The sequence below is a fragment of the Aphis gossypii genome, chromosome 3 (genome assembly GCF_020184175.1).
Source record: "Aphis gossypii isolate Hap1 chromosome 3, ASM2018417v2, whole genome shotgun sequence".
NCBI classification, from domain to species: domain Eukaryota; kingdom Metazoa; phylum Arthropoda; class Insecta; order Hemiptera; family Aphididae; genus Aphis; species Aphis gossypii.
In genome coordinates this window covers 37,348,813-37,492,991 of record NC_065532.1, presented here as the reverse complement: position 1 = coordinate 37,492,991, position 144,179 = coordinate 37,348,813, and the positions used below count along the sequence as shown (strand labels likewise).

Here is a 144,179-nt window from a genome sequence, read left to right as displayed (position 1 = left end):
TTTTTAACAGGCATATGAAATACACGACGGTGTTCGGAGATTTTGTATAAATTCAGTATTTTTGGATTGTCAAACCAAGAAACACATTATTCAATCTCATAATTTATTTTAAGTAAAGTATGTTAGTTTCATGGCGATTTATCCTCCTCGGGGAGTATGCAGTGTTTGTATATTTGTTAATCTGACATTTTACACAAGTCTGCCAATCGAAACTTTAATTTGACTTGCTGTATATTATATTAAATTTAGCTCTGAGAAATATCATCATAATAATAGCACCATGATATAAATGATTATTCATGTTTACCTAACGGATAACTATAAAAATAATAGAGTAAAATACTATATCCATCTTGATTCGTTAGATTTTTTCCTATATTTAAAAAAAATAAATCTATAATATTGTAATTATGTATGACTGTACGAGTATACAGCAACGAAAAAACTATCATACATTTTGTATACAATTTTGGACTTTTACGAACACTAATTGTTTATTTAATGATTAATTAAATTTCATTTGCAAAAGTCTGAACTGTATAAAAATCAATTGGGATTCAACTAAACAAACCGATATTTGTACTTTTACAGTAATGTATACTATATAGGAGTTGATAATTATTTTTAAATAATAAATACCTAAATAAAATTATGTTTTATTTTTAATTTATTTTTTTTACAAAATAATATATATCATTTTTGCATTAATTTATCACTATGTTGGTATTAACTTATAAGTAATTGCGAATTATGATGTTTACGAGTACCTATAAAATAGTATTGTATTCAGTAGTTAAAATAATTTTTAATGACTCCGTTTATAATATTATTTATCATAAATTCGTTTTTAACAAATTAACATATTAACCTTTTGTAATACACATATGATACACTCTACATTACTAAATTTTTTCACAAATATTTGTCTGGTGGATATTCCTGAATAAATTTAATGTAAGATATTCAATGTATTATTTACTTTATGCGTGTCTTATATTAAATTATTATTAAACCCGTGTTAACAATATTTATACCTATACCGTTTGGTGTTTATTTTATAATTCATAAATATTATGTTGTAATAATAAAATTATTTAAAAACAGTCAATCTTAATAAATGCAAAAATCAACCTAGGTAATGAGTTACTTACATTTACGTTTAAAAAACAAAAATTGCACTATAAAACACTAGCTGTTATTTTATCATGCTTTAACCAATGATCGAATGGTACTGGACGAAGGGTAGAAGTAACTTTCCCGAGATTTCCATTCCAGTGCTGACGGTCCGTTTACTTAGGCGGACTGTGGTGGCGGCGTTATAATTGGGTCTCTAATGAACGGACAATTAACCTCTCCCCGTACTCGACCCAAAACTCCGCCATTCGTGACGATGTACATGCCATCTCAATTTGTAGGTTCCGAGAATCAGTACGACCTGTGTACCACGGCTGCCGCAGCCACTTATACGGGAAAAACGCTCTACGAAAACATTTCGTTTAGCATGGTTAAATCACGGAGGTAAATCCTTTCGTCCTTTTCTCATCCACGGGACAGGTCAACATCTGAAATTAACAAACCAGTGTCATCGCATACCTGGGCGCACGCATACTGAACCATAAACGTAAAGTGAACGAACGACCACATGCTGTAGGTAAGCATAGGATTTTGATTGACGGTCAATATATAGTATGTATATTGCAGAGTGTATATATAATATTATCTAGATAGATACTCGTAGACAACTAGAATTTCATTTATTTAGATAATATAAAAGATAAATATATCCCATCTAGATAACTTATCTAAATAAATTTATTTAGATATTTCCCAACACTGAGTCCAACCAACCTAGGTATCTGTTTTTTTTTTATGAGTAAAACTTTAATGACTAATGACTCATGACTGTGTAGTTATTTAAAGTTTTAGTAGAATATGATTTAATATGATTTTATTGTTTATTTATCTTATTGGATGCGGATAACAATTTGTTTCTATTTGATTGTAGTTTTTTTTTCCTTTATATTCACTTATTTTTTATTAAATAGAATTAACTAATATATTATTATTATATATATTACAGAATTGAATAGGTGGTGAATTACGTTATCAATACTTTTGATTCAAACGAATGAATACAATTATTGAAACACAACTCGTTAGTCGTTAAAACGGAAACTATCCAGTCACATTTTGACATCCAAGCATACATTAATATTAAAAGCATATTATTTAGGTTGGTACGTTGTTTACCTTTTGAAGAGTTGAAATAAGTGAGTTCTTTGGAATCCAGATTTTCAACAAAGTTTTTGAATTATTAATAATGTATTTTGGTTGCTTTACAGTTTACTACTGTCAGTATAATATTAGACTAGGGTTTAATAACGTCGTAGTTCTTTTAACATTTTATTCAAACTATTTAATCATTATATTATTGTATAGGTTAAATTAATAATTCATACGACTTAAATTTATTTTTTCTGTTTTCAAACAATGATTATTTATAAATTAAAATATTTAAATAGGCAATACATTTTTAGCAGATCTAATGTGTCTTCTAAAATTTGAACATGAAATCGTATCTTTTTTATAGTTTTAAATTTAAATTTTGTTTTATTACTTTATATTAATGCACAAAAGCTTTTTTATAGCGTTAGTTAAAAATTCAATAAAAGAAAACAACATAAATTTATTTTTTTAATTTTGCGTCTTTTTAAAATATTCTAAGAAATAATTTAAAAATGTATTTATTGCTTGAAATTGACTTATTTTGGTATCATAATAAATTTTATGGATGTGAATGTTTTTTTTCTTAGTAAATGAAACTAAATGAAATAAATTCATAATATTAAAAACCTGTAATATTGTATATTGAGGGATAACAATTGACAAAACAACAAAAAAATCATCTTTTTCAGCAATAAACAATGCCTTGTAAATCAATTATTAAATTATGTTGAGTATTCTTGATTATAATTGTTAATAACTTTACACCTTTAATACAAAGATAATAATTTGATTGTTTAGGAATAGTAATTTCTCCAAGAGGTTTTCGGTCGGTTAAAATGACAAACAATTGTCGCTTACTGTTTAGTCATAGTAGTAAATTGTAGTTAGTTTGAATGCGTCTATACACTCTCGCGTTTGTACAACAGTTTCAAAACCCCAAAACCTCTTATTGGACATACAATGGTTGTAGAACACTAGACCATGTGTCACCTCTAGATAGCTAAACTGAAAAAAAATATCATCAAAACTATTGTGCTTTGAATTTTAATCATAAATTTATATCTTGGTATTTTGTTTTTTATTATTATTTATTATTATTATATTATTAAAGTTACATCTAGATCTCATGATTGCTTCAGCGAAATTACTTGTGCCATAAGTAATAACAATTCACATATTTGAAGAGTATTTATACTTATATTAGACTTATTGTACATATATTCATTATGTTGCTTCTAATAAATATTCACTGAAAAAAAAATTGTTTTGTTAGGTACCTAATCAAAATATATATAAAAACGCAAAATAACTCATTTATGATTTTATTTTACGTAAAAATCTTTTATTATATCTTGCATAACGAGAACGGTTATTTATAAATTTGTTTGTTTACTGCCTTTATATTATAATTTATAATATTTAAGAAAAATTAAAAAAGTGCTTAAAAATAAATTGTAATTCCCTAAAATTAAAAAAAACACCAGTATCTAATGAGTTAATTTAGTAGTTCTCTTCAAATAATGACGTAATAATTAAAATTAAAAATTATGATCAAAATGTATTTTGGTCATCGTTAAATGAAAATGTACATTTATTATTTTCATAACTAAAATATTTACAATACTATTTTATGAAATATATTTAATAAATACAATAAACTTTTCACAATTTTTTTTTATACATTTAAGACATGTTAGGTATGTATGTTTATGTTATAAAATTCTATTAGCTTAGACACTAATTATTAGATAGTGGATGGGTGGAATATTTTTCTACACCTGCGAATTGGCTACGATGATACACTTTAAGGTCTGAGCACGACTTAGAACATCTGCATTTAATGCTGAAGTACTTTTATCAGACTCAGTAGAAAAAATATTATTATAACACATTGTAATACCTACTTAATTGAGTGTCTAGGTAGGGTTTAGTGGTAAATTTATGGTATAGCTAATTCCTGCAGGTGCTAATTATAATCTAATACTATCATATAAAGAATTAAATGTTGTATTTTGTTTAAATATTTTAAATGAAACTTACATTTGATTTATTTGATTTATTTAATTTTTGTTTTTTGTTTTATTGTTAGTTCTGTCATTGTTTATTTCTATACGCCAGATAATGGATATAATATGTTATAACTTTATAACTTTATAAGTCATACATATTATAATTCCGGAATAAATTAACATGATGTCACAAAATTCAATTATTACATCGTTATAATTATTGTATTTTTTACGCAGAATCATTAATTTTTTTTTTTTAGATGCATAACATGATGTTGTTTTTTAGCTTATTACAATATGTGAATTAAATATAATATTTTGTTTATATTTAAAATTTTGCACGTATAATTTCCCATTTAAATATCCACTTTAAATACTTTACAACTTACTTAGGAAATCGAATAAAATCATTAAGTACACGTTAAAAAAAATTGCTGTTATTTAGTTATTTATAAACTTACGAATATTCTAATGTTGTTGGTGACCATACTATAATCGTGTTAAAATATTAATTTAATTTAAATAATTTTGAAATAAAGATAAGTACTTTTTTACTACATAAGATATTTTATTTCCAATATTTATTATTTATTTACTCTACATCATAAGCATCATAATAATGTGTGATAAATTATCACTGGTAACTATAATATAGTATGTAGAAACTTAGTAATTAACGATACATAATACAAATCATGTTTACTGTTTTAATGTGTACTTTACCAGGAATATCGATTTAATCCGCGAGTAGTGTGAATGAAATTAAGATTTCAGAACACGTACTCCAGATGATATAGGATACACAAAGGATTCTAACACAAAATATTGTATTGGATTCGGATACATAATAATTCATAAATTTCGTTTGGAAAACGTTCGGGCGTATAGTATCAAAACAACGAAAAACTATAAAAATAAGTGTATGTTTATTCGCATATGCCTATATATTCTTCTTGTTAGAGAACAAAACGAAAGATATATGAATAAGGTGATTTTTCTTTACATTTCATCTTCTTTTTACTGTAATTATCCTACTTATACTTCTATACTTCTATAATTGCTGTCATCTAATACTTAACTTTTACTATGACTTCTTCAACAGTTTTACTTATATACTGCTACTATTACCTACAACTGCAGTCAACTTATATTATTGCTATACTGCTATTACCACTTATACTAGCACTATAATAATACCATCTTATTACTACTTTAGGATATTTATACTTTATACTAAAATTGCTAACTCTTCATCTCGTTTATCGTGCACGGTCGAGTGAAAAATCAAATAAATATATAATAAAACCTCCTAAGGCGTCTGACAACTTTTTTTCATTCACTTTTTCTTCCGTTCGAGGGACTTGTATGTTTTTCCAAGGATGCAGGTTTTAATAACGCCTTTTACACATACACACAGCCAGAGAAAGAATATTATTATACGTTTATTCTTTTTATTCTGATAAATCAGTACGTGACGCGCGCGCGCGTGTACAACACACGTTACTCTCATACACACGCACATAAGTATATACTATATATATATATATTACGCCAATACCATGATTGATGGCGCATTCCTTTTCTTTGCGTACGATATTATATTATTTGCGCTCGTCGTATTCGCGTTCGCTGAAACTTTGCAGACGTCCTTCAGTTACTGTAGTCCTGATAATAATACGAGTAATAATTGTTTATTTCACGGTTGAATTTCCAAGCCAACCGTCATAATATGCAGGCGACCCAGTCGACACCTGCTTTTATAGGGAACATTCATAGACAGTCTTTGGAAAGTATTAGGGGATTTAAAATATCTACTACTTTAAGATAATATTATTTTTTTTCTCAGTAAAAAGTTTATTATTGTTTCAGTAGACGAGTCTCACTAATTTTTTCCAGATAGTATGTTAATCTTCTATAACCGGTTTTATTAGTAGAATTAGTTTTCAGATTAAAATTGGAAATAAGGAATTATTAAATTCAATTATCATAAATCAGTAACCAAAGTTAATATTCTATAAATATATTATGTAAAATAAAAAAAAATATGCAATAAAAATGTTAAGAAAACGAATTTAAATATTTTAAACAAAATAAACGAAGAAGTATAGTACCTCTACTGTATAATGGGTGTTGATAGTATACACTGTATCTCGTTATTGATAAGGGACTATAATAGATATTCTAAATTTGAATTCAATGATAAATCATGATACTCGATAAAAACGATTTATAAGCCTAAATGGTTTGTCAGCTTATTTGTCAACAAATTAATTTATAATCTAGACAAATGTTAACAATTTTTTTTTATTACTTAATCTATTAATACATTTTTACAACAAGTGTAAGTTTTGTGGTTTTAATATATACATGAGTAAAGGACCTTCCAATAAAGGTACTTCAACTGTTAACATTTAAAATTTAAACTATTATAGAAAAATAAATACAAGTAGGTATAAGTATAACCACTTAAATTTGATACTTTGCATTGCTTTCAATTAATTTTTTTCCCTCAAGTTTTTCCAAACTTGTAAAGAACCTTTCTTAAATTATCAAGTTTTTTTACTCACAACAATATGATACTTAAGTCAAATAAAAACAAAAACAGTTGAAATATTTTAAAATATTGTTTTCTTGGTTTTTACCGGTATCTTGTAAAGTATTGGGAAATTGACACTTTTAGGTTCCCTTTTTTATTTAATAATAAAATATACTATATTAGTCACAATGATACTTGCCTTTACAGTATATTACATCATATTGATTATTTAAACTATGAATCGTATAACATAATAACTCTTTAGTTTAATATTCTGGTAACTGTATTTAGTAGCTATATGTAATTTTGATAGTTACTATATTGTTATATAAGTAAAGAAAAATTTAATTATAAATTATTTTAATGCTTAAAACTTGAATTTTGTAACAGAATAAATCCAAATAGTCACAATACGCTTTAATTATCTTAAAATAACTTGAGCCGTCTCAAGTGACTGCATAACACCATAATTATATCCCCAACGCTTATTATTTTCATTGAGCCTGTAAAATACTTAGTATTAAAACAATTGATTTATTAAAATAATAATAAGAAGAAGAAAATTATGAATAGGTATTATACTTACTACTTCTACGACAAAATTTAAGTTGTTAGGTAGGTTAGCAAGCCGAGTGTGCTGTAAGAGTCAAGTACTATTATTTTATGTTAACTTCACTAAATACAAATTTATTTATATTATATAAAATGAAAATACTTTTTGATATCATTTTTGCTATGAATAATTATTACCGAAATTTTTAATTTTTCGATAATTCGATAATCGTATAATTTAACCACTGATCAAATCGAAAAATTAAATCTTCATTAAGTAAGTCACTGACCACTGTAATAATATACTAGTATGTATGTGTGTAAATATAATTTTTAAACTATAACAAATTATTTAAAATAAGACTATCAGGTGCTTAAATCTTATACATCCTTCAAATCCCAACATGTAAACAATTTTCGGCTCAAGAACTTATTTTACATAATTATTTTGTACCATTTTTCATGTCCAGAAAGTGTTTTATAAAATAAATAAACTAATAGTTTACCTTGTTTCATTTACAATATAAAAATATATCTCGAGTTCAAATTAAATATTTATATGTTTGTACTCCTTCCTATTTTATTTTTAACGCAATGTACCTGTGTATAATCTTAAATGCTTCACCTCATTATATTTCGTTGGGATATAATTTAAAACTATGCATATAGGACATATTTATGTATATTTTTTATACATTCAAATGTATAATTATAATATAAAAGGTATATTTAAAAAGTTGATGCACATGTCATGAATCTTTTTCACTTTTTAATATACCAACATTTTACAATCACATCATAACGAGAGTTTAAATCGAGTGAGTTGCAGCTTGTAGGGAAGCATATTAAGCACTCTTTACGTCAATGTAAAATGTATATGATATACGTGACGATAGAATTTGTGTAGTTACATACTGGTATAATATAAATGTACGGTTCGTAATATCTATAATCAGAAGTTACGTGGAATGGTAATTATGAACCTTCGGAGATTTATGAAAACGTACACTCACAAATATTAAAAGATGTTCAAAGTACTTTTACACATTTATCACTCTGTTATACTTGTAGTTATTAAATCTCTGTAAATATTATTATATTATTCTACAATTATTGTAATTCCTGTATAACTTAAATTATCAATTATCTTATAGTACTTATGTAAAAACATATTTTATAATCATCACGTAAATCTACTAAAATTACTGTAAATGTGTAGAAATATTCTTAAATAAAGATAACCTATAGCTAGGGTTGTCGTATTTTGTATTTCAACAACAATAATAATATAATAATAATAATGTTTATCTTCTAAGAAACTTGAAATTTGTAATAAAATATAAGAAATGTTGTATTACATTTTCAAGCCTTAAAAATAAAGATTAATCATTTTATGAATTATAATTATAAAAATGCACATTTTTACAATTTCAATGAAGTTTTTCAAAATTTGAATTAAAAACCTTGAAAAATATGTATAAAAAAATTTCGAATATAATATTATGTATAATGCACTGCTAAGCAAAAGTGGCGTAAAAACAAATATAGTAGTTTTGAAAAAAATGAATTTTTGTATTTTTCATTTTCTTACACCTTTATTATTTTTTATACTATTTGATTTCGAATAAAATAAATTTAAAACATATCCACCTGTATAGTATTTTTGACGAGAAATGCAATGAAATAATAATAAAATAGTATTATTGACATATTATATGAATTAAAGTTACTTTTATGTTATTATTTAGCAACATAAGCCGTTATACTTTTATTTGCTAAGGAAAAATGCCTTAAGTAAATTTTACGGTTAGTACTTACAAAATAATAATGTTCACTGCAACACTAACAAATAATTTACAATTGAAATAAAATAAAATTATTATAAGTTATAAGTAACAAAATAACAAACTTTCCAATTGATAACAATTTATTAACAATAATTTATACGCAATTATAATAATACTAATATAGTCACTTCAGAAAATTGCTATGCAATAATGCTGTAATTTAAATAAAACATGGTAGTATTAAGAAAAAATGCCGTATCTATAAAAATATTTACAGCATTTATGCTCAGTAAATGTAAGATACGACGTTCTTACTTAGTACTACTAATTTTTTTGATTACTTACGGAATTTTCAATAAACTATAATTGTGTTTTTTTAGCCTACTCAATGTAATTTATGGGTTTTTTTCCCCATAGAAAATGTGTAAAATCGATAATACCTATCAAATATCCTAGGTAACTCATTTTTTTTCAAGCTACGGGACTTTTGCTTAGCAGGGTAGTACAGAAGATGTATACATTGTATATCTTATAGTAACGTAACTAAAAATATTTTGTGAAAATGTCAGATATCAACAGTATTTCTTCGTTTTTCTTGAATTATCACAAAAAAATCAAAATTCATTATTACGTGAAAACTAGATTTGTGTATATCTAGTATTACCGTTGTTTTTTGATAGATTTTTCTAATCGTTGAGTAATAATCGGTGAGTGAAATTTCTTAGTCTTGATTCTTCTATAGAGTACTTACTTGATCAAATTGTCTATCAAAAACCATCATAATGTTGAAGATTAAATCATATTTTCTGCTTCAAAACGCTAATAATAATAATAATAATAAAAAAAAATAAAACAACAACATTTTATACTAGTAAAACGAATTATTCACCGATCCGCTTTAAATCATCTAAACAAAAATAACAGATAGATATATCAACGAGTTTGATAGGTATATTAGATATTATATATTTAATACTTTTTGTGACTTGAAATTGGAAAGAGTACGCACATAATCATCATCATTATCATCATACCGAATCATAATAAATTGTATATTATTATTATATCGATGGTGCATAGATGTAAATATGGTGGAGTAGTATATACCACTTGATTATTATGCAAAAACACGGTTAAACGTTACCGCCGGTTAGCGGGGTACGTACGGCCGACGGAGAGTGGAGACGCGCGTGTTCAATATAAATTTTAATTAATCACATCATATACTCAGGAGAACACAATCGTTGCAATTAACCGTCGATAATTAGCCCAGGCTTTATACGGTTATATAGTAGCAATTCTACTCATTTCCACGTATACATGTCTCTTTCCCACTTTATATGTATGTATTTATATACACACACTCGCGACGAGTATATGTTCGCAAATATGTATATATAATGTGCAATGCTAAGAGAGACGGTTGCTATCGGTAGTGGTGGTTGTGAGTAGGTGCGTAGTTTAATCTCCATCACAAAGAGGGTAGGTTCGTGTATATATATATATATAAAGTAACATTCCCTCCGGTGCTCTTTTATTAACATTTTGAACTTGCATTTTCCATTTACCTGCTTACCCACCCACTCCGTCGACAACTCGCACAACCGTTCATTCAGACTCGACATGATAATGCAGTAGTCAGTCGTATCCCAATACGTATACGCGTGTTTGTCGGTCGATTATCGATGGCAGCAGCTTTTAAATTCTTCAAAACGAATGGATGTAGTACAGTTTATACTATAGGTATAATGGTATATATTATACATTTTTCTTCTATATAAACTAGGTATCTGGTATATAGACATAAAATATATGGTGAGCCGGATTTTCGGTACAACATGACCATTGGTAATTATGTAGAGGAAGATATTAAATTCATTGAGGGCATTAGATAGCGCGTCTTTTCAAATTCGTGATTAGACAATTCATTGTAGAAACAAGGGATGTATAGAAATGGATGCTTAATTTGGAAATATTTTCTTCTAAGATTCTTGTCCAGAGTGATTTGTCCATTGGTCAATATAGTTAATAATATGTTTATAGTCTATAAACTAAAAATAAATTGATAAAAAATATAGATAAGTTTTACTAGCTACTAGGAAAAATAATTTTCATCAAACATGTCGATGAGGAATTTATTTAGCTCTGAAAGTTGAACTATATAACCCCAATCCCCTTAAAAATAAGAGTTGGCATAGATGGTAATATAGTTTTCACAAATTTGTCAGATCAAATCAATCGAATCAATCGCTCAATCAATTATCAGTGAACCACAAATACTCCTCTGATATTAATTTCAACATACCTACATTAACCTTTGCCACAGCTACAGTTATAGAGCTAAAATAATTTTCACATATATCACTAACAAATTACCTACTCAATTAATCACTATCAATATTATTTTTGTTTTAAAAATACTTAATAACCCGTTTAATAAGTGAATGCCATTAACTATACTTAACTTTAAATAAAATCTAATGGTTTTAATAATATATAATGAAAAAAAAAATAATTATAAAATAGTTTAAGTCCTTTTTAATATGAAACAATTGTAATATTTTTTAACTGTATATAATTTATGAAGATTTTTCTATGCTTTCAAATGTACAAATTCAATTCTAAACCCTATATAGATATATAGAAAACATTATCAATTATTTACTATAAAAGATAGATAATTCGACCATCATGACCATTTGCTAATAACCAAAATAAAGTACCGTAAAGATAAAATATTTTGGTTTATTATTATTATTGTATTTTATGAAGTGGTTATAATTACCTATACAATTATTAAAAAACTTTTTATCGATGTAACGAAATATTTTTGACTTTCTTGATCTCACTTCAAAGGACACCTTCATCATAGTGATGTAGACTATATTTAAATTTTACATTTAGAGCGTTAGAAGCAATTCGTCGTGAAATTTGAATGATAAGGTATTCAGAATGTGTGAAGTAGGTACAGATCAATAATACATCGCCCAAATCATGCAATAACATCGAAATATTATACATCGTATTTTCGGCGGACGGGCAAAATTACTGATGCTTGTTTCTACGTATTAAAAAATGCATTGTTATGTTATTTTATCGAAACATCATATTATCCGACAAAGGGCATTCAGGTATTTACTCAGAAAATTATTAAAAAAATGAAAATCATAACTAACCAAATTTACATATAAACAATACATAAATATCATTTTTATAATTATAATACTTCCAAGTACATATACTTGAGTCAATACATTGTAATGGGAATTTATTATAATGACTTATTTGTTTGTAATTGTTATTTAAGTTATCAAATTTTGAATATTCAATGGTTATATTTTTTTCTTAAATTGAAAACCCTGTATTTAAAAATGTTTAATTCATAAATGATCAACATTTATTATAATAAAAATATCTATATGAAAATTGTTTTTATTATTTTTTTGAAGTTAAATAAAAATATGATCACCATTAGAATTTGAAATGATCATTAAAAAAAAAAATTGTGTGAGGTTAAATTTTTTTCATCACATTTTATAAGTCGCATGTATTATATATATTGTGACACTTTAGTTAACATTTATTTTATTTACACTTAAATGCATAGAAATGTAAGCCTTTCATTAAACTTGATCTTATTAAAGTGTATGTCTACTGATTGATGTTATTTTCACTAGAATAAGTAAATATTTTAAGTTAAGTTATAAATTAGGCATATAGCGCATTAAGAGGTGTTGAATTGAAGATACAACAAACGGGTTATTTCTCTAGTTAAATAGTGAGATATTCATACCAAGTGGTTTATAACGATGAGTATATAATAATAAATTCAATACACATTTTTTCACAGTTAGTAAGTCTTCTTGAAAAAAATGTTTTTGCTTATTTTAAATTTTAACTTAATAAACTATAAACATTTGAATTTAAAAATTTTAAGTTTAAAAAAATAAAATAAAAATATAAACATAAATATTAACTAAAATATGTTTTAGAATCATTATTGAATTAATCGGTATGTCGAAATGAAATATCTATCTATTTACATTAAATATGCTGCTGGCTAAACTTTTTTTTTACTACGGTGTATAATTAATCTATATTATGTTGTGAATAATAAATTATCTATATAAATTTGACCATAATAAAGATTATAATATCAAACAAGTTTTTAAGATAATATTATGTAATATTGAGATCTACGCTTGTTGCAGTAGAATCGGTATTAGTACTCATTAAAGTATTAACATTTCTATGATAATTGATAATACGTAATAATATGATGTAGCTAATTTGCTAGATTGGAAATTACATATTACAAATATTCTGCTTAAATATTCCTATTTATAGGTGATTAGATAAATTATTTTTCATATTATATTTTTAGGCTTATAGCTACAGACTGTCAAATAAGACAGTTTTTAACTATTTTTAATTGTTTTTTAATTATCTTTTTATCAGTTTGTAGCATTTCTTATTAAATAATCGAACATTAAAACAATTAATATGTGTCTATTTTATATATTGTACAATACAAAATATGTTGTTTATTTAAAGCTAACAAGAATAAAGAATACGACAACATTGCAAGAAATTGACATCGGAGTTGTAGAAAGTTACAGATTTTGATCATAATTATTATTTATTAAAATTATAGAATGCTAAGAAACAATACTGCAAACAAGTAACACAAAAAAATATTTTTTTATTTGATCTTTAAAAAACGAAATCTGCAACTGATGAATGATTAAATTTAGCCGGTAACTTGTAAAGAATTAGCTTTTAAATAAATCATATAAGTGTTTATGTACTTACTATTTTATTGTTTAAAATATATTAAATATGTTCAGATTTATTAATGTAGTTACTAGACTAAAAAATAAATTATTTGTTAACAAATATACAATATTTACACACTTTTTACGGTACCTTCTGACATATTATACCAAAACTATATAATATACAAAATAGAATACACGTATTTTAGTAACAATGTTGTTAGCACCATCTGCGTGATAATCAGAGGGTTCATGGGATAGACTATGATTTAGTGAAAGCATTGTATACAATACACCTACAAAGGTATTTTATAATTACATCATACATAATAATATAGTTAAATTAAATATGTATGTAAGCGTTTTCCATGGTATTTTCATAATTTTTTTAAAAAAAAATGTTTAGCAAAACCTTATTCTTCTCTTATATTCATAGAGTTGAGTTTCAATTGAAACTTTCTAAAATTATAAAAATAATAATTTTATTATTTATAAACAAGTAAACAACACATAATTTTAAATTTTGATGTATGACCTTGTATATAAAGTATAGTAGATTATACATTATTAAATTATCTATAGAATAAATTATTAGTTATATTTCAATTTTTAAATCAAATATTATAATAAATAATACATACATTTTTATTATTTCATTAAATCTACCAGGCTTTATACAACAATAACATCAAATTAACAATAATTTGTTTAATAAAAATAAGATATACTTACATTAAAATTTATTCATTTTTTTTCTTGATTTTAAAACACAAAACTTCAGTATAATTGTGTGTAAAGCTTGCATTATAGTGTAGAAGGATGATCACTTATCTATGAGTCTAGGTTTATAATTTAACTGGTGATATAGATGATATGTGTAATATTGAAAAAGTTGACGTTTTGTCAAAAATTATTTAAGTTACTTGGTTTAAAAAAGTTAAATTTAGATACTAAAATAAACAAATATGTATTGTTTGTAAAACTAATTTTAATTTATTTACGCATGCATTATTATATTGTAAGCATTTTGAACGGTTATTTGCTATGATACAGTTTTCTCTTTGTACCTATTTCAATTAAAATATTCAATTATCAATCTGTGTACGCGTAGCAATGGTGCACTACAATACTCGATAGCTGGCAAATGTTTATACATCGTTTTAACTGAATTAGGAGGAAATTTGAAAAGCCTTAGATCTGTTTCGCTACCGCTTTCCAAAGCCACAACCGAAGTCGTGGCATAGCCAATTTGAATAAAATATTCAACGTTTTGTCATTTTCTTCAGAAATGGTTTTAAAACCGGAATGAATATTCAAGGGAACACAAATTACGAAACAACTCAGCATCTATACTCGGCAAACAGCAAAGTTTCCAGCCGAACCAGAGTATAATTTAATTAGCATCGAAAAAAGCATTCCAACAATTTATATTGTTCACCCAGAAATAAATATTTAAATTTAACGAGGTGAACAAGTGCGTTTACAAGACGTACGACATGTGACCGTCATTTTATAGTTTTTTTTTTTAAATTTTCAATGAAATTAAAGTAGGTATAGTATATACATTAAACTATGGATAAATTTTTTATAATTTTATGGTAGGAACATTATAATTTTATACAACTATGTGAGTGTATTTTTTTTAGACAAATTATGTGGTTCAATATTAAACGGTTTATTCTAAAGTTATTTAATTTCAAGTTAAAATATAAATTTTCACTGGTAAATAACTTACTTATAATATATGTTATAATGTATCAACATGTAATAAATTATTTATGTTAGAAATAAAACTTTAAAAATAGATAATTAATATATTAACTAGTGATTTTAAGTTATTACAAATAAAATAATAATATGCTAATTCCCACTAAATCCAACTTTGTTAGTGTTCAACATACTTTGTTATGAATAAAACCTCATACCAAAATATTTATTTTATTCAATATTATTATTATCTTCTTATAATCACAACTTAAAAAAAACATTTATAGTTAATATTTAGAGTTCAAATAATATTTTTACTTGAAAACCAAACAAAAATATTTTGTGTCTTATTATGTTATAATACTGTTCAATAATGAAAAATAACTACAATTTAACAGAATTAATTAGTAAGTTTACTGCATATTCATAAAAAAAAAAATAAATAAATAAAAAAGTAAGTAATTTTTGTTAATTTTTTTAAACAGTACATTAAATCAAATATTTTATTAGTATTGGTACATTTAAATACATTTGAAATAATATATTAAATAATTAATAAAAGTATACTTGATACATTTTTTTTTTTTATGATTTATTTTGACTTTTAAGAATCAATTATAAAGGTTACTAGCCACTGGAATTATTATTATTTTTTATTTGTTAATAGTTTTTAATGTTAAGATTGATCTATAAAAACCAATTTTATCAAAAATATATACCTATCACTTTTATTAACTAATTATTATGGGTAATATTAGTTGAATTGAGCATGCGTTGCTGTAATTTAACAAATGTATAAATTGGTTATATTTATTAATATTATATTAATAGTTCTTTTAAAATTTTTTTAAAAAATTTTCACTTTAGTTTAAATATTAAAGTAATGGTGTTTTTACATCATAACTTAAAAGTATGCAATTTAATTAAAAAAATGATTTAAATAGTAATAAAAGTGTAGATGCTTTTCACCCATAAAATATTTTAGCATTAATTTCATATTTAAAAATATTTATTCATGTATCTATATATAGTTGTATATGTAATACTTAAGGTAAAAGATAGAAAATACCATACATATTTATAATGTACACATATTATTATACTTATTATAGTTTAGGTTTATGAAACACAAAGAATATTTTTAAAACATCGACAATTCGACATAATATTACGAGTATTTTCATCGAGAATGTTTATTATTTCTTACTTACATAGTAGTTTTGTATCTGAACTAATACGTATTTTTGGAATACACATTTTACATTTTTTTTTTTTATGAAATGAAAAAGCAATACATTTTAATGTTTATTTTCTATATATTTTCATAAAATGTGTTTCAAGTGTAAAAAAACCCAAAGGTACTAGTGTCACCATTGAGCCTATGTGTTTATATAAGATTATTTCATTTGTATCGTTTGAGTTTCTCCCATTGTGTTATATGGCTGAGTTCGAATTCTACTTTGATCATATTATATTCAATATTCGTGGTTACAGCAAACTAAAGCATTAATGTACGATATGTCATATGAACATGGTGTAAAATACATATACTATGATAAATAAATAAATAATAATATTGAAACGGGCTGTTGATTATTGAGTTAAATTTATTGATTTATCAATGACCAGTTGAAAAATGTTATTTAAATTTGTAGTACCTATGAAAAAAACTACTGTACTTAATAGAAAACAAAATCTTATATTATGGGGTATATAATTTAAATTCACGTATTATCTCATTGGATATTAAGATGAAATAATTATATCTAGTTTAAATATGACATTATTTAATTTATTTACGTTTGTGATGATAAATATAAACATTGATAATATTGAACAAATTATTTTGCAAAAATTAATAAAATTTATCGTGCTATTAATAGTAAAATAAATTAATCTATCAGTAATGTAAATAGGTATATTATAAAATATACTTAGCAATATAATAGGCTTACAGACTGCCACGCTATTAGAATCGTTTTTATATGCAATAACCTATTGAATTCAAATTTCATACATATATTACAGTGACTTACTCAATGAAGAGATATATACTCGATACGTACAACTGTAAAGCAAAGCAGTAACATACAATCCCTCCTTTTTATAATTTTAAAAATTCCAATTTCACAGTATCTCACTTAGTATCGGAAATGTTTATTTTAATAAATATAATAAAGGTTTAAATTTTGTCTTATGTCTTTCTTTTATAAAAATACGAGAATAATTATTAATGTTATGTATTTATATATATTTTTATTAAAGAAGTTCCAAGACAATAGCACGTTTAGTATTTGTCAAAAACTCAAGGCCTTTGATAATTTTGTATTGTTTCAAAAATAAAAAATTGCAATTAATTTTTAATGAATTGTGTTAAATTGGTTAAAAAAATATGTAACATTAAATTAAATAACTAATTATTTAAATTTATGATTATAGGGATTTTAAATTAAAAAAGGTTTTTATGTATATTATTCTATTAAGATTGCATAGTAAGTTTGATAAAATTCAATGGAGTATTAATGCTTGAACCTATTTTGCATTTGCTTACTACCTACCGTTTTTGATGCTATTAAAATGTCCTTCTAGTTTCCACCTTACTCTATCTTCTTCAATCTGTTACAACTTTATTAATCTTAATGCTGTGCTAGTCTGCTTTTACTTGTGTACAATGTCCATCTATACCTTTTCCTCTGTTTCTTGGCCATAATTTGTTCCCTCTGACTTTTCTCTCAAACACAGCCACCACCTCTTATATTCCTTTACTCCTCTCGAGATAGGCAAACCTTGACATCTTATGAAACTTATCAACTTATCGTCAGTTCTAAGCACTTCTTGTAGTTCTGTGTTAATACCTTTTACATCATTTACTATATATACCGACTGCAGGTTAGCTTATATGTCTAACCGAAAAGGTTAACACTGCAAGATACTCACAGTTTCGCTTATTTTCCAAATACATAGTTTTTTTTCAAGTAAAATATATTCAATATATTATGTAGATTGAATTAATTTGTTTACAAATGATACGAGTACGGTTTATTTTTTATTTTGTGATTAAACCTAAATTTTAAAAATATTGTAGTAATACTAAGAACATGAAGAATAAGATTGATTTTGTTAGGACATGACTTAGGTGTAACAAATAACAAGTCCTACTTATTAAAAGGTAAATTATATCTAGTATGTCTATTGTCTATATTAAATAAACAATATTTTTATCTTTAATAGCATAATACGAATTTTAAGACATAGTTATAATAAAAATTGCGAATTTAAATTCAAACTTGTCTATCTAAAAATTAAATATTTATAATTTCATGACATTTTTGACATTTTTGACAGTATTTTATTTGTTTTGTTAAAATAATTGTATTTTGTTTTTTGATGTAAATACATTTCATTAAATGTACACCCTTCGGATATACATATATAGGTACCTACATTAGTTAGTACCTTATAAATACCTAATTACACGAAATAAAATACATTTATCGACAACAAAAAAGCCTCAGTATCAGTTTACACGCACATTAAATTTATTTGTACACTTTTTTCAGGCATCGTTGAAACTCGCAATCATTTAATTTTCATGTAGTATATAATATAATATTTTTATATATACATAGGTAAGCGTTGATAGAATTATATAGTTATAAAAAAAAACCATGCTATAAGTCTTGAACAATATTTATGGCTTAAATAAAACAAATCGAAGTAAATACTACAAACAAACAGAATAGAAATCACAGTACGCGAGAATGATAACGTCGGCAGTGTCGTATACTACTTTGCACGTAACTGTATACATCTATTTGGCGGAAAAACACATAACGGTCTCATAGGTTAAATTTGTTTGGCCAGGAAAAAAAATGCAACCGATCGATTTTGTTTCGTCTCGACATCATATACTACTCTCGTCGAATAGAAGAAGGGCGGTACGTGTGCACGCGTATATACCTATATAAAATATACGGTGACGTCAAATGATGAATGCGAACGAATTCTTTTGAAAAAAAAAAAATCTATAATAATATCACGAATTGACTTTATTATATATACTTTTTTTTACGGGTGCAATGTAGGTAGGTACACGTTTTTGCCGCCTCCCCACATCTATACCCCGTGTACACCGCGTCTGTATTGTACACACGACTATAATAGTCTTCGGCCGTGTCGTCCCGCGGGATATCCGCCACCGCCGCCGCCGCCGCCATCGATGTAATAATTAATTATGTAAATCGACTACGAGCGGGCCCGCTCTGTGAAGGTCGTGTGTGGGTCGTGTTCGCGCGCCACAGTTTTTAACCGGAACTAAATAATAAATATACCCTTCGAACGAAAGCGCTAGCCGTCTCGCACTCCACACAACTCGATCGATGGACCGTTTTATTGGCGAGCTTCGGCGTGACGGCGGCGGCACTCACTTCCGAGTGTATTAATCATTCCAAAGCGAATTTAAATAATGTATATTATTTAAGTCGCAGCCGCGAAGTGGCGGTAAACATTACGCGCGTTGCCCTTACTTGTAGCATATGTCATATAGATACACGTAGTTATTCGCCGTACTCGCTCAGTGCCGTAAAAGTACAACCGGATATAATTTCAACGGAAATTGGATGTTGCAGACGGGGATTGTCGCTCACTTAATTCGCCGTTACCATTGTATACTATAATACGTGACAGTTATTATTGTTATTATTTTCATCTTTTTTTTTCCTCGCACAAACGATTTCCGATCACGCAGAGAACTTCCGCAGGTGAAGAGCGGCAATAGTGGATATATTTTCCTTCGCCGGATCCATTATCTACTCGCGACGGTTGGAACGGACGGATGAACTGCGCCATTGTCCCAGTAACGTCGTCGAGGATAACATTGTCACGCGTGTGCATGCATCACCAATAATTGGAATTCGGTCCGTTTTGGTATTCGGACACGTCTTTACAGATCGAAAACACCAGGCACCAGTATATGCATAGGACTCGATTTCTTTCCGGTCACGGTCGGTTGCGTGGTCGGTGTTGGCACTTATAATAGGCTAAGCCCGTATTGTGTCATCCGTAGCGTGCCCTATCCTCCGCCACTTCAGTTATAGATACGTCTCCGACGATCGATAATTAATTACGAATAGCTTTTGGTTTACGCCTTAGACGTCTGCTGTGGAAAGCTGATACTTGCGGACATGCGAAGTTCTTTTATAGCTCACACGCACGCCGGGCACACACACACACAATCACACGCGCGCGCGCATAGGTGGTAGAAGAAAAGCGAGAGAAAACTTTGTTGCATTCGTTTCTAACATTACGTGATAACAAGGCTCATCAATTTGGCCCGTCATTTTTGCACTCACGTCGACACTCGGGGCGAGTGGATGTGGAGAAAATAATAATGATATGCCATCCGAAAACGATAAAAATTTAATATTTACACCATGCACACAAAAATTATAATAATATACATATAGGTATCTATAGACGTATAGGTTGATTTACATACGCACCTAACGTATCATTCAAAGTATGACGAATGTTTTTTTCTGTAACTCGTGGCTCTTCATGTAGCCACATTTTCTCTTTTAATTTGTTTTACTATCCGCAAACCACTTCAACTTGTTTGAGAAAAACTACATTTTTACAACGCTTGTGGATCAAAAAAGAACCATTATTTTTACGGAATAACCATTACTTTTTGGTCGTAAACAAAAAAAAAAGTATCATGAGTTAGTGTTATGATAAGAGTATAAAATGTTATGTGTATAAAAGGTTCGGGATAAAAAATAATATTAATACATAAAATGTAAATTATTATGTGTACAAGAAATCAGTGAAATAATATAAAAATAATTCAAACATAATCTAATTTATTAGATAATTAAAATAATGTATACAATTTGTTGAAATTGTTTAACATACAAATATATGTATATTATTATAATATACATATATTGAAATATTTGTCATTAACTTTGTATAATACAAAGTTAATGATCCGATACCATAAGTATTGTGTTTTTTATAAAAACAAAAATAAATGAAAACCCTTTTAATTTTAATGACGGGGTAAAATATTAGATATTTTGAATACACACAAATGTTCATCGTTCTGTCGATTAAATAATACACTTTCACTAATTTATCATTTTCGATAATATTTCAAATTTTATTATAAAATATCAGTCAATAATCAGTAAAATATTGTTTTTATTCTACTAACTATTATGATAATGATACTATGTTTTTTTACTATATCAAATTATAAATTATTATCTAATTCTTGAATAATGCTATAATGTACATATTTGACCAAAACCATAAAATACGAAGGCTGTTTTAATTTGTTTCATAAATTGTTATATAATATGGTACTTTGATAGTTTAATACGAATAGAGACTTTTAATTTACATTATAAATATTCAATTGTACATACATTTTTTTAGAAATAAATAATAATATTATAATGTATATTTAATGAACACTTGAATGATATTTTATTGTTAATCATGCAAATTATCTAAATTCTATTAATTCTAATAGGTTATCCATATACACTATTAAAATTAAACAAATATTTGAATTTTATTACATTTAAAATTCAAGTCTACTAAATAATAATATGAAAATATCAATTTATTATTATTACTATAAATGTATTTTGATACTTTCACTTCATTAAATATAATACGTGCCATGAATAAAAATCTATACAAACAATAAATAATACAAAATAACAATAAAATGAAGATTTAAAGTATTTGGGTGGTGGCAAGTATACATTTTTTTGGTTTTTGATATTATATAAATATTGCAATAATTCCCGTATTCCCGTAGATGAGTTAATATTATTCTAATATTTTCATAGTCTTGAGTCTAAATAAAAGATTCAGCATATAAGTGTTTAACCACTTATTTTATTTTTTGACTATTAACGTGTGTTATAATAATGTATAGCGTTGCATTATAAAACAATATTACTGTGTCTCTTATATTTGTTCAATTTAAAAATCAGATATTTTTAATTAAATAAACTGAGATAATATATATAATATATATTATATATACAGAATTTTAAACTTAGTTTTGTTTATTTAAGTATTCATTGATATAACTTTACTTTCCCTTTATTTTTTTTCATTTTAACCTTTGTTAGTAAATGCTATTTTGCTTCATACTAAACAATTAAAAATATACCTTACGTTCAGAAATAAAAAAGTTGGAGTGGTTTTACCACTAAATAAAATAATAAGTCCTATATTCAATTTTAGGTACCTACTCGTATATGACATTTACAATTTTTATAAAATAAAATACTTTTTATATTAACCAATGTTAACTATAAGATTAATTATCATTTACCCGTATTGACAATCGGTTTAAACGGTTAGAGGTAGGCGTTACGCTTACCTTCACGCACTACAGCTACACAGTTTGTCTTTGTACGTTTCAACTAACCGATATTACTTTACTCTACAAACATCTTAACGCAAATGGTGCACGTAAAGAAGCACTTACAAATCAAAAGAGGTGTTTTCTTGTGCGTTTAGAGAACTCTAAAAGTTTTAGGTTTGATCAAAGAAAACCGCAACGTCCAGTGTATTGCTACAAAACAGTTTGTATGACTTGTAACAGCTGCAGCTGGAAGTACGACTACAATTTCTTATCGAGTCACTAAACTTAATATCATCGTATGCGTTTGACATCCATCAATCTTATATGCAGAATATTCGTTTAATCTAAATTGGACCAAACTACCCAATTTTTGGAGTTTTATAATCTTCCAGAAATTATTTCTCACTAGGATTCGAGGTATACATATCCACTAAAAAAATAAATCATGAAAATATAACTGCGTAGAATAAGTCATAAGAGATAACCCTAACAGATTTTGAATTTAAATAAACAGCAATTATATGAGGGCGACACAACGTTGTATAGGTACTTAAATACTTATTACTTTATCGACCACAACGAACAAATATTGTTTAGGCACTCTAAAGGAAAACATTTTTTTCCTTTAAAATATTGATACTGTGGTACGTAATATAAAAACCATCTGGTCAATTTAAATATATTGTATTTTATTGAAAATATATAATACAATACCTGTGCACTCATTTATGTATTATATGATATCGGCTATAGCGTGTATTACAAACATATTATTATGAGTATTAGTATAACAATTACTTATTAAAAAACTTTCAATACAATCGTATTTATTTATATAAATATATATTATGTAAAAAAAATTATTTAGTATTTCCTATTGTACGCTCAAAAAGTATTTTTATTACTACTGTTAAAAAAAAAAGTTTCGAAAAATAAATACTGTTTGTAGCCGTCAAACCTTATTTAAATCAATTTTAGTTTTTTTGAATAGTTTTTGGAAACTTGTGATTTTGTGTCAGCCAAAACGGCACAATAACACTTAACACTAATGAAATGTATTTCATGTCGTCGATGTTGAATAGAAATGTTTCGGAACAACAGATGAAACGAATACAGTTGACGTGACGGGCTTATTCTGCGACAATGAGCAAGTGTAGACATTTGCCATTCATCGTCAGAGAGGTTTCATTGGATGAATTTACGTTTAAAATATTTCATCCTCAAAAAAAAAAAAAAATAAATAAATAAATAAATAACACAACGTTATTCTTAAATTTTACAGCTTTTATGTTCAACAGGACAGTATAATAAAAAGAGTTATTCCCGTAGACCGTTATCCCGTGGTTCGTATATTAAATTCTAAAATTTCTCTCGGAATGCTTTGTAGTGTTTTTCGAACTTTGATGCGATACCAATCTATTTTCTGAATCTGAAAATTATGATCATACGGGATGGGATCCTAGTATGTATTTTATTAGTTAAAAGTTATAAGCAAACGAATGCCACGATAATATTTTTCTTACGATTAGTTGTTCTAAACGAACAATAATTAAAAGCTAACGATTGTTACGCAACCGATTGTTCTACATTAAATCATTCAAATCTTCTATTATAAAATATTGTATAGTCGTTTTTGATGCAGCCCAGAAACTCAAAACATTAAATTATGAAAACTGATTAACAACATTTATTGTTCAATACTTGAAAGCCTCCAGCTAATTCATGTATAGTTAAGTTTTTATTTTATGGATTGAAAATAAATATTTTAGTCATATTATTTTATTTTAACTATTATGTAGTAGAAATGATGGGTATATTATCATCTTAAATGTTTCTTAAAATTGAGTATTTTATGACAGAACATTTCGTTTGTTAAGTATACAGTTCAGTTAGATTTGCATAATATATTGGAAACCTTAATTTCAGGGTATATTATTTTTTAGTATTAATTTGTTTTTTAATACAATATTTATTTAACTCTGTAGCTGTATACAAACTGTGTAACGAACAAATTATGCAAAATTACGAATTTGAATTAATTAGGAAGCTGTCCTAAATAAACGTACATTATGTTACAAATGTTGTAAATATTTATTTTCAATAATTTTATTAGTTGAATATTATTATGTAATATGAAATTTTCAAGCCATAATTTATTATTAACATATTATTAATCTATGAAATGTTTGTAGTGTTATTGATTATACATAGATAATTTTACGTATTGTTAATTTGATTTGAAAACCGTTTAGCTACTTTTATTATTATAAATTAAAGTTTAGTATGTTACCCAAATGAATTTCTTCTGAAAAAGGTTGTAAAGATATTATGCCAGGCGATTTAATTAACTCTTGTCTATGTATCAACGATCGTTTCACTACAAGTTGTTACTATTAAAATGAGTAGTTAGTATCTAATTAATTAATATTTTAGTTTTAGAGTTTATGTTAACACCTATTTAAACCATTAAGAACAATAAAAACCGTTATCATTGTTCGTATATTATGTGCTTACATAAAATTATAATGATAAAAAGTAGGTACATACAGATAGAATACTGAAACTATATGGGCGCTCGTTTCACTTTATGCACATCAATGCAGACCAGTATTAATAAATTATATTATCATTATGTTTTACTTAAGAATGATAATAAACCAGGTTAGTGTTTACTGTATTAAAAGTATATGTTCGAAAATATCACATACCTACTTATTTTTTCAGAATCTAACATTAAATAATTTATTCAAATCATTAATGCATAAAACATTAATTATTTAATATTTTCTAATTAAAATTTTTTATAAATTGTATTAGTTAACATTCTAATGGTTTTGTATCAATTAAATACTAAACTAGCCAAATGTGTGTTAACATTTAAGAATAAAGTTTGGAATTTTAACAAAGGAAAAGTTTTTATTTTTTTTTTCTACATAAAGAGAGAGAAATAGAAACTATGTGTTTGATCAGGATAACACTATGCACTTCATGTAGGTTAAAAAAATGTTTTTCCTGTAAAGATTCAAAAGGAGAAAATCTCGTTAGTCTCAATTATGTGGTCTGTCAAACTTTCCATAGGTTTATAATAAAGTATTATAAATTAAAAGTTGTATGCTATTGTTAAAAAAAGTATTGCATATTTTAAATTTAAACATACTTATACAAAATAATATCAAGTACTCAAGTACAAGTGTATAATATAATAATCATATTTCCGTTCACTTGTACCTATTCACTAGTGAAAATACATTAAGTACAGAGCACATTGAAATAGTTAATTAGGTAATTTCATACATTATTTAATTATTTATAAAAATGAACCAAGATTACTATCGTAATACAATTTAACGTTTAGTTGACAATATGTGAAATCACAAATATATTATCTAAGAACATCAAACTTTTTACTTTATGTTTTTTTTGGATTCTGGCATATAATATTCTAGTGATTATAATCTAAAATTTTGTTGATTGTAACCTGAAAATTAAAATTGGTATGGGTAGTATCTAATATATATTTTAAAAATTATATTCAATACAACACATTTGGGAAAGTATTTAATTCATTAAATAACATAATAAAATAAAAAATGCACCTAATAAAATAATATGTAATGAAAAATAAATATATATGCGTTTAAATAAAAAACTTATGATCATTGTAAAACGTTTTGTGATATTGCTTTTTGAGTTTGGTCAACTTCAAATTCATCACGAAATATCATTAAGGATATTGAATGTTCGGGCAACATATTGCCTTTGCTCTTGTATAAGTATAGAAATGAAAATGACAAAACAATTGAGAAAATATTTTATTTTTTTTTATAAAGCGAATTTTATTGATTTTATAATGATTTACAAATGTAAGAATGTAGGTACTTTATAAAATATTTTATATGGTTTTCATAAGGATACAATATATTATCTGCACACTTACTTTTTATATATGTATACTGTTTTAAAAAGTCAACAAAGTAGACCGCTTTAAACGGTCAAAAATGTTTTTATTAAGGTCAAGGCTATTAAAATTAAATTTGAAATATTTTAAAACCTAATATTTCCTGCGAATTCGTACTGGTTGTACATTGAATAATTTTTATAAAATACAATATAACGTCATATTTATTTTTAACTCTTTTTATATTATTTAAAGTTGATTGATTGCTATAATTTTATTTTGCTCAATTTTTAATTCAGCGTGATTGTATAGAAATATAAGCTATTATAATAGATACAAAATATTGAATTGAATCATTATAAGTTTTAATACAATTATATTTAAATAATATAAGTTGAAAAAATGGTTAATTGTTTTTACGCAAATCATCTAAATTGTTTTACTTACAGTAATAAAAAAAAATAAAAATAATAATAATTGTTGTTTATGAGTTTCATTTATACCTATTTTAAAAAAATGTAATAATACTCAGTAGTGTTAAAATTACCTACTTAGGCATGTTGTTTTTTTTTAATTTTTTAATGGGAACTGAAAGGATGTGGTCGAAATTAAATACACGTAATATTGTTATCATATTTAAATAATCATGTATTTTATTATTTACAAAACAAAGCTGTCTTAAATTTTAAGCATTACATGTATACAGGTTCATATTATATTATCAACAAAAACTATAAATATTTATATTTAATTAAAAAAAAAAACAAATAATAAATAAATCTACCGTACAATATAAATAATTGGAAGGATGGAGTGGCGTATTGGAGGACATGAATAATTAACAAAATAATACGTTTATTCATTCTTGAACAACTCGTGAATAGTTAACGCGAAATATTCATTGGACAACAATAATTTTATTAGTATATATTACATTTTAAATATAGTATAAAACAAATACATATATATTTATCTTCGTTAATATTTTTGCTGTGTTCGCAAATCGATCTAATGGTTTACATTTATTTCAATACAGTTTTTAAAAAAAGTAAAAAAGTCCCCTTCCAAGTATAAAAAAAGATGTGACTTTTTTTCATTTTGGTTTTTTTTGTTTTACATAAAATATTACTCGTTTTGAATACGGTCAAAGGACTGAAAACCATTCAGATACAAATATTGGTCAACCGTAACTAACTCGAGTTTGCAATAAAATAGTAGATAAAACTACTAGATCTTGTTGTGATTTTTTAAGGACTTTTTTTCTTTAAAATTTCATTAATGTCAGACAAAAAGGGGAGGCATGTTTTACGCTTTCACGAAGGAAATAAAATATGGATAAATAATTGTATTCAGCGTAGTTCAATCCGAATCTATCTGACATCTTCATGTTTGTATACAGTAGTACATATATTTGCAGTCCACATGATAATATATACCGATTTAATCAATTCAACTAAAGCAAACATTTGCATGTTACAAATAAACTGCAATATATTATACAACAGGATCCTTTATATATATTATTTTAAACTATAAAAATCGCATGTAAAATGTCAACCAACCATGTAGTACGGGATGCAATCATTACTCTGGTATAACGAGTTGTTTTTTAATAATATTTAAATTAATGAATGCGTTTATTTGAAAAAAGGACCATGGACCGTAAAATATACCCTTTCTTCAAGGGGCATGTATCATCGAAATAAAATGATTTTATTAATCATGTTATATTATTATTATTTTAAGTTAAAAAATCAGAAACAAAATTGTTTTTTTTTTGTTTATTATTATTATTAATTATACTATTTATTATTTTTATTATCTAAGCAGAGTTCGGAAAATTTTAATTTTTTTATAAGTACATTAAATTGCATCGAGATTATGCAAATCAACGGAAATTTTATTAAAATATAATAATTTAATGTCATAAGTTTTGTAATATTATTTTGACAATAATAAATAAGGATAGTCGGTTTCATAGTACCTAATATATTCTTATAAGTATAAATAATGGTATAATATCATTACAATAATAATTAACCGATAAAGAAGGTAGAATATACGCTCTGATATTTGAAAATTCGTACCGTATTATTATTTGATGCGTTTTTTTCGTGTACATACCGAACATTATGAATTAAAACATAAACCCGATTGGTAATCTCGCGAATTCACTAGGTGACTATATTGAACTTACAACGATGACGGTTAATATTGTATTATGAAGAGTTCTCTGCGAGCTTCTATTCTGCGATCGGACGGTAAACAAAACGAAAACCTTTACGAGTTAGTCACGATGTGGTGATATAGTTTGAGTAGGGGTTCCGTTAGTGCTGTTGTTTGGGCGAATATAGTACAGCAAGTCTCTTGGTATGGATTGTGGCTCGACGAGGGTGGACCGTGCGTGTTTTACGGTCGGAAATATGACGACGTGACTTCTGGCGTGTACGCGAGTATGTGCGTTTATTTATGTACGTGTCTGTGTGTTAATGGTTAGAGACGAAGGTGGGAAAATATGTTTCGATTAGAAAAATAGCTCATATTTTATCGGGTCGTGGTATAGGCCATGGGGTCACGCTCGTATGCAAATACAACGCAATTACCCTGTACGTGCAGGGAGCACTGAGACGAATGGGGTCGACCCTTCCTTTATGCCGCGAGAACGATCCGGTTTGCAGGCAAGCAGATTGCGACGAGAATATACGACCGAGTGATAATAATTCTTTTTTCGACGTCTGTGCTCACCGGGCGTAATCTTTCAGTGGTAGACGAATCGAATCACGGGGAAAATAAGGCATCGTTTAAAAATGGATTAGAAAATGATTTTCCCGAATCTACCGTATACATACACACACACACACACACACGACCCTATCACCACACACGGACACACGCGCTGCTGTCATCAATCCGAGTTGCGCACCACTGGTCGTAGGTCCCGAGAGGGCGCGCAGTCAGTGACGTCTAGATTTGGGGGGGGAGGGGCAGGGAGGGACGAGGATTGAACTCAATAATATAATAATATACACTGTACATATTGCTGGTCGAAAAAGAAAATCTATATTATACGAGTAGAACGATAAAGGAAAGAAAAAAGGAAAAGAAAACGATCACGGGGGCGTCCTCTTTCTGCTCGCTGTTTGCTCACCGGGCACGAGGACGACGAGGACGACGACGACGTCACTGACTCTGAACAACGACTCTGGTACGGCTCAAACAACGTCGTACGAAAACACGGCGGCGGCAAAATAATAATATTATTGTTATACACTTTACACGAGTGTTTCCGACGGTCGACGACGACGTAGTCTGTCGCAGTACCCTTTCAGTAGACGTTGCACCAGACGGTGGCCAGGTAGAACACGGCTAGCGAACGGGCTAGGCAGACGATCAGGTGCGACGTCTTGGCCGCCGTGTTGCCGGTGCCGCTGCCGCTCAGCGCGCTCGCCTTGCACCGCAGGTCCTCCGGGTAGATGTCGGCCACGGGCACGCGGGCCCCACCGTTTCTGGGGTCGGCGCACGTGGCCCGCCGGGCCGTCCACTGCGCCAGTTGCGTCTCGGCCATGCCCAGCGTGTGCACTTGCACCGCTTCCCTGAGCCACCGGCGTAGCCATTGGCCCAGCCACAGCAGGCCGCAGTCGCATTGCAGCGGGTTGTCGTCCAGGTACAGACCTCCTGCGAATCACACGGTAAACACCTTGACGTCAGTTTAATATTATTATTATGTGAAGGGCGGAGAGGTGTTTTTTTTTTCTAACGATTAAAAACTATACAGCCGGAAATCACTAAATACCGGATACTAAAAGTTTAAGAGCAAAATTAGAGAAAAAGTATAAGTACAATAAAAATTTTTAAAAAATTGTACATAATATACCTTTAATGTTTTTTTGTTATTTGTATGAATGTAAATATCTATAAAATTGTTTAATTACGTATGGCGTGTGTACATTTCACATTCGGATTTATTATTTAAACTATATACCTAACCCTATAAAATCCAAAATGCCGTTTTCACCGTCTTATAAGTATATTATTAGAGCAAATATTCAATACGTTGTTGTACATTGCATTAATAATTTTATATACTTAATGTTAGCATCCGTGTTTCTAATCATCTTTCAAGATTTAACGCGTGCAGATTTTTTTTTTATTTTTAACTAAATTATATGGATACTTAAAAAGAAAATATTTTGCACAGTAATGACGTGACTTTTTGAATTTTCAGTTTTTTTTTATCCTTTAATATTGAACAATATAGTTTTTTAACCAGATTATCTTCAAAATATACCATGAAAACGTAATCCTAGTGAATGGTGTGGTATTAGTGAGGTGAATATAGATCTAATCATTGATCTAATGACGGTGTGTTATAATCTATCGAAATGTACTTGGCACGTTATCAAACCGCCATTGCTATTTCATACAGCGGCGTTATTACGGGGGAGAGGGGGGAATTATTTGGATGTAGTATAACTTGCCATGACCATTTTTTTTTTAAAAAAAAACTGGTTAACTATACATTTATGTATGCTGATTTAGCTTTATATAGTCCAGGGTTTCCCAACCGGTATGCCGTGAGACCTATATTATAGGTTTGCCGCGAAATTTTACGATTATTAATAAAAGTTTACGTGCAATTTTGGTAATTGGTTAAAATATAAAAATAATATTTTTTTAAATAAATACGCTATTTTAAATTGTTTGCTATTAGTATACTGGTATACAACTACTTTGGTATTAATAATTTATATGATGAATGCTTACTATAAAAAAAATATGCATACGTTTAAATAGTAATACTGATCATACTGATTTATATGTCACTATGTCAGTAACAATTGACAAGTGTGCCACGGCTAAATATGTATTAGGATTAGTGTGCCGCGAAGTAAAAAGGTTGCAGGGAAACGCTAAATTATAGTCTATGTTTTATAAAAATAATACAAAAAAAAAACCATATCACATATTACGTTAGTTGTAAATAAGTACTTTAAAGTAAACTCAGATGCACAAATAAATCTATATATTGTATTGTGCCTATAAATTTCGGATGTGGCACAAAAATAAACTACCGAGCAGTCAAGTATCATTTTATCGAGGATCCGCGAATAGGTAAAATATAAAAAAATCATCCCCCCCACAAACATAACCAAATTACGCCACTGATTTTATAAGTATATTCAATTATATATTTATTTTAAAATTAAAATTATTCTATTTTTGATTCATAAGCAAGTCTCAAACATCGCGCGTTGTAAATGTTGATGTTCGTGTTTTCACATTTATTACAGTAGATCCGACAAAAGTTTGTATTAACATCGTGTTGTTAGTTTTTAACGAGTTGGAATTTTTCTACAAAACTCATAATTATTTTCTTGCAAATAACGATCTATATCCCATAATTATTTGTTTGCCTGATAAGTTTGCATATTAATTTTATTAAATAAGTGCGATTTTATGGGGAAAATTTTGTAATTGATTTTGTCGAAGAAACTATAAAGAAACATGATGTCTATTAAATAACTCGGTTGATACCAGTTAGTTAACAGTTTATAATACACATTAAGTAGTCTTAAATTGTTTAACTTTCGGATTTTTCAAAAATTCCGTGTTCTAAGCAAATACTATTTAGTTTCTCTGTGCATATTATAATAAAATTATCACAGGTGTTTTGAACCGTTCAGTTCGAAAACACACAATAATGAAATTGTATAAGATTTACTATAATTAGTATAGGTATTATTAAAAGTAATCAATAGTACCTATTTTTAGTTTGTTTTGAAAATTTTAAAAATGCATACAATAATATTATCATAATTATTACATGGTTTTTATTAATAAGTACTAATATTTAACGTAAATATCAACAATTAAACGGAAAACGTAAGTAAAAATTTGAAAACAAAATACGTATACAATTTTATTACCATTAAAATCCCTATTGTAATATTTTATTAATATAAATCAGAATTTAAGTTTCTGAATTTTTAGTTAAATATCTGGTGTTAAAGTTTTTAATTATCAAACATTGGAATACATTTCTTGATGAATATTTTTACTATGTAGATGCAGAAAAATTTACAATAAATATTTGTTTGCTATCAGATATAACTAGTATGATAAAAATGTATAATTCCATTTACTTATGAATTCAAATAAATTAAAATTATTTAATAACCGAATATATTTGTTGTTCAAAAATATAACTAATAGACGTATCAAAATATAATATATTAATTATCAACTTATTAGATATTGTATAATTTTGCTTTAAGTATCATTATTATTATTTTTTTTTTATTTAACAATGAATAAATAAATTAAAAAAAATATATTATGTCTATATATCTTTTAAAATATAAATAATTATTACTTAAGTGTAATAAACTATAATCGTTGATAATTTTAATGTGACCTAACTAAAATAGTATTATAGTTATTTATGATTATTTATCAACGATTTTATTGTTATTGTTTATCAAACGAATCAAAAATACCTTTAAAATCACAAAAGCGCACTAGTTTACTGTTAAAACTGTTTGAAAGAGATTATTTTGCATAAACGTTACTAAAATGTAGAAAATTTCATCAGAAAATATTATTTTATGTAACGTTCTTGGTATTTAATATGAAAACATTTATATGATTACTTCATAGTAATAGAATAGGTATATAACCACAAATATTTAGTAGAATAATATAATAATTATTATTAAGTTATTATTTGTATTATTAATTCAAATACGTAAATATACAACATCAAAAAAAATTAATATTATATAGCATATACGTATAAAACCAAATTAATTATTAATACATCTTCAAACCAGTCTGATAAATAACATATTATTTTTTGTTATATTCTCTCTACCATGAAGAATTAATATCTGAAGAAATTAATTGTTTTGATTTTAATGAACAAACAGATACAATACAGTTTAATCTTCAAATATTACAATTTCTAAAGCATTTGGCAATAATATATAATTATTGTTAATTTTTAACTAGGTATCTGTGTTCACATTTTTTGGTGAATTTGAGTTGACTTTATTTGAAATATCAATATTCAAATACAATATACCTACCAATAATTGAACCGACACATAATAATATTATTATATTGTTCTATTGATATTGTGTATTATATTGTATAATATATTTACATTTATATATTATATACAATATACATAATTTGCCTGAAAACGTAACCCTTTACCATTGGCATGGAAGCCATTAATTAGTAAACTTGTATGTATGAAACGGATTTGTATTGACACTATGACGGACAGTTTAGTGAGTTTTTTCCTGCTTAAAGTATAATATTATAAAGGTTCAAGGTTTGAGAATACTATTGCAATTATCTGTCAATCAAAGCGAAAGAGATATTTTTCTGACAAGTATATGATTTTTCACTTATCAAAATGTTTAGTTTATTATTAATAAACTAAAATTGCTTTGAGTAATGGTTAAAATTATAGGGTTTAAAATAAAACGTATTTATTATAATATTTGAATATATAAACCACAGATAACCTTCATATTATACATATTTTTTTCACACATATGACAGTTATTGTCAAATCGTTTAAAAATTATACTTTGTAAATGGACACTTAAAAAAGATTATTTTTTATGTTTTTTTTGTAAAACATCAATAATAAGAATATATATATATTTGATTCTTGTAAGTAATAAAAATAACTTATTTTTAACCTATATGTTTTTTAGGATTAGATAATTAATATAAATTCTGAAAGGGTTTTTTTTTTAATGCTATTTTATTTGTTTGTTTACTTTTAACGTAATAACTAAAAACTATTATGAAAAATAAAAATAGTTAGTCCATATTTTGTTAAAAACAAAAATAATAACTACTTAAAACTTCAATTTATATTATTTAAATATTTAACTTTGACCTTTTCAAAAATTCTCATTTGACTAATGATTTATTTTGATAAATTTATTATTGAAAATATATTAATATATTCTTTATATTCTTTACCATAGAATTTTTATCATAGCATCGTTAGATAAGCTCAAGATCTGACAGGAACGATGCATTGATATAAAATACGATTTTATCTGTAGGTTTTTTCTTTTTTTGATAGTCTTCATTAATAAGGGCAATAAAAATAATGGTAGACGTTTTAAGTTCTAGAAACATTGATGTTACTAACTTATTTTGAAAGCTTTCAAATAATGGCCGTGTTTTGGTGGGAAATGTTTCCAACGAACTTACACGCGTCTTTCGTATGTTATATTACTGAATCAAACTATAACCCATTATTTCAATTTGTTTTTGTTGTTATTGTTGTTTTTTTTTTTTTTTTAATAAGTTTTTCTAAAATAATTTACGCTATAAAAGTTGATATAAAAATAAATATGATAAAAAAACGCTTATACATTCTTAAAAATAATTGAAAAAAAGGTACTTGAAATATTAGCTGGTCTACGTATATTATAGCCTTTACATTATAATTTTTAATGACGCTTCTTTAGATTCATGTTGTCGTGTATAATTCGAGTTGTATGCATCCCAAAACTAATCATAATATTTTTTTATAATTTGAATTTAAAAAAAAAAAAACTAGGTATGCATAAATAAGATGAAATCCAAAGAACGAAAAAAAGAGTGTTTTTAATTTATTTCTCTTCCAGTTATAATATTACATATATTTTTTGTACAGTCTAAGATTTAATTGGTTAGCTTTCAAGTAGTTCACTAGTATTATATTATTAATTTTGGCTTGTACCTAATAATATTTTTTTGTATATCGGTACTGTTTTCAAAAATAATTAAGCCATCTACGAGTAATTAAAATTTATGTAGGTAATTGTATAATACTATAATGCGAATCAGGCGCTATTTCATCTTAAGTTTATAAAATTACATTATAGTCTTCGTATATTTGAAATCAATTTCTTCAGCTTTTAAAATAATAACCTTTATTTAAATTCGTTTGTCTATATTAATTTATAGTGTAGTTACACAGCACAAAATTTTAGTGAATGCGTTTCTCGTCTACTCAAATGTCTTTTATAATGTATAAAGACGATCTCAATGGAGTAAGTTCAAAAAGTTTTAGTGACACTATTGATAAAGATTTCTTATTTTGTCAATAAATAAAAACGATTACGTTTAAAGTAAATTAAATATATTGACTCATGATCTCAATTGAAAATGTTTTAAGCACCAATAGTAAATGTAATTAATTAATAAATTAAATTAAAATAAAATATGTTGTTTTATAATCATTTATGATTTTTTTTCTTAGCTATATAATTATAAATTTGTTTAAGGCTGAGTATGAACAAAATTAATTTTTTTTTTTCATATTTGATCTTTTATAAAATATATATAATATTATATGTAATAATAGCTGTGTACAACAATTAATCCAAGAAAGCATGAAAAATCATAAATTATTATTTTTAAACTTAAATTATAATATAACGTTTAAACTGTTATAAAAAAAATACAAAATATATATTTATCATTTGTTTACTAGAAGAACTAATTAAATTTTACATACTGTATTACTGTATGTCTGTATGTATTACATAATATTATTATTAAAAATAACAGTTATTGATGTCTTAAAAATGAATCTCTAATAAATTGTAAAACAGTAGGTATTTGTAAATCTATTCGAATAGGTATGTACCTTATAGAATATAAGAAAACATTTATTACGATGGTTTATATTATATTATTATTACTTTAATTTACTGAGTATTGGGAAATAAATAATAGTACATTTATTATTTTTATAATTTAACTTTTGATTCCAATAACATCGAATATTCATAGAAGACAATAATTTTTAGTACTTATGTAATAATATTAACACAATACCGATAATTTAAATTGCGAGGTTCCGATAATGATTTTTAAAATAGCAAGCCATACAAATAGAATAAAATAAATCGAATGCACTAATTCTGGGTTAACTCGTAGGTAATAGAAATAAAGCCACGAAGACAAGTAGTTTATATTTTTAAGATTTAAGTATTGGTTTTTTTTTTAGCTGTTAAAAGCTCGAGCAATAAAACTGTCACAATTGAAATATCTAGTAAAATATACATTTAACCTTCCTTCAATAATGACGAACACGTTTGTCCCCTTAATCATACGTTACACTGGTACGATTATAATGAAAATTGTGATTGTTATCGGGCATGTGTCATTTGACCCACCTCTAGTCATCATCGATGTACATAAATTATTAACAGTAAGGAATGAATATTGAAATACCTACTATTTTTATACTATATTTTTTTTACATCGATAACATAATACTCGCACAGTATATTTTCAGTACTATATATTTAACAATAACGCGGTGAAGACATATTTTTAACTTGTCATTTCTACAATTCTCTGTGGTTGTATGTCTGCGTGTGTGTGGGTGTGTATTTACTTATATCGACCATACGGAAAGTAAAAATATGTACATATATATATAAATAGAGGAATGAGAGAAGAAGGAGCGACCGAAAAGAAAATCGCGGTGCGACAAAAAGTCGCGCGTTCGATGCAATGTAGGGTGGAAAATATATCATACCCGACACAGATGTGCTTTAATATAACCCCTATTCCTCACTCGCCCCGATGCCACCACATACTCATTCTTTTCAAGCGGCACTTCGTCAGCACTTCAGTTCACAGTAGCGAACACAGCCATTCTGGAGGAGAAACAAAAAAATAAAAATAAAAATAATAAAAATAAATAAATAAATGTGAAAAAAAAATACAACACAAACTTCCGCACACTAGCACTCTTGTCAGCCTAAATACTCGAAGTGCTTCGTACTTTTTTCCTCTCTTAATTTTTTTTTTTATTCCCGTAGACACACATACACATAACAAATACCATTATGTTTGCATGGCACGAACAATGACCGGCCGGCAAATAAACCGCGTGTGACATTGTTTAAATTTATATACATATAATATTATAATTCTATGGTCACCCAATTTGCTCGAATCTCATGTTTTCTTTGTATTCCTGTCTTCTTTTATATTCCTTTTTACACTCGTCAACCCAACACAAACGCATATAAGCTGTTGTTTTTTTTGTTTCTTTTTTTTTTTTAATGAACTCATAATGCGGCTAGGAAACAAAACCACAAATGTAAATTAGAGTATAAATTTACCCGAATGGTTGACTAAATCATTACCTTAAGTGTAAAATGTAAATCATGAGTCAGTATATATACCCAATAGGTAAAAAAAAAACTGTTAGCTGATAAAATATAGAAGTTAAAAGCTATTCTGATAAATTTCAAAGTACAATTAATAAAAAGCGTCTCATATACATTTTTTTCAATTCTTTTTAAAATTAAAGTATTTGTTAATAATAGTTTTTTGGCGTAATAAATGAATTTATAATAATAAAAATGTGTAATTAATTTTATAAAATTATATTTGAATATATACTGAATTTTATAAATTCAATGTTATTTAATATTTGTTTTTTTTTTTTGTAAATAAATTGATGTGTGAGTATGTGACATCTAACGAACAAATTAATGTAAGAATAGGTTAAACATTTTTCCATGTTTGTTATAAGGAAATGTATTACGTAAGCTCTAGAATAAATTTATTATACGATATAAAGTAGATAATTTAATTTATATGCCTTGTATAAAAGAATAAAATGTATAATAAAATTCGTTTTTTAATATTTCACACGTTAAAATTTATAATTATATATTAGGTATTCATACTTAATTATATAGCATACATATAATATTTTAGACATCAGCAAAACCACTCCTCGTTCTTTAAAATAGGTCAGTTGGTAATGGCAAACGTCTGTTGGACCTAACCTTTCAAAAGCTATATAATAATCTTATAGGTAAAATATGTATATAGGATATGTAATGTATTATTATTATATTTTATACAGTTTTATGTTCGTATTACTTAAAAAGGTAAATAGCTAATGTCTTATGTAGGTTAATAATTCTTAAAAATATTATTTCTTATAGTTATACATTTTATTATGAAAAGCCAATGTAAAATATTTAATTAAGAAAATACTTGCCTTTCAATATATTTGTACCAGAATTTTCCCATGTAGTGTAATTGGAATATATGGTTAATGGATTGAGCGATGTAAGCTTGTTACCAGTTAAATCCAATGCCAGTTTTGGTACGCCGACCAGTGGTAATAACAGATCGGCAGGCAAATCTTCAATTGCAGTGTGCCGAATACTGATTGTTAATCGTTCGCCGACCCCACGCTCTAGACCTGAGAATATCTGACGGTCAACGAATTTCAACTTCGATCCAGTAATTGAAACTGATTCTAATTTAGGACCACAAGTATCGACTATTGGTCCGACTAATTTAGAACCTTTCACGTGAACCGATAGTCTGCGGATTGATTTAACAGCAGCGCATACGATTTGTCCTAGGTTGGGTCGCCAATCAGTGGCTAATGATCGGAGTGTGGACAATTTAGATAATGATCCCACATCAAAACGATCTAAGTAATCAAGTCGTTGGACTCGTAAATGCTGTAAACGGAATAAGCCCGAAAAACTTGATTTGGTTATTGTCTAAAAACAAAAACATAAAAATAACAAATTATTGAGAGCAAAGATATTTTTTTTTCATAATAATGTTTAAAAATGTAGTTATAGTGTGTTAATAAAAAATTGAAATGGTAAATTAAAAAAAAATTACTTTTATTGGATTTGAAGATAGATCCAATGTTTTCAACGATGGCAATAATGACCAAGCATGTGACGGAGAAGTACTTAATTTATTGTCATTTAGGAACAATGTCTTGAGCCTGGACAACATTTCCATTGAAGATCTGGATATTTTTTCTAATTTATTTTTTGACAATCGAAGTGAAATTAAACTAGGAAGTGGTAATGGTGGCGTTTCGACTAGCCCCGTATCTTCTAGGTTTAAATGCCTAACATTTTGTACGTAGTGGAAAAGTTCTTTGAAATTTGCTCTGAGGTTATTTGAAGACAAATCTAATGAAATAAGATTGGTGAGTCCAACAAATGTGTTATCTGGAATTATTGTCAATTTGTTATTTGCTAAACTTAAATTGGCTAACTTGGGCACATCAAAAAACGTTGTCCCATCAACATGATCTATTCGATTACCAGCCAATAAAAGATGTCTGAGAGTTGCACCTGTTTTCAATAATACACCAGCCGGTACTGCGAGTAATTCATTATTGGATAGATCGATATACTCTAATGGCGTTCCTGATAATACATCCCAACTTAATGAGCTTAGTCGATTTCGAGCTAAAGATAATACTCTAAGTTTTGGTAATGTTGCAAACTGTTCGGATGATAATTGTTGTATTTTATTACCAGATAAATACAGTATTTGCAAAGAAGTTAAATTACAAAAAGCTTTTGAGGCTATTGATGTCATACCATTTTCGGTAATAGAAAGTACTTCTAGGTTCGTTAAATTTACGAACTCAGAGTTATATATTTTGGTTATTCGATTATGATCTAAGTATAAGTTTCTGAGTGAGCTAGATATATAATATAACAGTTTAAATGGTAAATCTCGTAAACTATTATGACTTAAATCTAATATTTTTATGTGAATGGGTGTCACAGAATCGTCGATCGGCGTTTTCTCAATACAATTGTTGGATACGTTTAATGACATTGGTGTTTTTGAATTAGTACAATTTACAAATGACGTCATTCGCAGTTCTTTTAGTTGATTTCCTTGTAAATCAAGGCGTTTGAAATTTGGCAAACCGTTAAATGCCGATGGCTGAATGTATTCAATTTGATTAAATGATAAGTCAATATTAAGTAGCCTTGGAAGTTCTTTAAAGGAATGTGACATAACTTCAATAATTTTGTTCCTAGATATAGTAATTGTCTGTATTTGTTGTAGATTAGAAAATGTATTTGGTTCTAAGGACATCAAATAATTTTGATTCAGTCTTACTTCACGAAGATCAGTTTGATTAGGTGAACTAAATGTCCCAGGAGCCAACACAGATATCCTATTAGACTCCAAGTTCAGATATTGAAGATTATCTAGCGAATATAATGCATTGAATGGCACAGATGAAATATCATTATTATCAAGTACTAACCACAACAAAGACTTGAGATGTCTTAGTATTTTAACTGGAAAGTTATCATAATAAACACCAAAACTAATTTCTAAGCTTTCTAATGATGTAGCCAAATCTAAGAATACGTCAGCATCTACATAATGAATATTATTAAAAGACAGACTTAATTCCCGTAGAGCAACTGTGTTTTTGAAAGGTCTTCCGATTAGTTCTTTCAACTTGTTGTTCATCAGTAATAATGTGTCAAGATGCATTGCCCATTCTCCAAAGTCGTTTTCTTTTATTTCTCTGATACAATTATATCCTAAATTTAAATGTGATAGTTTAGTGCAGTTCAACAATGCATTGCTAGGAATTTCCGTAAGGAGATTTCCAGATAGTGAAAGTGACCTCAAGCTTGATGACACTCCTGTAAAATCTGCTGAGTCAAGTCTATTAAGATCATTTGACGATAAATACAAAAATTTTAAGTTTTTGAGTGTTCTTATTGCTGTAGGTATCATTCCTAAATTATTATGTTCCAAGTCTAAATATTCTAGTATTCTTTCAAGGCCTTCAAATGTTTTATGGTTTAAGTTTTTCAACTTGTTGTATGAAAGATACATTCGAACTGATCGTAATCCATCAAATGCATTAGCATCCAGGGACTCTAAACGATTCATATCCAAGTGTAAATTACGTACTTCTGAACGACCACCAAACATTCGACCTGACCAACTCTCTAATCGGTTCATGCCGAAATCTAAAACATCAAGTTTAACAAATCTATTGGGGATTATTTTCGTCATATTTTCTATATAATTGTCTCGAATGTACAATCTGTTTAATGCGGTTCCAGTTTCTAATAGTGATAATGGAAACTCTTGTAAAAAGTTATTAGATATACTCAATGTTTCAAGCGTTGGTGGAGTTCTAATATTAGGTAGAATAGTCGTAATCAAATTGTTGTCTAGATTTAGTGTAGATAAAGTTCGTAGTTTTGAAAAGTGTTCTGGAAATGATATTAAGTCATTTTCACCGATAAACAAATGTTGTAGCGTATCTTGCAAATGATTCCAGTGTGTTTCTATTACTTCTATGTTATTACTGTAATTTACAACATATTAACGTAATTAATTAAACAATTTTTTCATTTATGTACGTATTTAATTTATATAGTTATAGAAATAAAATAATCACCCATGTAAATTAAGCCAATCCAAATTTTTGATGTTGGAAAATGATTTAAGTGGCACTTTATCCAACTGGTTATAACTAAGATCTAGTGCTCTTAGAACTGATCCGGATGACCTGTAATTATAAAAAATATAAATATTTACTATACATAATATTATATTATAAGACGTATATTTCTTATAATATAATCATAGTAAGACTATAAATATTATTAAGCATAAGATAACGAATCAATAGAGACTAACAAAAATAAATATTTATATAATAATTATTAACTTCCAAACTCACTAATTTTTCTATTTTGGAACTTTAATAATTCTATAAAGAAATAATTTTTAAAGAAGTTATGGTCTAGTTTCCAAATTTAATATTGGCAAAATTAAAAAAAAAAGTTAATAATTTATTAGCATACAATAAGATAATATTATATTATTATGTAAATACTAAATGGTATAACACATTCAAATGTTTATATATTTCATAATATTTAGATAATTCAGAATATTTAAGACCCGTAAAGTCGCACTACTATATAGTGGTTGTTGAATGTAAAGTAAACGTATATAATTTAGTAAAGCATAATAAAGGATTATTAAAAATATGAATTCATTAAAAATCATTGAATAAGAAGAACGAAATTCTATATTTCTAAGGATAAAATATACTTATACTGCTATCAGTATGTAATTTCTTTTTCTTCTAGTAATTTAGCAGCTAGTGTCAATTAATTTTTTCAGAAAATAACGCTTTTATTAGGTATATTTCATATCTTATATAACATTCCTAGGTTTTATGAACTTGTAAGTTATAGTTGTAGAACGATGTTAATATCAATTATACGGCATTCTTGATATATATTTTTTTTTTCAAAAAAAGAACAACTTATAAGAAATATTAAGTCATCAACATTTTTTATTAAAAGCAAACATTTTATTGTACATAAATAAAAATAGGTAAAGAAAGTTTAGTTAGTTTTAGCAATAATAGTAATTTAACTAGATTCTAAAAGATTTTTAGAAATAGAGGTTAATAATATATTCTCCATTCAGAATTTTTTTCGTGTGTAATGGTTTACGATTTAATTAAAATTTAATACACCCATTTAAGTAACCTGCTCATTCTCATAAAAAAGAAATATTTTAATTTTAATTTAAAAATGTACTGAGAATAAAAATAATTATATATTAATAATAATACTCATAATAATAACGGTATAATATTTATTATAATTTTGATTTTTCAGTTATTTGAATTTCAATGATGACTCAACAACTTTAAAGTATAAAAACAAAACAATTATTTATTTTTTATAGTTTTTAAATCCAACAAGGTTGAAAATAATATTTTTCGTATTTCAATTAATTTTGTGTTCTTAAATATTTTGAAAATACAATTCAGATGGTTTGAAAGTTGGTTAAGTATCTTGTTTTAGTCATAATAGGGTACCTGATGATATCATAATACTTCTAAGGCATATCAGAATAAAACAATGCATTTGTCTTGTCTCTGATTATTGTACAGACAATGGCACTACATCAACTCAAAACGTTAATGAAATTATAATACCTTTTAATAATATTATGCAGAGCACCTAATATAGTAATATGTTAAGAGGACATGGACACCACACCCGTATATTTTGTCTCTGTCTTACATGCACACAATGTAGCAAATTTGCGTTCAGTAGAACACATTAGTTTTGTTAGCTTAAATATTAAAGCGAATTTATCTATTATCAAAATTAAAGGTTAGAACATAATTTATATTGTAGTATTGATATTTTCAGAGTATAAAAAAACTACAAATTGAAAATGATCATATCTAGCCAAAATAATCAAAAAAATCAATGCTATGATACTGAAAATTGTCTTAACTTTAATGCAGGACCGTATTTAGAGGCTACAGGATGATATTGTCTCGGGCTACTTTAAATGGAAGTGAGGCTATTTTTTTTATATTTAAATTGTATGAAATTTGTATTCGGTATTTTTTTTGTTGCAATGGGGTGGCAACTTTCTTAATACGACTTGCTTTAATGTTAGTAGTGCTCGGATTTTAAAGCATATGCCTCTTTTTTATATATGAGATAGAAATCTAATTTTTATATATAAATTCGTTTCACGTCATTCTGAATCCAAATAAACTAATTTATTTTTGATTTTCTTGCCTTTTTCTATGTAAATTCTTATTTTGCTTAATTCAGTTATTTCAGCTGTAGAATTTTTATATGTGAATTATGTTATTATAGTAATAATAAAAAATTGAATTAATAAGAAACGTAAAAATCCCGAATGCGTTGTATGTATTGGATAATTAGGTATTGTTTTCGTTATCGGCTTGTTTATTAAATGTATTAAACGTTTATCGTACAGATTATCTATAGCATCGATATCGATCATTTGAAAATTTAAGATTTATTGTTGTTATTTGAAATCTCTTATATGAACTATGTACCGATCATTTTAGTGGATTGACTGTTGTTTTCTATGTATACAAATATTCCGTTGGAAAATATACATAGTTTTACTACTGCAAATCTAGAGAAATAGATGGTAATTAGTTCGTTTTTTAATTTAAATTCGTTTTTAAAATTTTTTATTAATTTTTATAACTAGTTCATTTTAATTTTCAGTCATATTTTTTAAAAAATAAATATATTTGTTTTTTTTTGTTTTTTTTTGTTTAAACAATCGTGTTCTTTTATAGTTGTTAATTATGCTTTAATATTCGAGCCCTAGTAATAAGTAAATTATCTCAAATATTAAAGCCAACTGCACATAATATGTTCAACTAAAGGCAAAGTTACTATATGTTGTATGCTATAAGACGGATGTAACATATGCTAGTATGACGTCCTCTTGATAATACTACCATTTCTAATATTACAGAAATATAGTGGGTAAAGAAAATTTACGAATTACGTGTAGAATTGAGATGCGTTTTAAGTATAATTGTATAACGTAAACAATAGAATATTAATTATTAGTTTATACATTTAATTAAGAATTTTAACTCAATGTATGCAATGAGTTGTAGATAAAAAATATGTATAGATTCATACCTATGAATCTATCATTCAATGATGAAATTAGTACTGCAATAAGATAAGATTAATGTTGAAAAAAATAGTTACTATTGTATTTGAAAAAATAAATAAAACCCAAACGATGGTTAGGTTTTTAATGACAGTTTTATTACTAAAAAATGTTTAAAGTTCTTTACTATAGAATAAGTATCGAAAACCATAGGTAATAACTTTAAATTGATGATTAAATTAAAAAAAAAAATGAAGCATGATGTTTGAAATTAAAATTATATAACGTTTTATGTTATTAAGACTAATTGTAATGCATAAGACGAATGACAACAGATTGTAGAACTAAACTACAGTTAAGTTAGGCAAACATAAATGGTTTAATATGCCATAATATTATCATTTGTGTAGAAATGCTAATAAGTTCATAAGTGACTCAACTTTACAAAATGTATAATGTATAATCTCTTTATTTGTATATACATTAAAACGTTATGGTCATATTAAATTAGATTCTGATCCGAGTGACAAATGTATTATTATTACAATGATATGTGTATGTATTTAATATTTAACTTTTGTGTCAGAAGTTACTTTTTATAGGAGAAAAAATGCTCCGTTCGTCAACTTTGGGGGAGGTTTCTAGCAGAAAATTAAATCTAGTTTGTGCTTTGTTGGATCAAAAGTAGAGAGTTCTCAGTACTTTTGAAAATAATCTAGAAAAACAAAGAAAAAAGGAAAGTAGTTAACCGCTCAACTGTACAGTTTGTGTTTGGAGTACTTTGTTATTATGGAAGTTAGGTACTGTAATATATGTTTTAAATTTAAATTTAATGATAAAACATTAAATAGATATAAAAAAAAGTTTATAACGATAACAGATCGCCAACTATGATGTAAATATATATATTTCCATTGAATTTATTTATTTTACTATTAGTAATAGGGTAAATTAAATTAATTTTTGACGAAAATATTGCATTTTAAAATGCCATTGTTGGTATAAAATATAGCAATATATGTACGTAAAATCTTTGAGTCTCCAAAAATATTATTTTTAAAATACAACAAAATAACTAAAAACATTATTCTTCATTTATATATCAAAACATTTTGTTCAAATTTAAACTTTAAATGTTCACAAAAAATTGTGCTTAAATATTTTTTGGTTTTTTATTTTTAGTATAAACTATTTGAAGAAAATTGTACTAAATATTCAAGCTGTAGGTATAAAAATTTTAAATATTTTTAACTACATGATAATTTGCAATTTATTGTGATTTGATGAATTGGTTCAAAATTTGAATTTTTAAATGATTTTACAAAAAAAAAGTTGTATCACTGTATCTTAAATACTTTTAATTATTTAAAGTTACAACTTTAGAGAAACTTTATACTAAAGTTTTAAGCTATTTGATAAAATTAAAGTTTTTATTAATATTTACTTAAAGAAGAAATACTAAAAAAAGTTGACAATTTTAAATGTTTACTTATTTTTTTCGTTTTTAAATTACATCATTTATCGTATACAACGATATATCATTGAATTCAAATTTAACACATCCATTATAATGCTTCACTCGATATTTACTGTATTGTAGAGTGGTACCCACTTGCCCGCCTTTTAACATTAATTTGAACAGAATAAAAAATAACAGTTATATAATGGGACGAGAATAAAAGAAAATATATTTCTTCAACTTAAATACTTAAATTTAATATAATAATTGAATCTATATTTTTAATTTAAGTACCTGTAAATTGAAAATATAAATTATTATTAAAATTCTTAAAGAATTCTAAACAATCAATTTTATATGTAGTCAAATTTATTACGAATATTAAATGTTTATATTATATAATCATATAATACATTTACATTAAATGGTTATTAGTTATTATATTGAAATATTTAATAGTTTAAACTTACGCAAAAGCTCTTTCAGAAATTATCCCAATTCTATTGCTCATTAACCGTAGTGATTCAATGAGTGTTCCTTGTAATATATCATTGTCGACAGTCTCAATCTCAGATGACATTACATCCATATGACTTATCCGAGTACCAGTTGCTACTTCTATAAAAAAAAAAAAACAACAAATTTATCCAAAAAATTAATTATAAAAATGATAACACTCGTATTGTATTTTAAATATTGTTTACATATTTTATTTTAACTACCTTATATAATTTAGTTAAAATAATATGAAAAAGCAATAGTGTTACACACATTTTATTTTATTTATTGACATATTAAAAAAAAAATTAGTTAAATCAATAGAATTCTGATTGTGGATTATTAAATCTAATTACATTTATTATTTATTCTTTTGAATATAAAGTTAAACATTTTAATTATTAATAAAATAAGTGTGTTGTAGGAATTTTTTAGTATTTATGGCATAATTACATATTAACATGTAAATATATTTTATTGTTTGATTTAAAAATAAATATATTTGCAAGCTTTATTAAAATACAATAGAGCTAAATTAGAATAATTTATAAAGTATAGATATGTTAAAAAAAATCTATATTCATACTTATTTTTTTGATATCATGATTTAAACATCGTTATTTAAATATTAATAAATTGTATAAAATTATATTTGATTTATTTTGATTTATTCTATTGTATTTATTCGAAAAAAAGTACTATAAGACATACATATTTTATTTTTTTTTTTTACTGAAAATGATATCTAGATGTTGGTAGCTTTATAATTATTTTTTACTTAAGTTTTGGATTGAATATGTATTTTCAGTTACCTGGGATTGTATATAAAGGAACTGCAACACATGCGATGTGCATTCTTAATGCTTCGTCTGTTTTGCATGTACACATGCTGTTGAATAAACAAGGCGTCGCTGCTACTGTTGTGAGCATGATAACTAGAAGCGGAAAACATGATTTCATCTGAAAAATAAAGTGATCGATTAGTATTAAATATGTTATTTTAAACTAACAGCACGTGTAATTAATTATAATACGTATTATAAATGATTTACTGTTTTTGGTGATGGCCTAATTAATAACGCATTGGTACATAATACATACTATATGCATCCCAAAGCCACCAATAGTCTAATTAATTGATTTTTTTTTTTTTATTTATGCAAGTTAAAAATGTCATTATTATATTATACACAATGGGTTGAACACAATAGATACCTGATTTTATACAATATCATCATTTTTATATTATAGCAGTCCTCGTTATCACCGCCTACGTGTTACTAAATTACATTATTCATCTCACCGCATTAAATTATGTAATCATATGAAGTTATGTCCATGTAAGGTCTATAATACTTTATTAATTTTTTATTCAATATAGTAATAGTACCTACCGTATGTGGCTGTATCATTTGAGTTCTATCACATTGCGCTTTACCTTAGATAAATCTATCCATCTGTAGTATGACAACGGTTTTTTTAAACTACAATAATTTATTTATTTTCAGAATCAAATTTAAGGGGGGAAACCCGTAAAATTAGGATTAGATCAGTGGAAATTTTAAAAACGTACATTGTTAGTGGACCAATGTATTTAAATTTTAAATTTATTTAACTAGTTTCCGTTTTGTTTATTGACGTATACTTAAATAAGGAAATAGATATTTTGTTAAAATATATTTTTGTTATACACAAAAAAAAAAAACATGCAATAATTTGTTACAATTAATAGTGGACGTCAATAGGGCTCAATTCTATGTTGTTTAAAGACGGAAAAAGTCTAAATAACAGGTGGCTGTCCATGTTTGAGATTAAAGTCACAACTTTATTCGAATATATATTATATATGTTTATTTTACACCCACATTCGTATTGTCATTATGGGCAATCACATTCGAATTGGAGAAAAGCAATGTGCTCACGTCAAGCCAACGCCATAGCTATGAATTTAAATCACGTTTGGTTACGGGAATACAGGGTGATTTACTAAGAATTCATACCACATTGTAATAATATATTTAGAATTTTTAAGTTTATTCAAAGACTACATTGTTTTTAAACAATTATTATTATTATGCTATTACACAATTTTTTTTCAGATGAGAATCATTCTTTTTTACTATAAACTGTTAAATATATGATTTCATTGAACATTTTTAAGAATAAATTAAAATATAAATAGGTCAAATGTCAAAAAATAATTACGGCATGGGATGATGTTTTTAAATTTGAAATTTCTAAACATTAACATTAAAACAGAAACTTCAATTATTTACTTCAAAATGTAAAAAAAGTGTTTATCGCTGCAATAGGTATACTTTTAACGGTATAGAGATCCTATAGTATTTTATAGTATGGTCTCTAAATAAACTTAAAATATTCCAACAGTCAAAATATTTGAATAAACGTATTTTAAAAAGTTAAAAGTTGGTGAGTATACTTGGCGAATCACTATGTATACACGTAGTGGACAAGACTCAACAGTGTATTCATTTAAAGCTGACAGTAGATACACGCATCAGACACAACCGGAGATTAGGTATATGCAATATCGCTATTTGTTACCGGAAGGCGGAAACATTCCAAAGCTTGCTTATTCACCCCAACCAAAAGTTGTATGAATAAAAATCTATCGTTTTTACTCGTATATTTATTGCTTAAAATCATTATAACTATTAAGGCAACATGACGTATGTCATAAAAATAAATATATAGGTGATACTCGCAAATAAGAGTATGAAGAATAAATTATTAAAATATATATTAGGGTATTAATGAAATCGGTCACCCAGGCAGTTAATATGATGCATGTAAGACTATGCACATTATTATTGTACCATCTAAAATAATAGTAGAGTTAGTAGAAGATAACAGTTCATTATGTATAGGGACCATAGGGTATGTTGTATGTCTATATGAATATAATATGATATTAAAATTATAAATTAAAACTGCATAGAAACTGTTAGTGTAAAATCAGTAGGTATTATATTATGAAGATGTTTTGTAGTTATAAATAAAAAGAAAAATATACTAAAATAATTATCGAGATAACCCACAGAGTGGGAAAATTGTTTTTATTTATTATAATAATTACGAGAGATAATTTATGGGAAATAAGTACTATTCTGAACACTATAGCTTAATGGATGATTATCACGTAGATTAATTCTGATAGCGTAGCCACTCAGGAAGTGATTATGCCATATTATTATAAAAGGAAGTCCACGAGAAAACCATAATTTCAATTGTATTTTGATACTGAGTCCTGAACATCTGCATGCCTGTCTAGTTGACGGTTTTATCTTTATGACTTTAATATTTTTTGTTAAAATAATTATGTTACTTAATATATTATTATTGTTTTTATTTTTTTGAACTTGATTTTTTTTTTAATTTATTAATTTTTACTATCATACAGTTATACTATCCTGTACTTTTATAATACTATAGCAACATTGTACTCGATCGGACCGTAACAAATAATTTTCGAAATAAATTAAATTTAAATATACCAAACCATAGAATATTAGTTACTTTAATGTATTTCCAAATTTAACAGAGATAATATTATTTGTTCATAATTTTTTTATAATTTAGAACATAATTAAGAGTTTTTGGGCCAAACAACAAACGAAAAACAATAATATGTAAGCTACACTAAAAATATAAAAATACAAATATTTTCGTTTAATATCGAATGTAGGTATATGGTGGACGTTTCGGTTTGCGTTACTAGTTTAAATCGGAACATTTATTGTTTTTACCTTGTAGGCTATAAACACTACAATTACCAAACAATTTCATCAGTTCATCATGTATGTCAACGGCACACAGGATAACTATAATGTGAATTTCATAATGTATAGGTGTACGACGACAATATTCAGATTTAACGGAGTCGTGTGATAATATGTCGTACTAACGTATTCACACTTGGCGCACGGCGATGGATATAATTGGCCGTACAAAGGAACGAAGGATGCTCACGTAAGTTTTGAACCGAGAAATTGTGCAAAAGTTTAACCGTTTCCGTCAAAGACTCATAGAGTATATTACGTAGGAGACGAAAACGGCAAGTGCTATTATAATAATATGGGGTATAGGGCATGTATGTATATTCGTACTTACAATAAGACAACATCGTGACTTTTTTTTCCACTAGACGATTATCGTTCTTACACAAATTATTGTATTATATTGTACTATCATAATATTATTTTGTCGAGATTATATTTTTTTATTCGAAATATTTTATAACGACAATATTACATACTACACGTAACCTATCAAATACTTTAATTATATAATTATTAATTTGACGATTGTACAAGTCCAGCTGGCATTAAAAATAAACACTATACTATGATATATTGTTATACCTAGCCCCAGTTGAGAATTATTATTTCCGTCCAATCGCCAGCTATTTATTACTATTCGAAATATTTATACACACATTTCGAATTTTTATTATATATATATATTTTTTTTAGTCGGATGTGCAAGAAACACCGTTACGCAATAACGTTGACAGATACGAGTAAATCACTATTTATTTCCTGTTAAAATATCGAGGAAGCATCACCCCATTTTTCTTCACCAGTAATAATGATATAGCTATGTGACAAATGTTTATTGTAAAAAAAGTACATTAACAGCGTTAAATTATAAGACCAATCAGGGAATCATTAATGTCGAATATTCTAGTTTGTTATGGTTTTCAGCTTCGGCAAAATATAATTTTGCTCATAACATAATAAAGTATTTTTATTAAATATAAAACGTATAATAAAGTATACATTATTATTAACTAACACAGCAATAAATAATACTAAAATGTTATTATTACATAGTATTTTTTTATTAAAAATTAAAAAAAAACATTCGTCTTTGAAGTAAGTACAATTTAAGTCTATGCAAATATTTAAAGATAGAATTAGTATTTAAGTTATTAAAATATAGGTTAATTTAGTCAATTTAAATATAAATATTCTATCCATTATTTCGATTTTCATACAACTTAATATCTTAACTTCGTAATTTTAAAACCTATGATCTTTAATCTTATCTTTAGACTCTTTAATTAAAAGAATATTTAATAAACACTATAACTATTAAAACAAATCTTTAAAAAAATATTATTTATAATTAAAGTTCAAACAAGTTTAATCTGAATTTGTTTTTAAGACTCTTTTAATTTACTTATCATTATTGAACATTATGATGAAGTTATTAAAATGTTTAATCAACTGTGAACTTATTTTATATTTGTATTAGTTTATTGCGTATGCGATTTGGATATAAAAATTAGCAACAACGAATAAATATAACATAATTATAGTGTATATTATAGTAATTATCATTAAATTACTATAAATTTATTTATTTATTTGAATAGTTACATTTTAGTTTTTACAACGCAGCTGACATTCAACATATATTATTACTGGAAGATCTTTAAATACTATTTAAACAATTTGAGAATTATTTTGTGGAAAGAAGAAATATAAACTAACGTGTACTAAGATCAGTCTGGTGTTCATCTTAATATTTCTTAATATGACCATAACTAGCAAACTAAATACAGAACTAAGGTCGATGTGTGATTGACAATATTGACTATCATGTATTATACTATTATAGTTATATTTAACCTACTATACTTGAGAGAAATTTAAGATAGAACGAGTGATCTAAATAGGATTGAAATAGAATAGTTATCTAAAAAACTTTTCAATGATATCAACAATTATTTAAAATGGAATTAATTAGATATAGGTACTTATTATATATATATATATATATATATATGCGTTAAATCCAATTGTTATTATTATTGTTATTTTTTTTTTTTTAAGTTTAATTGTATTAATGAATTTTAATACTATTCGATTGTTAAAAGTTTTTTAATTTGTTATAGATCTAAAAGGGGTAAATATATTAATAACATAAGAAAATGATACAAAGTTATCTAACTTGGATGTGTCGTCTTCTAAACTTTTTCTAAACGTTTTCTAAATATTAAACATGTTAATTAAGTTTTTTATAAGCTAATTAATTAGGTATTTATTTATGATTTCAATACGTCGATAACGTCTTTATCTATATACTATAAGATTAACTGCTGTAGTGCGTCCGATATTATAATAAACGTAAAAATTACAATAAAGTTAGTTACAAATTTAGGTATGTTTAGAACAAATCATTCATCCTCAAAAGTTATATTTTTATTCTATCAACGCACAAAACTATCGCTGAGATATTCATTAATTTTTTTGTATTGAAATAAAAAATTATAAAAAAATACCATAAACTACAATGCAAGTCATTTTTAAAAATATTATTTCAGTTAAAATGCATTTTTTAACTCATTTTTGCTATTTTTTTTTTTTTTTTTGAAAGTTTTTAAGACATTAAAATTCGATTTTTATTTACAATAAATTGTAAATTTAGTCGCCAAGTTAGATTTTAAATATTTCATTTATCTATCCATAAGTTATTTTTAAATCCATTTTATCTATATCAGTGTTTTTGTAGTATAGTTTTAAATATTTTAGTTTATTACTTTTTGGACCGTACAGTCAGTCATATTATAATTTCCCAATTTATGAAACACACAAATCGTTCATATTTACTAGACTAAAACAAATTTCATGAATTTTTGCAACTGATTATACAAATTTATTACTGTAAAACTTAAAAAATTACATTAAGTAATAACTAATGAAAAATGATATGGAAAATGTATTTCCATGATATTATATATAAATATACAAACTTAATATTTTTTATGATACTGTAAATTACATTTAAAAAATAGTAACGGTTAAACTTTTAATTAATATTTTATAATTTTATTTTTAATTAATACCATACGTAGATAATATCTATATAATAATAATATAACATGATGCGTTTCTGAATTTTCTTGTATTATTTAAATAGTTAATAGAAAAAGTATGGCGTACTCCATCGTTTACTAATAATTACTATTGAATATAATAGTAATAACTTATTATATTAAATGAAAAACAAATTAAAAATTTAAGTTAAAATCCAAAGTAGTTTTATAATTATATTCAATTTAATAGTAGGTAGTTAAACACATTAAACATATAGTTTATGAAAAAGTTAGTTTATCGTTCCTATACTTATTTTAATGAACTGGAAAAAAATGTGTTCACCACTTACTTTATTACATTCTATATTATATACAGGTAATAATCTTATTATTGTTTTATTTGTTATTAAGATTTTCAATAATGTAAGAAAATAAATGTAAAAAAGAAGTTTTTTTACGGATATTCATCTAATTTTATACTATACAAAGTAAAAGTTAAGCTTTAAAAATATTGTTTATATGCTCGACGTCAAGAAGCTAAAACGGTTATATAAAAACCAGCTTGTTATGACTAGGTACCATCATTATTTTGTAAATTAAAATAAAAATAGTAAAGTATTTTTAAGATTTTAAGACATGCGAAGTATAGAAGAATGAAAAATGCATTATGGTTATTTTAAAGTAACTCCAGTTAATGATGTACAATTTATTTTATTAGTTAGGACTTTTAGTCATGCAGAATGTTATAGCTTATAACAGTTATTATTATAAAAACTTTGAATTAAATTATATACGTAGTAGGTACCTTTCAAACAGTTAAACGGCTGAGTAATGTACAAATAAATTCTCCATTCTACATATAACAAAATGTATTTTCATATTTTATATACACTAGAAAAGGTTATATTGAAAAAAGATATAAATGTAGTAAAATGTTATTATACTTGTCAACATTCGTAAGCACAAATATTTAAATTAAGTAATTTGTATTTATATGTTTGTTATAAATAAAAAAAATACCACGATAAGCTCAAAGATATTATTTTGATTTAAACAGTTTGAATGAGCGTAACGAGTAAATAAATGACCTTATTAGAGTATTTAGTGTACAATGTGCAATATATATTTAGTTAAAAATAGTGTATTAAAAATCACTGAAAATGCTATTTAATAAAAAGGTAAACCGTTAACTTATAAATTTTATAATTGGGAGTTTTGTTTAAGCTACTAGATTAGGTTTTACTTATAACATACATAGAACTATAATAGGAGCTCTTATTTTTCATAATTTTGTACACTTTAATTAAATAAAAACTAAATTCTTTAAATTTAATATTAATAAAAAATCCAAAACAAATAAATTTGTAATTTATTAAAATATGTATTTAACTATACTTAATAATATTAATCACAAAAAAATCAAGTTAGTATAATTGATTCTTTTCAAATAAATTCAAAGAATCGATTTTTCGGGAATTTCATAATTTATTTAATCTAATCAGTAACATATTCTCTCAGATTGTATTTAATGATTACAATAAAAATATGTTTTGAATACAAATTTGTATTTTGATTTCCACAACTAAAACTTTTATATGGAAATCTATGCTTATGGAACACCACTAAGAGAATTGTTTTTCCTTTTTACTGATTGAATTTTACTTTCGGGATTAAAATGTGTGTGAATAATTAACTTTTAGTAAAGTCAATATTTGTACATACATATATCCACTCAGAGTCCAGGAATATTCCCAGGTTAAGTAACTTTTCACCTACATGTATGAAAACACAAAGGGTTTTCAAACCATTAATAATATATCCTGCAAGAACACTTTTGACATAAAGACTTTAATTTTCAGAGTACCGAATTGAGCTTTACTCATTTATTGATAAAATCTGTTATAGTGTTGATAAAATTATTTTTGTACGTATAAGGATTATATATTAATTCCCATCTATAGATAGATACCACTTTTGTATATAGGTTACCTTATAGGTATTGAAGTATATAGTATTATAAAATATGACATACTTATATGATTGTGTAATACTGTAATATATTTTGAAATAGTGGAATTATGCCAATAATTTGTACTTTACTTGGCCATGTTCTTTTAAAAGATGTCTACTTTTTTTTTATATAATTTGTCAAGTCAATAATTTAATATGATATGCTTTTTTATTCGGTTTTTAATGATAAGCGAATATTTTAAATGTTAACAAATTGTTTTAAATTTATTTAAATTGTGTTAAAGAAAAAATTATTAAATTCTTATTGAAATATAAATATAATTAAAATACATTTTATTTAAATATTGTTTTTAAAATATTTGATTAAATGATTATGAAAATTAATGAATAACTTATAAAAATATATAATAACTATTATGTTTACATTAATTATGAAACAGTTATAACAATTACATATGTATTATATAATATACTATATTATTCTACCAGTTATGATAAACTATTTTTATACAAATAGCTCTATCCGTGATCAACAGAGATGGTTAATAAAAATTTTTTATGATATTTTGCCATATTGAAATTACAATATTATAGTATATTTATGCACATTTAAAATATCTAATTTACAATAACTTTTATATTTAGTATTTATTACCATATTGGATAAAATATTAAAATTAAATATAAATCAATCAAAAGAAAATTTAATGAAGATTCTAAGTTGATTGGGTTTTTTTTTCTTGATAAATTTGTGATGAGTTAAAATAATGTAAATCTATATATTTTCTTTGAAAGTCTTTACATCTAATACCAACAAATACAATAAATATTATTATTATAATTTAAAACTAATAAAGAAACTTAAAATTTACATTATAATAATATTATATTCGTTCTAATAATAATAAAAAGTGCTCGTTATTTCTTTATTTGCTCATATTTTATTTGTTAACTAGATTTGTGTTGAATTGATACATAATACATATATAGATCATAATGTTTGTATTTTAATATGGTAAATTTATCTATGTTATTATTTAGTTAAATTTTAGTACATCTGAAAACTTTTAACATGTTTAATAGTCATAATATTAATTGACCTTATACCTACTCAGTACCTACCTACGCACATTTTATTAGATGTTTATCTATTCGCATGAAAATACTTAATACGTTGAGGGTTACTAATAACTACAAAGAATATAATCAAATATTTATCATTGCGTTTGTAAAAATATCATTGTCATATAACATATAAAATAGTTACACAGCCACACAAGTTTGAAAGTACTTACCTATGTAAGAATCATAATATTATATGTACAATATAATACAGATCCTACATGAATGTATTATGTATGTGATAATAATTTATTTATTTGAATAAATCTCTGTATAAATAATTTATTCAACATTTTTGTTTTGGTTTATATCTTTTTAATGAATAATAGAAAGACTACCCACCCTATTCTGTTAATGGTAGATTTATATTATTTTTATTTTTATATGGTTCTTAAAAATATAGAAAATACCTTAAGAATTTTATTTAAACTACTTAAGAATGAAATAGATTGTAGCTGCTTATAATAAAAACTAGTTTGTAAAAGTAATTTTAATGATAATAAGGTAATGATTTCTATTATTTTTCAAATTAAGTCACTGGTAAATGTGTTAATTTCAATTGTTGATTTTATTCATTTAAATATTTTTTAATATTATGTGTTATGTTGATTTATTGAATACAATATATATATTTAAATTTAACATTGTGAAATCATAAATGTTACCAATTTTCTTTATTTTCTTTAAGTTTGAATATTTTTGCTATGGAACATATTTACTTATTTATACGTAATTATATAATAATAATATATATATTATATTGTATATTATAATATATGAGTGTACGAATGTTATGTTGTTATTATGTCATTTTGTAAGTATAATTAATTGTACAATTATAATAATGATCATAATAATTCTTTCTTGATAAAATACATATTATAAATAATAGAAAGATTATGTTGAATACATTTTAAAAGCCAAATAAAAACGTTTTATATCTGTATATTATCTCTTCATAGTATGTTAGGTGGGAATGTAGACCATTACATATTAATGTTGCTCGAGGCAGTTCGTTTGTTTAAGACATCCAAATTGTAAAGCTATCCCTAGCAGTAAAGAAAACCTACCTCTTAAGGAATATTTTAGCCACAGGGAGTTGCTATGGTGTATCCCACTCATTCTCTTACTAAACGAATGAAGAAGTCTTGTCCGGTAACAGAAATCTCATACAATATTCACACGCATCGTCGCATTGGTCTTGTACTAAAGCCGTTACAGTTAGAAATTATTAACCACTGTAGACCAAAGAGATGTATTCGCAGGTATATTATATGTATTGTACTTATACATGATTTATTTTTTTTTTACCGTTCATAAAAGTCCTAATAGTGTAAAATTATAATTAATTAAATTTTACTACAAATAAATATAGATTACATGTACCTATATCGTATGTACATATATTTTTTTTATTATGTATAGATTCGTATTTCACAAATCGTTGAATTCAACAAAATTTATACGGAAAATGAAATTTATTTTTATATTCATAATATTAATAATTGTAATATCTAAAGTTTGCAAATTTTTAAACTTTAAAATCTTGAAACATTACACTAGGTATTACTTAAATTATAAAGTCGGTGTACCATAATTTTAAATATGTAAATTAATTTTAAATTATCTATATACAGGCATGTTTAAAATTCTCAAATATTTTTATTCAAATTTAACGCATCAGATACTACAATGACCTATTCCAAAACGAGGTTCACTCGATATACGTATATAATGCACAGCAGAGTAACTTCCTCGGTTTATTTTTTGTATTGATATCCTCCCATGGAATGATGAAACAATAAAAATGCTTTAATATTCAACTTTAAAGATTTGTAAAAAATGTATGAACCTATTAGTACTTAAGTACTTAATATGTTGATGGTTTTAAAAACAAGTCCCCAGTTGAATTTAATCTTCCATGGCATTTTATTTTTGTATATTCCATCAAAATTCTTACCTAAATTATTTTATTTTTTGTTTCACCTTATTTTAAAATATGAAAAAGTTAAACTTTAGTGACTCCTTGTTTTTTAGTTATTAATATTCTGCATGATTACTGTTGCTTTTAATTGTTGTATTCTTAAACGTATATACTATCAATAATTGGTATTATGTTCAGAGCATCAATATATATGATATAATAAAGTGGCTGCAATGTTTTTAATGCGATAAATTTGCCATGCCATTATTGCCACAATATTTTGATGTTACCACTCAGGCTGACTTGAATATTATTGAATGTAAATTGGCATAAATCTACTATAAAAGTAATTATTAGTTAATAAAATGTTTGAAAAATATTATATACCTACCTATTTTTTTAAAGTAGAGTTATTTATTTATTATAATGTATAAATATACTGAATCAATGAATAATTATTTCACTCATTTTAATTTTAAAAATAATCTATAACGACTAATATTATTATATTAATAAACGAAATTAAATAAAAAGTAGATATTGATTTTTTGCATTTTTATTTAGATATTTACCTAATGTTGTTTTTCAACGTTGATAGTTTTTTTTAAAAAACAATTAGTGTCTTATGTTAATTGAATCAATCAGTATTTTTGTTTAGTTCAGCTATATAGTATATTTATGTTAAGATATTTCAAGTGACCAAGAGACCGAGAGATCATTCTGTGAATATTATGACGAAAAGTGTACTTATACTAACATGTATTTTAACAAAACTTTAAGTTTGATATTCATTATTAGCTGCAAGTGTTTTTATTAAATACAAAATGTATTAAAACATTATATATGTGTATTATCGTTTCATTTCAATAAATAAAATGAAAACAGTAGGTACGATGTAGTTTGTAGTTACATGGATAATAACTGTAGTTCCAAACATCGGGTTAAGTACGTGATTATGATATTGTACAAATAATGTAGGTACACCGTATACGTTAAAATGTTTAAGTATTATAAAATTATTTATTCAATGTTTAATATAATATATTATGTATAAATAAATCATAGTAAAAATACTACAGTATAAATTTCAAAAATATAATAAAAATCTCGTAATAGATATATTTTCATAATAATCATAATAGCATGAATCAAATATAGATATAATAACTCATTAAATTATAATATCGATTGTTTATAATAGTATCTAAAGATTTTAAAATCAATGTAAGTAATCTAACTACCTAGATAAACTAAAGTAAATTTATCGCATACCTACCATTTAACATTGTTTTATTGTGTACGTATACCGTAAGTCTATAACTAACACGGGCCTTTGACAATGATGACCACCGCTATTGTATGATAAGCGAGAATTGCTAGAAACGCATATTATTTATACTATAATAACATTTAATTTGTACAAAAAAAGAACATTAGAGTCGTTAAAAATATTTGCAGAAACTACCCTAGGTTATGTTGTAATCTAAAACCTAGATCTTAAAATTACGAAACTCTATAATGGTCGTGGTTAAAGAAAAAAACGTTAGGGATCATTAGTGACCGGCTAAGTTAATTATTGGGGTCAACTTTTTAAAACTTTTTTTTTTTATTTACTTACTGTTATAATATAGTAAGGTAATATAGTTCATGTATTTTTATTTTTTTTTTGCTTAAAATTCAACTATTATAGTTTTTTCACATAGGAGATATTCTGAATATACTTTATAACTATAGTTTTATAGGCAAATATTATAATCTACCAGATAATTTAATAGATTTCATTAAATTATCGATAATAATTATCATAATTAGATATAATTTGTATCGTTATTTTTTTAAATAGCTTTTAGGTAGCCTAGTATAGACAATTTATTTATTTTTTATTAATAAGAAATCTTTATTTATCTCTTTAAAGAAAACGTTACAACGGTTAGGTTAATTAAACATCCATAGTATTTTATATACCGTCATGATAGTTCATATTATTTCAAATATTGTTAAAACGTATGTTTATTTTACGTAGATGTTTAAACATTTAATCGATTTAAAAAGTTTATTATATTGAATATACAGTTTAAATATTATTAATCCTATATTTAAGTACGAAATAGATTACTTTAAAACTTTAAACATTTATCTATATTATATTATATAAACAATATAAGCATTGAGTCTTAAGACTCAACTAATCGTTAGGACTCGATTAAGTATACAGTTTAAGTGTTGTTTGTGTACTAAATAAATATTATATACCTCATGATATTTTTCGTTACGTAGCATTAAATATAATATAACTATACAATCGTTTATAATATCTTAATTTTGTGTGGATCGTCTATTTCTTTTAAGTTTAACATTACACCAAAATCTCAAGATCCGCATATAGTATATACTTATGTCTTATATATAAACCCGAAGTGAATATGTTTTAGCATAGACTCATAGATCATTAACAGCTATCTAATTAAATTGATACCATACCGTAGAGTTTAATAAATCAATATATTTAAGTTTTTATAACATATCATACATTATTGTTGTGATATGAAAATTATTGTTTGCTTGTTTGTTTGTTTTCCAAATGCAATATTAGCTGATTTATACCCTATATGTGTATATCCATAATGAATTATTTTAACTGACTGGGAAGTTTTTGAATAAAGTTCAAAACTATTTATTTTTTTTTATGAATGTAATACCTAACTTTGTTCGGAGAATATTCAAAAAGGGAAGTCGGTTACCACTCGAATTTTAAGTGTGACATTATCAGCCTGATCACTTGTAATATTTCAACACACGTGGTTTAGAGGAAGCAAAAGTAGATTATCCGTTTAACCGGACCTTTCCCTATACATACCCTTAGGGGTATGGTTGATGCGCTAAAACTTCATGGAGGTATATATAGCTAGTGAATCGGTTAACGATAAGGGAAAGCAATAGCTGGGTAGATTTTGCCTCAACATCGGGTGTGACACAAGGGATGGAAGATATTCGATCGATAATAGTGGTCGGAGTTACTCTAATCTGGTACATTTTCAACTTCCTGTCTCCTACCCTCGTCTTTCGTGTATGACCTGTCGCCCATGTGCCGCCTGAACTAATTTTGGTAACCCCAACCCTCCTTGGACTCGTTACAAAAGTTTGTTTTCGTAGTTATATCAAATTTACTCACATTTTCTGCCTATATTTCCTCCGGGAAGAGTGTTAGAATGAAGCAGCAATCAATCAAGTAAACATATAACTAATATCTTATAAAATATTCTTTTGGGATTAAATTTACAATTTACTTTCTTTGGTTGTGAACAAACATTGTCAATTTTTAAACTTGGTTTATACTAAAAATGACCTATACTTTAGTTTCATTATTTTCTCAACGAGATGACATTGTTATAGTTGTATATTCCAGTAAAACTGATTTTTACTTCGTGAATAAAATATGATGTCCATTTTAAAACTTTAAAAAGTGTATTGATAAATTCTAAGAAACTCACTACCAACGTAAATAGTATTTAGAGTTTATTTATCAACTTTACAAACTCCTTAACCTCTTTTTAAAGTTATTTTTATTATATTGGAAGACTTTTAGGACTTAGATATAACATTTTTATGTTAAAATAGTATTTGATGTTATATACAGTATATTATACTTAAAATTTAATTTATTTTTAATCAATTTATTATTGTTTTCAAAAATTAAATAAATAATTTTATATTTAACATAAAAAATAATTTGAAAATAATTTACGATAATAATTATGTTTTTGTTAATAATGAGGTAGTAATATTACATGAGAGGCATTAAAAATATTTATAAAATAAATTTTATTAATTTATAATTTGGAAAATTAAATTGATAAATAAATATGTTCTTATTTTATGATTTGAAAATTGAATTGATAAATAAATAAACTAACAAATATATTATAAGAGTTCTTTTATACATTTATAATTGAATATGATTTACGATAATTAATTGTTTGTAGTGATATGAATAATTTTATATTTTTATATTTTACATGTAATTGAAGATTTAATGTATTTAGTAAAATAATTTTATTTACTTGTTAATAATAACAACAAATTGAATATATTAACAATTTTAATTATAAATAAAAAAAAAATTACTAGGTAGTATCTAGAAAAACAAATGCTTAATATTTACAAAGGAAAATGTCGGGAGTTAATGATCACCCCTTGTGCACGAATAACCGTAATTGTTATACCGGACTCGCCTGAGTCATAACATGTTACCCTAAAGTCCCTTTAGTTGTAGTCTTATAGATAGTCGCGTACTTGACACATGTCCTCCTTTATTTCATCATTGGGTTGTAGGGTAGGTACAGAAAATGACACACACTCTTGTTGTCCTGACGACGGCACATAACCACTAAACCTCTTTACCGTTCCACCAAAACCAAACAAAAAGTTTCCGAAAAATAAATTTTCTCTCTGTCCTCCTCTATTTTTCTGCTAGGATTTGTCAACGCCGGCTTCAGTTAATCCGGGTTCCCGATGTTTTGATAGGTTTCAGTTTGATGATAACATATAAAACTCATTGCGTTGCCTTCACCACTTAGACTTGCAAAGTGATAGGGCAAAAATCAGAATGTTTTACTGGTTTTTATCATTATATCTGCTGGTTCAAGCAGGACTTCTAATATAGAACTTTATCCGTCTACCAATGAATTCTAAAACGATAAATTGAAATAGATACATTTACGGTGTACTCGCTAAATAAAAAAAGAACCGAGAAAGATTGAATGATTGTTGTCATCGTAATGTATAAAACCATTCTTATTACATCCTAATAATACACCTGAATAAAACTACAATAATATTATGATGAATATAATTTTATAGATTGTTTAATAAAAACAATAAAATAAGTAGATAAATTATGCATTAACAAACACGTAAAAATACGTTTCGTATTCGTAAATATTATTTTAGATTTAAATAAAATTTAATTTATGATTTTTTTTAAATTAAAAACTATGTGTAGATAATTATAATTTTGATTATTTGAATAGTTTATTTGTATACAAACGCATGCACTGTAGTCTATAATAATGAAAAAAAAACCTTTATTTGTAATACATTATTTACTAGTATATATAAATTGCTTAAAAAGACCATGTGCGGGATATAATACCTATTTGATGTACAAACGATAAAACAATAAAAATATACCTATATATATATATATATATATATATATATTATACCATATTCTCTGTGCGCTTTCGTTATAATAACAAAATACAGGTTTCTTGCAATTTTACGTTTACCCAGAGTACAACTGATAAATTGGGGAAAGACAAATGTCTTATTATTTATGCTTTGGAGAATGGAAAGGATAGTGGTGGTCCATGGTAAAAAAAAAAAAAACGTTTGTGGTGGCAGGAAAGAGAACTACTACACAGGTTGTTAAGAGTGGCAATAAATCAAGACAGTTTTATGCGGGTTGGCGGAAAACCCCTCTAGTCTCCCTCGTGACCGTCATTGGGCCGGAGTGGAGCACCTTCCAAACAAAACTAATTTCCTGCGGGAGCTTTCGTGCAAGCTCAGTTTTATTATTTTTATTTTGCTTTTTTATATATATGATAGGGAGAATGTGTTATATTAGCGAACCATCATTCAAAACTCAAAAATACAAATATCGTTACGTTTTTAATATATTATAATATATAAATTTATCAATTATTAAAACTTGTAAACGTTTCGAAAACATCACTCAAAACTAATTGGCCTTTAGTTTTTAAAAATGTAAAGTACTCAAAAACTTATAAAAAATTTAATCCATAATCAAAAACAATACAGGTTTATTTCAAATAAAATATTTGTAAAACTGATAACTTCAATGGCGTTGGCTAATGACTATTGTCTATTCTTTCATATAAATTTATGAAATATATAAACTATAGTTATACCTATTTATAAGTATTTCTAACTTATACACGTTAAAATCACAATAATATTTACTTTTTTTCTTTAACACAAATGCTTGTGTATTATTTAATTTCTTGGTCGTATTATCATAACGTTTTAATATTATCTTTAATGCATAGATAATTATTTAAAATAAAACATCATGGTTTTTAAATATTATTAAATTAAAATAGTTATCATTTTTACGTGTGATTATTATATTTATGAAAATTCGAGTAAATGCGTTAATAATAACTTACGACTTGAAACAATAATACAAATGCGTACAAGTTCAAATAAAAACATCGTCCAGTTTTAAATATGTAGATGCAGGTAATATATTTCTCTGAAACTTTACGACAGACAGTTAGCGGTTATATGCAAATTTATATTTATAAATATTCTTTCAGAAATTAGTAATATAGGTCAATTAGTGTAAATAGAAAAACTGCTTAAACGGAAAAAATACATATATATATTTATATATATATATATATATGAGTACGCGTAAGTACAGTAACATAAATTGTTTATGTACCAAGCGATTTTTTAAAGATTATCTGTCAAAAAAGCTACGTAGGTATATATTGTGTTTTGACTTTCATGTCATAATCCCACTATAATCAGTTGATAACCATAAATTCATAATAAAGTCACGCATGAACTGGATGAATTATTTATGAAAAAAACCAAACTATTTTTGTGAATAAAATAAAATGTTATAGATTCAAGTCAAAATTATTATCAGTGAAGTCATGTAACTTTTCCAAAGACAACAATACTACTACATTGCGTTATTTTATACTTTGTACTTAATAATGAGTTAACATATATAATATTGAAATTGATTTCAATTTTTTAAAATTATACAAGAATATAAATAAAACTATATAGGTTTTAAAAACAAGCACTTAATCGAAAATATTCTGATAATACATATTATATTATTTAAGAGTCCAACCAACGGATGTATGACAACATTTTTTAAAAATTAAAGAAAATAGAAAGGTCATTATAACATAGGTACTTATTATTTTAATATTATAGTATATTACCATGTTTAATATATATATATTATTATTATTATTATTATTATTATTATTTCTTACTACGAAATTAGTAATAAATCCAGTTTCATTTTCTTTATTGTCTATAAAATCTTATGAGGAATATTTTTCTCGTGGCAACCAATATACGATAAATAATATATTTTACGGAATGACCAATCGTGTTTATAGTACACGTAAAATCAATCGTATTTATATATTTTATACCACGTATACTCGAAAACGTTCGGAGAAGTCATAAACAATAAGTATATAAATACAAGGTTACACAAAAGTTTCCACAGTCTGTCGGCACCTCAACTTTTCTAGGAAATTCTACACGTAAACGGTAAACCACTTTACAGTCAAGACACATAATTTTAAGTACTTCTATACGAACTAACTATATCTGAAAATAGATTTGTAAATTAGATGAATGACACCTGTAAAAAAGCACCGTAAAATTTATTTTCAATTGTTTAGTGCAAACATATTACTTAGTACAATTATTATTGGGTATTATACAATCTTTCAATGTGATCGTCATGAACGTTTGGTTTACCGGACAACTATATAGATATAAAAAAATAATCTGTTTATCCTTAAAATAAATAATAAAAATAAAATAAAAAAATATTTCGTAATTCTATATATTTTTGTACTTACTCTAGATTTAGAGTTTTAGACAAAAGGATAATAATATAACAGAAAAAAAACATAATTTTCTTTTTTTCACGTAGGTCACGATCACCCAACCACACTCGAGTCATTATTGTATGCCAGTCGCTATTGTTTTACACGATTTTTTAGAAAAATAAATTATAGTCTATATTATAGTCAAACAATTAGTAGCACGAGGGTCACACAAAAAAAACTTTTTGTCACGAATTCGAAGAAATTCAGAAGTCGGCAATGATGAAGGTTATTTAAAAATGATTTCAAAAATCTTAAATATAATATTTAAATAAAGTTTGTTTTGTTAATTATTACTTACAAGTTAAACTTAGCGATTTTAAGTCAATATGATCTATAATATTGTAAATAACAAATCTGATAAACCAAATAATATATTGGTTGTGTTTTAAAGTTTAAATACAGTAAATAAAAAGATATAACGGTTTCAAATCGTTTAATGACTAAAATAAAATGTTGACATTTTGAAAATCAGATGTTATTTTTAATTAAAATGATAAAGACGTCAATTTCGTTGATGACTTGAATTCGTTTTATCCTTTTTAAACGACGCTACCACCTAACCCTTCGCTGCTTTGCAATGGAACTATTGGTCTATTATATACGATATATATTATACACATGTTTTTTTTATTTATTCGTTAAAATAAAAATATAATATACTTAAATTTAAATTTAAAATAAAATGAAATAATAAGAACTATTTTATTTGACGAATTAGTGATATAGGTACATGTTTTTTTTTTAAATTACTGTATTACAATGCATAGTATGTCAAAATTAATTTACAACCACTTTGATTATAAAAACTTCCCAAGAGTTCCATAATATTTTTATTGCTTTAAAGTGTTTATTTATATTTGAATATATTATTGAGATATACATATAACCAACTGAATGACCCATTTCCTACTTATTTTCAAAGTTACAGAATTAATCTAGGTAGTAATAAAAGTAGTAATTTATAAAACAAATCTAAATTTTTATTTTTATTTCATTTTTTTTTTTTCAAATAAATGTTTTGAATAAATAATTTGACTATAAACTGTGATTACTGATATCAATGTTGAGCATAATTTAATTTTGGAAATTGTTTGTCTTTTTGAAATATTAACTTTTCTTTGTTAAATTTTTGAATAATGAATTTTTTTTAACATTGAAAGATACAATTGTTTCTTTTAAATAGAAATAGATATATCAGAAATATTATAAATGTGTATTTTTTATTTTCTTTGATGATATAATATCACATGAAATTATGAATAACAATAATACAATATTAATGAACATTGTTCCTAACCAGTGTTTGTAAACTGCATAATGATCTGAGCTTTTATCTATAGTGAAAAAAGTTTATTATGTATACTGGTTATCATGATGTTTATCTAAAATAAATATAATTAACAAATTAATAAAATACAATGAATGAATAGGTATAACATATTTATATATATATATTATGCGTACTTATTTATAAGTGGTTAAATAAATGCAATATAATACAACTTATATATTATATTTCACATCAGTATTAACTACCGATGAGTATCGTACTGCATTTACAATTAGAGGACCACCAATTACCAACTAACCCTCAAGTTAAAAAAAAAATCACTCGGGATATTCATATAGTATTTTTTAACACTTTTTTGACTTTAGATTCAACTTTAAGTTCCTTCAGTAATTATTACTAATGCCGATTTTCCCACGACATTAGGTACTATACATTAACATTAGGTTCGTATACTAAAACTAATATATATATACATGTAAGTATATAGCACTGTATTTTATATTTGCTAATTTTTTTTCATGGGAAGTCAGGTTGGACAGCTATAGTATATACGTATGTATAACAATTGTAATACAAAGTTTAAAACTTAAACTTATTGGTAAAACTAAAATAAAGTTTAAATGTTTGAAAAGACTTTGTTGAAGAGTATTGATGCATTGATAAACTTCATACTAATATTGATAAAGCTATTCCTCTACCAAAACATTAACATAGTAATCCTGTAAATGCAATATCGATATTGAGTTGCAATTAATCCAGGTCAGGTAGTTGAACGTCTTGTTTAAAAATATTAAGTAAATTACCATAATAATCCAAACCTATTTGTTTAGTAGGTATCACAATTAAACTAGAATTAGCGCTTATTAATTAAAAAAAAAAAAAAAAAAATCAAACAAACAAACAAACAAACAAAAGTGATAAAAGCCAATATAAATACTATTTTTTGACTCACGATTCGTAGTTTTAATTTTTTTTCTAAATAAAAAATAATAATATTTAATTTGTTATTTGTTATTCAAATTGATATCAAAAGATCATATTCCTATATGTTATAGTAGCTTTTTTTTTGTACTATTAAAGAGCCATTAGTATAGGTACAACTATGATTACTCAACAGTTACAAAATAAAATAGAATAAAATTAACAGTATGTTATTTATATAATAAGCCAGCATCCAATATAAAAGTGATAACTCGTTTAACAGCAGATTTAGATTTAGTATGTAAAATGAAAAAGAGGTTAGGGATATCAGTAAGTAGCTTATAGAATTAAAAACGGATCGACTGATCTTAACAAAAATTTCAGAGATTGTTTTTACAGATATCTGGAAAGTTTAAACCACATTTACAATTTTATCAAGCGTCGTATCCAATCTGATGGATTCTCCATCACAATTTTATTAATTCACATATCGTGGTTATAATAAATATAGACAAACAAATATCTAAATTTTACGAACCAATTTATAGAAATGTGAGAAAGGAATGAGAAAACATTAATTGAGTAGTATGAAAAATTTGATACCAATTGGTTCAATAGTTTCCTAGTTTATAAACCCCATATAACATACACTAAATTATATTTTATAAATAAAATATATGAATATATATATATAATATACATTATTAATAGGTACTTGATTTGAGAATTAAATTCAAAAGTTATAATATTTAGCTGTTTAATATTATTTATTGATTTGTTTTTTTTTTTTTGGACTTCCTCGGTTTTTGCTTTTAATTTTTTCCATAATATATTGTTTGTTATAGAGTAAAAGTCAATTTAGATTTTTATACAGCCAATTAATTTTAATATGAGTACATTTTATCAATTTAATGTTATTTATTATATTAAAATTTAATTATATAATAATATAACATCATTTTTGAGTGATTATTTTCAGATAAATTTCCAACAGAATTATACAAACAAATTTTTAAATAGAACTAACAACTTTTAATTAAATGATTCTATATACGTTTTTAAAATGTAAATTTAATATATTGAATATAAATAGATAAAATCAATATATATATATATATATTTATATTTATAAACTGTATTCCAAAGATCTTCATAATAATTTTATTTGTAAAAAGAAGATTTTTTATTTCCTTACTATACTTATTATACTTACAGAATTATTTTTTATAAATTATTGTGTTTTTTTTTTTTTTATTGTTTCTAGTTCACCAGGTTCCGTTGATGCTTATTAATAAATTCATACACATTACAAACAATGGTCTAAATATCATTACCACTTGTAGAATGGCTTTTGTCACGCAAACTACGTTCATACATAATCGCGACTACCACTCTTTATCCATCCCCTAGCCACCACTCTTTACATAACTTAAATACAACCTTTGCAAATATAATTTTCTATTGACCCGTCTTTTAGATTTCTAAAGTGAAAACATATTATACCGTAAGGCATAAATTATTCTCGTGTTATCATTGTAAGATTTGTTTTAAGCTAATATACATTTTTCATTTTATACACTTAAAATTAAACTTTTGAACATTTTTTAGAGTTTTATAGGACCTTACATTATATTTTTCATAATATTATATAAATGAGCTCTAAAGCAAATGATCACTTACTACTGTAAAAAATGTGAGCTCACCAGTTAAAATTTATGATTAAATGTATATTGAATAATATTATTTTAACTAATATTTTAAAATAAAATAATACCATATTATAATAATTATATACTACGAGGTTAAAATGTATTTTAGGTGTAAGTTAGGTATTTTACGGATAAAATATAAAAATAATTCCATCAACAGTTGTGGATTTTTATTTATATTTTTAGAAATTCGTTAAATAAAACTTTCAAATTACTTACCTACCTAATAAGTAATAAGTAATATTATCTACTTATGGTAATTTATAGTTCCTCATAATATAGGTAGGTATTTAATTTTATAGTATTTATTTGGTAGCAAAAAAATTTAAATCCTGAGTTCAAAATTAATTTTGTATACAATATTATACAACTGAAAATAGCGAAAACTATATTTTATTATTGTCTACTAGCACAACAATAATAAAAAAAATAAAAAAATAAGATAAAGTATTTTATACTTTTGAACATTAATAATTTTGTTTTTAATTTATTCTAAGTATACCTACGTTAATTTACTTTGACTAATATCATAAAAGTTATAAATACAATTGTTGCAAAAATGAAAATATTAACTCTTCATTGTTTTGTTCTAAGTTAAGTTGTATCATAGTAGCAGTAGGTAAGTAGACGATCTTTAGACTTTTTACCTAAACATCGTTGAAATCTAAATGAAGGTCGCATTAAAATAAAAACGTAATAAATAAAAATACAACTATTATTTTTAATAGTGGTACCTGTCCCTGTGTATTTATTTTAATAGTTTACGTTAGTAGGTACCTAAGTAGCCATTTATCTTTTTGATGTACCTACTATTATAATAGTCTGTACCTATATTATAATATTATACTGTTGCAGCTGAGAAAATAAAATTTAATTTGTTTTAATATACGAGTACGCAATTAGACCGATGAAAAAACAATAAATTACATGACGATTTCAGTTAGTCGTTTTACGTTTTTATATTATTGCACGTGTTTAAATCGGGTAATATATTATAATACAATTTCTTTTACTAACCATCTGTACAAGTATATTCACTTTTTTTCCTGGAAACATGAAAAAATTCCTGCTTATTATTGTTAATCGCTTATTATTAATAATATTATTATTGGGTGATAGGTATAATTGTGTAAAACATAAGAAAGTCATTATTGACCGAGATAATTATCTAAAACATATATGGTTATAATTATAATGTTAGTTTTTGATACACACTGTTAAATAAAAAATAATAATTAAAATATTACAATTAATTAATTTTTATTATCTGAGGTTTTATTAATGATTTTTCTTTGATAATAAACATTATTTGTAAAGTTTGAACAGAACCACAGTTTATCTGCATAAAACAACATTAACATCATAGACTACAGCAGTTGATAAACATAAAATTATAAAAAATATAAATAAGGCATTTTAGTAACGTATCATCCTTGTCTTCGCAATAATCATATTTTAAAATTCCAACGGTCAGTCAGGTGGAAAAGATGTCTTGGAAAAGTTTTGGTCCATATTTTTGTTCGTTATCTAACAAGAAAATACTTCAGGTGTAGATTGTATACTACAGCCTTACAAGCCTTATTCCTGTGCACACCTATATGTATATCATAGAACACAAATAGTAGATATTGTTTAATAAGTGATAAATGTTATATGACTGTATTTGCAATTTATAACAATTAATTACCTCAGTATTAACTACATTAAAAATTTTAATACATTTATTTTTTTTATTTTTATAGTGCTAATATTTTAATGTAAGTTTTTATATTATGTGCGTGCTCTCTTTTTTATGTGAACTTGCTTATAATTTTTCGACCGTTGTGGCGTTGTTCCACTAGGATTAAGATGAAACATACTTGGGTCATAGACTTATAATTTAAATATGAACGTGTCGCAAGCAAAAAAAAACAGTGAAAATGCATAGCTGTCCATGTGTGTCAGAAATTAAATCGCTTAGTCATAATTTATCACTGGTAACGTATAATGCCATTATTGTGTTGCGTACCTGGTACGTATTTGTTCTGAAATTATTGTTGGTTTGTGGATTTTTTACTCAAGCCTACAAAACCTACATATTACAAAACACTACGCATTTATTTTTTCAAATAACAAATTACGATAAAATACTGATAATGGAAATACTGTTACTTGTTAGGTATATATTATGTATTTTTATTGTATTTCTTACGTATTTTTTTATTGTTATGAATAACACGTGTATTCTATACAATAACGCATAAAATATACGGTGGTTTTACATAGGGTCAAGAATATACTCGAAATTCAAGAAAAAAAAAGCTAAATAAAAATATATTTTCTAGTAAAGGTACTTACTGAAATGTAATTTAACCGAAGGGGAGACTTACATGTACATATTATCTAAAGTATTTCACATAAAAGTTATCAGACATCGATCGATATTCATCAATATTTACACGTTTATTATTTATATTTAGATCTGAGTTTCAAAATCGACCGTCACTACGCCATGTAAATACGTTTTGGAAAATCATTCCACCCTTGAACCCACCGTTTAGACCGTATCGTTTGTATTTTTCCACACATTACAAGAAGACATTTATGTCACAATGTATTAAGGTTTATGTCGATTCATAGACTTCCGGTAGTTCCGCACATATACTATATGGATGTATCATTAAAATGTGAAAGAGACCAGCGTTTTTTGTCAAGTATACGAAATCAAAAAAATCGACAAAGTAGTAGGTATATTGTGTATTTACCAAAGTAAGAGTTAAAATAATGAAAAATAAACAATTGTATGAAAAATCACGGTGCTAATTTTTACAACCTGAAAAAATATGGAACAATAGAATATAATAATATATAATATACGTTACAATATACCTTTTAATAATAATATATGATATTATAATATCATGAGAATAATGATTCTGGATGTAAAATTAAAAAATGTTTTTAAACGATTTTTCAAAACACTAATATTGTAGATTAGTCTGTAATACGACTATTTCGTATTTTGAATTCGACAATAGATAAAATTTTGATTTTCTGAAAAATCATTTATAAGTAATTAACTTGAACATTATAATGTTTAGAACTATAATTGTACTTCATTTACTGAAATGTTAAATTCCAAAAAAAAATAATCAACCAGCATGATAAAAAAATATAAATCATTTCTCGAATCAAAATTTCATATATAATATTCTGTTCTAAAGTTCTTTTTAAAACTATTTTAAATTAAAACAAATTACTCTATAAATTCCTATAACACTAAACGATTAATTATGATACGCATCTTGTTAAAAAATAAATATTCACATAGTATTTTAGTTTACTATAATAATAATAAAATTGAATAATAGGTACCAGACAAACGATTGATGTGCAGTCTACAATTTTCACTGAAGTTAGTAATATCGTCTCTGAAATGAATTTTTTTGTTTAGATAAAAGGTAAAGTTTTAGTGGAATTGAATTCTATTTTTACCTAACAAAATACTTTTTCAATTAAGATACTGAGACGAGTAATAGTACTCATAATAATAAATTGCAGAGTATGGTATGGTACATGGTTCAAAAACATACTATAGGAAAAATAAATTTTTACACATCTAACGCACGTTAAAAACAAGAAACGGAAGGTATCATAATAATAATTATAATTATATTATTCTGTGATATTATACAATTATGCTTACAAATTTTATATTCGCTAAAATATGTAACCAAAATTTGTTTTCGATAACTCTTCTTTCGACACCGTACCAATTGAATACCCCTATCATAATCAATCATAGTAAAAATATATAATATAATAATAGAAATCAATAAGATACTCGCAAACGGATCGTGTCACGTCTTAACATCTCGTCGATAGATCTTCGTGTAATCGTGTATACGTATGTTATAAATTATGATAGCTGGCGATGAGGTATTATTGATAGGTTTTTATTTTTTTCATAAGAGTATTATACTAACATTTATTTTTTTTGATAATGTATACAAAAAATACTTCACATTTTTAAGCAAATAATATTATTAAATGTAATAATACATTATATGTTTATAATATGTGCATGCTCAAAAATCCGTTGGTGTAGCAGAATGCAGAAAGCACACGATTACTCGATTACATTGCCGTACATATACACCACGTCCGCCGCCATAGTACGTGCTCGCGACTATAGTTTTGGTGAAAATCGTCCATTATAAAATGTAATTATTGTAATCCGTTGATGTACCGCAGTAATGAAATCTCGCTGACCATACGCCAAAGACTGTAGATTTCATTGCCTAATGGTATTTTCAATTTTGTAAACGTATAGAATAAAGTGACTGTAACCAGTGGCGTAATTTCAGCTTTTATTAAGGACTAAGGAAGTACAAAGAATCAAATTTGTTGACTTGAAAATAAATAGAGATTATACACTATATTGGATAAATATACTAACCTAACCTATGTAATCATATATAGTTATTTGTCAAATATTCTAGCTTAACACGTTTTCATTTTTAAATTTATCAATTTTTAACAATCAACAATAAAAATAATTAATTAATAACTGGATACAGTAACTTTGTCGTTTATAGTAAATGTATCACCCACTAGGTTACTGTACAATTCCAATCCTACACTATGAGCGAACCACCAGAAATGTAAATTTATTAATTTTACTTATTTTCAGAATTTTAACAAAAAGTGATAAATAAGAAAAAAAACTATTTAGTCAGAAAATCGTAAAATATGAATATACATAATTATTATATAACAACGTTAAGAAAATAATTTTCCATAAATGTTGACTGCAACAATTACCTACATATTGAATAAGAAATAATTGATGACTTAAGATACATTTCATAGTGTTAGATATTTGTCTTTATTTTAATCTTTGATAATACGAGTATATAATTTTACCATACTTTTTTATAAATAACATAATATTATATTTAATATATGTGTATGCTTCATCGTGGATCATCTTAGAATGACTATTTAAAACTACTAATCTACTTTAAAATATTATTAGTCCCAAGGTGTCAATTTCAGCCATTATTTAATCTAACTTGTTCTCGGAGAACTTTGAATTTCAAAGTTCAAAATCTGTTACTAGATGATGGATGCTATAATGAAGTAACCAAAACAGTAAACACCAACAAACAAACCTAAATCTACAGATTTTCTCTTCTATAAATGACGTCATATAAAAGTTATACTTTGTTTGGTTTTTCTAAAAAACTCATGCAACTTTATATTTAAATATTTTATTTAAATTATACAATATTTATATAGTAAATTAATTTTGTGTTTATAATTGAATGAAAAAAATTACACATAATTTATTATCGTAAGACGATATGTGGAAGATGAGAAAATGAGTAAAAATATGTACCTATATTTTAAAAATAGAATTTGTGTGCGTGTTTTTTTTATTTGCCTGATAATACTTTTTTTTAGTAAAAAAAAAGTTTTGCAGTACTCAGAGAATATGTTGTTATTTTATTTTACTAATTCACTACTTACGTTTATCATACAATGCACAATGCACATGCGTTAATGTTACTCTTATTAAATGCACTACTAAACCAAGAATCAACTACCACCATATTTCATTGAATTTGAAACCGGTGAAAACAATAATGATACTTTTGATATAAACTAAATATTTTGTACAAAAGTAAGAAATATATGAGTCACATTAACAACAAAAAATTCCTAAATTCGATATTAATCTTATGGACACATTAAAAGATACTTCTCTTATTCTTCTCGGTGTATCAAATGCTGTGGAAATCATTTCACAGCATTATATACCAAACTACGTGAGTAATTTTCTACCATTTTACCATTTTGGTGCTATACAATGTTATCATTCTGCTAAATATAAATATTTTGAAAGAACTTTGACGACGCAAGTATTTTACCAATTTAAAACAGGTTTTACAACATCGTCAACCGCAGTCTCAGAATCTTAATACTTAGTCCAGAAGCCAATCAAAAAAATGTTCATACACAAACACACGTGAAAAAAAATGTAAAAGTGTGTAATAAAGTGTAACTACTATCTCTTAACGAAGTATCTCTTACTCGGAGGTCTCTTCAACATGTTGTTCCTGTTCGGGTACTATTGAATCAATTATCACTTAAGCATATTGTTCATATTGTAACAGATTTCTTAATAAAGAATTTTGTTAAAAAAAAAAACAAAAAAAAAATATTCAGAATATAGTTACTCTAATTTTTTTTTTTTTTTTTTTAGATGTTTAATAATATCCATTGTGTAGAATAATAGAGGTTTTTATGACAGTTTCAATATTTCCTGAATCCATGTCAGTGAAGTTTTAATAAATGGTATTTGCATTCTTTAGAACAATTGGACACATAAATGAAATACGTTAATTCAGTATTATGGTTTTATTTTGTTTTTAATATACATGTAGAATGGAAACTGCAGAACTTACAATCTTTAGCTATAGAATATTTATTTGATATACTCGTTAAGAATAATTAATTAATAATTTACAATTGTATTCATAAAGATTTATTACTTAATTTAATGTTTGCATTTATTGTACAATTTTTAATAACACTAATACAAATTTATATAATATTCTCATAAACTCAAGTTAACAATTATAAATGAACTAAGCAATATATTCAAAGATAGTAAATTTAGGTATAAATATGCATGGGTATTATTTTCAAACAAATATTTTTTTTATAGACTTTCAGGATTTCTGTATAATTAAAAAAGTTAAATAATGTTTACTATTAAACTGTACAACTTAGATTTTATTTAATTACATTGAATATTATTAATATTTTCATTTTATAATATTAGAAAATATTAATGTTTTTTTATTATAATTTTTTTTGTTATTGCGGTTTATTTTTATGAATATATCAAATTATACAAACAATTATCTATTCAGACTTTAAGTTTTTTTCAAATACGTTAATCGCCCCCTCACTCAGTTTATGAATGGCAATATAATATAAATATTCAATACATAGCTCAAGTTTAAATAATTGTTTTAATGAAAAATATCATATTTACTACAATATTTTAAAAAAAAAAAGGTCACTATTTATAATATCTTTAATTAAACTATTTACATTTTTAATGTAAGGTATAAGTATTTTAAAACATATATTTCAGAAAGGTTCTGTTATGAAAGTCAATAATTTGTGGATTTAATTAATTAATATGTTATCATTATAATAATATATTTCTAAGTATAACGATTAAAATTACATTTACAATTGGATTTTATACTTTAATATTGCATAGGTATTACTCAATTGTCATCCAAAAATGGTATAATAGACAAAACTGAATTTATTATTTAAATAATTGTTTTTTGTGTTTGTTGTAAATTTTATACTTACTACTTAAATTGTTTCGTTTAGACGTATTTTCATACAAAAAATACATTTTAACTCTGTTTACTCACAATAAATATATATAGACACATCAATAATTACATATTATTAAATTAAATTAAAGTAAAATCTTATTGTTTTTTTTCCCAAATTACATACGAGACATTGATCGATGGACATTGGTCATTATTCATTTTTACGTTTGATTACATTTATACGAGTTCATTATAGCTTATACAATTAAAACTTAACTTTACTTTATGAGTTATATTGCAGATGAGACCTAATAGGTAAAATTTAACTTTTCAAGCTATTCTTGGTAGTTGCTTTTATAATATTTCAAAGCTCTTAAAATGTAGCAAAAGTTGAACCTCGCGGAAAGTTTGATTTTCCCCGAAATTAAAATATAACTAGGCACATCTAAATTTTTATCATTATTGTAACCTGTAATCTATGCCTATATAATTTATTTTTGTGCTCTTTTTTTTCAACAATCGATTTTACTCTCACAATCTCACTTAAACTCGGACTTACCGGGAAAAGGCAACGACATTTTTCACCCGGGACTTTGATGGATTGTATTGAAATCATAATGTCGTCGGTGAAGAACGATTAATTATACTGTGTGCTATGCAATCAGAAATCACAGAATAGATAAATAAAATGTAATAGATAATCACCAAGACGTAAACGTTTTATTTTAAAACGAACATAAAAATGACCCATAAGTTGTCATTGTAAATCGCTAGATTTATCATATCTAAAAGAAAATTTAACGTGATTTTAATAACGCATTTTTTAGGAATGTAATAATTAATTTATCGGTACCAAATAAAATCATAGTACAGTTATTTATTATAATATATTATATTATTGGGAAAAATCATCTGAATTTTTGTTTAATTTTCCATATCATAAATAGGTATGTTCCGTATAAATATACATAGTTATGTATTTTATCGAATCTTAAATCAGTTGTTTTTCTAAGTTCTAACGGTACCTAATTTATATGTTACAACGTAAAAATTTAGTTTTATTATTAAAAAAAAAAAAAAAAAATGTTTATACTAGAGATATTCAACGATCTGTATATTTTTAGTAGGTATACAAGTAAAAATATACAATTAACTAAAAATATATTTACATTTTAATTTGAAAAGCAACTGAACTTGACCCATTCAGCGATAGTACTTCAGCAAAAATGTAAAGTTGTTTTTATAATTCAAAGTTATAATTATTCAACCTAAACATAAATGCGATAAATATACTATAGTCTTTTATACATCCATTGATAGGTTTTATGTGGTATGCATATAGATGATCATTTGGGGGTGTGAGTGAACCACGAACAAAAAGTCTTTCACCACTTCATAATTTTATTATGCTTTATAGCTGTATTTTGTATTATTACAATGTTTCATAGTTTACGCAGGTGTATAACCATAACTCACTTAAGTTGATGATGTATTGAATACTATTGATATAATATATATATTTGGTACTCAGGTAGCTATAATCAAATAATATTATTTATGAATCGAAATCCCAATACACTTATTACGCAATAAGTACGAGTATGTTATCCAAATATAGACAAGTTAATAAAAAAAGTTTAATCAAGTTAGTTCAGTTAGCTTAGCATCAGTTAATAGATAATTAACAAACAATATTTTTTAACTCTAAAAGTTTTAAGTTCATATGAAGAAAAATAATATAATTTAACTTGGTTAAAAAGAAGTTGATTTTTTTTTTAGATGCCACACGAAATCATTTATTATGATCGTAATTTAATATTTGACTATTAGAATAAGTTAATCTATTCTTAAACTTTAAGATAAGTATATTGTTTTAAGAAATTCGTATAATTTTATTTATAGTTTATTTTTTAATTTTAAAGTGAGTTATTTCTATGTAAATTATTAAAATTTTAAAATATTCATAATACACTTAAAAATTAAATAACAATAAAAGCTTACGTTATCTATCCTAAATAATATGCTTGTTTTTAATTAATAATTATAAAATAGATGAATTCATTCTAATATAAAAACTAATAAAATAAAATTGGTTCTATTCTATAGTATGATATCCTCTTAAGACTATTTTTAAATCGAAATACTCTGAAACATTTTAAGACTTAATGTAAGGCTTATAAATAGATTGCAACCAGGTTAGAGATTTTCTGCTCTCAAATAAAATATAAAACTCTACGCACTACTACAGTACCTACCTACATACCTACAACTGGCCACTATCACTACTGATTATAATTTAAAATTGTTTTCTTACGTCAGAGATCAGTGGTATACATACTCCATGGTGTTTTGTCCATTATTAATTATACGTACATACCATAAATTATTGATTATTATGTTCCCCCTCTTAGGTGACAAGGAAAATCCGCTTAAAGTTGGAGTATTAAATGACTACAATATTATATTACTATATTTGAAATACATGAGTTCGTAGGCGGCTGAATGCTTTTGATACATTCAACAACTAAAATACGTTCTACCTATATTGTTTCATTTTTGAGTTTGTTACCGTTACTTTGTGATTATACTGATACGTTTCGTTAGCTATATTAGGTGTACAGTATATACATTATAATAATTATGTTTTATCTAAAAGTTGTTACATAAAATTGGTTATCCGACATTTAAGTTATGTTCGAATAAATAGTTTATATAATCATTGTTATTTATTGCGCTATATTTATTTACCTACATAGTAAATAATACAATATAATCTGCCAAGATAATATATTTTATTATTTTCATGTCTAGTTTTTATCATCAAATTGAAAGGATCGTTACAAAAACTTTTTAAAATATTATACCCTACATTGTAGTATAACATTTGAAGTTTACGACTTTACGGATTACTGGAATTCATTATTGAAAAATATTTTTCTAGTAAACTTTATTCGTTTAAACTAGGTACATTTATTGTAGCAGATGTTTATATTTAATACATCTTGGTAAAAATACATTCAATATCACAGTGCATTGGTTAAAATCAAAAATATTATTTTGACAGTTATTGTATATTCATTTTTTAGTAATTGCTGACTATAAAAAACTGTCTCAGACATATTGTATTAAAGTGTGAAGATGTCGCAATTTACAAATAACTTTAATATAGTAACTTGAAGTAGGAAGGTATAGTTTTGTTAAAATTAAATTTTGTTCATTTCCGTTTCAAAAAATAATAATAACGCAACTGTTTATAAAATAACAATAATAGTAGAAAAACTTTATTATATGAATTTATTAAAGAAAATCACGAATTACACATCATTTATATTCAAATCTCAAGAATTCATAGCATTACATATAAAAGTCTGAAAGTGGATAAAAAAAGTATTTTTATTCGGTCAGCACGTAATTCCTGAATTGACGATGATGAAAAAAATTGTATTTCAATGGCATGCTAAAAATAAATATGAATGATGAGAATTTACACAACAATAATGTAGTTCAAATAGTAATAATATGAAAAATATACATTTTAGTGTATAATATAAATTTCGTCAGTGAATCATAAAAACACGTAAATGTTGGTGTTAATCATTTCACACAGGCAAATTATTTTTAAAATACGAAAACTCAGCATCTTACATAATAATAATAATAATAATACAGCAGCTGCCAACAAGGGACAATTTTTCATAATCATATTTTTTTTCTGTTCCGTCATGTTTTCCTCGGTTTTTATAATATATTTTTTAATTCAGTCCTATTGTACATGCACAATATGTCTTCACCTTATTGATTTCGGTGGAAATGGCTTTATAAAGTTTTCAATTTTAACCGGGAGCTCACCTAAAGTTTTTCTACTATTTTTTAATTTATGGTTATTTTTTTTCTTGCTAGATTAATTTAAGTTTTAGCGCGTGAACAATCTATACGACACCTGTGGCTACTTTGAGAAAACTTTTTACGTTTTCCCTTACCAAATCAGTTAGCCTTTAAAGTATCGTCACGTTTGATTACTATTTTGTGACAATTTTAAATCTCTTTCTTAGCTAATGCATTTTTGTTCTGCCATGTTGATCATAGGTTTATAAAATTTCCAATTAAATATATATGTTGTAGTATTCATCTAATTATGATAGTATTTGATAGCACTCTATTTCTTGTGTTACATATTTGGTTAACAATCAGGAATAATTCCCCTTTGTCCTACAATAGGAATTTATAATGTTAATAAAACGCATTCTCTTTTTAATATTATAGCTAGGTACTTATTATAATTTCACAGTCAAAATAAATTAGACTATACAATGAGATTATACCAATGAAATATTTACATTTTTTCAACAATCTTTTTTTTAAAGTTTCTAATGTATTTAAGTAATGTTTGCGTCATTTAAATAATATTTATTTAAATCTTATTTATGTCATAATAATGTGCAGTAATTTTATTCAAATAAAATAAATTATAGATGTTGTAAATTTAAACTTCTTACATAAATATATATATGAAGTTAACTAAACATTTTTATGTTAAAAATACAAAAAAACAATGCTAAAAAAATTGCTTAAACAATCATAATCCAAAAATTGTAATGCACTGATATTATAGATATAATAAGGCTATGGTAACGTGATGTTACGATGTAGAACGTATAATAGTATCAGGTATGATAAAATGTAATTTTCATATAGAAATCTCATTTAGTTAAATTTGAAGTACAAGTGAAATAAGTGTATTTTGTTTTTATAAAAATGGAGGTAAATATTTTAAATTGTATACTATTCCCACGCCCACAAACCTTGTTGATTTTTTCGCAGTGCTTAAAATTAAGCTGATCAAGACTATCATCGTAAAACATTTTCCTGGTGAATATTTTGGTATTAAAAGTAAGTGTTTTAACAAATTTTTAAAAATAAAATAAAAATAAAAAATGAAAAATGTAATGATCTTTATACACAATATTACATTTAATTATGATAATTATTTACAGTTTGTATTTTATTATATTTTAAAACAATATAGTTAAAATAAGATAATTCATATTTTTAAATATTTTAATTTTAAATTTCATTTATATATAGGTACAACAAATAATGTTTATTTTCTAAAATCAAATAGTTAATATAATTACTATATAACAAATAAAATATGATAAACCAATTCTACTATTTATTAGTCACATTACCACAAGGCACAAATAACCGTTTTTATGACATACAAACAATTAATTTTCTAGTAATATTTTCTCTAATATACAATTATTCACATTGATTGTCACCAATAAGCTATTTATATGGTCATAATAGTTATTGTAGAGAAGATATTATGTGTATTTATGTGTATTAATAATTAATACAACTATGATTACTGTTACTAATAATATTATTGAGTACCTACATTTATATTATATTAAATCATATTACACTAAAATTATGAATCCATGTCACCATGATAAAAAGCAGTTACGATGCGTCGTTGAATTTTATCACTTAGTTAAATAAATTTTTTTGAAGATGTTTAATGAAAAAATTGTGTTAATTGATAGCAATTTTTAACCTATCAATGAGGGATTTATTAAGATTAAAATAATAAGTATAATTTTATATACAAAGTACATAATCTATCTATACAAAATTTAGTATACCAATTAAACTAATATAATTAAATAATTTTGAAGTGTGTATATAAATAATAAATATACATATGTAATATATATACATATATTTAACATATAAATTCCATGTATATTAATAATGTAAAATAGATAAACTGAAAATAAATTATTATTTTTTTTAATAATAACACTTTCAATAGTCAATTTTAAATCAAAAGCTTGTAAAGAGTTACTTGAAATTTAAGGAACATGTCTAAAAAAAAAAAAAACAAAATATTGTATAAATGAACATTTTTCTGTGAAGACTTATTATATAATATAAGTTTGTAACAAAAATATTAAAAGTATACGTCTACGATGTTTACTGATTGGAGTAAATATACTAAATATAATATAGTAAATATTATAAACAACAAAATAAATAATTTAACTTTTCATCTAACACGTAGCATATAAGTTTGAAATACTTATAAGTAAATTCAAATTTAAATAAATAATAAATATGTATTCATTATTTTGTATTTATTTCAATTTTCTTAGGTTATTTTTTTTCTTTAATAAAAATATATTTTATTTGATGAATGTGACTCAGCAAGTGATAACAAAAATAAACTAAACTATCTGGTAGGTATATATAATATTATATGAAAAAAACTAAGTTTTAAAGTTATTGATTAATTATAAATATGCATATTATATTATTGTAATCATTATTCATTTAGTGTTTACCGAGAAATTTATTTTTATTTTTTTTTTCTGATGTAATACCTTATGTAATTAATTTAAACATACAAGTAGAACACTTTTGTTGTGTCTAAAATAGAATAGCTCTAAACCGATCTCGTGTCTACAATGAATCGCTACTATAGTATATTGAGTATTGACACAATTTTCCTATACCTTGTATGTACCTGTGTATATTCGTTTGATATCGAATGAGAGCTTATTCCGACAGTACTAGAAATTGTGGTTGATGTTTTTGTGTTCTCTTCAAAAGGTTTGGTGGGACAGTTTGTGTATTTTACCATTATTAAATAAACTACGGACCCTTCGATGACAAGTAGTTAATCTCAAGGCGATCGCTATTTTACTTTTCACGACGTGTCGGCCATCCAATGGGTCTCCTATTGCCTTAAAAACTGTTTTTGCAAGTAGGTATTTCAGTTCGGAATAAAACAATATTTTCATTCAATAATATAACAACAAGAACTTAAGTTAATTTACGAATTCCATCGGATATTCATTATTTCTCATTAACTATATAATAATTTAATCCTTGTTATGTCACGTATAGAAGTGCGAATAGATACGAGCAATTATATAAATTCTAGCCCTTTACATAAGTATATTTATCTTTGAAAATTGTAAAATACATAAAATAATTTAGTTGAACTCTAAATAATTATTGACAAGTTATTGACTTCTACAATTGAGAAATAGTAAACCTTATGATAAATTATGCGAAATTTGTATGAAAAATGTGTTAAAATCAAATGCAATAAAAATTTAGCTAGTAGGTTGTTCTAATTTTATTTTATTTTGTTTTATTGATAAACAATATATAATATAAATATTATAGTTTATATGTAATTAATGTAAAATTATATATTTGATTTTATGCTGCATTATTTTAAGTTGTAAATGTGTATTTTCTTAACTATCTGTTAATTTTTTTTTTAATACATTTATATTTATTTGTTAGATAAAAACTAATAAATTAAAATTAAATATGTAATCATTTATTGTTTTTAAAAATCCAAACTACAAAAATCATCCGTAGTTAGATTGAATTAATTTTTAGGTATATCATAGATTTTCCCAGTATTAGTACTTTTGTAATTTTTACCATAATATATAATAATATAGTATAATATGAATATATTTTATGATTAGTATTTATTACTTTATCATATTATGTTATCGATTGGTAAATTGATAAACTTGTTTATATAACTTATTCAAAATTATAAATTTCTATGATTACATAGACATTGATAAAACGTAATTTTATATTTATAGTTTGGTACATTAATTATTTATACTGCTATTTTATAGGTATGCTGTGGCAGGTACATTCCACATTATTCATTTTAGGCTAAAGTAATCTTATAAAAAAACGCATATAACAACACAAGTACATAACGACCAACCTAGACATTGGTACATATTTTAATAATAATATGATGTACCTAAGTATGTACAAGAACAATAAACTAATAATTGCTTTACAATTAATAATATACTTTAGCATATAATTTTGAGGAATAGTCCGCTTAATTTGAGAACCATGCGCGTGCCCTTAACTATTTAACCATAGTACGTGTTTCATTGCAATTGTGGAAAACCCACTAAAAAATGTATAATAATATTACTATTCCTAATGTATAGATGACGAGTTTGATTTGGAATATTGAATTGCACTCGTGCATTAACTATGCGATGGCTATGCCGCGGACGTACACAATTGTTAACCAGGAAGTTGAGATTTCCCAATATAGTAATATACTCAGATGTTATTTGCTTGTACCACAAATAGATATATTGTATGTATAGAGATATATCATCAAGTAACAGCAAAAGCTACTTTTCCCCTTCGACATGATCCAACCGAGTGACACGGTTTGCTAAATCATTTGATGGGCTGCGACTAGAAAACTTACCAACCCAATAGCCACACCCTACACCCAACTATCCACATACACATAATACAACATTTCGTGAATATCTACTTAAAATAATAAGTTTAATATCATGTATAATATACATAAGTAAAGTGTTGAATAACTATTTGAATTTCATAATAAACGTATATTATAGCTCCATTTTATATATATATAGGTATTGTTATTCTTTTCAGTTCATAAGTTATACCTATTCGGATATTAACAATTGAACTATGAATATCGATAGTTTTATATTTTATTATAAATATATCTTCAACAAAAAAATATGGAAATTATTAAAAATGACAGTGCTTTCATAGAAAAATACAAATTTTTTTTTATAGAAAAATTGATAATGAATAATATATATACATATATATATATGTATAATATATTATATAGATAGTTAGATTACGTATTTTGTTAAAGTTGGATTTTAACAATATTTTGATTTATTTGTAAAACAAAAATTGCATGTAAATAATCACGATAAAAATATCTAAATAATAACAATGCTCGTTGTATTGTCAATTTAACATTTACATTTTTATTTTGTTTTAAACAAACAACGAATTCCGTGAGTCTGACTTTATTTCATTTAAACTTTTTAACAATTTAAAATGTTGAGTTAAATTTATTTTGATTATTATTTATAAAGTGATTTATATCGATGTTTTATTTCTATAGAATCTAAAACAAAACCTTTTGTCATCAATTTTAATAAAATAAATAACAGCGTCTACAATATAAAATAGTAATAGTTTATAATTAATCCTTACCTTCTTTTCAACATTCGTAAGAAACACGTCAACTATAGTAATAACATCGAGTACAATACTATAATATATACATCACGATAACTATTGAAAATTTCCAAATGGTGTTTTTATGTATTTTTGCCTTTTTAATCTCAAAAATGAGACCAATAACTCAATTTTTAACATAAAGTATACAATATTTTTCATATATATATAATATATTATTAATATCTCAAACATTTCAAACAGAAAATAATATGCTTGTCACGTTAAGAACAGCATTAAACAACTGTGTACATACAATTTTTTTGTAGTGTAGGTATTTTATTTTTATTGAAATAATAACATGGGAAAATATTAATCAAATATAATAATTTCTAATATATAACATGTACCTTGTATATGGAGTTTTAAATATTATGAATTCATATAATAGCACGACTCGCACGAGAAAAAGTTCTTTTGATTTATTTAGTATAAAGTTATATATTTTTGAAATAAACTTAATATTACAAATTCACAGATATCTATTGCTTATATTTTATATATAAACTAAGATTATATTGTACATATAGGGACAAATAAAATCAAACTTTACCATAATATGTATAGAAAACAACCCTAGCATAACCACAGTAATCATACTAAAAATATTATTTTTAATCACATGGTTGTGTTATTACACAAATAACAAATAAATAATAATAATTTATTTTCAAACATACATATATGTTAGCTGTATGTCTTGGTCACCTTTAAGTAAAAGTAAAATAACTCAAGATGAAATCATTGAAAATATAAGAAACCAATGAATATTAGTTTTATATTTCAATATTTAATAATAATAAATATTTAACTCTTAATGTTTTATGGTTTTTAATTAGGTTAATATTATATTTCATTTTATAGCACAAGATGTAGTAAATTTATGTAATAAATTACAATTAGTTGTATTTAAAAGCAGAAAAATATGAAAAATATTATTTTTAAGTTCAAATTTATTTTGGAGTGAAAATTGTTTATTATATTATTTGATACACAAAACATTATTTTTTTGAAATTAGAATAATAAGTTTTTGTATTTTTTTTATTATATACATAATTTCTATTTCATCCCATGTATTGGGATTTATCCTAATGGCAACGCTTCTTCTTTTATCCAACCGTTTCAAAGATCTACTGCAAAATAAATACATTTTCTTAAAATTTTGCCTGCGGTCAGTTTGTATCCTTTTGAAGTTTCCAATAGCTACACCGATTCCCCTTTAATATGCAATCCTAATATATTTTCTTCTTTAATTCCAGTGGACATGAAAAAGGACCTAGTACTTTTACCGTAAGTCGTATAAGTATACATATATAGTATATACGTATTAGTTTCGAGAACTTCATAACATTTTGTCTTGTATTTTCGTTTGGAAGGCTTTTAGGCGATTAAAAAGTGTATATTATATAACTGTTCATCTTTATAACTTAAGTCATTTTTAAACGAGATCTTAGAGATGTTTGAACCCATTTTAAAATGTAATAAAATATTTATTTCAAATCATATAACCATGCAATTTAAAAATGTGCTAAGATCAGTTTTATAATTGATCATGTGGCCATGTTATGCGTTGTATACGGAATATAATTTTCGTTGATCGAATATCAATTTCGATACCATACCGTTGCCAATATTAGGCAAATAGCCATCATAATAATATAGTATATGAAAAACACTCATCGCTTATTATAGGCTACGAACTACGCTAGTTCCTTCATACACTCATGCTTTTTGGTACCAGTTACTGTATTAATGTCAGATACCTACTTAATATATTATTTGTTTTGGTTTCCGGTTCGTTTGAAATCGATTTCAATTTATATCAGCAACTTATGAGCCAAATCTCACCTTCACATAGTAACTTGAAATATAATCTTTAAGTTGATTATTAAATGACAAAAGGTATAGGTAATTATTATATATTATAAGTACATTTAGATTATTTTATTTAAAGCATGAACTATTTATTAAGAAACTTTTATTATATTTTTAATAGTTAGCTATAGAAATTAAACATTTTATAAGTTTTAGGTATACAATAATTAGCAAATTGTGTGATATTGACGAATTTAAACTTCAAATTTTTATGGAAAAAATCACTGCTATGTATTTGTATATCTTTAAATAGCTATAATAAAAATGTATACAAGACCTTGTATTAAATATTATTAATTTTTCGATACAGCTAATTATTATTATTTTTTATTTATGAATATATTTTAAGAAAAAAAAAAAAAAAAAAAAAATCAAAATTTTTAAATATCTATAAATAGCTTAAAAATATTAGAATTATTATTAAAATTATACCATGTATAGATAATGATAATAAAAACTTAAAAAAATTTAGTGAATTTTAAAGTATCTGTCGTTATTTATTTTTAAATTCTAAGAAAATAAAAAAATATCGATAAAAATTCCTGTTTTTCTTTTCTTTTCTTTTTTTTTTCTTTCTCTCAATTATTTTTAAAAGTACATGGAATTTTCAATCTTACCTTTCAAAATTACCAACTAGCTCTAATTTTCTATAAAAAACCACCCTCTATGTGTGTTGAAGATCGAAGGATTTTTCTACTATGATATGTGTACACATACAAAATACACATCATTGTAATACATAAATCAATACATTGTTTGCTCCTTTCAAAATCTAAAATTAATTTAGTTACAGTGTAAATATACTTTCAAAAAAAAAAAAACATTCATTTTTGGAACTTGTCACTCATGAATTCTCCAATAGTAATTGAAATTAGAAACAATGTTTTCTCCAAAAGTTGCATAGTATAAAAATTAAAAGTACTATAATGTTTAAAAAATAATTTGAATTTATAAGTTTTTTTAAATTGTACTTCTCATGTTGTAATCTATTTAAATTTTATAATTATTTGTAGGAGAAAATTAATCAAGCTGAATAAATTCAAGTGAAATTTAAAATAATATTTTAATATTAAAGTGCTCAGTTTAACAGTTTGTTTAATATAAAGTATACATATTGATTAATATAATAAGTTTATTTATACTATGAGTAATTGAAAAATAATTTGTTTGCAATTGAAATAAGTATATATTATACATATTTTAATTTTCAATACTTGGAGTGAAGAGTTTTGTGATTTCATCGTCAATAAGTGTTGTATTTTCATAAAATGATAAAAAAAAACTGAAACTACTATTTGATATCCGAATACCATGTACGCTATATTACTCGGTTCACATTCAGATAATTCGAAAAACGAAATATGTATATATATAGTTATGGCATTCGTAGTTTGTGTGTATGTATAAAAATATTTCAGCCAGTAAAATAATGTATAATTTAATTCATATAGAATTATAAAGCATATATCATAGTTGATTTATAAATTGAATTCGTTAATTAATATAACATTATGATAATGAAAAAGGTCAAAGTAGTGACCTTTGCTATAAATACTTATTGTTGAATATAAATGAAATGAATACAATATTTAAAAAAAAAAATAATATTTTTAATAATTTATTACTAACATGAGACAATATGATAGGAATTAAGTACTCGAATCCATAATATTCAAAAAAGTTCAATATTTTTCTATTGGTCTATTAAATTTGTATTTATTAAGAAGACCAATTGTATAATATTATATGTATTTAATATTTGAATTTAAAGTATTACACGTTTTAATAAAACAATTTCAAAAATAGTTTATCATTTATCTATTTTGTTATTATTTTACTTAATTTCAAAAAAAAATATATTTTTTCAATTTCTTATTTTACTTATAACATTATTATTATTTTTTTCATTCATTTTATATTTTTTCTTAAATAAATAAGAAAAATCCTAATATTTTAGGTCAAATGGTGTCACTTTAAGATAATCTTTTATTTATTTATCTTTGACGAGTCAAAATGGAATAATACAATATAAATTGTATTTATTTATTGAAATTAAATCTTACACAATTATTATAAACATAAATTGAATGTATAATATTATGTATATTGTATATATTTATACATAAATCTTACTTTAATTTATAAACTTAATATAATATCAGCTTGATGCTTTCATAAATAACATTTGATCAACAACATTAAATATTTACATTTTAAAATTAAAAAAATATGTTCTCATAGCAGTTTAAATAATAATAAAAAAAAAAAGATCCTTATTACTATTGAGTTAACAGGTAATTAATTTGTAATAATGCATTATTACACTCATTCCTATGTGTATCGTACTATGTCTATGCAGTATATGTAGAAAGTATTATATATGTATATTTGTATATTATGTAATTGTTAGATTTTTATTAAACATAACATGTGATTATAATTTAAACATTTATCTTGAATGAGGTAATTGTTGTTCATGTATTCTATTTAAATTAATAATAATAAAAAAAAAATACTGGATATTTTCAATTATATATTCTAAGCATCTTAGCTAAAAGATAACTTAATGTAAATAATTAGTATAGTTAAATCAATTTTGAATATAAATATTAAAATAATTTAACCTGTTCAATTTTTAATAAAAACTTAAGTATAAATCAATATGGTTATTATTTATTATTATCTTAACTGAACGTTAAATGCTAATAATATGAAATCTAAGTTTTATACATAAATTAGGTACAATAAAGAAATAAATAATAATTTAGCATAAAAAGTTGAGCATGATTTTGAATAAATTATCCATTTAGGATCAAGGACAAAAATATTTTTATTTATACAGTTGAAGAAATTAGTGAGATATCATATTAGATTTAATTTAATTATTTATTATAATTTCAATATTTCAAGCCACTATTGATAGCTTGAAAAATAAAATTAGAATGTTTCAGAGAGTTCTATTTAAAAATGTTTAATGTTCATTTAAAAATGATTTTGAGTATATAAGAGTATCGCTTTCCAAAATGTATGTGAAATAACAATACGCCAGCGCGTAAATAAATTTGATGATAATACGTATTATTGTGTTTTTATGATATATTTAGGTCAATTTATTCCTTGCTTGAAAAAATTATTGGTAAAAACACATGAACAAATCTCCCTAAAATCCGCGTGTTACAGACGTTTCGCATAAATTAATATTCCAGCCAAACCACACACATAACTTTTTTGGCCCAGGTATATGTCCCATCGTTGTTTAATACACGGACAAAAACCTTATAGTATCTATCTCACGGAAAAAGTTAAACCAAAAAGTTTTAGCTCCCCTTCGTGATAAATCATTTGTTTTTTTATTATTACCTACTATTATTTCTCGTAGCATACCGTTATTCTATGCTTTACTTTCCAACGATATAATTATAACATATAAAGTGATTCATAAAGTATGCAAATCCAATATTTTTTATCCAGTATTGAATATACATGAATTCTGATTTTTAAAAGTTAGAACATATGTATAAATTGATTCTTTTATAGAAAAATAGAAATTTTATCAAAACTATTGATGTTTATTGAAATACTGTGTTAATATTTTTAATTGTTTTTAAATGTTTACTTTTTTAATAGAAACTTACTTCAAAGCAGAATATTTATCAAAGCTAGTACTGTAATATATAAAAATCGATATGAGCAGAATAAAATGGTTGCAGAATTCAAAAAAATATCGGTTGATTACTTCACTCGCTTAAATTATAAATACTTTTAAACAATTAGCTAGTAGTCACAAATTGTACTTTTATACAACGAAACATTTCAAATAATAATCTACTGATGAATATGAAATTAAACATATTGTATTAAGTCACCATTCAAAAAAGTAAAAACTTAAATATAATAGATAATGGTATAAAATTGTAAAATATCATATTTTTTTCAAACATTTTATTTTGTTATGGACTTATATTAGATCTAAAATATACAATTATTTAAAAATATGGTCTTGCAAGTTTATAAAGTGATACACCAAGAATATAATTTCCTTCCATTTTTATTCAAATTCTGAGTTTTAGAATTTTTAAATAAAGTTAAAGATAATGTTTAAAAATAATTAATACTCTTTGTACTATTTAAGAAGTGACTTGTCGGGATAGCCTTAGTTTATTTTTGAAATTAACCGCCACTCCCTTTTCAATAAAAAATGTAAAATCAATATTTTTTTAGGAACATATTGATGCACTCAATACAAAATTTGAACGATCTATTTTCTAAGTTATTTTCTCTTAGTAGATAGTATGAAGAATCTCAAGAATTAAAATAATCGATGTTTAAGTAAAATATTTAAACATTCTAAAAATCAGAATTCAAATAAAATATATACTATTCGAGGATGAAAAAGTGGTAAGTTTCTTTCATGATTCATAATGTATTTAATACGATGCTAATCAAAGAAATTGATTTGACAGAAAAATAATGCAAAAAACTTCAAATAAAGGCACTTATTTTCTTTTTAAACGTAGATTATTTATTGACCGAATAATATTTTACTTTCAAAGTATCATCCGTTAATGAATTAATAGTCCTTAATTATCTGTTTAACACTGTAAATATGAACTGGATTTGTTTCATGTTATTTTATAATAATTAAGGACAAGAGTCCAACACTTTATTATACGAGTATATATACAGAGGCATAGTTTGAGTACATAGCAAAAATTAAGTGACATGTATTACATTAAACGAATTAATTTATAAGTGGAATGAATATAAATTATATTACAGAGAAAATATAAAGTTTGTCATTTATAAATAGTTAAATTTAATCGCTATTTGTTGATAGTTTATAACATACATAATATTATGTATGACGATCAATTAAAAATGTATACTTTTTGACTTATTTGTTGTTTGTATATAATATATAACTTAATTTTTAGTCTTTTTTTTTTAACTCACCATTATATTTTCATCGTTGCAAGAGATTAGCAGGTATTACAGTGAATTAGTGATTATTTTCCATTGTTGAACATTTAACGGGTTCTCGTGAAAATTTAATTTACATTATAAATAAACTAGAGGAATATTATCGGAATAATACGTATTATCTGCACATCTAGTAAATAATATGTTTGACAATGCATATTTAACTAAAAAATAATTGTACCTACTGTAATATAATATTAAAATCGTACACACGCCTCGAAGGCAAATTTATAAAATTTTACAACCGTCGAGAACTCAATTAAAAAAAATAAAATAAGGAAATAAAAGGATATTATAAAGAAAAAAAAAACAAAAAAATTAAGCTTCCTGTTTATCTATACATAAGATGCTTTTGTGCGTATAATAACGTCACGTAGTGAATAGTAATGGGTATAAAAATAAAGGAGAGAAAACGTACCGTTGTCTAAAAATTGGAACGCCGTGCACAAGACATTAGGCATAATCTTGTTGTTAGTTCGTTATAATAATATATTAACTTTATCATTCTCCAGATGTTTTTCGTTTGCTATACCTTAGAGACAATTTTTTGTATATCTAGAGTTAATAGCAAGGTAAAAAAAGTGTTTTCCTTCAAGTACGCAGTAAAACAATGTAACACTATTATAATAAAACTAGGAGACCGCGTTATGTGTATGGAATTTAATTACATTATTCAAGTATAACACTAATTGTTGAATGATATATGATTTAAATTCGTAATCTTCATATTATTTTATTGTAATGAAGATTTATTGAAGAAAATAACAAAGCTGCACGTTTTACAATCATAATATTATAATATAATACTTTGAACACAAATATAATTTAATTTTTTTGTTTACTTTAACGATGAGATCTTTTTTTTTGTGGTATTGAACAGTTTATTAATATTATTTGACGAAAAAAAATCCCTTTGCCTATAACCATTTTTTTCACCTCGTCCAGACGAGTCGTCTCAAATACATAGTGACACTATTTAAATTAAATTTTAAAACTGCGTATGTCTTCTTTGAAGACTTTGAATCAAACGATATTAAACTTTCAAGAGTTTTGACGCTTGGCTGCTTTACGAAATTCTTCACTTAGTAGTAAATTGTGATTATTTTTAATTTTTCATTAGTTGTACGATAGTTTATATTGAATTTGTAGTAGTTTCTATAATTTCTTTTTCACGCTTAGATAAAATAAATTTAAAAATGTGTTAATCTTTGTAATTATTTTTATTGTAGTATCTAGGAATATAATATAAGAATTATACTACCATATTTTAGTAATTGTTTTAATTTTTTTTATTATTGTTAAATAATATAACTTCAATAGATTTCATATTTTATTTATTACATTTTTATGGTTTCGTATATTTTACATGCATTTTAAAATTAACCATTATAATATTAAAATTAAACTTATTGCAACTATTTTATAAAATATAATCTATAGTAAATGTATACCTCTAATTGATAATTTAAAAAAAATAACAATGAAAAAAGTTATTATTGTGTAATAAAACAGCATATCAAGTATAAAATAGTTAACAATAATAAATTATTATAAAATATATTGATAAATTAGGAATTGAATGCATATATTTTAATATCCAATAACTATATTATTTTTAGGGTAATTTTTTATGATTTTTATAAACATCCAATATTATGTGTTGAATTCTATGCTTTTTATTTAACTTTAATGGTATGACATACATTTAAATGTTAATTAACTAAAAATGATAGTATGGTTAGAATCTTAATGTCATACACATTTAACTGCAGTTGAGTTAGCACTTATATAGTAGGTGATATTTATATCCTTTTTGTTTCCGTTGGATTATAATACAAAAGCTTTTCGAAATAAATCGACCTTGAGTGAGCCGGATTTGGAGGTCAGTTTTTAACTGTAATATCATACTAACGCGGCAATGTTAAAAAATAAAAGCACGAAAAGACGAATTTAAAATTTAAATCATAATATTATATTATTATCATTCCCATATTTATTTATAAATAGGTATAATGTGTATTCAAACACTTTTGTTTTATATAAAAACACCAAAACACCTAACCTGTAAAATATAATCACGTTTTTTTGGTACCAGAAATTTATGAATATAGTATAAGTATCTTTCAAATTACCTCCTCTGCATCATAACAAATTATAGTAGAACAATATTATTTATTGCAGAGAATCATTTGTTCAAATTCTTTTTTTTTACCTTTTAAACATAAATGGTATCAAAGACTGATAATAATCCGGGGTTAAGGGATTTAACTATCCCCAAAAAAGTATACAAAATTACTTACCTTCGAAATAATATTTTTGCTTTGTAACGGTTTCTTTTTCAATTTTCTTCTTTCCTCTGTCACATCATGTAGTGTTGAGTCCTTTTCAAAAATCACCCCCTGTCAAAAAATAATCTTTTGTATAATTTTCAGCAAACTAGCAACAACTTAGATTTCTTTTAGGTATATATATATATTATATATGTATTGCAAAGTTATCGATACATGTATATATTATATATTTATATTACGGGTTATACATTGAGTGCGAAGAACAATATAATCTTTTCTGTATAAAGCCCTTCAATTTTGTACTATCATTAATCTCGATTAAAGTTGATTCCCAAGCGTTTTCCCACCCGAACAGTTTTCGGGTATTTTAACAAAATACTCGTCTCTTTACTGAAAGGAGAACCTCCCTTGTCGTTGTCTCGGCCTTGCCTTTGTGATGCCACCAAAAGGTCGGCTCATTAATTCAAAGTTGTCTTACGCCCGTCCAAACGTTAAACAAGCGACCAATTTACGGTGTGGTCAAATCGTGAAAATTTAAAACCGTTTTATTGTTATCAAAGCTAACGTCTTCCCTGCGTTCGAATTAACGAATAAGGAAATGAGAATTCGTCCTCATAATTAACACACCAAAATCAAAACTATTGCAATTTTTTTTATGGTAAATACATTTAATTGTCAACACAAATGCAAATTTACTCAATTAAGATACTGTAGATAATGTATTTTTATTTTATACATAACTATATGTAAACGAACGCATATTTTAATAAATTATCATGCAGTATTTAAATAATACAATTTATTATAAATATGAAGGATTGTTTACTCAATTATTATTTTTCAATTTATTTTGTAAATAAATAATAATTCAGCGTGTATTTGTTTGGTATACATATATTTTCTTATCATAATAATAAATAGTTATTATAAGTACCTAATTAAAACGAAAATAACAAAAATAAATTAGAGTAATTTAAAAACTTATTTATGATTATTTTATTTTATAAAAGATTGAATAGAACACTTATCCATCTATACACACAAATCAACCTAAATAACATTAACTTCTTACTTTGTCAATTTAAGTATATTGTTTACTTAGAAATATGGCCATCTGTAAACTGAAAAGTTTATCTTAGTTATGATTCGTTATAAATTGCATTCAAACGATTTTATTTTATGATAACCATTTATCATGATAAAAATTATTTGTACGATTTAATCATAACACCACCAGTACTAGTGTTTATTAAAGAGTATAATAATGGTCCAAAATAAATTGGCATATACCCAAAATGCTTTGATTAGGGTAAAGGATGTATATGGTTTTCACACAGTAATATCTTAAGTTGTTACTTGGCAGTTAATTATATTAATTATGTACCTACGTTGGAGTTTATTTTTTTTTTAACATTTATCGAGAATATCATATAATAATTAAAATTAAAAAAATAAATGCATTATACTCATAATGTATTGCTTACCGTAATTTACCTTTTTTTAATAGAATTGTAACACAGTAAAAACCAAGGAAGTCGGTCTACTCTAGAGTATATACCAACTATTCCTTGTGCCTGAATAGATAAATATAACGGATGTGTTGAAACTTGAAATCAATATGATCAATTATTGTTGATAAAAAAAAACAATTTTGGCGGACACTGTGTGGTTGAGATTATATGAGCGGATTTCGGAAGAATTTTGAAATCTGTATTACTGTTATTCAGCCTTAATCTCTACAGATAATATAGAACATATTTATATTTATGTTACCTATTTATTTATCTATTAGTTGCTGTATAGTAAATTAAAATTATTTTTTTCAAAAACAACATATTAATTATGTTACTAATTTTATAGTAAAATTATAAAATAATAATAGTCTTAAAACTTGAATTGTGAAAAATATTCATTAATGTATAATTTAAATTATAAATTCTTGGTGAAAATAAAATGTAGCTAATATTATTATTATTTAAATTCGATTATTTTTTTTCTTAAAATTATGTCTTAACTGAATATTAAATAATGAATTGTGGAATATAAAGAAAATACTTTTTTTTTTTATCGATCTTAGTAACATCGGCTACTAGAGTACTAGGCTATAAGTTATTAGTTAACATTATGTTCTTTTCTAATAATAGATAACGTAATTCGAATGACGATAATAAATTTCAAACAAGTAAATCAATTTTAAAAATATTAAATATTATTGATTTTTATTTATTTATTATTTTTTTGATGAAAATGTATAAACATCATAAATATTATGTACATTAAATTTCATTGTTTATCGTACAAAATGTATGATAATTTTTGTTTTTAAAAATAAAGTAATTATTTAGTATTTTATATATAATAACATAAATTTAAAAAATGATTTATAGGTTTATACTCGTATAATACTTAATTTATTTTAATTTTATTCTGTTTAAAAAGAAAATTCTATACCTATTATTTTCAATCTCATTGTACATTTTAATGTGGCTATTGCTGTGTTATAAAGTGTTAAAGTGGCGGTCATATAATTTTATTTTCCGAAAATTATGAAATATCGAAACTTTTTTTAATTCGTGACTTAGTACATATTATTATTATGTTTTATTTGAGAATTTTGCCTCGCCGATTTTCTATAACATCAGTGTATTGCGTGCGCGGTCACAAAAAATAAACCTACCTGTGTCATTACAGTTACGAAAAAAAAGGTTAGTGGTCAATTCGATAAAAATTTTCATTTATTTTTGTTAAACTTCAATACACTTTTATTAGGCATACATATAATAATATGTAAATATGTATTTGTAATATTATATAGGTACCTAACCTACCCTTAATTTATCCAAAAATGCCGTGACCATTTGATTATAATTGGTACCCAACCGGGTCAATGGTACCCAGTTTTGGGAGTTGTACTCATAATTATACGTGTATTGACTTTCATGATATAATCTAAAATTAAATTGCTTGACCTAAACGATTAATTATTCAGTATGTGATACAGATGCTATTAAAAATATTATACAATTTATAAGTCAGCAGTAAAACATAATGACAAATCGAATTAATTAATAAAAATACCTTCATAACCTGGTTGATCTGCTATAAATGATTCTACTAATCCCCCCCCCCCCTAAAAAAATAAATAAAGAAAAAAGAAGTAGGTATTATCATTCTATTGTACGGTTTGAATGTAAATTTTACTGTTAGGTATGTATGTTTTAATTTTTGATTGAACGATAAACTATCGCGTAATACAAAAAATGATTCTAAGCCAAGATAATCTATGATAATATATTTAAATTGCTATTAAAGAAATTTGTTTTACTATTGATAATCAGTTTGTTAAATTAATTTTTACTAAAAACGTTGCACTAGGAAATTCCGTTGCACCTGTGTAGTATAAATTAATTAAATTAATATAATAATATATTTAAAAACCTGCACGAATAATGTATTTCAATTATATAACAAAAAAATTAACTAAAATCGTTTCTTCATTTAAATATATCAATCTGTTCAAATTTTAACTTTAAATGTCTATAATTAATGATTTAAAGATTTGCGTAACTTTGACAATTTTTTTTTTATATACTTACTTTTTATTACATAATCTATAGGTATATACATTTTTACAATAATTGTAAGTGTTATAAGGTAATTTAGTGGTTTTAATACATACATATATATACGAGTGAAGAGATCTTCCAATGAAGACACTTCGACGCGAGTATGTTGGTTTTCAGTTATTTAATAGATCTCGACACCACTTACATTTTAGATTCCTCTCAGAGTCACTAGGAATGTATGAGTATCTAGTTCCTTCACGAGTAGAGTGTAGTGGCTTTAGATATGAGAATTGAATGTTTTGTAAAATGTTTGTGACTTAGAATGATGACAAATTGATAATCAAACCTCTTGTAGAGTTTTAGTGCCCCAGAAGGTGATAACTTACAGAAAAAAACAAACACATCATTGTTAAATCAATGCATTAATAATTCTACTCAGAATCTAAAAATTGTAATTAAATTGTATAATAAATATTTATATAATAACGACATAGAATAATCAAGGTAGAATTGTTCTATAAATGTTTTGGTAGGTATGTTTATTTTTTATTCTTATAATACATTTACTATACATTACTACACCCTACGGCCTATAGGTATAGTATAGTATACTGATATTGTATATTCTTTACAATATAATAAAACCAGAAAATGTAACTTAGTTTTAAAATCCGTTCATGTAGTTAATTAAATTATATTTAAAAAATAATAAATTAATTAATAAATATTAAAAATATTCAGTAAATTGATAATATGAAACAATTATAGTAGAATATTTTTTGAGTTGTTAGAAACAAAATAATAAATAATTATCTAAGTATATAATATCAATAAATTATATTTTTAAATTGATATATTGAATGAACATAATATGTTGTGTATAACGAAAATAAATTTAAAACATTGATAGTTTCAATCCAAACAAATATAACTATAATTATAACAAATTTATTGGTAGACTTCATCTATTATCATTTTTAACTATACCTTCATTACAAAACAATGTGCTGTGATGTAAAAATTAAGTAAATGTTCACTGTGAAAAATGTATTATATTAACATTAATGAAATATTTTATTTTTAGCGTTATTAAATTAATTTCAAAGAAAATGTTTATTGATTCAATTATAGATTTTTCAATAAAAAATGCAGTGCACAATGATATATTGCTATATTTTACTATGTATGCATTGAATTCCTCAAGTTATTATTAATATTGCTGTTACATTTTTATTTTTAAAATATTTATCAATATAATATCATAGTATGTTTAGAGAAGAATATTTCAGAATAATAAAATATATATATATAAAGTGAATTAATTAAATTTTCCGAATAAGAAAGCCAGTTTTAATTATATTATGCTAGATATTGAGATGATTTTGTTAAAAAAATTAGTACTATTATTCACAGATATTTGTTATATTATATAACAAGTTATAGATACATAGTATATGTATAACTCATATACTATGTACCTACTTACCGAATACTTGATATTAAAATATTAATTCGTTACCTATTTAACATTTTTGTTTTCCACATCAAATATATTTTTATTATTATATTTTATAGAGGTATTGTTTTTATCTAGTTATATTATCAATAATATATTCAACGATGCATTTTGTAACTCATAATTTGGATGATTGCTATATTTTTCAATAGAAATCATGTTAAAACTTTCTAAGTTATATAATATGTCTACATCCACATTAAAGAATAATAATTCTCCTAGTGAGTGAAAAAAACCTTAAAAGGCTCAAATCAAAACAACTTACTCTCTTGCTAATTTGAGATTTGAAATAAAATGAAAAAATAAAAGGGAAACACATGCTTTGAACGACAGTGTAAAGCTTTTATTTGTTCCCCAACGTTTCTGGAAACTAATTAAGTTTCTCTATCGAGCCAAAAATCTCAAACTTTGTACATTTCAAAACCAATCGCGCAATAAAACGTTATACGCTTGACGATGATAATTTTCATTACAATTAAAACTAAAAATAAAATTGTTAGTTAAAATTTAAGAAAAAATACACTTGTCTAATTTTGTAAGTAAAAAAGAAAATGGAGTATACTAATAATATTACAATAGAATAAAATATATAAATTAAACTAATATCACGTAATTTTTTTGATATTTTTATTTCACAAACGTTCAATATTTAACGTTCTAAAACAATAATAATTCTGTAAAAACATACAAATAAATATCTGTAAATTACTTACAATAGCACTTCTGTCGAAGGTAACATTAAACCATATAATAAACAAAATATGTATGTAGAAACAACTTTTGAATTTTGATGGATCATTTTATACACATACAAATTAGTTTTCAATTATTATAATAGAAAGTTATTAGTGATCTTTTTTTTTGTTTCAATAAACTTTTGTTGTACACTTACATGAGTAATATAATATAAAAATAGTTTGATATTGACGCTATTAAAAATATAATATTGAATATTGATTATTATTTTTAAATATATGCTATATTTAATACCAGAGCTTATAATCACAAGGGTTTTTTACGATTGAATTTTTTTCTTTTTTAATACATCAATAGAATTTGGGATTTTATACATATAATATGTACTCGTATACAAATAAATCTATACATTGTGAATTTTACAAACAAAAATTTAAATATTTTGAAAATGAGTAGTTATTTTTAATTCTTAACATCAGCTAAAACTTTTTTGTCAGTTCAAATATTATTTAACTTTAATTTAAACATCATAATATTTTTCCCTTTGATGTTTCTAAAAGTTAAAATAATATGACTTATAATTATCAATTATTATTTTATTGTATGAGAATTAAGTACCATAAATTTTATATAGTATATTGTCTTATAGTTTCATGAACTAAATATTAAAATAAAGCGGTTCAGTTAAATTGACAATAAAACATTTTGAATATAAATAACTACAAAATGTTGAATTTATAAAAAAAAACCTTCTCTTAATAAATTAAAACCAAACACATGTAATTAAATAACTATATCATAATATTATAATATACACTATTTAAAAAAAGTGTAATTAATACCCTCGTTTAGGTTGTGATTTTTATCCCAATAAATTATTATTCCTATAATAAATGTAATTGTGCATAAATATTATCGATATAAAATTATGTGTACCTTTTCGATATACTTATTAAACTATTTTCATCCTTAATTTAAATAGAATTTATTGTTTAATATAAAAACCTGATCTATTTTATAATCATTTTTTTTTTATTATTATTATTTAATATTTAAAAACATAACTTAACATGTCCTTGTAATTAAAACAAATATTGCACTTGCTACTTTCTTAATAATATAAAAACGAGTAGAAAAATATTTATATATTAATAGTTAGATTTAAGCTCATTAATTCTAATATTCTTTAATTTTTTTTATAAAAATGCACATTAATTCTGAATTTATATATGAATCAATGAATTCAGTCAAGCCTAATATTTCGTTAAATTTACTGCATTTTTTTACTATTAAACTATTTTTCTGCTATGACTGATGGAAAGCAATAATAATTTTATGTTTGTATAACAAATCATACATTATATTTAAATTCAAAAATAAACACAATATTATTATTTATTTATGGCAGCAAGTATATAAATTACAATGAAAGGACACATGAAATACAATTTAATAAGTCTATTATATTAAAGAATAATATCCTTTGATTAAATGGTAGCGATTATTGTTATTTTATAATAAATAAATACACTGATAAATTGATTTAAAAAATATAATTTGTTTTGAGATTTACATTTAAATTTTCTGAATGCATAGCAATCTGCACTAGAAAACTATAATACTGTCATACACATTACGCCATCATCTTATGGTATACCTATACACATTATTTTGTTATTGGGGTGAAATCTGCAAATATGATTTAAAAGTTCTATATTCTACTTTAATTGTTATTACTGCATCGTAAATTTTACTACACGAATAGCAGGAAATTGAAGTGTACAGTCTACGTTTTATATTATTTATCTGTGAGTGTATTTTCAATTTCATACCAATATAACACTGTATACATAATCGCCTAAGTAATGCTATTACGTAACGTTTCCCATAGAAGATTCACCTAAACGTAATATTTTAACGTAAAATTATATTTCTATAAACGTATTTATTATATAAGTTGATCGATAATAATTAATAACAATCAGTTTTAAAAGTAAATTAATAATTCTTAAATTTGTATAAACTATCTACTTTGTGATATTCAGTTGTAACTTACCCATAGATAATAAAATATTATAGTCATAATAGACTTATTTACTAACATTTTTATGGTATTTTTTAATTGTATTTTTATATCTTTTATTGATAGTACCTAAACTGTTGAACATGAAATCAATATTGGTCAGTAGATACTTTAATCGTCTTTTATAGGTTTAATAGGTCTAGTCCGCTTAAGTAAAAGTAGTCAACATTTATTTAAATAATCAATTTGTACTAATATATGTATTAAATATCAATTTTAAATAACTAATTGCATTATTATTTATGATTTCAGTATGAATATTATAGTAAAACACAAAACATAAATAATGTAGTTTTTAATTTTATGAAATTTGATTTTAAGTAATAAAATATTAATTTTATATTTTAAGTTCGTAATTGTATTAAGGAATAAATATCAATTAATATATTATTATACACTATATATTTTTATTATTGTAGTTGAACAATAAAATACCTTTGAATTCTGATGAATGGTTACATTACCATAAATTATAAATGTATTTAAGATGAATAATTGACTCATATATTCATTAATATATTGGAACATTCATTGGTTAGATCAACAGTTGTTGATATAAAATGAATTGCTTTTAAAAAACGGTCGCTTATCATTATTAACCAGAGAATCATTTGAATAAGTATCTTTAATTATAAATTAATTTTATAGGAGCCATAAAATATTTTTTAAAAATATTCATAATATAGGTAACTATGATCATTATGAATAAAACTGTAAAAATACAAAAATAAAAATAAATAAAATTTAAATATAGGTAGATATAGCGTATAGACCGTAGCTTTTTTAAACAATTATTTTAACTTATATATTATTTTTAGCTTAAATTAATTTTACAGATATAAATACAGTTAATTCCACTATAATAAAGACACGAGTAATTTTGGACACTGGACAACCGCTTAATTGGGTAAATTCTTCAATTATCAAAATAAACTTATGACTGTTGTGTAAATGTTCACCGCTTAGTTGAGCCACTAAACGGGATAATTGATATATTTTTATGGAGTTTATTTATCAGTTATATGAACGGTAATCCAACAACATTCGTTATCGAATTAAATTTATGTTATTTTTATCACATTTTAGTTAAAATGTGATGTATGTTAAATAATATTTAGTGCATCAGTTGTTAATTGTGTTTGGTGTGTGCAGTAATAATGTCTAGTCATACCTAGTAATGATCTTTGGGTTGCAAAAAAAATAGAAGTTCTTGACAAAATTAAACTACAGTCACTATTAGGCTATATTACTCTCCATCGAACACGTAAATTCGATCGTACAGTATTATTATTATATATATATTAAATCAGTGATAACAACCAACACATTTGTAAGTTTTGTTTTTTATTTTTATTTCAGATTATTGGGACAACCACTTTATTGTGACTACATAACACGCGACCGAAGTGTCCCAGTAAAACGGAATCTAGTGTATAAACAGTAGTTGAATTTTAGTTCAATATTTAAATTCGATGTAATGTATAGTCATTACTTCATTAGTTATTTTTAATAGAATTTTGATCGTTTTTAAAATACATTAGTATTCATTTAAACACCTATTAAATTTATTTTTAATAAATTATTTAAAAATAAAAACTATAGACACTACAATGTCCATTCACACCATTATTATGCTAATTTTTAGTGTTTTAATATAAAATATATAAACAATATTAACTTTGTCTGTGATAAATAAAAGAAAAAATAAGCAAGTTTATTTTTTTACTACATTATAATAATACTCACCAGACCCAAAAGAATATACGGTTGACTAAACGATAAGATTTTTTGGGTATTTTTTTTCACATAAATAAAATCATTAAAATTATGTGATCATTTTTATCGTAATATATTAGGTATATTAGAAAAAAAACATTTTAAAATTAAGTTGACTAGCATTTACTGTATTTATTGAATAATAATTGTACAAACTTTTATTACAGATAAGTTACTATTTATGCAAAAGGATCAACAGTAGATATTGTTTTGTAAAATTTGAATAATTTTCATTTTTTTAAACTAATATGATTTTAATATACTCTATAGTCAGAATTGGGTGTATTTAATTTATAATAACAATTATTTTCTTAGTACGCAATATGCAATATAAAAAATAATATCCATTAAAATAAGTATTGTTAAAAGTAATATAAATTTAGGAAAAATACCGTAGGTAATAATGTCAAACGTCAAAAATTAAAGACATTTTATCAGATATTTATCTACACTATAAAAAAGTTCTAATAAAAGTAACGAAACATTTATAAATTAAAAGAGTGAATATCGTTAAAGTTTCAGGTAGGTAGCAAAAAAACCCATTTACATGCGAGTTTTCGCGCTACTTTATTTACGTACGAGAATTAACTCGTTTCCACGAAAAAGCGTAACGTAAAGTAGCACGTGTCTACACGTACATCAAAAAACAAACATGTTCAAATATTAAGAAATCGTTATTTTTCCTACATTATATAATTATTACGGATTTATATCATTTATCGTCATTTGTTTTTTTTTTTTTTTTTAGATATAGATTTATTGCTTGTATTAATTATATATTTTTATAATAATATAGAACCAATGGTTTTATCTTAATATTATATATGTAAATATGTTATAGAAGTATACAATAATGACGCGAGTCAGAATTTCTGAAATCGAAGCTTTTATGGTTTGTCATAACATATAGTAACATATAGTTACTAAGAAAACAAAAACTATTTATGTATAGGTTATATGTATTTGTATCTACTTGGTCATGATAACAACAACCACTAACAAGATTGAACAAATAGCAAAAATGCCATCCTATATTTTTTATTTTGTTATGCATAATATGACAGTCGACATGAGAATTACAATAACATATTTAAATTTAACAATATTTATAAGTAAATGTATAGAAAATAATACAAAACAAAATAAACTAAAATGTTAGATAACAGAATAGGATAATATTATGTTATTCTTATTTAGTTTTTAAGAGTCGTACATCAAATTTATCTAACCGTTTGACTGGTAGACACACAAGAAATACGATAGATACAACTTCGGATTATTGAAAAAAATATGTCAATTTTTTTTTTTTTTTTTTTAGGACGGGAAGTATAGAAAGACAAAAGTAAAATGCAACTACAAGTATATATTATATTTCATTTTCATACTTACGAGAACAAGAACGTACACAGTGTTCAAAATATAAATATTACGTAAATATTTACGATCTTTAAGTTGTCCGTATGGTTAATTTTTTCTCAAAATCATGATAATAGTATTACGATAAGTCTAAATTGTGTCATTCTGTCAAATTTGAAAATTATTATTTTATACACTTTTTTTTAATTATTATTTTTGCTTGTTTGGATCTAAACGCGTGTTTCGAGAGCACGATATAATATATCTATATATATATATATCATATATTATATGATGTACAATTTACATTTCATAAAAATATTTACCTAGTCTTAATGATTAAGTGCAAATAACCTGCATATCATATCTACTAAGACTATCTAACTATAGACTTGTTATGTTTGAAAGTTATACATTTTTTTACGATCTGATAATAATCATAACAAATAATATGTCGATAATATAATAATTGTATTATACACTGATATTTTCCCATGCGTCCTTATTTTGTTGTGTTTGTCTAATGAAGCAGTACTTATTTTAAAAAAACGCTGTTATTTATATTTCATAATAGTATTAATAATAAAATGTTGATATGTAGGTATAGGGACTAATAATAGATATTAAAATTTTACGTGCAAAAATTTAAAAACCGATTTTTATTCTTTTATTTTTTTTTTAAATCGAAGATTTGAAAACAGATCGATAGAAAAACTTACAAACGTTAGGGTCTTCTGAATTTTAGGACTTGTCCGTCTGCAGTACAAAAATGTATAGGTATACCTACATCTTACGTTCTAATACGTGATTTAACCCACACGGCGTAGACGACATAAAAATTATTACTAAGGGCAATAATAATAAAAAAAAAAAACCAATATCGTCAAATTTAGAAATATCATAGCTCAGACGTTCTGACGGATTTACCTTCTGGGACCATCGCACACGGCGGTCTGAACTCTGAAGTTTTCGAAAAACGTTCTCAGCGGACGAAAAGGGGATTGGACCCACAAGCACACACGGCCATACATGCACGTATGCGTCCGGAATATGTATTATGAATAATGACAACAACGAAAATAATAATAATAATAATAATATAAATTCGTACACGCCGAACGGACACTCGCGAGCGACCAACGACCACGGCGACGGCGATAAACACAGCGCACTGCCGCCGGTAGACGTTTTACCGTGTAGGTACCGTCGCCGACGTCGAGCCGCCGCGCATGTCGTCCGCTGTATCGTATCGTCGCGAAAAAAAAAAAGAAATTTAAGCGGGCTTACGTGAAAATGCACACACGCGATTATAACGAAGAAGATGACCGTCGTCAGGACGTGGTGTATAATGTGACAGGTACGTTCGACGGTGTACAAACGCACATTATACGAGCAAGATGATTCCCCAATTATAATAATATACTGTGTGTTATTTATAATATATGGCTGGTAATACAACGCTATCAATTATGCGTTCTGTCAAACTCTGATTTTCTAGAGTTTTTTTTAAGTACCTACCCATACTCGAAAGGGTATTTTTTAAATACTTAGTTTTTTTTTTTTTTTTACTACCAGCTACGTATAAAGTGGGTGACGATTCCGACTTTTATTTCGCAAACGAGAACTTCATTTTTTTTTTTACGGAGATGTGCGACTAATGAGTATAAAATAATATATAGCATATACTAACACATATATCAATATATTTTAAGAAATAAATTTAAGTTTTTTTTTCCAAATTAGTATGTTTACCAAAATTACTTGACAACATATAATTATTATATTTTATGTTTCAATTAAAACTTTGCCACGGGTACTTTATAGTTAAAAAAATCTGAATTTAATTGTTTGGTTAAAGAATAAAATAGAAAAAATCATACTTAGTGAATCACTTTGTACATTATATTTCTTCTCATTATTATTGTTGTTATTATGTTTTATTGTAAAGTACACTTTTGGCCGGTAAAAATGTAATAATTTATTAAAAAAAAAAAAAAAAATGTTTTTAATAAAATGTACGTCTTGAAATGCGCAAATACTAAAATATCCATATAAACTGTAGCTTACCGAAAGCAAGTAAGTATATACAGAAAGAATTTTAAAAAGGAATCCAATTCCTTGAAAATTAATTTAGTTGTTTTACCCAATTCGGGTTTTCAAGAATTTTGTTTAAGACTTAACGCATTTTTTAAGAATTATGTTACTTTGTCCACTACTGTTGGTATTACTTCGTTCTCTTTAAAAACTTTGAGATTCGTTTTAAATATTTCTAAATATATCTAAAGAACTTCAACGTCTGCATTTTTAACCGCGTATGTATATTTTTGATCAAATGCTATTACGGTATTTAATAAAATTATTATGGTTTTAATAAAATTCAAGGTATTAGACAGTGAATGTTTGAACAATATAACAACTACTTAATATTTATTCATTCAAAACGAATTTAATACAATAATTCAATTCAATATTGTTAAGAAATAATAATTTTCGACACGTATTAGTCTTAAAATTATAATATATTAGTACATTTAAATACGTTTCATTTATTATATCAAGTAAATGATTGCTTCTTAATAATCAGCTATTATACATCAAGCAAAAAATTAAAAGAATCAGTTATTTTGTTAAATAAAAATTGAAATTACATGATTTTGGATGGTTTATATTTGTTGATGAAAATTCAATTTAAAGTGATAACATAGGTGTTAATTTTTTAATATGATAATATTATAGAAAAGAATAAATATTAAGAGAAAATGAGTAAATAGTATTTATTCGCAAAAAGAGATGATTTAAGATAATTTACTCGTATGCTTACAAGTTACAGCTTACTTGAAGATATTTGGTTTAATATATTAGTGGTAATAACACAAATTTCTAAGGAACTTTGTCTACTTTAATGCGGGTACTAGGAATTGACTGAAATGTTAATATCAGTTAGTAAGCTCAATGATAATTACTAGTTAACCATCGAAATTGCTGTCTAAGTGTTTGAGGTACTGATCAACGTAATATTATGATTTGTAGCAGAGGGTAATGTCATGTTGGTGGCGAATGTGTATGGTATTTCAGCATTTGTAATAACACTCCAGATGCATTTGATGTATTGTTGCCGTTATCGATATAACTATTATTGGTGGTGTATATGTATCGACCAAATTTGTATTTATAGTATTATGATACATATAATATTTGTTATTATTAATTTTTAGAATAGGTTTATTATCGACCATAAGCAGTATATTCTTGTGAAATTTGAATATTGAGGTTTTTAGTAATTTTTAAGGTAGTGAATTTGCTTTTTTTTTGATATTCAGCTTATTAAAATTTTGGAATCTGCGAGGTGGTTTGAAGAAACTACAAACTGAATGAAAAAAAAAATACTCGATTGCAAGCCCAATGGCATTTTTAAACTTTTAATTAATTAATAAAACACGATGACTACGATATGATTAACTGGTAGGTAAGGCGACTGTAACGACGAGAGGAATGTCGCGAATGGAGCCAAGTCATTAAAAGTTACAAAAGTCATAAAATTCTGAAGCTTTTTCTTGGAGTATGCAATGGTTTTTAAATTTAAAAACATGTACTCGTTACCGGTTGGTTAGGTTGTTTGTCTGTCCCAGAAAGTGTATTATGCCACTGTACAATGGGATAATAGTAAATAGCCTAACATTATCTTAGTAAGAAATTATAAATTAGAGATCATTGCTTTTGAAATATGTCTATTAAAAAAATGTTATGATTATAATAAAAGAATGTAATTTGCACGTTAGATAGAGTACAAATACTGTAAGTATTATAAAGTATTATTATGATTTGTATGAGTTTAAAAGCAATAATAAATAATTAAATGTTTAAAATAAGTTAGTATGGAATTTATACTAGTGATAAAATAACTATGTAGTGCTCAAGAAACCTTTTTTGAATATTATAAATACAGAGACTGAATTAATATATTTTTAAATTAATAAATTTACCATCTTCATTGTTTAACTTAAAATATTTTTTTTAATGAACATTTATTAATAGTATGAGTAAACTATATCTTTTTTCAATATTATATAGTTTAACACTAGAAAACAGTAGAATAAAAGAAGAAAACTATCTAAATTGACAATGTTCCTAGTTTAAAGCGAAATAAAGTAAAACCGAGTGTGTCTTCTGTGTTTTAACTAAAAGTTGAGATTTAATTCCAAAAAATAAATAAAATGAAATAAACATATTATAATACGTGAATTAATGCTATGATCAACGGGGGATTGAATTTCAAGCATTTGGATAATATTCGGTTTTTTTGATCTCATTCTGCGGTGAAATAATTCTAAAAATATTATTTTTTGTAATAAAGCGCCATAAAAAGTATCTACCAATAATAAAAATGAAATCAAAAAAGGACAATAGTTAAGAGGACATACAAAATATATTAAAATTAATTAGTTTATATAATATGTATAATGTATAGATGTGAGGATAATTGGCCAGAATTTTTTGGGCACATATTCAAAGCTAATTCATCATAATAATTGAAGGACTATTGTGTCTTGTGAAAAACTAATTCAAAATACGAATTAAAAGAGCTACTGGTTCAATGTAAAGCCATAGCATTACTGTAGATTGTTAGAGGTTATATCAAATAACTCACCAGACTTTTGAATACCTACAAAATGGCGATCCAAAACATATTAAATCCAAGATGAGTTGTTATAACTTCAATGCAAAATAACGAATGTGTAGTAAATATATAATACATAATACATTTATACTTATACATATAATGGATAATTATACTAAGCAAAAACATATTAAGTAGGTAGTTATCAAATAAATATAATTATAATAATTTAAAATATCTAGAAGTCCTTATATGTAAATATGTAATACATAATTATACCGATGCATTTAAAATAAAATATTTATAAATATTTAATGTTTGTATGAGTGTATTTTGTTTTAAAATATTTAAAGCCAATATTATCAAATAAAATTAAAATAATATATAAATAATACAAAGAGTTTTTTTTAACAAAATTTTATATATTTTATCCACAACCATTTAGTGAACTTAAATTGTGTTTGTTTTAACTATAAATAAGTAATTTTAATTACCAAGCTATATTTTAAATTCTAATCGAACGAGGGAAATAATATTGTTTATTTATTTTTTTTTGATTATTTATTCTTTTGCTAGTAAAAAAAAAATACTGTATATAATTCAATTGGAAGTTGAACACTATAAATTAATCATATTTCAAAATGTCCGTTATAGTTATTATGCCGATGAGTTATAGCTACTCAGTACTAATGTTTTACAAAATACAAATGTCTTAACCATTTTTAGATAAATACAAATATATCTTTGTTTCATTTTTTATGAAATATATTATTATAAACAATTATATTATCCATAAATAATCTTCCATTTGTTTATTGAATAAAATAGTATATTTATATCTATTTAATTCTAAAATTGTGTTTTAGACGAATAGTTGATTAAATATTATTTATTATTATTGTTTGGGCATTTGTGTTGTGTAATTTATAAAATTTGGTATAGTCGATTTTTTTTTTAACTTGTGATAAGTTGAGTCACTTTTATATTATAGTTAATATAAATTATAATTTTTTTAATAAGTAGATAATAATTTCACAAAAAATATAAAAACATTACATTTAGACAAGACATTTTAATAATTTGGGCATCGGTTAAATATTAACTATAAAATAAAATTATATAATATTATTTAAATAGATGCATTAACCCATATATGTTAAATATAATATTGGATATTCAAAAATATTCTAAGTAAAATATAAAAATAAAAATATGTAGTTTACTTTTAGTACATCAAATATTATAGTGGCATTCAATATTAAATATACTATTAAATGAAACATTCTTACAGTTATAATTGGAAAACGAAAAAGTGATTTAAAAATACTGCAATTTTATAATATAACGTCTACGAAATCGAGTTATTATATATTTATATAAAATAATGTAAGTCATGTTATGTTAGTATGTAGTAATTTGATCGTACAGAAAAGGCAAGGAAAAAGGCAGTAGCCCAGCGTGGTCAACACGTTAGTCGACTTTTGATACAAAACAACTGTTTGTTGAATTATTAATACATAATATATTATATTTTGATAAAATATTACATGTTCTAATAAAAATGTTATTAATTATTCATTTATAAATTACAAAACTAAAAAAGGAAATAACAATATCAATAAATAAAAATATGGCAATAATAATAATTATATATCTATAATATTTAAATAGTAACAAAATAAAAATGATTCTATACTATGAATTATATAATATTTAGTTATTTATACTTTTATATATTTGAAAAATATTTACTTTCTATACTAATATTAATAATAATACGATAAGTGAACCTATTATTGTAATATTTGATGTTGATATTGATATTTTGAGTACGAGTACATTATGCAGGTTGTCGTGTAAATGTAGGTTTGATACATACCATAAAATCTTGATATTATACGTAAACTAATTGCTTCAAGTAGTTGAATCTAAGATGGTTTGATTAGCTCTAATTTTGGATGTCATATGTTAAATTAGGAGCATTTAGACCAATTTTAGACATTAGACTTAAGGATTGGGTATAGATGGTAAAGACATGAGTTATATTGTTTTCTTTATTTTAATGAATGATTTTATCCTTTAATTCTATATAAATGGCAGAAAAAATCACAGTACGTTCCAGTACAATTAATTATATAAATTAATTAGGTTGCAAATCTCTATACTTTACTGGCAGTGTAATCGTAAAACAGAACCTACGATTTTCTATCCAATATTTGTAAAACGTGCACGTAATTGTTTATGTTTAAATCGTTTTTTATTGCCATTTTTTTTTTAAATTCTAGTTAAATTAATAGGAATTTCATATTCTTTACTTTGTTGAATGTAATAATTATTTCTGGATTTTATTTATATTCATTAACTTACGCCCAATGTTATGATATTTACAATATTAAGTACTTAAATAGTAATAAAACTATTAAAGAAAAGTCAAATTTGATTAAAATAGACAGAGATAACAAAATAATTATAAATACATAATATGCATATGTGGCCCAAGATGTAAGTAATAGTTACAACTCGTTATTAAAATAAGCATATATAGTATATATTATATTATTATTAATATTATGTATAAAAAAAGTTATTGTTAATGTTTTATTTGGAATAATATAATTAATTAACTCTTTTAAGCGGTAATTACATAAATCACTGTTAGGTATAAATATATATTTATATATAATTTATATTTCTTTTATTAATAACGTTTTTGTTTTACTGTTTCCATAGACAACTTAGGTATTCAAAGTTAATACAACGTTAAATAGCATTCAGTTTTTCGTGATCCAGAACAATGAATAATATTCAAACTAGTAAGAAAAAAGTGTTCATTAGTAATGATCACCTTGACACGAGGAATCATACATATTATTAATTTATAAAATAAGTTTTTAATATATATATACATTATTTTTTTTAGATTGTGTAGAACAGGTAACCAATGGATCGATTTGTGTCAGTCCAAATAAATGTATTATACATTTCAAGCCTGGTCATACGTATATGGAAACGATAAAATTATTAAACATGACTGATTTGACACAAATCATTGAAATAAAGCCTTTGGAATGTAAACTATTCAAATTTCCCTATTTAACTACCGTGAGTTGTATTATTTTTATGTTGTTTGTGTTTCACATATCTCGTCGTAAATTGTTTATTGTTTCACTCAATATATATTTTATTATGTAATTGATTTTAAACTTTTTACTTAAACAGTATAATATATTATATTATATTAATTATAGTTTTTTTTTTTTTTTAAGTTATTAGTACAAACCTTTGATTGTAATATAATAGTTGATATTTAATTACAAATAGTTTTAATTTTAAGGTATCTATTCTTCCCAGTAGAACTTGGAATTTACAGTTTACTTTTATGACTTATTTAAATCGGGAGTTCAAAAGTTATTTGAATTTAAAAAATCCTACTGGTCAAGGAAACTTTACTATAGAATTAAGAGCTATACCAAAAGTGCATTCTTGTTTACCCAAGATCATGGATTTTGGAAACGTGGATATAGGAATGAGGTTAGTGTTATTTAAGACAATTTTCATATAGAATCTACAAAATGTTATTTTGTAGTGTTACGAGAAAGTTGAGTCTGGCTCCTAAATCAAAACCTTATCAGTTTCGCATATTTATCCCACATGGTTTAGAGAGCTTATGCGTAAATCCAACTTGTGGTTTGTTTCAAATAGTTATATACAAGAGATTGTTTGAATAAAAATTGATTTTTTTTCAGGTGAAGTATTTTGTGATTATCCAAAAAACGTCACAGTCGTTTACACGCCTCAATCGTATATTACTTTGTGTATTGATTTAATACTGTACCTTACGGGATTTAATCAAAAACCACAAGTTATTACTCTGACGGCGGTTACAAAACCTAAGCCTTTCTGGTAATTCATTCGAGAAATAAGTTTAAATAAAAAGATTGATTACGGTTTTTGAGAATACAAATTTAATGTTAATTTAAGTATTTGAACCAATTACGTGTTGAGAATAAGATAAGTTTAATAAAATTAGAAGATATGTAAAATAGATAAATGCTCATTTATCAATCGCTCGTTAATAAATATGTATATTAATATAGGCGATCAATTACAAACACGTAAGTTGCAAAAAGTGCGTATAAAAGAACACAAAGTCTTATGCTTATTATTTTTTTAGTACGATTATTATTATTATTTAGATGTTATTTTGCTTAGAACTATATTATATAGGTGCATTAATTTTTTATAGTGTCACAAGTATGAATATGGATATAGCAATACCAAAAAAAAAATATTTACGTTCATTACCTAAAACACATCATTCAGATAAGGTAGAAAATGATATTATGGTTTATAACCGGCTGACTCTGCATAAAATGTTAAAGAATAAATGCTCAAATTTGGATGTTGAGTCGTATAAATGGCTTAGTTAGTGTCAATTAAATATTGAATTTATAATATTTTAAAATTAAAACTGTATAGTTAGCATACAATCTGTATAACTATAGAATGTCTATATTATATAGTTATTATGAGTATTGAACCAATTATAAATAAGTATGATTTGTACGTAATGCTTACCTTTTGTATTTTATCAAGTTATTAATAAAACCACATTAAATTAAACTCGACTTTTAACTATCAACAAATTACATAATTAAAATGAAAACAATTATTATTAAATGAATTATAGTAAACCATAATTAAAAATCAAATATTATATTCTATAAAAATATTCAAATATACCATAAGTTATTTAAATATTTTTTACTATTTATAGATCCTCTTGGTGAGTTGGACGAAGTGTATCGAGATTTGTACTTACAGAACTATAAGGATTTTATGATAAAAGTAAAACATTTCAGCGATAAACATAACAAAGCTCACTTTAATACATTTCGGAATGAACTAAACACCAACGAAGAACAGCAAAAATCTGTTTATGACAAGCGAATTACTGAATTGAACACTTATAATGTAGGTAATATATGTACAAACTATAGAAATATACTTCTAAAATAATTGAATATAAAACATAGAATAAATTGTATTCATATGAAGACATATTACTTCATGGCCAAATTGAACCGTCAGGACTTCGTGAAAGAAGCATTCGAACAAATTATATTGTAAGTCTTAAAAACCGTGTCAGATTACTCAGATTTAAGATTTCATTAATATGTGTTGTACACAATATACATTTTATCATATTTTTAGGATACAAGTGATTACGATTTTGATCCGAATCCTGATGACAACTGGTTTATACGATTTCAAATGTATAACAAATTCATCAACGCAGCCAAAATAATAATTATTAAAAATCGTTTAGAAAAGAGACTAAATAATTTCAAAGCATTAATAGCTAATAACATAATAGATAATATGTCATGACTCAAAAAACCATATTGAATAAATATTGATAATTATATAGTTATTTAATTAATATTACAATCCTTTTTTTTTTTTTAATACTAAAAAATTAAATTTAAATTTATGAATAAGTTAATGTTTTAGAATAAATATTAATATTTTTTCTTATTTATACTGTCTTTACTGAATTAGATATATTTCATTGTTTACCTATTATTTAAATGATTAATCACCTCTTAATTTTTGATAAATAAATTACTAATTTATCTAGTCTAAATACTCATATGGACACATACATTTTTATGACATGGCATATTATTATGTGTGATTTTGAAAAGTATAAACACTGTATAAATGAATTTTTATTTATCCCGTGTTATAAGGTTATGTCCACGCAATCCTACTATTTTGAGTGTGTATTATGAACTTTAATATAATAAATTATCAATCAAAGAAGTAGTGATCAGTTATCAATTTATCATCATGTTGATTTTACATACTAATAAAATGTCTACAGTGACAGAATGTATAAAAAAAATGAGCACGTCCTTACGATATTCGTTTACTGAATTAATTTTGATAACATAACAAATGTAAAATACTTAAAGTATCAAAGACTGATATAAACAGTTGAATTCAGAAAACTATTGCCGTTCTTAAGGTATAACATTTATAAACTACGCACTTTATTGTTGGGAATCGCATATAAAATAAAGAGTATAATGCCACATTCGATTTGCCACACTATTAAACATTGAAGTGTATAAAATAATATAAATAAATATTTCATTATTGTAAGTATTATTGTTCGAATGTTATTGAATTCATTTTTGTCAATTTCCATAAAAAATTTATAATAGTTCAAAACTACTCTGTTTAAGTGAATTTAATAATACATAATAATTGAAGTAAGTTTATAACACGGACATGTGCCTGTTAAAATTTAATGGAAATTTTATAATTTTGTTTCATGTATGTATCATGTATGCGTATGCGTTAATTACTTTGGCATAAACATACATGACAAAAGGTAATTTACTACGACATAATATACGTTTTAGCATATTGTATTTCTAGGGACTGAATTTTTAAGCGCACAAGTAAGTCACGAAGCTACACAGACGTATTTTAAGTATAATATAAACTGGTAAAAAATAAATATTCGAGTAAATAAAAAAAAAAAAATAGTAAATGTATTTAATTTTAAAAAGTCGAATAAGAAATATAAATGGGAAATGCTTAAAAATTATTTATTCATTTACAAGCAATTACATCAAACTGTATTATTATTACGTTTTATTTGAATCAAAATAGTCATGCTTGTGTACCTATGCATAAATTAATGAATGTAGACACGTCTTAAGACAGTAGTTGTTATAAGGAGAAAGGATTATTCTAAATGCAATATTAGAAAATTAATTGATTTAAAAAATAGTTGAAACTTATATTGTATCTATCCCCGTTTGCAGGCAACGAGCATTATTAAATAGATTTTTATAAAATAAACAACGGTGTTTTTATAACTATGGCAATAATGAAATTCAATATTGTATATGGACGGTTACTATAGTCAAATTGTTATGAAGGTAGATATTTTAAAATACATTACATACGTCTATGATAACATTGTAATATAATAGACAATAGGAATTTTAAATAAAAAAAATTCAATTGCTTAAATTAATTTTAATTTAATATGTTTTTATATAAGTTATGATTTTTAGTTATTGTTATAGATAGAGTTGCGAATTTAAGGCATTAAATAGCTTTAAAAAGTATATTATATAAGTATAGTACTGTAGAATTGTATTTTTTTTTTTAATATTAATATCTATCAAGCTTAAAATATTTCAATTTAAAGATTTTATTAATTAAGAGCAACGCGCGCCTTAGCGTTATTTAAAAACATATTTAAGACAAAATGTAAGAAATTATTCATAAAATGATCGTAAAAATGGATATTACCAATAAAGTAATATTAATAATAAATTAAAAATTCTATTAACAGACCTTATTATCAAAAATGGTCAAGATATTAAAAAAAATTGCATTATAAAAGTTTTGAAATTTAATTCAATCTCATTTAAACTTGGTATTTAGTCAGCTATATTTTATAATAAGTTAAAACGAATGTATTTTTCTATCACCATACTCGTATATTAATAAGAGAGTCCTTGATATACTATACCAATAAAAAATATATAGAGTGATAAATAAGACCGATAAATATTTAATAATAACGATTATTATTAGTTAAATAGATTATTTGCATCATTAAAATTAATTTATTATCATAATTAACATACTATTGTTTTTATTATGAATTACACTCTAAGAATTTCAAAAATATTTACAGGAATTATACAAAACTATAGCGCATTTTCTAAAAAAATAAATTTCTTTTCATATAAACGATGTTTAGAACTTAAACACACACATTTACTGATCATCTAAAACTCGAATCAACTAGTGTGGTTAAAACCATGGTTATATAAAAGTATGATTATCACGTACGACCACTTAGTTGATTTTTTTTCTTGTCAGACCAATGCAATTGCCCCGTCAAAACTTTGAACGACAAACCAAGACCATTATTATTGTTATCGTGAACGATTTTGCGGCGATTAGTTTACCCGGATGAGGGTTGCAAAAGAACCGCTCTTCTCCGTCATAATAAAACCTTTATTACCTTATTGTTGCGAACAATCGACCCGAAAAGTGATCAGCCCCTAGTTTGAAGCTTTATATATTGCCATTATTATTATTATGATTATTATTTAAAAAAAAATGTATCGTGGTAGTTAAATGATATGACCAGAAGGTTGAAACTTTCTACATTATATTCTATTACGAGATTGTACTTTTTGTGAAGTTTTGATAACTATAATATATCCATTGTATAAGTACTAAATATGTTATTTAAATTTAAAATAAAAAAAAATTTATTTTGCATACGACCGCTTTATAATACTTATCATTGCTGTGTTTGACTCATCGGCTTGTCGATAAATTATTTTAACTCTATCGACTTTATGAAAAGGAAAAACAATTAAATTTACCAATTATCATAACTTCACGGTGGCTTCGAACCGACGCAGATAATGTCAATTTGTTTTTGACTTCTGTTGTCATTTCAATCATCTAACAACCCTTCAGTTCCATATTACAGCCCCTGACCCCCAGGAGAGATACAAGTTGCAATCTCATTTGTATTTTTAAATGGAAAAAAATACGTTTTATGAAAAAAAAAAATTATAATTAAAGTTTTAATTCGGTTGGAGTCCAATAGTGGGTTGTTTGAAATTGCAATACTGTACATGTTGAAAACTTTCTATGAAAACGTATAACGTAATATAGTTCTACGTTCACTCACAAATATGAATAAGTAAATCAAAAAAAGTATTTCAAATATTTTCTGCTATTATCGATAGTAGTATGTGCCTACTTAAATTTAAAAATGTTTATCACGTACAGGACAACATATTTGGAAAGTAATGCATTATTATACTTGATTTGCTTCGTTGTCGACAATCTGTCCGATGCCAATATCTAAAAAAATATTTATTTTTTTTATGATGTTAAATGTACACGTTGATAAACACTCACGTAAAACTTTATGGATTGTAAAGTTTCAAAGTAATTCACATTTTATAAAATGTACGCCACATAACGACTATCGAATAATGGAACGAAGCAACGAATAGTTTTTCGTTCAATACTGTAAATAAGAGAATTATATTGAAGGAAAGGATACATTTTCACTTTCCATTAAAAGCTTTCTGACAATGTATACATTAAATGTATAAGAGCATTAAAATACGTCGGTGCAGTCTCTGAATATTAAAAAAAAGTGTGGGACTAAAAATCCAGTGTTAGTTGTTAGGTTTGATGTACTAAAAAATGCAATTCCGATTTTAATCATAGTTTTACTATGATTTACTTTGAGAAGTAAGTTTTGTTTAAATTGTTATGGTGTATAGAGTTGTAAAAAAAATAAATATTTGTTATAATCAAATCAAATTATTCCTCTAATGCCTATAATTACGTTTTAAACTGAAATATATAAATAATACAAATCAATAAAAATTAATGTTAATAAAATCACATAAGAAATATTAAAAATGTCATATTATAGTACGTGAATATTTACATGTTTACATATTAAAATCAGTCGTTTAATTAATTTTTCAACTCCTATTTTTTATTATTTTTTTTTTATAGTATATTTAATACGCAAATCATAAAATTGATACATATAAACTGTAATTATTAAAATCACATTATTTTTTAGCGATTTGTTTTTTGCTATTAAAGTATTAAACATACAAAATAGTTCATATTTATTATTGCTACGAGTCTTTGATGTGATTGTGTTTATAATAAAAACCCACTATCTATTACAATCGTTAATTATTCGATAAATGAAGTATATATTTATAAAATTTCTTTTCACAGTACATTAGTAAATAACATATGTGCAATCGGCTACCTATACTATAGATAAGTATTGAGACATATAAATCTTAGTTTTTTTTTTTATGTTAATTTGCATATAATTTTAACAAATAATAAATTATTTAGTATTCATTTTTAACAGATTTTTGTTAACTGGGTTATAAATAATTGTGTGGTATAAAAATATAAATGTAACGGTACAAATACAATATACCTACTAAAAATTAACTTTCTATATTATTCATTAACATTGTATTTTTTATGATTTCATAGCTACTTAATTAATGCTTTTATATAATGGTCATAACAATTATTATCCACGAATCATGAATTTTAAGAATATAATAATAATTTATGTACCTAGGTACTTAATAAATAATAATACTCTACCTTAAAATGTCATCATATTATTGTATCTATATATTTTAAAAGTTGTATTAATTTCATAATATATGCGTATTATGTTTCAACTCAACACCTTTTTACATGTTAATACCTAGTTATTAATCTAATTTACATTTAAGTTAAAATATAAAATGTCTTTATCATAGGTAATTTTTGCTTGCACTAATTATGACTTGTAATAAAAAAAAAATTGCTTTATTTTTGTTACACATAAATTACCACCAATATGATTCTGAATGAAGCAAGATAACTATTGATTTTACAATAAAGTGTTCTTTTGCGTATTTTCTTGATTCATAAGATATATTTCAGACAATAAAAATGATCAGTTACTTTCATGTAGCCATATAAATCAATTATAAATTGAACGCAGATGGTACATAGGTCATTTATCGAATTTTTCAGTAGTTTAAAAAACTATTTGATAAACTGCGAATTAAATGTAATATAATATTTTAGGTACATTGTATCTATTTTTTAACAACGTTTATGGGAAATGATTATTGTACTATTCCTTATGTTTTAATCTATGTTCAAACTATGTCGTTTTCAGTGTGGTTAACGGATTATATGGAAATTAGATAATGTTTGACGTCTACAAACAGTTCAAACTTAAGATTATTTATATTTTAAAACAAAAGTTTCAACAATTGTATTATTCTCATTAATCGAGCTGTTATATTATCGTCATACATTTTATACTCATAATAAAATTCATCATCATAATACTTTAGGTTATGAATACTTACAATGGGTTTGTAGATACTTTTTCTAAAAAAAACATTTAAATACCGTTTTTTAGCTTATTTTATATTTCCAATGATTATTTCCACAAATATACGTTTTACTTACGCATTTTAATTAAAAATTACCGTTTGAATTAATCATAATTATATTCATATTAAGAAATGAAAAATTAATTCCACACATTCCTAATATAAATTAGTTTGTTTCACGTATCTATTTTAGAGTACCTACCCACAAAAATAAAATATTTCTGGTTGTTTTTTTGTTGTTATTGTTTATTGTTATTTTGTTCCCATTCGTTATGTCTATTTAGGGATATGACATGCAATAAAAGTTTTTTCTTGAGTTTATATAAATCGAAAAATTGACAAAACGTCATAAAATATATATTGATGTAATACATTATCCTTATATTACTGTAGTAACATTTAAAAGGCAATTTCATACATAACCATCGGTTCGAAAAATGTGAAATGACACGACGGCACATCGATGTGAATCGATTTCTCGATATCACTTACCTTTCGTTTATGCGTTATCATTATTTCCATCTCAGTTTTGTTACCGGACGATTAGGCCTTTCAAGTTGTTATTGGGAACCACTATTGCCTTTTTATTTTTTATATAATACACTTCGGATATTGTTTCTCCACGTGAGACAAATGTTTGAATTTATAGCGTTTCTTATTCAAACATGTAAGTTGTAGTAGGTTCACCTGAAAAAACCTACGAGGATTTATATAATATATAATATATGTTTTATTTTTTTTTTTAGTTTGTTTATCAATATAATATTTTTTCTTTTAGTTTTTAAAGAAATAAAAATGGAAAATATAAGACAAAATGCAATGAGTAGAAACAGTGATTGACAGCAATTACTATTTTTTTTTTATTTTCTGATACAATAATAATTAATTACATGTCTAATTCATATAGGTACTGTTAACTTATATTACAACCCAGGTCAATAAATAATAACTACTCGTGAAATTCTTTTACACAATCTTAATAACCTTTGTAATCCGTAACAAAATCGCACACGACCCTGCAATCTCGGTCAATGCGCAAGACTCGGTAAGATTGTTTAGCACGAATTACTTGACGCGTCGCTACAAATAAGATACTGTGGCGCCACAGAATGCATGCTGTTTTCACACGGAGTTCCTAGAATATACAGATATCCATGGGTTATGTAGTGTAATGCATAGATTTATTGCTTAGTAAAACATAATTCGAGACACCTAAAAAGTAAAGTACCTTTTTATAATTTAATGCTAAGATAAATACCAATGCGAATATAGTTTTGGCATTTTGTGTCTTACGAGTTTAACTAGTCAAACTGTTACACGCTGAAGACAAAAGAACACCGTTATTGGTTATAGTTTTCGTCTAACTCATGGTCAATTTTATCATTTACGATGATAATTTAAGTGCAGACCATGACAAGTTTTATTTACTATTATCAAATATCATCTAATATTGACGTTAAATGAGTTAACGACACACTTGAAACCAAATATTACTGGCTAAGATATAAACATGAGGCCATGTATACCGGAAATTGAGAAACTATCAGTCACATTAACGCAATATTATAATAATTAACATGTTCCATAATATTATTATTACACATACTAGTATAATTAATTATTAAAATAGTTCATAATATTATAGTAATTCATTTTGACATAAGAGATTAAAAAATAATAAAACTGAAAAATTGCCATGTATAATTCAAATTAGCTAAATATAATATTGTACATTATTATAAAAATAAAATATTTATTTTATACTTAAATTTAATATAACATTAAATAATATAATTTATTTATTAGAAACACCATAGTAACGGAAGTAACTTAGTATAGCAGTTGAAGCGTATAAAATAATAATAAAAAAATTTATTTTTTGTGTTATATAAAAATATTATAAAACAACAATCGATTCTTTTAATAATCTAAGTCTTGAGGTTGGAGTTTATCTAGAGACAAATTTCCAGTGAACGTTTCTATGGAAAATGATGGTTCAAGTGTATGCACTATGCATATTAAATAATATTGGTGCTGGATATACATTGATTATAATTAATTTAGTAAACCTATGGTGATAAATAATTATGTGAGAAATATTAATTTTATAGAAGTGATATTTTTTGATTTTCATTATTCTCAAAGTTTGACAAGCTATGCTTTTGTTTGTAACCCGTAGAGTCGAAAACTGAAGTTGGTCAAAAATAGAAATACCGTTTTCTCTTTGATTTTGCTGAATCAGATGATAAGTCTTTTTTAGATTCTGAACGAAGTGAAGAATGTATTGATTTTACAATGATGTGTGTTTTTTTTTTTTTTTGTTTTTTGTTTTTTTTTGTGTCTGTGTACAACATAACTAGTCGAAATAATGCTCCAATTTCAAACAATGGGGGTAGTTTCCGATGTAAAAGTGAATATCCTTGGTGCATTATAGAGGTAAAAAGTTAACATTTTCCAACAGTTTTCAAAAAAATCGAGAAAAACAAAAAAAAAATGACGGAAAAACGGCAATTTTTAAGCAAAACCAGTTTTCAACTAAATCGATTTTTTTTTATGGTTGTAATTCAAAAACTAATCACTGAAAATACTTGAAATTTTCACCAAATGTTAATGTCAGTGGTATCCGTAAATAGTTAAATTTTCAAAAAATTTTGACTTTTTTTGAGTTATTTATAGACCACTGAAATTTTCGATTTTTTTGAGAAATTTTTTTTAAAGCGTCGATAAAAAATTTTTGGATGACCAAAAAGTTTTGAAAATTTAATACAAGGTTCCTTATGATTTGTTTTTAATGTAGCTAAAAAAAATTAAAAATCGTTAGTCACAATTTTTTTTTTTATAAGCGTTTTTAGTTCAAATTTTTACGAAATCTGTCGAAAACGTGAAAATTTGCAAGTAATTGCAAATCATTCTTTTATAACTAAGTTTTGAAAATTTGGTACAAGGTTTTCCATAAATTTTTCTTCAAATATCTGTAAAAAAAACTCTACCGGATTCAGACAAAAATTTTTTATGAGTGTTTGAAATTTAAATTTTTACAAAACCGCGTTAAATAACAGTTTAGCCTCAAACGATTTTTGATATTTGTTATTATTCAAAAAGTATAAGTCGTAGATACTTGAAAATTTTACCAGCTATTAAGATTTGCGTTTTCTTTACGTGATTTAATTTTTAAAATATTTTGAATTTTTTTGAGCTATTTATAGACGACTGAAATTTTCAATTTTTCTGAAAAAAATTTTTTGAAGTGTCAATAAAATTTTTTTGGCCCTATCAAAATACTTGAAAATTTTATACAAAGTTCCTCATATGTTATTCTTTTAGTGATTAAAAAATTATAAGAATACATAGTCACAATTTTTTTTTATTAGCATTTGAAGTTCAAATTTTGATGAAAATTCGTTAAAATTATGAATATTTGCAAATTATTTTGTAGGTATAATTCATAAAAATGTTTGTATAGGTAGCTAAGAGTTGAAAATTTAATACAAGATTTTTCATAAGATTATCTTACAATAATTATAAAAGAACTTAAATTTTGGTGTATTCAGGCCATTAAAACATAAACCACCTTTTTCACCAACAACTGGAAATTATATCCTAGGCTGACAAATCATCTTCGTTCAAAATCGTTTTTCGTATACAATGATAACTATCATTGGATTCAAATTTAACACTCCTATAATATATAATAATGATCCATACGGCACCTAATGTACAGCAGAGCGGTACTCACTTTCCCGCTTTTTTAACTTGTTTTGAGCTGTAAAATATAAATGAATCGGGATTTTCGAAAAGGGCCATCTCGAATTTTTACCAAAATAAATTTTTCAGTATTGTTTTCATTTACATACAGACCGATATTTTATGAGCGAAAAGGGATCATATCCGTTTTTTATAGTAATGAAATATCCTATTTTTAGAAAAATTTCGAAAAAGACTAATCTCGGTTTTTAATTTTAATTTTCAGATATGAACCTTTTTGAAATTCCTGATTCAAATAGACATTTGAAATTATCAATTTTTCTAGGTTTGTTTTCTTTAAACATTAATAAAAAATATTTTAAAAAAACTTTTAACATACCCTTAAAAAACTTAAGCGCCAATGTATATTATAATTATTTTAATGACAAACCCCATTTTTAAACAATATCTTCTTCTTTGGTATTATTACACATTGTTTAAATAAAACTATATTATTTAAAGAAATTTGATTAGATTACAGATTTGCTTAACGAATAACTATGTATTGGTTTGAAAACGATTTGTATTTCATGTAATATATTATATTACATGAGCACAACTTCATAAATACACAAAAGTAAATAGTAAATACGAATAATTTATTTTATAATCGGCAAAAACTATAATGCACAGGTATACAAGAATGATGCCTAATGTATTGATATTAAATTACATTTGATAAAATATAATGATAATGTAAAATAATCGCAGCCAGTTGTGTTGTTCTAATCACACTTATCTCTGAAAATAATAAAATATTGTTTGTGTGGTAGCGTACGATCCTCTAATCTACATCGTACAACCGTGAAATAAAACCACGATAAGAAAAAACTTTTTTACCTACTATTTTTATACAACATGTTAACATTCAATACGGTCATTAAACAGTATATCTTACATATCATACAAATAAACAATAAACATTAAGCATAGTAGGTTTAATATCAATTATTTAAACACTTTATTGTCAGAGTAAATAGAAAATTTTACTGTATTGTACAAAAAAATAATAATAATATATATATAATAATGTATATGATTTTATTTATAGTACTTCAGAGAAAGTATTTAATAAAGGGGCTACACCGTCAAACTCCATAAATGGAACTAAAAATCATCAAAATATAACATCAATTAATGGATCTCAAATATTCAGCAATTGCAATATAACAATCGGCAATAGTAAAAATAAAATACCACTTAGATGAAGCTTGCTTTTCATCTAAGTGGTTTTATTTGTACTATTGACGATTGTTATATTGCAATTGCTGAATATTTGAGATCCATTAATTGATGTTATATTTTGATGATTTTTAGTTCCATTTATGGAGTTTGACGGTGTAGCCCCTTTATTAAATACTTTCTCTGAAGTACTATAAATAAAATCATAAGCTATCTTGATGGCAGCCATTGAGTTAACTTCATGGGTGGTGACGCTGGAATTATTTAAATTTTTTTCATAGTTGTCAATGATTGTTGATACGTTTCTCAAGTCTTTAAGAATTACTTTGATATCGTCAATATTTTTTTGTTCCTTAAAAAAAAAAAAAAGATTAAAATCAGTGCGTGTAGGTACATATAATTATTAATTTGATATAATGTGAGATACAGTCTGGTCGTCTGGTGACAAACGAACGGACAGCTGAGCGAAAGTAATAGTGCCCCGAATTACTGTACGCTACACTAAAAATTATCATCATTATACATTTTGAATTTTGTACATACCTGCATAGTCCTTCTTTGCAATTTGAATGTGCTGACTATATAAATTAATGAACAAATTAATATTACATAAAGTAATGTGTTTTTCATTTTGAAATTATTTTGCGGTTTTCCTTTTTGTAGATAATAATCGTCTTCGATCTATGACATAACAATATTATGATTTACAATAATAAATTATCAGAATAAATATTTACGTACAGTTATAATACAAGATTGATTTCTTTCCATAAGAGATTCGTGCATTAATACTAAATTATAAATGTGTATTTTACTGTTGTTGATTTGACCCTACAATATAATCATGCTGTTTTTTTTTTGTTTTTAGCCAGGATATAAAAAGGGAACATCATTGCCTTAAAACTATACATTATATTTATTTATTTTAGATTGAATAACAATATTTCTGTTGTTTCCTCTAACAATTTTAGTTATTTTGTTGTAATTCAAAAAACATAAATTGTAGGGATTTGAAACATATTTTGTCACATGCATAATATATATAACTCAAATGTGTGTGCATTATAACTGTTTAAATGCAGTGGTGTATTGCTAAAAATATTTGTGTGTATTTATATATTTTGCCTTCTAGTTATTATAGGTGTCAATGATTGAACTATAACATTAAATCAACCCCCCCAAACCAGCCATGTTTAAAACACTTTGAGAGAGAGAAGAACGACTTGTCGGTAAAGTGATTGTGTTAGGTACAACTGATTACTGATGATATTGTAGACCACTATACTCTACTTTATTTATACCTAAACTATTGTGATGAAATAGGTATAGTTTAATAGTTTTGTTTACTACATAGCTGGATATCACCTGTATATTATACTATAACGTATATATTATATTTATAAATGTTACCCTGACTTGTGTATTGTAAACCTTTAAAGTTATGTTATCAGCAATTTACTATTTTATATATACACTAGCGGCCGGTGTGCCTCGGTGTAAGTGTGCCTCGCTCTGCTGTGAAATTCGGTCTAAGTGAGTAATAATTTTATAAAACATATCAAATGTCATAAAAATTGAAAACATAACAATTCAAAATGTATTCTCTTAACGCGTTGTAGTACTGCAAACACTTTATATATATATACAGTGGCGTAAATTGGGCTAAATTGTTAGGGTTGCAATCAGTTTCTAGGTTGGACAGACTTGTGGGAGGCTTCGCCCCCCACACCCCCCTAAAATATTATTTTTTTTCTAGATTTAACATTATAATTACATAAATTCAACAAAACTATTTTAACCTTAAACACATATTTTATCTATTGGTTATTGATATACATTATAAATGTACGCCATAAATAGCCAATAGGATATATAATTACTTACTGTCTATAAAATAAAATTTTGACTTTAAGTTAAGGTAGTGTTTAACAAAATATCCTTAAGAAGATGTTAGCGCACTGTTTGTTTTTTTAATATATTTTTTCTTTGATAGGAATCTCCTAAGCTTTTCAATTTTATTTGTTACTGGCTTGCTGAAAAAAGTAAAAGTTTATATATTAAAAAAAGTTGAACCGTTTGTAGTGAAATACTAGGTATTTACTAATAATAAAAAACCTAAAACTATATAATATAGGTATAATTTTTTTATTTAAGTAATTATTAACTATTTGCTATTCTCTTAAAATTTACAGCCAGATTTTTTTTTTTTTTTTTTTATTGGTATAATTATGATTTATAAATAAGTATATCTTTATAATAAGTATAAATTTTGTATGGGGTTACTGCAGGTGATTGTTGACTTGATTGAAAAATCCATTCAGCAATGGAACTTCATGCAGTGTGGACTGTAAGTGTTTTTTTTTTAAGAGTAAAAATTTAAAATATATTTAGTTATATGTGATGAATTTTATTTATTTTTTATCGTACGATATACCAAAGATATATTTTATATATCTTAATTTTATATATTTGGTGTACGTGTACGTGCATTTTAGTAGGGAAATAGATGCTGTAAGATATAAATATATATTATACAATATCATAGAATATAACAATATACATAGATCAATTATATTAGAAAGAGGCAGCAATGTTCAAATTTCAAATTATTAATACCCCGAAGTTATTATTTTAAATCACGATAGTACAATTAGGTATTGTAAACGACAATAATTTAAATATAGATTGATTTTTTTATTACAGGAAAGTTATAAACTTAATACTCATTGAAAGCATTTAAAAATCAATCCAATGTGGTACCATTCTAAAAGTGTTTTATAATTTACAATCATACTTTTATTTGTAAAATAATTTTTTTGGTGAGTTTCGATCGCGTTGACACAACGCTGTTACAAATAAATCTTATTGATAACCATTATGGATTTAGTTGGTTTAATATTCTTCCTTCAATTATTTAATGGAGTTTTTAGTATATTTACAAAATAATGGATATTTGTATCTACGGTAAGAATGTTATTCATTTTTTAATTATTAAAATAAAATAAAATTTAAAATTATTTTCATGTGTTTGAGCAATTAAGTACATAATATATTGTTAAAGTATTTTATCAAAATAAAATTACATAATATTATGTAATTTTGATTGTTATCTGACAAATGAATTTCAATAGTAGGAGTTTTAAATTATATTTTCTAATATATTATTAAGATGAAAACTGAATAATTAACTATAAGCTATTTAAAACAAACGTTAAATAAATTGTAAAAATGTAAGCATTTTTACTTGTTCAGTACAAAAATTAACAAATTTGTTCAGTTATAAATTAGTAGAGTTGTGTAAATAATACAATACGTACCTAATATCAATATCGAATAAATAATAAATAAATATTGATTTATTAATATAAAGTAGGTATGATTAATAAATTTAAAAATATAAATCACTTAAACTCACAAATACGTAAAACAAAATTGTTTCAATAACTATTTGATAAATATTAGAAAAAATTTATTTTTAGTCGTCGAATTTATTATTCCATTATAACATTGACAGCTCATATAATATGTATCTATTTATTGTATCATATGTCGAACATTATCCCTTTGGCTAGTATAGCAAACGGCCTGGTATCTTTGAGTATAGGTACATATACAAGTCGTACCATACTATCATCATTCTGTAATCGGTCAGTTGCGAGTACGTTCTGTTGTTATTATTCAAATAGACAGCCGTTCCAAACACATGTCGCTTACAATAAGATCCACTAATCATAAAATAATTTTCGTAAATTTCACGGTAGGTAGGATATATTTTTTTATAACGAAAAAATAAGAGTTCTTTAAAAAAAAGTTGACGATTCGAAGATTATACATTAAACATTTTCCATTCTCGTCACGGCAAACCCCGGGGGTTAATGGGCATAAAATGGAGAAACAAATGAAACAAGAAAAAAAAGGGTTACAATAAAAATTATCAAAATCAATAAATTATCACAACTCAAATAATTGAAGACATACGAAATATAATGTTAAGCATTGTACTATTTTTTTAAGTGTTATTTATATTATTTTCCGTTCACTGAACATTTTTCACATCATACCACTTCGAGTACTAGTAATGTTGACATTAATAAAAATTTTATTCTCAGTATGTTCTTATGAAGTTCTCACAATAGGTGGAGTTTGAAGTCACGTGACACGTGGTACTACAGTAGTTCTTATGTTCGTACTACAAGTTAACACTGAATATTTAAAAATCAAAAATATCACTTATAAGGCTAATCAATGCTCAACGATTTTTAATGAGTGCAGATGAATGCTCATAAATTTATAATATTCTATTAAATATTATAGAATGCGATGTTTTTGAAATAATATAATATTTTAATGCTTGTTATCGACAACTATATTTTATCAGGACCATAATATACTATTACTGCACTTTTTAGTTTTTACTACACTTAATATAACTAGTAAATATAAGGGTTGCATCAAGATTGTCTATATTGTTTTTGTTAAATAAAGTTTAAATAATACTAATATTTAATGAGCTGGAAAATCCGAGCAATAAAAATTATAGTATAATTCTATACAATATACCTAGGGTTAAATTTTTTTTTTTATGTTTGATTCATGCAATAAGTATGAATTGCTGTATAATGTGTGTTTGTTACTACCAAAAACGGACCACTTAATAAAATATTATATCACTTAATTATATGCAGAATATTTGTTTCCGTTTTTATTCTCACTAATTGTAATTTGTATGCTAAAAGCATATTGTTGAAATGTATATCATGTTTTCAATTACATTCCAAAACAATTTAATTTGGTTAAAAAAAAAAAAAAAAAAAAAAGAAAAATCAATAAAATAACTTTTTTCTCATTAGTGTTTTTTTTAAATTTAATACATATATATATATTATTTTTTCACACTAACTAATTATATATAAGTTATGTTTTAATTAAAATAAAATGAAAATTATCAAATTAAATACAACTGCTTAATTTAATTGATTAATATATTATAAATATTATAAGTGATAACTATAAATATGTTACTAATGTGAAAACGTCAAATTTTGTACTTTTTTAAACAAATAATTTAGTTTTATATTTTATTAATACAAAAACTGTTAAATGAAACGTAAAAACTTTAACTTAAATTACGTTGTTTATCAATTTCCTATCTCAAAATGAAACGCAATCTGAGTACAATTTATAACTTACTTAGTATTTCTTACATGTTTTCTTTTGTGAAGAAAAAACACCACTTTTGCCATTCGAGATGCTTGAAATGAACATTAGCCTTTTTTATGATCAAACGCGACAACCAATAGTCAGCAAAGTCCCGAATTCTTGTTCAATATTATTGTCTGGAACTCCAATACACATCGTAATAACTGATAATTTAAGTGTCTATTTTTCATTTATTGGCTAGAAACAACATTCCCGGACAAAAAGCTCTCTTTTGTATTATGACGTTCAATAAACGAACGAATATAATGCCGCTATATAAAAGATATGATTGTCATATAGAACCTTAAAAAAATATGGATCGTTATATATTTTTTTTATTAATTATTTCTTTATCAGTTCCTGTTACATTTTTAGTAACAGTAAATTGTTAAAAGTGTCCTTATTATTATTTTTTTCAAGTTTATATATCATAATAAGATTATATAGTTTTATAATAATTCCAACAAAAACATAATACTGAAAAATTATTTGAGAAATACAAGTATCTATACATACCACATAATTATATGAGTAAAAATAAATACACGCTTCCTATATCTAAATTCTACACGCTATACTTTGAATAAAATAATACAAACTATTTTGTAATATTTGACTTATAGTATTATTAAATATCTTTTAAGAAATTGTATTTTAATTTTTTTGACAGTTATATTGAAAAAATACGCATTTGAAAAGTTTATAAATAAATAAATAAATACTCATATATAAATATCATCATTATTCGTTATTCTTTTATTAAAATATAAAAGCTGCCTATAATGCACGATAATGTATAGATAATTGTAGTGGTGTAGTCTAATTCTGAGTCGTTGTTACGTCATTTGTAGGAACATACTAAAAATTTATCATATAATTATAAAAAACTTGATGTAAAACAAATATTTGGCTATTGTCTTTATTTCATTTAATGTTAATATTAATAGTAATGTCATATTGTTAAATGAGTGAAATTGATTTAAATTTAAAAAATATATTAAACTTAATAACTATTGATTGGATATAATTTATGGTTACGACTTATAGTATTATCAACGAGTAGTTATACAATTTTTATGACATTACAATATTTTAATTAATTAATTATTTATGTTCTTTCTTTTTTCAGCATTGAAAAAAACTAAAGAATATTTTTTTTGAACTAGTCAATTTATTTTATTTTCAATGCGAGTGTCATAACAGTAAATGATAATATAAAGAGCTCATTTATGTATGATATTACACTTTTTCATTGTCCACATTATATTGTGTTAATATAATTATTATTTTTTCACATAAAAATAATATGTAGGATTTCTTGAAACGATCAATGTGTTTCATTAATAAGTGAAAAATATATTTCATATGACTAAATATTTAACAAACAGAAAACATTGTTTTTTTTCCCATAACTGTAATTTTAGTACATCTTATGAAAAAAAAACACTGAAAAATGTACATTTGATTATCATAAAATATTAAAATATCAAAATCATAACCACAGTCCACAAGTGATATAGAGTAGTTTAGTTTAAATTATACCTATCAAGAAAATATTGACCATAATCTATGTAAAAGCTATTGTACCAAAACAAAATATAATAAATATTATATACAATTGATTAACAATGAATCTTGTGATAAAAAGTTGTGTACAGCTTAAAGTAATATATATTTTTTTATAATGTATAAAATTATTATTGAACTTGGGGCATTGTAATTTCTTTAAAACATGTATACGATAAATTTTGATGCATTGTCGGTCAAACTTTTATTTTTTATTTTTTGGATATTAGATTATTGAATCCCTTGTTATACATGATTTTATTGATCCAACGCATAAATTGTATTTATAAAAACACTAACAAATATGCTGTTTGTAGGGAAATCAAGTATTATAATTCATTTTAAATCATATAAATATTCATAATACATCGAAAAATTACACGTTTAATCTTATAATTATTGTAGCCATATATTATAATAAACTAAAAACTGTTAGTACATTTTTGTTTTTTCTATAACTATTATACTATACAAAGTATTTACGAATAGTACATGATTAAATTGCATTTTTTTTTTGGATCACAGATATGTATTACGAATAATGTTAAATAAACTACTCGATTATTATTCAATAAATAATATATTTTATATTTATTATTAGGTATTCTACTACATTTGAGTATATTTTAAAGATAGGTATATTATGGTGTTATCTAAGAATAGTAAACTCTCAATTTGCTAATGGTTGTAACATATATATAATATATATATATATATATTATGCATACAATTATGTTAAAAGCTGTTTATTGTGGTTATCTTACACTTACTTAGTAAAGTTGAGTATATTGCTCACTCTAACATAATTTAGTCACTCATTTCTTTCCGTTAAAGAAAATTACAATACTATTCATAATATTATAGCTTAAAATATATTATTTCTTTGAATAGTTCTGAAAAAATAGGTCTCATATTAATTGGACACGATTCTATACGAAAAATACGATATTACGAGTATATTTACTCTAATTATGTCGTATGTTATGTATTGGTAGTATATTTTACAAGTTATTATAAAATACGTTATAAATATATTATTATACATAACTAATACCTACCTAATGTATTAGATTTTTTTTTTAAATTTATATAAAAAAAAAAATAAAAACTTTATTTTACTATGCATTATGAATTATAATTCTATAATTGTTTTTGGAAAAAAAAATTAATTTTTACATTTTAAAAATACACAATAATATATATTATATACCATCGTTGCCTAAGCTTTTATTTCACCGGACCTCTTTGCAATGCTAAAATTGGTCACGTACCCCTTCATAAAAACAAAATTAATAAATAAATATAATATTAAAAACTTTATTGATTAATTTTACGTATTTTTGTAGTATAAAATCAACTTAATAAGAAAAATAAATAAATGAATTTATGAAATGTATAATTAGAATAAAAAAGTTCAATGTGATGACCGATGGATAGTGTTGATTTTTAATACTAAACCTTGTGTATTAGAATACACATATTAGATACCTATTTAGATCTTAGTTGGTTTGGTAAATATAATGATTTTACTTGCAGTCGTTATTTATATTTATTATTAGTATACACATGAGCGAAAAATACTTTTCACAGAACTACGTAGTTTAAAAAAAACATCAATGGTCTTATTTCTGCTTCAGATATTTCTGAATAGTATTTGACATTTAAATTTAACTCTATGGTTTAATTATAATATTAAACAATATATTTTTAGTGTGATACGAATATTACATTTTTAGATATAATATTTTCAATTTACGTTCACGGACCCCCTCTGGAATACACGCAGACCCTAAGAGGTCCATGAACCACAGTTTGAAAAGGCTGATGCATACAAATAATTAAAAAACAAATCAATTTCTTTGGTTTTAAACTTTAAATTCTTTTTTTTTTCTAATCATTTTATATAATTTGATTATATTTTAAATATATTTATAGCAATAGTATTTAATATATACCTATATCGTGGTAACTGAGACCTATATGATACTTAGCCAGTATCTATGAATTATGTATTAGGATATATGTAAGCTGTAAGGATTACATTTTATTCACTGCACCAGATCGTCTTCAGTTTTAATACTCTGTAATAAAGAGAGAGCATTTTCAGGAATATAATTGAAGAATAACAAAATAAAATAAAATATGAATTATTAATATACTTAAAATAAATACTCAAATTTCTATGAATAAATTATATTTATTTTGCATTGAGTTATTTTTTATGAATTTTAATAAAACTATATTAACCATGTACCTATATACTTTTAATAATAATTAAAAAAAACATTAAAATTTGATTTTCAAATGATTTAATTTGAAATTTCATGTGAGCGATATTTATGAAATAGTTTATATACTGTTATACATTATATAATGTATATGTAATTAAAAATAATTTTTGAGTTTAATTGAAACATAAATATATATATATATCTAAGTATAAATCAATAGGTAATAAATAAATTTTAGATTTTGTTTATAGTATAGTTAAATATGTAGAGACGTGAATATAAATACAAGTTAAGTGATACGAAGAACAGATACAATAAAACACTAAATTATAATATAATATGTTTGTGAATATTAATATTGTAATTCTTTAAAAAATAATATGATCCAAAAGGTGATTTTTAATATTTATCAATCAAATTCAGTTATTAATATTTAAATAGCAGTTTGTAAAAATTGACCATTAAAAAGAAAAAAATATTGATATGTTTTGTTTATTTATATCTTTTGGACATTGTTTAAAATTTAAATAATTACTATATAATTTTATCGATGCTAAAGTTTTGGCAACTTTAAATTCATTATTTATTATTTAATGGTAGTATAAAATATTTATACAATCGTGTATTGATATATTTTACTATTTAACATATAAAAATATAATAAACTTGTACTTCGATTTTTCTTTATGAACATGCCACATGAGAGCTCTTGAAACGATATATGCTTTAACTTTATTTTTAAACAACTTTTAAAAGTCTGAACAAGCGTGCAGGATAGGACAATAGCCATGCTTATCATCGAACAATAAAGAATTTATTGTTATCATTATAAAAGGTTGAAGAAAAAAACATAATGCTTGTATTTCCATGTGTGTGATTCTTGTAACGTTTTTTCATAAAGAGTATATTTTTGGAGAAGTGTATTTTCAATAAAAAAAAATATGTAATATACAATAATATTTTTTACATACAATTTGTGAATATATACATTTATACGTTCTATTAAATTTTGAATGTTATTAAAAACGCTAAATTTTTGGATCATTTGATTATTGTTTCAACATTTTAATTAATATTGAATATTTTATATTTTTAATATTTATGATTTCAGAAAAATATATGAAACAATCAATTACTTAGTTTTTTTTTTTTTTTATAAACACGTTACTATTATATTTTACAAACTGGTTTTTCTTAAAGGTACTATACAATCTGTTTTGTATAATTGATTTGATAGGTTAAAATTTAACAATTAAATATTAATAACCATGATGTTACCATCGAAATGAAAAAGAAATATTTCATTGTGTTAGGTTTATTTTATTTTATCTACAATGTTTAGATAAATAGGTATGTAATATTTGTATACTATATTATTAATAAGATAAACGTTTTTTTAATTTTTTTCATTTAAAAATGGCGGAAGGAAGATTCAAAACAGTGTTCATTACATTTTCTGTTGCTCTAATAGGTATTTATTATTCCATATAAATAATTAAATAAATTCAATATGATGAAATATAATTATATATTTTATGTTAATTATTCATTATTTTAATGTATGTACCTACAGTCATGATTTGCTCCTATATTTTACCAATAGAAAATAAATAAAAATAAATGAATACAAACAAGAAAACAAAAAATAGGGAAAAATAAAAACTCACCTTAATCAGGATTCATATTATTTGTTAAAATTACGTTACTGAAAATTTAATAATAAGAAGCATACATGTTATAGTTATATTTGTTATTTATTAATCATCATAGTTTCACAATTTATTTAATTTTACAAATATTAAAGACAAAAAGTAATTAATTTTTTTTTTTTAATAAGGACGTATACCTAGTAAAATAACATAAATATGTAGCGATTTGAATTATTTATACGAGTTTTGGTTTATAAATTAATCTAAATAACAAACAATTTAAATACATACCGAAATGATGATGATCATTGGATGTTATCAATATAACATAACACCTTCTCCACAAAATATTGAGCATGTTTACATCTATTTTATTAATTTTAGGAGTTGCATTCATTATTAAGTTTTAAACAAAGTGAAATATATTATAATTGTTCAAAAAATACAAAAGCACAGATTATCTTGAATTTGAATAATTACGTAATAATTTAGTTACACACAATAAATCAAAATTATTTTTTAAAAGGAATTACTTTCCCAAAAACTAAGGATTTTCAGTAATTTCTCAGTGCCTAATTTATTTAAGGAGATTACATTTTTTGTACTAGGAACACAGCAGCACATAATAAGCATATATAGTTTAAAGTTAGTCATGCAGCCGTATTATTTCCATATTTTAATAGAATAACAATATTATATCTGTAATTGTATTGAGTTATGATTTGAAAATATACTAAATTTACAAATAAGTATTAATGAAACTGTAATAAATAAGAAATATACTAACAGATAAATAGACTAAAATATATTTTTTTTCTATAACAAATTTAAAATAATTTATTAGGTTAGGAAAAAAAAATTATTCATGAATGAAATAATATAAAAAAACGTGTCTTTAATGGCGCAGAAGCCTAGTTAAATAATAACAGTTATACGTGATAATAACATTGGTAATACGTATACCCATTCGTTTCGTCCTCAGCGAGTTTAGGTTCCATGGTCGTTGGTTCATGGGTAGGATGGTCGTCTCCGGCCACTTACTTAATGAAGACCAACCAAACCAACTTGGATGTGACCGATTACGGGATGATGATTGCTATGTACGACTTGGGAAACATGGTCAGTCCTATCCCTTGCGGTTATCTTCTGGCACATATCGGCAGGAGGTGGACGATTCGCATGATTGGCCCGATGAACATGATCGCCTGGATCGCGATTATCGTGTGGCCCTCCAAGCTGAGTGTCCTCTACATGGCCAGGGTGTTCGCAGGACTGTCAAAAGGGATGACCATGAGCTCCATTCCAATGTATGTGGGTGAAATAGCCGAGGTCAAGTTGCGGGGTGCCGTGTTGTCCTTGTTTCCGATTATGTTGTGCGTAGGCATGTTAGGCATACAGACGATCGGTCAGATGCTAAACTACACACATCTTAACATTCTGGGTCTGTGTTTCTCGGCCACGTTCACGATACTGTTTTTCCCAATGCCCGAAAGCCCGTACTATCTGATGCAGAAAAATAAAAGGGACCAAGCAGAGAGATCTCTCAAGACTATCCGAGCCAAGGATGACGTTACGGACGAGATGGAGCTCATTGAGGAAACGGTCACCAAGCAGATGCAGTCAAAAACCACTTACAAGGAGTTATTCCAAAACAAGGCCAACCGGAGGGCTTTTATAATTACGGCAGGAGCTAGTATGTTTCAGAGGCTCAGCGGCATCAGTCCAGTGAGTAATGCCTCAGTAACTGTTTGAAAAAATATATTTATATTATTATTAAGAATAATTATTGTTATAATAACACATTAACGTTACATTAGAAGAGGAAATGTTTTACCGGTAAAATATAGATTATTGCCGATTTTTGGTTATTTTTCATGGGGTGTCCAACAAAATACGTTTTTACACAATTCAAAATTTTAATTAAAAAGATTAACCAAAAAACGTGCACTATGTGTTTATACATATAATCATTTTCTAATATTTTTTAAACTATTTGTAAATAATTAAAATTGTTGATATTTTTTTATCTATAGATGACATTGAAATTTAGAAATCACAATTATTAATAAGTTTTTTATTTGTCAATATTAAATAACCAAAATTAATATTCACAATATTTTTCTATAAACATTTTAAGTTATCATTTTGACAAAATGCATCAAAATTTGATAATTATGAATTATTTTGAAGTTAGAAATTCATACAATTTATACAATTCAAAAATCACACCTATTTTTGTCACATCTGTGAATGTTTTTATTCTATATAAACTTGGTAGAGCAACAGAAACCTTGGTTAGTGATACTTAAAGAGATATTTTATATTTTTTTTTTTAGATAAAAAAGAAACTATTTTTTCATGTCTTGGATTAGTCTTATAACTTTTTATAAAACGAGACTTTAATAATATTAAATTTTATTACATTTAAAAAAAAAAATGTATTTTGAAGGAAATAAAAAAGTATTATATCTTTAGTAAAACCAGAAACTATTTTCATGACTTCAAATAAATGTAAATTTTACGTACGATACTAAAATGCATTAGTAATCAAAGAAACGTACGTCCACGTGATTTTTAACATCACATCACATCACTATTACACAGTATTGAGTATAAAAATAAAATATAAAAAACATATTATATTATATTCATGACATTTTGACATAATATTACATCTATCAGGTGGATCACCGTAATATATTCATCTTGAAATTTGATATATTTTATACAATATCTCAATAATATATTATATTTTTAGTTAGACAACTATATCTGGACCGATGATATTTTAAATAAGTATATTATACATATATATTTTATATTATTAGTATTTTCAATATTTTTATTGAGTAAATTGTTAACTTGAACTGTTTAAATAGAGTAAAATGAGATATAAGCTGTGATTTCTCGCGATCTAGCATCCTCCACCAACCACCTCAATACCGGAAAAAACAACTATAATCTCTTATTCAAAGATCTATCACATAATATAAATATTATTATTTTTTTTTTTATAATAATATTATCGTTGTATAAAATGTGCACAATAACAAAATCAAAAAAAAACTTATGAAACATACCATTGTCTACACGGTGACCATCTTGATGAGTGAGATTTTACAACATCATTACTAATTGCCAGTTTGAAAAAAAAAATGTCTTCATCGTGAACGCACCACGCGCTTCTCGGACCAAGACGGGCGTATAATCGAACTATATCTCCGACAGAAAGGTCTCCTAAAAACCCGTCTCCCCCTCGTCGCCGTACGACGCGAATGACATCCGATTCAAATCCATCCGTTCTAACCGACAACAATCCGAAATCTGTTCGCAGTTCATACACTTCACCTCGATCACGCTACCGTCCGCCAACTACTGGATGAACCCTTTGACGGCCGTCGTGCTGTTCACCGTGTCCAAGTACATCGGCACGCTGTCGCACATGGCGCTGGTGGACTGGATGGGACGGAAACCGCTGATGTTGGTCTCGCACGCCACGATGGCCGTGCTGACGGCCGTGTACGGCTTAAGCCTGTACGCGTTGGCCAACGGGCCCGAAGACCGTCCGCTGGCTTGGTGCCCTGTGGTCGTGCTGTGGCTTTACGGCCTGGCGTATTCCGTGGGCGCAGGTTCGCTCACGTACACGCTCATCGGCGAGATGTTCGCGGCCAACGTCAAGACCAAGGCTGCTCCGCTGTGCGTCATGTGCCTGGCCGGTTCGTCGTTCCTGCTGGACGGCACCTACACCAGAATATCCAAGGTGTTTGGCGTCTACACCAATTATTACATGTACGCCGTGTTCAACCTCGTCTGGGCCGTCGTCGCCGGTTTCGTCATGATCGAGACCAAGGGCAAAATGTTTCTGGAAATCGAGCAAATACTCGCGACCACCTGACCACTGCTTTTTCGACTGTAGTGGTACCCCCCGTCGTCGACCTAGTGGTGGTTTTTCAATTGATTAATTTCCCATCACGATTGAAATGAATATATTATACCGTTATAGTCGTGAACGTTTTGAGACAATCACGATATGTCACTGCGAAACTATATAATATGTATGGTGTCTCTACGCCCCTCCGCTAAAAATCACCACTGATTCGACGTGACCTAACACAAAAAAGTAAAAATGATATCGTATGGATCTATCAACGATTTTATGAGTTATTAATAAGACATTAGATAATGTAATATTATATATTAAAATATCGTTAATAATAAATTTTCGGATTATAATATGATTATTATTTCAAAGCTTTAATTAATATTAAATATATCATTTTTTTTAAGATTTATAATTTTAGAGAAATATATTAAATACCAAATCAATAAGTTTTTATTTTTTTAACTGGTTACTATTATGTTTACAAACGGTTTTTTCTTATAGGTACTTACTATTCGAGCAGTTTTGTATAATACATTTATTTGATAGGTTAAAATTTAACAATTCAATATTAATAACCGTGATGTTACCATCGAAATCAAAAATAAATATTTCATTTTAATAGGTTTATTTCATTTACAATGTTTAGATAAATATGTAATATTTGTTTATTATATTATTAATTAGATAAACTTTTTTTTTTAATTTTTAATTTTAAAAAATGGAGGAAGGAAGATTCAAAACAGTGTTCATTACATTTTCTATAGCTCTAATAGGTATTTATTATTCCATATAAATAATTAATAAAATTCAATACGTAGAAATATAATTATATACATAATATATTATTATACTAACTATCATTCATTATTTTAATTCATAAACAATCATAATATGCATAATGCATTTATATTCATTCACCAATAAAATAAAAAAAAATACAAAAATCGAGAAATAAGATAAAATAAAAACTCAATATCAAGATAGAAAATATAGGATAAAAATCAGAATTTATATTATTTGTTAAAATTACACAATCTAGCAATTTATTTACGCATTTCAATACTTGAAAATAAGTAGACTAAAATATTTTTTGATAGCATACTTTAAATAATTTTTTAGGTTATAGGAAAAAAATTTTATTCATGAATAAAATAATACAAAAAATGTGTCCTTAATGGCGCAGAAGCTTAGTTAAATAATAACATTTATACGTCACCAGCACATTGGTATTTCATATTATATCCATTATACACGTTCGTTTCATCCGCAGCAAGTTTAGGTTCCTTGGTCTGTGGTTCATGGATCGGATGGTCGGCGCCGGCAACTTACCTAATGAAGACAAACCAGACCAACTTGGAAGTGATTGATTACGGGATGATGATTGCCATGTACGACTTGGGGAACATGATCAGCCCTATCCCGTGCGGTTATCTTTTGGCACTTTACGGCAGGAAGTGGACGATTCGCATGATCGGGCCGATGAACATAATCGCCTGGATCACGATTATCATATGGCCGTCCCAGTTGGGTGTCCTCTACATTGCCAGACTGTTCGCAGGACTGGCAAAGGGAATGACATTCAGCTCCGTACCAATGTATGTGGGTGAAATAGCCGAGGTCCAGTTGCGGGGTGCAGTGTTGTCCTTGTTTCCAATTATGTTATGCGTAGGCATGTTAGGCATACAGACGATCGGTCAGATGCTAAACTACATAGAGCTCAACATTTTGGGTTTGTGTTTCTCAGTCATGTTCACGGTACTCTTTTTCTTTATGCCCGAAAGCCCGTACTATCTGATGCAGCAAAATCAGCGGGATGAAGCAGAGAAATCGCTCAAGAGAATCCGAGCCAAGGATGACGTAACGGACGAGCTGGAGCTCATCGATGAAACGGTTACCAAGCAGATGCAGTCAAAGACCACTTACAGGGAGTTGTTCCAAAACAAGGCCAACCGGAGG

General features: G+C 24.9%; 5 protein-coding genes and 1 long non-coding RNA gene across 10 annotated transcripts in view; 3 read left to right on the top strand and 3 right to left on the bottom strand.

Annotated features, from left to right (window-relative positions):
• Positions 1 to 27,501: 27,501 nt before the first annotated feature.
• On the bottom strand, positions 27,502 to 108,311 carry LOC114122093 (chaoptin). Its single transcript, XM_027984657.2, has 8 exons — positions 108,073 to 108,311; positions 96,162 to 96,260; positions 47,939 to 48,086; positions 47,099 to 47,246; positions 42,138 to 42,248; positions 39,572 to 42,044; positions 38,928 to 39,444; positions 27,502 to 30,552 (listed from the first exon to the last, which is right to left on the bottom strand). The coding sequence occupies exons 3-8, from the start codon at positions 48,084 to 48,086 to the stop codon at positions 30,203 to 30,205; spliced, it is 3,747 nt and encodes a 1,248-aa protein (XP_027840458.2). The 5' UTR covers positions 96,162 to 96,260; positions 108,073 to 108,311; the 3' UTR covers positions 27,502 to 30,202.
• Positions 108,312 to 114,490: 6,179 nt separating this feature from the next.
• On the top strand, positions 114,491 to 117,184 carry LOC114122135 (uncharacterized). 4 transcript variants are annotated; one of them, XM_050203509.1, is made up of 9 exons: positions 114,491 to 114,576; positions 114,684 to 114,865; positions 115,098 to 115,294; positions 115,350 to 115,450; positions 115,510 to 115,666; positions 116,010 to 116,188; positions 116,541 to 116,737; positions 116,800 to 116,889; positions 116,978 to 117,184. In XM_050203509.1, exons 1-9 carry the CDS (start codon positions 114,558 to 114,560, stop codon positions 117,152 to 117,154), a joined length of 1,299 nt encoding a protein of 432 aa, XP_050059466.1. In that variant the 5' UTR covers positions 114,491 to 114,557; the 3' UTR covers positions 117,155 to 117,184. The 4 variants fall into 4 exon arrangements, with proteins under 4 accessions (XP_050059466.1, XP_050059467.1, XP_050059469.1 ...); XM_050203510.1 differs by having other exon boundaries at positions 116,822 to 116,889; positions 116,978 to 117,160; XM_050203512.1 differs by lacking the exon at positions 116,978 to 117,184 and having other exon boundaries at positions 116,541 to 116,741; positions 116,800 to 116,887.
• Positions 117,185 to 123,013: 5,829 nt separating this feature from the next.
• On the bottom strand, positions 123,014 to 124,492 carry LOC126551249 (uncharacterized). 2 transcript variants are annotated; one of them, XR_007605119.1, is made up of 3 exons: positions 124,376 to 124,492; positions 123,754 to 123,904; positions 123,014 to 123,466 (listed from the first exon to the last, which is right to left on the bottom strand). It is a non-coding gene; the product is annotated as an uncharacterized LOC126551249 (long non-coding RNA). The 2 variants fall into 2 exon arrangements; XR_007605118.1 differs by lacking the exon at positions 124,376 to 124,492 and adding an exon at positions 124,063 to 124,367 and having other exon boundaries at positions 123,754 to 123,981.
• A 2,961-nt stretch (positions 124,493 to 127,453) lies between these two features.
• Positions 127,454 to 128,514, bottom strand: LOC126551218 (uncharacterized). The gene is made up of 3 exons (XM_050204054.1): positions 128,437 to 128,514; positions 128,239 to 128,376; positions 127,454 to 128,047 (listed from the first exon to the last, which is right to left on the bottom strand). Exons 1-3 carry the CDS (start codon positions 128,479 to 128,481, stop codon positions 127,736 to 127,738), a joined length of 495 nt encoding a protein of 164 aa, XP_050060011.1. The 5' UTR covers positions 128,482 to 128,514; the 3' UTR covers positions 127,454 to 127,735.
• Positions 128,515 to 138,019: 9,505 nt separating this feature from the next.
• LOC114122120 (facilitated trehalose transporter Tret1-like) lies at positions 138,020 to 142,579 on the top strand. The gene is made up of 3 exons (XM_027984687.2): positions 138,020 to 138,162; positions 139,323 to 140,065; positions 141,675 to 142,579. The coding sequence occupies exons 1-3, from the start codon at positions 138,108 to 138,110 to the stop codon at positions 142,233 to 142,235; spliced, it is 1,359 nt and encodes a 452-aa protein (XP_027840488.2). The 5' UTR covers positions 138,020 to 138,107; the 3' UTR covers positions 142,236 to 142,579.
• Positions 142,580 to 142,805: 226 nt separating this feature from the next.
• LOC114122136 (facilitated trehalose transporter Tret1-like) overlaps positions 142,806 to 144,179 on the top strand; it is a 2,987-nt gene continuing 1,613 nt past the window's right edge. Inside the window, exons 1-2 of the mRNA XM_027984705.2 lie at positions 142,806 to 142,996; positions 143,494 to 144,179. The exon at positions 143,494 to 144,179 is cut by the window's right edge and continues 57 nt beyond it. Coding sequence (XP_027840506.2) covers positions 142,942 to 142,996; positions 143,494 to 144,179 — 741 coding nt within the window. The 5' untranslated portion in view covers positions 142,806 to 142,941. The remainder of the gene's footprint in view (positions 142,997 to 143,493) is intronic.

Excerpts from the sequence above, each read along its gene's own strand:
- LOC114122093 (XM_027984657.2), bottom strand. The coding sequence starts at position 48,086 with ATGAAATCATGTTTTCCGCTTCTAGTTATCATGCTCACAACAGTAGCA. Across the intron at positions 47,247-47,938 it reads TCCTTTATATACAATCCCAG|AAGTAGCAACTGGTACTCGG; the intron begins GTAACTGAAAAT and ends TTTTTTTTATAG. Across the intron at positions 42,045-42,137 it reads GATTGGCTTAATTTACATGG|TAATAACATAGAAGTAATAG; the intron begins GTGATTATTTTA and ends TGTAAATTACAG.
- LOC114122135 (XM_050203509.1), top strand. Across the intron at positions 114,866-115,097 it reads AATTTCCCTATTTAACTACC|GTATCTATTCTTCCCAGTAG; the intron begins GTGAGTTGTATT and ends TTTAATTTTAAG. Across the intron at positions 115,667-116,009 it reads ACAAAACCTAAGCCTTTCTG|TGTCACAAGTATGAATATGG; the intron begins GTAATTCATTCG and ends AATTTTTTATAG.
- LOC126551218 (XM_050204054.1), bottom strand. The coding sequence starts at position 128,481 with ATGCACGAATCTCTTATGGAAAGAAATCAATCTTGTATTATAACT. Across the intron at positions 128,377-128,436 it reads ATCAATCTTGTATTATAACT|ATCGAAGACGATTATTATCT; the intron begins GTACGTAAATAT and ends GTTATGTCATAG. Across the intron at positions 128,048-128,238 it reads TGCAAAGAAGGACTATGCAG|GAACAAAAAAATATTGACGA; the intron begins GTATGTACAAAA and ends TTTTTTTTTAAG.
- LOC114122120 (XM_027984687.2), top strand. The coding sequence starts at position 138,108 with ATGGCGGAAGGAAGATTCAAAACAGTGTTCATTACATTTTCTGTTGCT. Across the intron at positions 138,163-139,322 it reads ATTTTCTGTTGCTCTAATAG|CGAGTTTAGGTTCCATGGTC; the intron begins GTATTTATTATT and ends TTTCGTCCTCAG. Across the intron at positions 140,066-141,674 it reads GGCTCAGCGGCATCAGTCCA|TTCATACACTTCACCTCGAT; the intron begins GTGAGTAATGCC and ends ATCTGTTCGCAG.